Source organism: Cololabis saira, chromosome 6, assembly GCF_033807715.1.
Source record: "Cololabis saira isolate AMF1-May2022 chromosome 6, fColSai1.1, whole genome shotgun sequence".
In the NCBI taxonomy this organism is placed as follows: Eukaryota; Metazoa; Chordata; class Actinopteri; order Beloniformes; family Belonidae; genus Cololabis; species Cololabis saira.
The window spans coordinates 3,446,292-3,575,009 of record NC_084592.1 but is presented as its reverse complement, the minus strand read 5'-3'; the positions used below and the strand labels follow the sequence as shown (position 1 = coordinate 3,575,009).

Sequence of the window (128,718 nt, the reverse complement as noted above, 5' to 3'; positions counted from 1 at the left end):
GCTCCAGATCCTCCGGGGGCCGCTCCGGAACCTCCAGGGGCCGCTCCGGATCCTCCAGATCCTCCGGGGGCCGCTCCAGATCGTCCGGGGGCCGCTCCGGAACCTCCGGGGGCCGCTCTGGATCCTCCGGGGGCTGCTCCAGAACCTCCGGGAGCTCGGGGATCCGCTGGCCGCTCATGACCCTCTCAGTCCGGGTTCGAGGCTCCGCAGCTCCGCGGTGAAGGGGAGGGACCGCCCCGGGACGACAACCCATTTGGCCACTTGCTAACGTCTTCAACCCACTCATTAAAAGAACACGGATCTGGAAGTCGGACACCATTTGTCAAAGTCAACTTGTTAAGGTAACATCTTTAGTTGATAATCCCCTTGCATAGCTTGACATGCTGTTCATCTCCGCCATCTTCTGTTGCCAAAATGCGCGCGCATACGTTCTACGTCATCATTGTTTACAAACACAAAAAGGGTCTCTCGGAGTTGGATCAACGACTGCAAGTACATCAAATCCCTGCCTTATATTTCCCAATTTTCATCATATTGTGTTTGTAATTAGGTTGGTTCATGCTTAATGTGTCCACACTGTCATTTATTAATATTTTTAAAAAAATCAGAAATTCAAAATATATTTAATAAACAGAATACAGTCACCTTCATCCCTGAATGACTTTGCTAGCTGAAGAGCCACCATGTGCTTGTGAAAAAGCTAAAAGTAGCCATAAATGTCCACCTTGTCATAGTCCACCCCTTCATCAATGTTTCCATGATGTGGGGGACCATGACATGGTGGACACATCTTCATTTCTTCAATATTCTGATATATTTACACATATTAGAACAGTTTTACACATATAATATATGACAGCAAATGAATAACTGATCTGTATTATAATACATTTAAATGCAGTATTACAAAGTTCTTAATACACTTAATACACAGATCTAAAGTCAATAAACAATTTAAAACAGCAGGAGAAACAAAAATAAATTCCACAGTCAAATTCCCTTCAAAGAAGTACGCATATGTGTACTGTTTGAATTATCTAAATGAAACTCACAGGATTTAATGACGTCAGCATCAACAGTGTTTGTGGTGAGTTTGAAGCTGATTGGACAAAGTATGGCAGAAATATGATTTCATTTTTTCTAAAATATAGAGTGATAAAGTTCTTATTAGACCTTTTTTGTGTTCATGCAATGAATAGTCTTACAATAATATGCCTGCACTGCAATTGCCTGACCTATAGAGGGCGATGTTAAACTGTGTGCTGCATGGGAATTAGACATTGCATTGTGGGTAGAATGAGAGATGACTGAGAAGGAATGAAGAAGAATAAAGTTCTGTTCTGTACCTTACTACTGTGTGGTAAATGCCTGATACACCCACAAAGGGATCTGATTCTTGAATCTCCCAGCATGGAATCATCATCAAACACAAGGGCAGGGCTTCAAGGGAGACTGGGGGCGGGGGGGGGGGGGGCGGTACTGTGGCACCACTTGGTTCATATTAGGTGTTGTGAGATTTTCACACTAACAGTTAAGATTAAAACAAAAATTGCAAGTGAATCTCCAAATGTATTTTGAGTAAAATCGTTGGTCAACGACAGCCGTCTATCAACGTCATCATCCATCACTTGTCAACAGAGCAGTAATCCTACATGGAAACATGAGCGGGAGTTAGAAACACAAATGTAGAGCGATAAAATGCAATGAAAAAGAAAAAAGGGAGCAAGAAAAAGCCAAATTGCCCAAGCTAGACGCATATTTTGTTCACCCTAATCCTCCTCATGTGGGAGATGAACCATGTTGTTTAGCAGCATTTCATGCCCGGCCCCCGGGCGAGTTTGCGGAGTGTAAGGCTCGCCGAGTACTTTCAAGTAGTGGTGAGTAGGACACAATACTTCAAATTGTATTTGAACTTGTATGTGAGTGTATGGGCCGCCGTGCCAGTTTTACTACACTACTGTCTTTAGTTGAAGTGGATGTCACATGGTGATTTCAGAGTGATCTGTGGTGCTGAACTCCTACAAATGCGTTGAATTTGTGTCTGAAATGTATTCGGTTTATTAAGTTATGTTTTTGTTGTTCTTGTGGTTTGTATGACTTTGTCATCTTATATCATTATACGAAGTGGGTTTCCACTATCTGTGGTGCTGATAAATACAATCAAACGTTTTGGATTGTGTGTCAAATAGCGTGGCTCCAGGTGGCTGCTGGCTTGTGTGGGAAAAATTAGATGCGGACTACTAAATATACGATCAGTGAGCTCCAAGTCTCTGTTAGTAAACGATCTAATTACAAAGACCAGGAGTGATATTTTCTGTTTAACAGAAACATGGCTACAGAAGGAAGAGTATGTTAGTGTGAATGAATCAACTCTGCCCGGTATGGTTGCCACCTTTTAGAAATGAAAATGTGGATGCCAACCAGAGCTCCTCAGGGCCCCGACCACCATGGGCCTGACTTCTGTAGGGTGGGCCATGACATTTATTTTATGCCATTCCTTTTAATAAAGGGGTGATCAAGAAACAACTAAGACACACTTAAAGCTTTTCTGCCCTTTTTCTCCCTAAAGTAATTCATTTTGCAATTTTTTTTAATCCTATTGAATCTTTTGATTCAGTTTATGTGCACAGTCAGCACTATTGTAGCTGAGGTTGTGTCTGTGTGTGGAACACCGGTGTCATCTCAGCTGCAGTAATCTACGGGAGGAGTAGGATCACAAGCTGTTCATAAAATGAAACATTTGTTTGCTGTCTATTATGACTTGAAAGAAAGTCAGGTCATCCAAAAAGTAGTACAAATAGTTTTCCTCTTTATATTTATTTAGCTAGATACCGTATTTTCTGGACTATAAGCCGCTACTTTTTTCCTAGGTTTTGAACCATGCGGCTTATACAAAGGTGCGGCTATTCTGTGGATTTTTCTTCCACCGCTAGGGGGAGTGCTAACCGGAATTAGAATCAAAACCAAGACAAAATAAATGCAAAGAAGAATACGCTACTTCTTCTTTAGCAGATAGAAGTAGAAGCAGATTTCAAACAGATAAATAGATAAATAAATACCGGTTATTTTCTCTTGGTTCAGTCCAGTTTTAATCAGCAAAGTTGCTGCCGTGTTAAAAGACACTGTTAGGAGAGATCTATTTAGGTACAAACATGTACATCATTTACGGTTCAAAATCCTTCTATACATGTAGTAAATATCTAATCTAACAACATAAATATCTGCGGCTTGCATATCTTTTTAAAAAAAATAAAAGTGGGTGCGGCTTATATACAGGTGCGGCTTGTATGTCTTTTTTTATTGTTTTTTTTTTTTAAATAGAGCGGGTGCGGCTTATAGTCCAGAAAATACGGTAGTTCCTTTTTTTTATTTGCTCTTAATCCATTAGGATGATATGTTCTTTAAGTAACCATATATAATACTTATAATGGCTATTACTACTTACTATATAAATAAATAATTATTCATTCAACTTTGAAAAAGTCAATATCCTAAACAATCAATCAAACCACAATAGTTTACTAAAATATGCTCTGACATCTTCTGCTAGAAGCTCAAACATGATGGATGATCACATTGTGGCCACCAGGGGTCACAACGCCGCCGTGTATTTAATAGGTGTTCCGGTTTTGGAGGCTCTCTCAGGTCTGCCTGCTTTGATGAAAGCAATGCTCATATCTTGTGCCCTGCGTGTTCAATAAAACAAATGCACTTTCTGAGACCTGTGTGAAGAATAAGTACATAATCAAATAATTGAAAAATAAGTAGTTAAAATAATAAGAAATACCTAGATAACAATAAACTAAACCACATTAATAAAATAAATAAAATTCAGTTATAAGCTAAGATAAAAAGGAAGGTCAACAGTCTCTAGTAGCTGTTCCACAGGTGAGATTCTCTGGTAGCTGTTCTACAGGTGAGGTTCTCTGGTAGGATGTTCCACAGGTGAGGTTCTCTGGTAGGATGTTCTACAGGTGAGGTTCTCTGGTAGGATGTTCCACAGGTGAGGTTCTCTGGTAGGATGTTCTACAGGTGAGGTTCTCTGGTAGGATGTTCCACAGGTGAGGTTCTCTGGTAACTGTTCCACAGGTGAGGTTCTCTAGTAGGATGTTCCACAGGTGAGGTTCTCTAGTAGGATGTTCCACAGGTGAGGTTCTCTGGTAACTGTTCCACAGGTGAGGTTCTCTAGTAGGATGTTCCACAGGTGAGGTTCTCTGGAAGGATGTTCCACATGTGAGGTTCTCTGTTCCACAGGTGAGGTTCTCTGGTAGGATGTTCCACAGGTGAGGTTCTCTGGTAGGATGTTCCACAGGTGAGGTTCTCTGGTAGGTTGTTCCACAGGTGAGGTTCTCTGGTAGGTTGTTCCACAGGTGAGGTTCTCTGGTAGGTTGTTCCACAGGTGAGGTTCTCTAGTAGCTGTTCCACAGGTGAGGTTCTCTGGAAGGATGTTCCACAGGTGAGGTTCTCTGTTCCACAGGTGAGGTTCTCTGGTAGGATGTTCCACAGGTGAGGTTCTCTGGTAGGATGTTCTACAGGTGAGGTTCTCTAGTAGCTGTTCCACAGGTGAGGTTCTCTAGTAGATGTTCTACAGGTGAGGTTCTCTAGTAGGATGTTCCACAGGTGAGGTTCTCTGGTAGGATGTTCCACAGGTGAGGTTCTCTGGTAGGATGTTCTACAGGTGAGGTTCTCTAGTAGCTGTTCCACAGGTGAGGTTCTCTAGTAGATGTTCCACAGGTGAGGTTCTCTAGTAGATGTTCTACAGGTGAGGTTCTCTGGTAGGATGTTCCACAGGTGAGGTTCTCTGGTAGGATGTTCCACAGGTGAGGTTCTCTGGTAGGATGTTCTACAGGTGAGGTTCTCTGGTAGGTTGTTCCACAGGTGAGGTTCTCTAGTAGCTGTTCCACAGGTGAGGTTCTCTGGTAGCTGTTCCACAGGTGAGGTTCTCTGGTAGCTGTTCCACAGGTGAGGTTCTCTGGTAGCTGTTCCACAGGTGAGGTTCTCTGGTAGCTGTTCCACAGGTGAGGTTCTCTGGTAGATGTTCCACAGGTGAGGTTCTCTGGTAGGTTGTTCCACAGGTGAGGTTCTCTAGTAGCTGTTCCACAGGTGAGGTTCTCTAGTAGCTGTTCCACAGGTGAGGTTCTCTGGTAGATGTTCCACAGGTGAGGTTCTCTGGTAGGATGTTCCACAGGTGAGGTTCTCTGGTAGATGTTCCACAGATGAGGTTCTCTGGTAGGATGTTCCACAGGTGAGGTTCTCTGGTAGATGTTCCACAGGTGAGGTTCTCTAGTAGCTGTTCCACAGGTGAGGTTCTCTGGAAGGATGTTCCACAGGTGAGGTTCTCTGGTAGATGTTCCACAGGTGAGGTTCTCTGGTAGGATGTTCCACAGGTGAGGTTCTCTGGTAGGTTGTTCCACAGGTGAGGTTCTCTGGAAGGATGTTCCACAGGTAAGGTTCTCTGGAAGGATGTTCCACAGGTGAGGTTCTCTGGTAGGATGTTCCACAGGTGAGGTTCTCTGGCAGGATGTTCCACAGGTGAGGTTCTCTGGTAACTGTTCCACAGGTGGTTCCACAGGACACTGTGAAAAACACGCTGCTTTCAGACAGCTGCACTGCAAAAAGACACACCAGTCAAGGGAATTCATAAAACTGCTCCCCAACTTTGCCGACTGTCCCTCCTGTACTCTAAAACCCTGCAGGTTTACAAACAACAGAGCTTAAAAGGGGAAAGGAGAATTTACATAACTTGCCAAACCAAAGCCTCTCAGAAAGGGCTTTCTACCTGCTTGCCTTCTCGGCTAGCCTCATAGCCTCATGCCCACCCTTGTTAACTGTGCACACCTGTATCCCTCTCTCCTCCACGACGAGAAGCTATGGCACATCACAATATTGAGGTTTTTTTATACTCCATTTTTATCACTCCCAACTTTATTTCTCTCACAGCATTCATCACAGTTGTATACAAATTGCAAATTAAGTAATTTAGCTATTTTTAGGCGGGCCACTACCTGCTTTCTCTCCTGAGAGGTTGGAAGTGCTGTTTCCAGGTAAACGTCTTAGTTCAATTCAATTCAGTTTTATTTATATAGCGTCTATTACAACAAAAGTTGTCTCTAGGATCTTTCCAGAGACCCAGAACATGAACATAAACATAAACCCCCGAGCAATTATTACATAAACAATGGCAGGTAAAAACTCCCCTAGTGGGAGAAAAACCTTAAGCCAAACAGTGGCAAGAAAAACTCCCCTTTAGGAGGAAGAAACCTGGACCAGGACCTGGATCATAAGGGGGTAGAAACCTGGACCAGGACCAGGATCATAAGGGGGGAAGAAACCTGGACCAGGACCTGGATCATAAGGGGGTAGAAACCTGGACCAGGACCTGGATCATAAGGGGGAAGAAACCTGGACCAGGACCTGGATCATAAGGGGGAAGAAACCTGGACCAGGACCTGGATCATAAGGGGGGACCCTCCTGCCGAAGACCAGCTGAGCAGAGCAGGAAAAGAGAAAACAGACAGATAGAATGAAAAGCAGTGAGGCAGACACAATGGGTAGCTAGTCCACTGCAGAGATAATCATATAAGCAGATGTAGACAGCAGACACTGAGGTGGTTGGAGGGGGTAGACGGCCACAGATCAGGATGTCAGCAGGCATCTACCAGACATCCACACAGACAGGTGGAAGCAGCAGTGGGATGATCAGAGGGGGGACTGCAGTAGCGCCCTGCGCTGACTGTTTTTTTCATCCCACTCCCGCCCGCTCCTGCTGCATTTCTGACCATTACCACCCGCACCCGCAACGTCTGTGTTCCACTCCCGCCCGCTCCCACAGCCTTTATATCCACTCCCCCCTGCATCCGCAAAACTCTGAGAATTCATGCCCGCACAATGATAGAGGTGCATTGATTTTGTCTTCTCACGTCCTGCAAGAGAAATTGTCAGGCACACAAGGAATGGACACAAATGCAGACAAAGGGAAAACGGTTCAAAAGATTTATTTGAGTAAATTTGAGCAGGCAAGGATCAGGCAAAAATCCGTCGAGGGGCAGGCAAAGGTCAAGGTCCAAAAAGGCTGCCAGCGAAGGCAGAGGTACCGGCAAGGGCTAGGCAAAAACGTGGTCTGGGGGCAGAAAAAGATCAAAAGGTCAAAAAGGTCAAAAACTTGAAAAACTCACTTGGTTTGATAAACGGTTTGAAGGCTTGGAGAACACAAGACAATCTGGCATGGACTGAAGAGTGACTGAGGCTTAAATGCTGTGGGCCTGATTGCACCAGAGTGATTGCAGGTGTTGCCAGGTAGGTGGGAAGGAGCCAGACACACCCACTCAACCTCAGACCGTGACAGAAATGTCCTGGACAGATCCATCTGATTTAATGTTAACATGATCATTGTTGAGCTTGATGGATAATTGACAATTCATAGGCACCTGACTGAAAGTTAGATGCAAATCCATCATTGTCATCATCGCACGCTTTTTCGCCTTTTGTGCATCAATTAAGTGATTGAGGTTATAGCAATGAGAGTAGGCTGTGAATGGCTCAAACACTAACAAATAACGAACGAAATGAATTCATTTAACAAATGAATCACTTGGCCATTATATTGCTGTGGAGGAAGAGAATGCTGCTGACCGACTGCGGTCCCGCGCGTCTCTCTTCCATGATGCGCCACAGACACCAAACGCAATTTCTCCAAATGTCGGACTTGCCTTGCTTCGTCTTTGTTTTGTAAAGACCTTGTTTGAGGTTTATTTTCCACGTCATTGATTTCCACCTTGTCGCTAGACTACATCCCGATCCCGCATTGTTTTTTTTGCCCACTCACTCCCGCAAGATTTGCGTTGAGCAGAAGAGTAAAGAGGGGGGCGGGTGGGGTGTAGACCAGCACAACAAACTACAAGAACAATGGACAACAATGATGGCTATGAGATACTTATATCCATCCATCCATCGTCCGCCGCTTATCCGTTCCCGGGTCGCGGGGGCAGCAGCCTCAGCAGAGATGCCCAGACTTCCTTCACCCCAGACACTTCCTCCAGCTCTTCCTCCAGCTCTTCATCCAGCTCTTCCTCCAGTTCGTCCTCCAGCTCTTCCTCCAGCTCTTCCTCCAGACACTTCCTCCAGCTCTTCCTCCAGCTCCTCCGAGGGGAGTCCGAGGCGTTCCCAGGCCAGCCGAGAGACATAGTCTCTCCAGCGTGTCCTGGGTCTTCCCCGGGGTCTCCTCCCGGTGGGACATGCCTGGAACACCTCCCTAGGGAGGAGGGACATGCCTGGAACTCCTCCCTAGGGAGAAGGGACATGCCTGGAACACCTCCCTAGGGAGCAGGGACATGCCTGGAACACCTCCCTAAGGAGGAGGGACATGTCTGGAACACCTCCCTAGGGAGGAGGGACATGCCTGGAAATCCTCCCTAGGGAGGAGGGACATGCCTGGAACACTTCCCTAGGGAGGAGGGACATGCCTGGAACACCTCCCTAGGGAGGAGGGACATGCCTGGAACACTTCCCTAGGGAGGAGGGACATGCCTGGAACACCTCCCTAGGGAGGAGGGACATGCCTGGAACACCTCCCTAGGGAGGCGTCCAGGAGGATCTGGTACAGATGTCCAAGTCACCTCAGCTGACTCCTCTCAATGTGAAGGAGCAGCGGCTCGACTCCGAGCTCCTCCCGGGTGACCGAACTCCTCACCCTATCTCTAAGGGAGCGTCCAGCCACCCTGCGGAGGAAACTCATCTCGGCCACTTGTATCCGCGATCTCGTCCTTTCGGTCACTACCCAAAGTTCATGACCATAGGTGAGGGTAGGTGCGTAGATTGACCGGTAAATCGAGAGCTTCGCCTTTCGACTCAGCTCCCTCTTCACCACGATGGTCCGGTACATCGACCGCATAACAAGATACTTATAATTAATATAAAATGGTAGAGGAGAAGAGAAAAAGGGTCAGTGGTACCGGAGTGGGTCATGTTGGTGCCCCCCTGCAGCATAGGCCTATAGCAGCATATCTACTACGTAGCTATATTTGAGACTAACTATTATAGTCTTGTTCTATAGCTGCAACTATGACTACTGACTCTAACACAGTACTCGGGCTGCTGCATTTTGGATCAGCTGGAGCCTATTCAGCAAATTACTTGGACATCCTGCTAATAACACATTACAGTAATGCACACCTCACTGAGTAAAGATCCCAGAACCACACGGGGACCTAGTGAATGACCTGCAGAGAGCTGGGACCAGAGTAACCATGACTACCATCAGTAACACACCACGCCACCAGGGAGTCAGATCCTGCAGGGCCAGACGTTCCCCTGCTGAAGCCAGGACATGTCCAGGCCCGTCTGAAGTTTGCTAGAGAGCATTTGGATGATGCAGAAGAAGATTGGGAGAATATTATACGGTCAGATGAAACCAAAATAGAACTTTTTGGTAGAAACACAACTTGTCGTGTTTGGAGGAGAAAGAAAGCTGAGTTGCATCCAAAGAACACCAAACCTACTGTGAAGCATGGGGGTGGAAACATCATGCTTTGGGGATGTTTTTCTGCAATGGGACCAGGACGACTGATCCGTGTAGGGAAAGAATGAATGGGGCCATGTATGGTGAGATTTTGAGTGAAAACCTCCTTCCATTAGAGGACATTGAAGATGAAACGTGGCTGGGTCTTTCAGCAGGACAAACACATTGCCCGGGCAACGAGGGAGTGGCTTCGTAAGAAACATTTCAAGGTCCTGGAGTGGCCTAGCCAGTCTCCAGATCTCAACCCCATAGAAAACCTTTGGAGGGAGTTGAGAAACCGTGTTGCCCAGAGACAGCCCCAAAACATCATCGCTCTAGAGCAGATCTGCATGGAGGAACGGACCAAAATACCAGCAACAGTGTAGAAAACCTTGTGAAGACTTACAGAAAACGTTTGACCTCTGTCATTGCCAACAAAGGGTATATAACAAAGTATTGAGATGAACTTTTGTTATTGATCAAATACCTATTTTTTCAACTAGAATTTGCAAATAAATTCTTAAAAAATCAGACAATGTGATTTTCTGGATTTTTATTTAAATTTTGTCTCTCATAGTTGAGATATATTTGTGATGAAAATTACAGGCCTCTCTCATCTTTTTAAGTGGGGGAACTTGCACAACTGGTGGCTGACTAAATACTTTCTTGCCCCAATGTATTTGTATTCATATGCATAGTTTTAAATGGGAGGAGAGAAGACAACCAACGTGGTATGCTGTGTCCCAGGTCAGTTGGGATGTATCAAGGGAATGTGCGCTGGAACAACTATACACATGGATTAATACATCTGAAAACGTCTGTGAGTATGTTCTCTTCCAGAATGAGGCTACACCAACTTTCACAACATTTTGCCCCAAACACAGCCAGAACCACCTCAGACAGAACCATAACGACCTATAACATACCCAGAACCACCCTGAACACAAGCAGCAGCAACAAGATGGTCATTAAGCAGCAGCAAGACGAAACAAATGGGCAGTTGGGCATGCACATATCAAAATGTCCTATTATTGTTATTATTATTATTATTATTTATTTTTTTTTTTTTAATATTTTTATCCCGGTTTATTCCCCATTTTTATCACCCAGTGCTCCTACCTAACAGTCCTGTGCATTGCCATCCTCTACCAACCCAGGGAGGGCCCTGCACTGAGCTCAGGTCTCCTCCTTAACCTGAGGAGTGAGCAGGCCGCTTCTTTTCACCAGACAGGGTGGGGTTTCTCCGGCCGGACGTAGCGCGTGGAAGGATCACGTTATTCCGGCCGGATCCTCCCCACCCCATCTGGCGCCCCGGTTGGCCAGAGGGGGCATGTATAGCCCAGGACTGTGTGCATGTTGTGAGGGTAGCTCACATTAGGTACCCAGGGGAACACGGGGAGAACATGCAGACTCCACACAGAAAGATCCTTTCTCCAACCCCACCCAGGGTGTGGGTGCTGAAGTCATGGGGGAACTTAACATGCGCTCAGCGCCCACAGCGTCCCCGGCGGGAATCGAACCCAGGACCTTCTTGCTGTGAGACGGCTGCACTACCTGCTGCGCCACCGTGCCCCCCCATTTTATTGTTTATTGTTATTATTATTATTATTATTAATAATAATAATTAGGGATGCCCCGATACGATACTGGTATCGGTATCAGGGCCGATACTGCCCTCATATACTCGTACTCGCAAAAATTATCCGATACCACGCACCGATACTTCATTATTGTTGTAGTTACTGGTTAGCGCCACTAGGGGGAGACGTTGAGCCGCCCCGCGGCTCCCCGGGTCAGTCTGCAGCCTGGCTGGGCAGCAGCTCTGTGGCTGTAGCCAGCTGTTCCATGTTTCAGTTTGTTCTATCTTCCTTAATTTTACAAACTGGACGGTTGAGTATTACTCTTACTCACAGGGAACTTTATTAAACACTCCACGTAACTCACAGTACAACATAAACAATCCCATTGTTACATTTCGGTTAGCCGCGTTAGCCGCGCCGATGGCCCGCAGTCTGTCTTGCTTCTGTTGTCGTCCCTTATTTTGAAATATTTCCACACTGCTGACATCCCGCTTACATTAATTGTCACTATCTTGCCTGACACGGCGCTGCCAGTCTCACTCATGGGTATCACTCTATATAACCGGACTGTAACAATGGGATTGTTTATGTTCTTCTTCTTCTTCTCTGTTTTATTGGCGGATCGCAACCAACTTTAAGGTGCATATCGCCACCTACTGTACAAGAGTGTGTAAAATCATTTCATTTAGCCTGTTTTTTTAATTCTATTTGATTGTTTATGTTGTTTCACACGGACGGCTTCAGGTGAAGCACCGCACATGCACAGTTGATGTTCCTGCGATGAAACTAAAGTGCGGAGGAAAGCCCCGCTGGCCGAGTTTTGTTTAAAATTGAATTTCTGTTGCAAATAAAAACTGTCTTCCAATTCATTGCATTTTTCATTGCATTTTTAGCCTAGTTATTTTTGTCGTAGAAGTATCGATTCAATTCAATTCAATTTTATTTATATAGCGTCTAATACAACAGAGTTGTCTCTAGACGCTTTACAGAGACCCATACCCAGAACATGACCCCCGAGCAGTTATTACATAAACATCGGATCGGTACTCGGTATCGGCGAGTACACAAATTAAAATACTCGTACTCGGTGTGAAAAAAAATGGTATTGGGACATCCCTAATAATAATAATGAAAGACAATTCAAGACATGGCTTTACATAAAAAACATTTTTGAAAAATGTATTAAAAAGTAAGAGTTTAAAAGCAGGATTGAAGACAGACTGGGAAGGACCAAGCTGATTAAGCACAAGGACACAACAAAATTTTAAAGAAAAAGATGGTTTTATTCCCAGACAAAAAAACTTCCACAAAATGGGCCCTTAAAAGATGTCAAATAAAGAAATCTGAACTAAACAATAACCGTCACCACACAGCACCGCCAACTGAAACAAGACCAAACTGATTTAACTGAACGAACACAAAGAACTTAAATACTGGCTGATCAGACCAGTGACACACACGAGTAAGATGCTTAAACATTGTAAACAACAAATGGTCAAAAGTCTAAAGCCACCCCCACACTCAGGACTCAGCACCGATAAACCATTAGGCTACTAAATAAAGAAAACTACGTTGAATATACAAAGGTAAACTAAATGTGAACGCTATAAATAGAACTTATGTTTTTCAACAAAATATGATGTGAAAAATGTTATGTATAAATAGACCTAATAAAAAGTGTCAGTGTCTAGGTTACCGCCATTTCATTGCCGTGGGGCTGCAGGTGCATACATTAAGAGAATAAAACAAACATGATACAGAAAATAAAAGTTGCAGTACATTGTGGGAGATTACTGAAATGCATAAAAAGGTTTTCAACTTGGATTTAAAGCTGTTTCAGCAGCCCTGATGCATTCTGGGAGTTTGTTCCACAGGTGAGGAGCATAAAAACTGAACCTGCCTCACCGTGTTTGGTTCTAACTCTGGGAACAGAATGTAGGCGTTACCATGACGACCTGAGGGTTCTGATTGGTTCATCATGGACCAGATCACAGATGGATTTTGGTCTGAGACCTTTCAGAGATTAATAAACCAGCAGCTGGATTTAACATCTGTTCTGACGGACAGGAAACTGGTTTAGAGATCTAAGAACTGGACTGATATGGTCCAGTCTCCTGGTCTCAGTGAGGACTCTGGTCTCAGTGAGGACTCTGGTCTCAGTGAGGACTCTGGTCTTAGTGAGGACTCTGGTCTCCTGGTCTCAGTGAGGACTCTGGTCTTAGTGAGGACTCTGGTCTCAGTGAGGACTCTGGTCTCAGTGAGGACTCTGGTCTCAGTGAGGACTCTGGTCTCAGTGAGGACTCTGGTCTTAGTGAGGACTCTGGTCTTAGTGAGGACTCTGGTCTTAGTGAGGACTCTGGTCTCCTGGTCTCAGTGAGGACTCTGGTCTCAGTGAGGACTCTGGTCTTAGTGAGGACTCTGGTCTTAGTGAGGACTCTGGTCTCCTGGTCTCAGTGAGGACTCTGGTCTCAGTGAGGACTCTGGTCTCAGTGAGGACTCTGGTCTCAGTGAGGACTCTGGTCTTAGTGAGGACTCTGGTCTTAGTGAGGACTCTGGTCTCCTGGTCTCAGTGAGGACTCTGGTCTCAGTGAGGACTCTGGTCTCAGTGAGGACTCTGGTCTCAGTGAGGACTCTGGTCTTAGTGAGGACTCTGGTCTTAGTGAGGACTCTGGTCTCCTGGTCTCAGTGAGGACTCTGGTCTCAGTGAGGACTCTGGTCTCAGTGAGGACTCTGGTCTCAGTGAGGACTCTGGTCTCAGTGAGGACTCTGGTCTCCTGGTCTCAGTGAGGACTCTGGTCTTAGTGAGGACTCTGGTCTCAGTGAGGACTCTGGTCTCAGTGAGGACTCTGGTCTCAGTGAGGACTCTGGTCTCAGTGAGGACTCTGGTCTCAGTGAGGACTCTGGTCTCAGTGAGGACTCTGGTCTCAGTGAGGACTCTGGTCTCAGTGAGGACTCTGGTCTCCTGGTCTCAGTGAGGACTCTGGTCTTAGTGAGGACTCTGGTCTCAGTGAGGACTCTGGTCTCAGTGAGGACTCTGGTCTCAGTGAGGACTCTGGTCTCAGTGAGGACTCTGGTCTTAGTGAGGACTCTGGTCTCAGTGAGGACTCTGGTCTTAGTGAGGACTCTGGTCTCAGTGAGGACTCTGGTCTTAGTGAGGACTCTGGTCTTAGTGAGGACTCTGGTCTCCTGGTCTCAGTGAGGACTCTGGTCTCAGTGAGGACTCTGGTCTCAGTGAGGACTCTGGTCTCAGTGAGGACTCTGGTCTCAGTGAGGACTCTGGTCTCAGTGAGGACTCTGGTCTTAGTGAGGACTCTGGTCTCAGTGAGGACTCTGGTCTCAGTGAGGACTCTGGTCTTAGTGAGGACTCTGGTCTTAGTGAGGACTCTGGTCTTAGTGAGGACTCTGGTCTCAGTGAGGACTCTGGTCTCAGTGAGGACTCTGGTCTTAGTGAGGACTCTGGTCTTAGTGAGGACTCTGGTCTCAGTGAGGACTCTGGTCTCAGTGAGGACTCTGGTCTTAGTGAGGACTCTGGTCTTAGTGAGGACTCTGGTCTCCTGGTCTCAGTGAGGACTCTGGTCTTAGTGAGGACTCTGGTCTCCTGGTCTTAGTGAGGACTCTGGTCTCCTGGTCTCAGTGAGGACTCTGGTCTCAGTGAGGACTCTGGTCTTAGTGAGGACTCTGGTCTCAGTGAGGACTCTGGTCTTAGTGAGGACTCTGGTCTCAGTGAGGACTCTGGTCTTAGTGAGGACTCTGGTCTCAGTGAGGACTCTGGTCTCAGTGAGGACTCTGGTCTCCTGGTCTCAGTGAGGACTCTGGTCTCAGTGAGGACTCTGGTCTCAGTGAGGACTCTGGTCTCAGTGAGGACTCTGGTCTCAGTGAGGACTCTGGTCTTAGTGAGGACTCTGGTCTCAGTGAGGACTCTGGTCTCAGTGAGGACTCTGGTCTCCTGGTCTCAGATAAAAGCAGGACAGGTTTCTCTGAGTCCTGCTGAGACATCAGTCCTTTATTCGTCCACATGTCCTCCAGGTGATAACAGGCTTCACTACTGTCTTAATGTGGATGTTAACGTTCAGGTCTGAGTCCAGAACCAGTCCCAGATTTCTGGCTTGGTTTTCAGTTCCACTGCTTGGCCTCATTACTGACCCACTAATATCAACAGGTGATCATTCATCACCTTCATTCCTCTATCCCAGCTTTCTTCTGATGAAATGCAGAAGCACATCCTGGGCAGCTTGTCAGTCCATCACAGGGCCACATTTACAACAACAACCACGCTGATTCCTATATGGACTTATGAGAGCCACCAATTACCCAGAAATGTATTTTTTTTTATGCAACTATGAGAGGAAGCCAAAGCTCCCATAGAAAAACCCATGCAAGCACCTGCCACCCTGCCAGGGGTTGAACCAGGAACCTTCATGCTGTGAGGAAACAGTTTTCGGCAGAAAGCGAGTATTATACTACCCACTACTATAGGCCGATACAGTAATGTACTGTTTTAATATTTCTACATCAGAATTCTGTATAGTTTTAACTCCAAATGGAACTTGAGGATTAGTGAGTGTGGGGAGACCTCTGGGGCATCTCCAAACTAACAGCCTCATTGTTTAAATGCAGTCAATAACCCTTTTCTGTAAGGAGGTGAGGTTTTGGACCCAAGAGCAGCACCAACTGGACCAGATAGATTGGTAATGACTTGTATTGTCAGCAGAAGCAGGTAAGCACAACAAAGACCAGGAAGTCGTAAGGCTGATTCGGAGTCAAAGACAGGCCTTTACCAGGGCAGAGACGAGGCCGGTAGGGAGCAAGCAGGGTCGGAACCGGGAGATCAGACGAAGGGTGAATGCTGGAAAGTCTTGCATGGGAACAAAGAACAATCTGGCAGTGAGTGTGAAGGAGAGTGGAGCTTTTAACCTGGCTTGATTGCTGAAGAGCTGTAGCTGAGTGAGCAGGTGAATGGAGTGACTGACGATGTGGGTGTGGCTGGCAGGTGAGCAGGAGAGAATTACTGAAGGCCAGAGGACCAACCATGACATTTTCTAGCCGGAATATTAGCAATAACCCGGTTTTGCACGGCCATGCAAGCACCAATAACCCCTTTGAATAACCGGAATATTTGGTCATGTATACGCCTAATGGGATTTCTCCATCAAAAGGAACAGGAATTTGTTTTCTGCGCATGTCCTTTTCGCAAGGAATCTTGGTCTTTTACTCCATCATTACTCCCCGTTCCCACCAGTCCTGACTGCACCTTCATCCAAAGTGTCCGCGCTGCTCTGGTGGAAACGAGTAGCATGGATATGGACGGCAACAGCTCCGGCTCCATTTGCCATTTCTTCACGTTCTCGGCGACGAGGAATAGTGTTAAGTCCTGGTGGGTCAGTACCAGCACCAAAGCGCAAAAGAAGGTGACTTCTACTGGGCTGTTCATTATCCACCGTGCTGCTGTTATTGTTGTTGTTTTGGATTTGGATACAGGAAGAAGAAGAAGCAGAAATGAGGGGAATTGCGTCATGACGTTCTCCATGCGTCGCTGGTTTGATCCAGATATCCCAAATGATTAATCACCATGTAAACAGGGATAACCATGTTTGCTCACGCATGGAAACAGATTATTCCCAATGTTTCAGTAACCGGAATATTGACCTTAACCCCAATTTTGACTACATGTAAATGTAGTCAGTGACAGGTAGACAAAGCCAGGCTGTAAGGAACATCTCCATTGTCTAGCCGATGGGAGCCATAATTCTCTCTAACTGGGCTCAACAGTGGCAGGTTGCTGCAAGGGAAGGAGACTGTTCCACCTGTATGAACACGGTTTTGCAACAACAGAAGTGGTAAACTGTTCAAGGCTCATGACGCTGAGGTTGAATTCTTTCTTTTTTTTTCAGGAAATGGGGAGGTTGCAGCAGCAGTACTGTGAGAGACGGCTGGTTTGAAGAAACCACGTGATGAATCTTACTTCCTCTAACTGTCAGGCCGTGACTGCGTAGATTCGTCAGGGATCTGACACACAGAGATGGCGGGTATGAGGTAGGAACATATCAAAAGTACTCTCGATTTTGGACTTTTTTTGGTTTCATTGGGTGTTGAAAAGATTCAGCAGCGTTCATGTCTGCAGGATTCCGCATCACCACCAGATCAAACGTGTTTTTATCCTTCCGCGCTCAGATAGTCTGTTTGTGATGGATGAAACAAACACACTTCATGCTTTTGTAAAAACTCTTAAAGAACGTATTGTGTGTTTAGTTTTTCTTTTAACTGTGTTGCAGCTGGAAGTTGAGAAACGAGTTGCCCAGTGGGCCCCTGTGCTCATGTGAAGGGTGTATGAAGACATCATGCGTTGCTGAAGCTCTGGCTTCCGTTGTCTGGAGGGTTTCAGTGTTTTACGCTGCATGAAAACGCAGTAATCATGATGGTGGTTAATTTTGTTATTTCAGTCAGCCTGTGTAATTTTATCGTTCCAAAAAAGGTATAGACCCCTCTTCATGTCAGAGATGCTGCGTTCACCGCCTGCTTCCTGCTTGCTTAAGCCTCAACATTTGAATAATTCGATCATTTTTCCAGTGGTGCTAAAAGAATATTAACAGTTCTTAGCAGAAGTGACGTTGGGGTTCTTTGTGAAGAACGCAAACAGGTTTCATCAAGCTGAAGGTTTTTTAAAACTTTTGGCTGAGATCAACTTCAGAGGAGTTGGTACTGACTTGGTGATTTTTAAAAGATTTTTTTTTCTTTTTTGAGACCATATGTCTGCATTTTTTATTTGTTTTACTTGAGGAACAGAGTGACGCATGCAAACTCCAGTCGAAAGCAAGCCAAATGTTCTTACAGCTTCTGCAGCCTTATGTGTTTATCAGTACACACACAAGTGTGCATGCAGAAACACACCTGCACACACACTATCAAGGATCTCTCCCTCTAGAATGGTGCTGCTCTAGTGGCAGCCTTCTGCAGGTGCTCTATCAAATTGTGTCTTTCTTTTCTACCTTTTAGGATCTTTTACCATTTAAACTATACTTTTTTTACACATTTTTTCTTGTTGGTTTGGAGGCTGGTCTGCCTGGAAGATTGCTGCTGGTAATTCCTCATTTGTTGTGATAAGTATCCATGACAATGGAAAGCGGTTTGCACGTGGAAGCAACAGATTGAGCCATCCGGAGACCAGCTAATGACCAGAAAAAGGACTTCAAATGCAGGAGTTAAAGAGAGGTCAAGGATGGAGAGCAGGGAAACAAACAAAGAGCAACAAAGAAGAGTAATACCTCCTCTTTATTGCTCTTCATTTGTTTCCCTGCTCTTCATTCTGGATTTCTCACATTTTGCTCCTTAATCACCGTAGGGAGGATGGATAAGGTTGTAGCACTGATGGGTGACAGAAGGAGCCGTATGTTTTTGGAGCCATGGCTTCAGGACTTGGTGGTTAGCACTGTTGCCTCACAGCAAGAAGGTCCCCGGTTCGACTTCCAGGCCCAGCGGGGTCTTTCTGTGTGGAGTTTGCATGTTCTCCCCGTGCTTGCGTGGGTTCCCTCCGCTTACTCCGGCTTCCTCCCACAGTCCAAAAACATGCATGCTAGGTTAATGGATGATTCTAAATTGCCCGTAGGTGTGAGTGAGTATGTCTGGTTGTTTGTATATGTGGCCCTGTGATGGACTGGTGACCTGTCTAGGGTGAACCCCGGCCTCTCACCTGAAAATTAGCTGGGATAAACTCCAGCAGACCCCCGTGACCCCACAAAGGATATAGCGGGTATAGAAAATGGATGGATGGATGGATGGATTGGCTTCAGGAACATATTCTGGACTCAAGCCTCGCTCAACATGGATTTTGGACGATACAGCTGGACAAAACACTTCAGACAGACCAACAGAATTGGGGTAGGAGTTCTACACCAACAACAAAATATGTAGTCATAGACGTGTGCTTGTGAAGGAGCACCTCTGCACCCCAGATTCTGAGATGGGGGCTCTAGCTGTGCCCAAACCCACTGCCTAGTCTCTATAGTCCACAACACTCCACTGTTGCCATTCAGGAGTGGTGTCTGAATATGTAGTGAAAATTGTAAATCCTTACACAGGACAATCAATATATCCAAGAACCCAAACAAGTACCTATAATCAAGTACAAGTACAAGTACCTATAATCATATTGTACTCAACTTTTGATTGTACTGAAGTTGAAGCTGAAGTTGGTGTTATTACAATGTAAATACTTATAACACTGATGTCATAAAATGAAATAGGAATCTAACAACTATATGAGAACACAATTACACATTGCTGTTTATTATGATGTGAAAACACCCAGCAGGGGGTGGAGACTTGACCGCAGTCTGAAGATTATAATTAATTAATTTAAAATGAAGTGGAAAAACTAGAATTTATTTCTGTTGTAAACATAACATTAACATAATTATTTCACTTACAAGTTGACAACAATTTTGCTTGTAAAGTAGCAGCACGTTTCAGTTCGCTGCAGCGTAGTTCATCTTCTGTTTTGAGTCAAACGGATTCGAATGATCATTAGAAAACAACCCGGGCTCCCAAGACATTGGGGTACTGTGTAAAGCTGAACCCCGGGAAATATCTGAGGAGCTGCTGCAGATGTTTACAGCAGGACATGTCATTTAAATGACTGTCGCGTTAATACAAATTGGGGGTTTAAGTATGAAAAACAAAAAAGAAAGCACACACGTACCGGAGACAAGGACCCAGGAGTGTATAGGGTCTGCATTGACGTCACTTCCCCACTGGAACACGCCCCCTTACTCTCACTGAGTGGCAAAACATCAGCAAAAATGTCTGCAACTAGTGGGGGAAACTGTGGAAAAGACGGGATAACAGCCGATTATGGGCTTAAATCAAAGCAGTTGGACTTGACAGTTACCCGTACAGTTAGCAAGAACCAGTGGTCCATGGACATTAATATTTGGTACAGTTACCAAGAACCAGTGGTCCATGGACATTAATATTTGGTACAGTTACCAAGAACCAGTGGTCCATGGACATTAATATTTGGTACAGTTACCAAGAACCAGTGGTCCATGGACATTAATATTTGGTACAGTTACCCCAAGAACCAGTGGTCCATGGACATTAATATTTGGTACAGTTACCAAGAACCAGTGGTCCATGGACATTAATATTTGGTACAGTTACCAAGAACCAGTGGTCCATGGACATTAATATTTGGTACAGTTACCCCAAGAACCAGTGGTCCATGGACATTAATATTTGGTACAGTTACCAAGAACCAGTGGTCCATTGACATTAATATTTGGTACAGTTACCAAGAACCAGTGGTCCATGGACATTAATATTTGGTACAGTTACCAAGAACCAGTGGTCCATGGACATTAATATTTGGTACAGTTACCTAGAACCAGTGGTCCATGGACATTAATATTTGGTACAGTTACCAAGAACCAGTGGTCCATGGACATTAATATTTGGCCACCAATCCAGTTTCCTGATATTTCTATGTACTTAATTTCTACGCGGGGGAAATACCCGAAGCAAAGCTTGAAGGCTTACAAAAGTCTTGACGCTTGGTCCGACTTCAAGGCAGGATTTGTTGTAGAAATTAAAGTGATGAGGACACCGAACTTTATGATTTGACCGTTTAACGTTAGCTACCCAAAAATCCAACATTACCTGATACAAAATGGGAACCACAAATCCACGTTCTGACACTCAGGGCGTAACCCGCTGTGAAGTCGCATCTGTGACATCACGCACATTCCCTCTAAAACAAAGGGCCACATACAGGAGACCAGGAAATAGAAGTACAAGATTATAACTCCCATGGTTCAACAGCTTTTAGGCATTTATGTCCTGATTCATAAACCCCTGAATTAAAGAATGGGGTACTAACTTTTGGTCATGACTTCCATGGGCTCAGGAGACACGGTTGGGAACAATCATGGGAGGTAACAAGTGGAATGCAAGGAGGGAAGGTCAAAACCTTTCAAAATAAAACAGACAGAAGGCATCAGGGAAAATGCAAAAACAAACTAGGAAATTTGAAAACGAGACAAAATCTATGACATGAACCCTTGCTGCCTTGTTGTCACAGTCTTTGATATTATTTCCTGGCTTTTTGTGGAGATCGATTTATTTTTGAGTTGAATTTTGGGACGTCACAGTGAACATATCATATTTATCTGATCTGTTTTGTTTATATTTTTATCTCCTCATAATTTGCTCCTTTTTTAATTGTTAAAGTGAGTCATTCGTTTAGGTGGGGGTTTTTTTTCCTGTAGCTGTAAGAAGGACGAATGTTGTGTAACCAAAATGAAGCAATCAAAGCTCCAAAAAGGGAAATTTAAGGCTGAAGAAACAGTATTCATAGCTCGCTGATTGAAAGCAAACTGATTGTTTACTTATAGATACACTTTAAACGTGATTACAGCATGAGTCCTGTTCCGAGACGTGTTCTCAGCAGAGACCAACAAGGAGCTGTACACAGCATGAGATTCATCCACAGGCCAGCACGCAGCTCCTGGAGCTCCGGCCTGCAAACATGCACAAAAGAGAAAAAAGAGCCTTTAATTGGGACGTACTACTCAGAGACACACAGCACTTCCTGCCATTGGGAGGCACTCGTTCATTCAGCACAGTTGACAACTGATTTCACTTTTAATATGGTTTTATTGAACCAGAAGTATTTAATTTAGATTCATATTTGCACTCTTGTTGCGCTCATTGATGGTGTGGTGACAATTTCCTTGATTTTAATATGTTCTAAATTTAAAATAAAGAATCATAGAGTTGAGGAAGTTTAACTAAATGCATTAGCCACAAACCACGGTGGTCTTACCGGCACTGCAAAAAACTCATTTCTAATAAAGAAGAACAAGGCAAGGCAAATTTATTCATAAAGCACATGGACTCAATGTGCTCAAATACATAAACAAACAAACAAACAAACAAACAAAATTACAAGTTTACAATAACAGAAAACAGACAAAAAAGTATAACAAGATAAAAAGAACAATAACAACCATAATTCCATTTTAACAAAAGTGCGATCACCCAGCCAACCATGTACAAGAAAAACTTATTTCAAGAAAATTCAATTTAAGACTTTTCTTTGCCAGTTTTAAGAATTCAAGTCCAAAAAAAGGTTCTTTTAATATGAACAAAGACATTTTTGCTTAAAAGAAGATAACTTCATGCTGATTTCTGGAGTTGCTGTTTTGCAGTCTGTGTTTGCCCATGTTGAATGGGATTGGTCTGTATTTTATGTGTGGCCCAGGTAGATTATTTACATGCATTTTACAAGTTTTAGTTTAGTTTAGTTTATTGTTTTGCACATTTTTAAAAAATATACAGGAAATATCAAATATAAATACTATAGGTGCAGGAAGAGGCAAAAAAACCCAATGGGCTTATTTGAAGCCTCCGCCGAAGTTATTAAAATTTCATGTGTTATAAAGAACACAAGATTAAAGCAGCACAATGTAACTTTCAGCTTTTGTTGAGTTTGGCGGCTCCTTTGGACAAAAGCGGTAGTGCTTTACCAGAAAGAACACTACCATGAGCACCAGCGCGTATTGCCGGAAAACTCCTGTCCCCGTCACGTGCATTTGTTTTGATAGTGAATGAAGACGGGACGGACTTTCAAAACTACTTTTCTGTTTCACCAAGTGAACAGACGGAACGCAAAAAAAAAGATGTTAAACTGCTGGAAAGGAACTGGAATTTACCGGGATACCTTAAACAAGGAAGCCAGGGAGCGGTATATGGAGAAAATAATGATTATTAACGGTTTGGGTTCATATGAAATCCCTATCAAAGAGTGGAGCTCCGATGAGGATTTACTGCCGCAGTTCTGCACAACCACCGTCTCCGGCTACCTTGTTTAGGAGTATTTGGCAGCTGCTTTGGTAAATGTTTGACTCGCCATGTGTTTCAATAAATTTGTATAATAGTACAACATACAGTACATGTTTTGTATTACTCTTACTTCTCTTTTCTTTTTTTTGACTGCTATATTATGTTGAAGAGGCTCCGAGGCGTGAGCAATATTTTTGTTTTCCTTGTGAGATTATTTTTTTCCTCTGCAGCTACAAATAAGAGTTAATATTTTTTCCTCAACAAATTAGTTTTATCTGCAGATTGGGGTTAATCGCACTGCAGAGAGCTGGCCAGCAACTGCGTTTAGCTGGAGAAGTGGGGAATAAAACCCGTGTTTTGATCCGACCCGGTCTGTGTGAGTGTTTGTGGTTTACTGTGGAAGGTTATGTTTGGTCGTTACAGCCGCGATCCAAGCAAGCCGACGACTCTTTGTTATCTCAGATACTTGGTCTCCGTGGTTCTGCCTCCAGGCAGGAAACTGGTGAAAAGTTAAACCATTAGCGATCTTTTCCCCACGTCTGTTGTGTGGAGCTGCCACAACACAGCAACGGGTTACCAGCTTCTGCGGAGCTCTGCGCTCCACGCCCCGCCCAGCTTTGGTCTGGACTACGAATCGGGAAGGAGGGGGAAGTGACGTATGCCGTAAAGCAGTCAAAGCCGTAAAAATGTGTAGTTTTTTAGTGTGGCAGGGTTCCTACCATGCTCCTCAAAGTTACATAGTGCCAGTGAAGGAGATACAGACCCCTCAGACCATGACAGAGGTTCATTAAACCTGTTGGAAGTTGATGTACCATCACAATGATGATGATGAAATATTAGATTAAGGTGGAAAAGTTACATAGTGCTGCTTTAACATACAAAAAGTATAACTACACAAAAGTGATGGCAAACTAATAATGCAATATTTAAATAATAAAGAATCAAGACAAAAAAATAAGCGTGTGTGAGTGTGCATGGGATATTGTTTTTACAACTTATATTACTTATATTGACTCCTGAGCAAATAAGACGGTACATGTCACTATGAGTGAAACACAAAAAAAAAATAAAACAAAAAGAACATGGATACATGTACAACAATACATTGGGAAAACAGTTACAAAACAGCAGTCAAGTGGTCCTTCAAACTTCTTTTGTTACATTTCAAAGAGGAAGAGCTCTTTGCCCCATTCTTAGCCCATCCATCCATCCATCGTCCCTCGCTTTAACCGTTCCCGGGTCGCGGGGGCAGCAGCCTCATCAGAGATGCCCAGACTTCCTTCACCCCAGACTCTTCCTCCAGCTCCTCCGGGGGGAGTCCGAGGCGTTCCCAGGCCAGCCGAGAGACATAGTCTCTCCAGCGTGTCCTGGGTCTTCCCCGGGGTCTCCTCCTGATGGGACATGCCTGGAACACCTCCCTAGGGAGGCGTCCAGGAGGATCCGGTACAGATGCCCAAGCCACTTCAGCAGACTCCTCTCAATGTGAAGGAGCAGCGGCTCGACTCTGAAACTCATCTCGGCCGCTTGTATCCGTGATCTTGTCCTTTCGGTCACTACCCAAAGTTCATGACCATAGGTGAGGGTAGGTGCGTAGATTGACCGGTAAATCGAGAGCTTCGCCTTTCGACTCAGCTCCCTCTTCACCACGATGGTCCGGTACATCGTCCGCATAACTACGGACGCTGCACCGATCCGTCAATCTCCCGCTCCATCGTTCCCTCACTCGTGAACAAGATCCCGAGATACTTGAACTCCTCCACCTGAGGCAGGACTTCTCCACCCACCCGGAGAAGGCACGCCACCCTTTCCCGGTGGAGAACCATGGCCTCAGTCTTGGAGGTGCTGATTCTCATCCCTGCCGCGTCGCACTCGGCCGCAAACCGCCCCAGCACATGCTGAAGGTCCTGGCCAGATGAAGCCAACAGGACAACATCATCTGCAAAAAGCAGTCACTGGTCCTCTTCAAAATTATGAACAGGACCGGTGACAAAGGGCAGCCCTGCCGGAGTCCAACATGCACCGGGAACAACTCTGACTTACTGCCGGCAATGCGAACCAGACTCCTGATCCAATCATATAGAGACCGGACAGCCCTTAACAGAGGGCCCCGGACTCCATACTCACTCAGCACCCCACACAGAATGGCACAAGGGACACGGTCAAATGCCTTCTCCAGATCCACAAAGCACATGTAGACTGGTTGGGCAAATTCCCATGAACCCTCGAGCACCCTGTGGAGGGTATAGAGCTGGTCCAGTGTTCCACGACCGGGACGAAAACCGCATTGTTCCTCCTGAATCCGAGGTTCAACTATTCTTAGCCCATTTAACCTGAGTTCATCTTTTTTGTTTCTTGATCAACAGAAGTACAAACCTCCAGAGCGAGGTGAAGCAGCTGCCTCTGATTCAGCTTCCCAGCTGCAGCGCAGGGATGCAAGGAGCGGTGCAGATGCGTGTGAAGAACCCTCAGACCTCGGCAGACCGCCTCAGTCAGTCCAAATCCATGGTGCTGCAGGATTCGGACCTCCCGCCCAGGCCTGTAGGTAGACCTGTAGGTCAAACCAGCATCCTAAACTGCCACAGAGCAGGTTTCACTCACATTCTCTCCTTCAGCTCTCCCGACATCGCAGGAATCAGTCCCAGCACATGTCAGGAGCAGCAGGAATTGAGCCACTGGTGAGTGAAACAACCTTTGGGATCCATTTTTAAGAAACCTAATCTGTTATTTTATTGTTTAAGTGGTGACGTCAAAAATGTTTTACTTAAAATCTAAAATATTTGCAGTCTTTGTTAATCATTCTCAGGAATCTGAAGACCTGAAATGTCTGTTTGGTCGTTTGGATATTTCTGCTTAGGGTGCTTTCACTCCTGTCCCGTTTGGAGCTGTTGTTCCGAAACAGGGAGCGTTTCCCCCTAAAGATCAGTTGGTTTGGAACATGTGAACACAGCAATCGCGCCCGGATGCGGGACAAAACAAGCGAGCTGAGATCTCCTAGGAGAGGTGGTCTCGGCTCGCTTCCATTCCAGACCTGGAGCGGTTCATTTGCAGTGAGAACAGAATCCACACAGAAACCGACACAACTCCATTCATAACTGTGGTTCGATGCTCCATAGTTGTTGTTTTTCCCGGGGTACGGAAGAGGAAACTCCTTCCGCGTTCATTTCTGACCAATGAGAGAACAGTAGGTTCATGGCATTTGTTAACAGCTTTGAACCGCTACAGACGGTTGCCTTGTGAACACAAACGCCACAAACGAAACAACTGTATCAATATAGTCCCTGAATCGGAACAAAACAAACGGGCCACAGGTCTGAAAGCACCTCAGAAACAGTGGCAACCATGTTTGTTCAGCTCTAGTTCACGGTGGCTGGGTGGATATTTCTGAGGACAGACCAACGTAGCCAGTAGCAGCTTTCTGGATCTGTTTGCAGGTGGAGCTAAAAGGAGAACATCTCAATGTGGCCAAAATCTCAGAAGGCGGCAAGAAGCAGAGGAAGAACTGGTCTTCAGTGTGGACCGTGCTGACGACAGACCAACTGCTGCTCTACAAGGACAAACAAGAAACGGCTTTTGTATGAAAACAAATATTTTCCTTTCAGTTCTACAGTAAAACCAATTTCAACACAGAGTAAAATAATGTACAGATAGAAAAGTACAAACAGCCCATTGCATCATGGGAGCTCTCCGGGAGTTAAGGCCTACGGCAGCACTGCAGGACTGATACGGGGCATCTGAGCCAGCACTATATATACATTTATAAAAAAAGGACAGTTTGAAGCCTAATTGTAAATCCAGAGAGGGTGTCCTCGCCCCAAACCCTAACTGGGAGCTGGCTCCACAAGAGAGGGACCTGACAACTGAATGCTCTGATTCCTCTGTTCCTTTTGGAAACCATACGTAATCCTGCAGTCTGAGAGCCAAGTGCATGTTGGGGATAATATGTAAGGGATAATACCTGACGAGGTTCCATTAACATGAATATATGGATGACGCAGGGGTGTGAACCGCCCAACGGGAAGTGGAGGACGGTTTGCCTCTGCGAAGTCCATATACATGTATTTATGTTAATGTACACCTTGAAGGGCATTATCCCGCTTATACCACGGTCACTTACCAAAAACATAAATGTTAAATCAGTTATTCATGCTTTAATGTGTTTTCAGTGTAAATCATTAGTTTTATAACAAGCCACAGCTGAGCGGCTGAGCGGACTATTTAATCTCTCGTCAGCTGTTGGAACCTGGTAAGTTACAATTTTTTTTAACAAGCCATAACTCAGTTACCTTGGTAACACCTGAGGGTCTGACTAATACCTGGAACAATCACTACCGTCCCATAAGGTCCTTAATGGACACAGTGTTGATTCTCCAGTAACTAGGACGGACCAGAGATACAACTCAGCAATGGGAGATATTCTAGTCCGCTCAGCTCCGCTCGCCTATTCTCTTTTCTCTCCTCTTCTGCATCCCAGTCATCAAAATTGTTAAATTCACCAAATAAATTAATAGAAATTACAAAATCACTCATGTCACCGTCCTGCGGTAGCCGGCTCTTCTTCTCTGAATCTCCGTTGCCGTGGTTACCACCTGGCAGTTGATCCAGCGCATTGATATTAAAGTTATCAGGCAATTTGACCGAACTTGTTTTCTAGGTGTAGGCTATCACTTATAATGTACACCTGCCAGCCAATCAGAATCCAGTATTCACACAGACCGTGGTATGAGGAACTATAAAGTATGTAAGATATGGAGGAACGAAGCCTTTATAGGCTTTGTATGTGAGAAGATGAATTAAGAATGTTATGCTACATTCAAGATGAAGCCGATAAGTAACCGCAGCTGGGATCTGCTCCTCGTACAAACATAACCCTGGAGGAAAGGCAAAACTGTGATTTCTTTAACAAAAGACCGCTAAAAAAGACTGAGTATCTTTCTAGTCTAAGGACACGTGAAGTCTGAACTCATGACCACCTTGTGTGTGCTTAGAAACCAGGAGGGAAGACAGATGTGGTCCAGCTGTGCGGGGCAGTCATCGCATGGACGTCGGAGAAATCCAGCAGGAAAAATGTGTTCCAGGTAACAATGCTGTCAGTGTTTCCTCTGTGCATCACTTAAGACTGTACGCTCACACAACACTTTCAGTTTCTATTTCAATTTGATGTATATAGCGTCTATACAAAAGAAGTTAAATCTGCCTTCAAACCACTAGAAAATGGTTAAATCTGCATCATCAATACTTTCAACAATTCAATGATATTACATAGCGTCTATTACAACAGAGGTTGTCTCTAGGATCTTTCCAGGGACCAGAACATAAACCCCCGAGCAGTTATTACATAAACAATGGCAGGTAAAAACTCCCCTAGTGGGAGAAAAGCCTTAAGCCAAACAGTGGCAAGAAAAACTCCCCTTTAGGAGGAAGAAACCTGGACCAGGACCTGGATCATAAGGGGGGAGAAACCTGGACCAGGACCTGGATCATAAGGGGGGAAGAAACCTGGACCAGGACCTGGACCATAAGGGGGTAGAAACCTGGACCAGGACCTGGATCATAAGGGGGGAAGAAACCTGGACCAGGACCTGGATCATAAGGAGAAACCTGGACCAGGACCTGGATCATAAGGGGGTAGAAACCTGGACCAGGACCTGGATCATAAGGGGGTAGAAACCTGGACCAGGACCTGGATCATAAGGGGGTAGAAACCTGGACCAGGACCTGGATCATAAGGGGGTAGAAACCTGGACCAGGACCTGGATCATAAGGGGGGAAGAAACCTGGACCAGGACCTGGATCATAAGGGGGTAGAAACCTGGACCAGGACCTGGATCATAAGGGGGGTAGAAACCTGGACCAGGACCTGGATCATAAGGGGGGAAGAAACCTGGACCAGGACCTGGATCATAAGGGCGTAGAAACCTGGACCAGGACCTGGATCATAAGGGGGACCCTCCTGCTGAAGACCAGCTGGGCAGAGCAGGAAAAGAGAAAACAGACAGAGAGAAAGAGAAAACAGACAGAGAGAATGAAGAACAGAGAGGAGAGACACAGACACAATGGCTAACTGGTGCACTACAGGGATGACTATGTAAACAGATGTAGACAGCAGACACTGAGGTGGTGGTGGCGGGGCTGCAAGTCAGGAAGCCAGCAAGCATCTACCAGACATCCCCACAGACAGGTGGAAGCAGCAGTGGGATGATCAGAGGGGGGAGTGCAGGTCAACATGCAGCTCCTGAAGCTCTGGCCTGCAAACATACACAAAAGAGAAAAAAGGGGGCGGGGGGGGGGCAGACCAGCACAACAAACTACAAGAACAACTTCCTCATTAGTTTGAATGAGAAGGTGTGTCCAAACGTTTGGTCTGTACTGTATGTATATCATTTCAAATAGAAGTTGGTTCCATAGTAACGGTTCCTGGTAGCAGGAGACCGTCCTCCAAATCTACATTTAGATACTCTAGGAACTACGAGTAAACCTGCACTCCGAGAACGGAGAGCTCTGCCAGGAACATAAGGCACTATCACGTCTTGCAAATATCGCAGAGCTAAGCCGTTTTGGTCCCCCCCCTTTGATCATCTTTATGCGCAAGTAGTACAATTTTGAATTGGATTCTCAGTTTTATGGGGACCAATGGAGCGACGCTAACACTGGAGAGAAGTGGTCTCTCCTGCTGATTCCTGTCAGTACTCGCTGCTGCATTTTGGATCAGCTGGAGCCTATTCAGCAAATTACTTTGACATCCTGCTAATAACACATTACAGTAATCTAGTCTAGAAGATACAAACGCATGAATTGAGTTTCAAGTCAATGCTCAAGAGTGGTGGTTCTGACACGGCTTTGTCATACTAACATACGAATCAAATGTCTTCATTATACAAATAAGCTGCATACTTTGAAACTGTCCTTCCCACATGTTTCATTGGCTGGCATTAGATGTTTAGCCATAAGCAACGCTCTCTACTTGGAACATGGGACATGTGAGTGTACAGTGGGTCTGAGAGACCTCTGCTGCCAAATGACTGCCAGCTCTTCAGAGGGCCCTGCTTTCATCAGCAGTGTATCTGTTCCAGGTGACAACTAACACAGGAAATGAGTACCTCATCCAGGCGGACAATTACTCCACTGCCAGCAAATGGTATGATGCCATCAGAAAGACTGTTGATGCATCAGTAAGAAACCACACACAAAACGCAACATCAATAAACATCTGGTCTCTGTCAGAGACACAAGTTCAGCAACGGTGACTGATGTAAATGTTGTATGCGATTTGATTTGAACCTTTTTCTTTTCAGACCAGAGACAACAAAGGCTTTCCACTGCAGAGGTCCAACAGCTCAGAGCACCTCCCCCGACACAGCTCCTTACCTGGACATGGCGCCGCCTCCCCAAACACCAAACGACAAAACCCAGCTCACAGACGCTCCATCAGTAAGTCCTCACTAATGGCGCTTCTACACTCGTACCTACTCAGCCCGACTCGACTTGCCTTGCCCTCGTTTCTTTTTAACACCCAGATCAGAAGTAGGAGGTTGGAGTGAAGCTGCTGTGAAGTATTTGATTGTGGGATCTAAATGAAGAAGACAACAACACTAAAGATGTAGAACCTGGAGGAGATGATAGATGTGCTGCTGGGTCTGTGGCTTGTGTTCCATATCCAGTTAAAAAATGAGAATGAGAGAAGCTTCAAGCGGCAACGCTTTTTAATAGTTTTTAGTTTGTACTCGGCGCTGCTGAAAAGTCAGCTGGAGCCGTGAGCAGCTATGAAGTGACAGAGCTCCTGGTAGATCTGGTCGTTCCTTATCTCCGTCTAGATCCCTTTTTAATTCTCTCCTCAGCACCAGGTTTATGAACATCTGCACCTCAGAGTTGGACCATAAAACAGACTTCTGCTGTCGTTGCTGCTGGAATAAAATGAACAAGAATCCGTCAGAGTCTCTTTCTCTGATTTCCTCCTCCTGACTCAGACGTCTGACTCCAACCCCCTGACCAATCGGTGGCCTGTAGTGTGATGATGTCAGATACAGCCGACTCAGCAGCTTAGAACCTCAGCAGAATAGATACAGAAAAAGTATCTACTCGGCACGTTAGACCCCTAGTGGAGAAGAACCAAACCGAGGCAAGCCGGGCTGAGTAGGTACTGGTGGAAAAGCGCCATAAGTCAAGCAGATTTAAAATGGAAGTGAAACATTGTTTTAATGCTTTTTAATGCTTTTGATGTGGATATGGTTAAACCTGAGATGCATGTATTTTAGTTGGAAAATGATGTTGTATGTCGTATTTTCACCACAAAGAGCCATCTTTGAAGAAGCTCAAATGTGACATCACTGGCATGGTTGCTGGCGGTTTCACTCTGTTCTTCGTTGAGGAGGATGTTGATTGCTGTTTTTAATGCCAGTACAGATGAACGGGAACAGTGAACGTAGAGGGGAAAAAGGAGGGGGCTCTTTTTGTATTGCCTGAGGATGCTAAAATGAGTTTTATAAAAAATTAAGACCTGGAGTGAAGCTGAAGGCCACTTTACACAGACGCTGTTTGAGAAAACAGTTCACTAACTAAGCTGGTAACTGGTCTGATGTATCTACAGATGGGAGGAAACAACTGTGTTACATCATCTTTCATTTGTTTTAACAGATATGTTCAGCAGCTCCAAGCTAAAGCACAGCGCATCAGACAGTGCTGACAAGAACGGAGTGAAGAATAGGCTGAAGAAGTTCATGGTCAGACGTCCGTCCATGAAGACGCTCCAGGAGAAGGGCATCATCAAAGGTTCCCTACTTCCTAAACTGTTTATTATAAAGATTTTCAGTTTTTATCCGGATGCTGTACTGTTCCGCTCACTGGCAGCTTAGAGAGGTTTGAAAGAGCCAACACATAGTTAGAACTCAGGGGGCCTGGGCACTAGGCCGGGCAGACCTGCGAGACAGTTCAGGGGGACTCTCTCGGGGCCAAGCAGACGGTCTTTCACGGGACCGGACGTTCTCAGCACTGGGCAGTTTCTAAGGACGGGGCGGGCAGCCGTTCTCGGGACTGGGCAGACGGCCGTTCTCGGGACCTTGGCTTGGGCTGTGGCATGAGCAGAGTCCTGGGCAGGTGTCTAGGGGCGGCTTTGGGGGACACCAGGTCCTCGGCACTGGCTTCGGGGGACACCGGGTCACGGTATATGTATATTGTATTTTATATATATATATATATATATATATATATATATATATATATATATATATATATATATATATATATATATATATATATATATACACAGTACAGACCAAAAGTTTGGACAGACTGTGTCCGACCTTTTGGTCTGTACTGTATGTATATCATTTCAAATAGAAGTTGGTTCCATAGTAATGGTTCCTGGTAGCAAAAGACCGTCCTCCAAATCTACATTTAGATACTCTAGGAACTACAAGTAAACCTGCACTCTGAGAACGGAGAGCTCTGCCAGGAACATAAGGCACTATCAGGTGTTGCAAATAATGGGGAGCTAGGCCGTTTTGGGCTTTATACGCAAGTAATAACATTTTGAATTGGATTCTGAGTTTTACGGGTAGCCAATGGAGTGACGCTAACACTGGAGAGACGTGGTCTCTCCTGCTGATTCCTGTCAGTACTCGTGCTGCTGCATTTTGGATCAGCTGGAGGATATTCAGAGAATGACCTCGACATCCTGCTAATAACACATTACAGTAATCTAGTCTAGAAGATACAAACACATGAACTAGTTTTTCTGCATCACTCTGGGAGAGGATTTTCCTAATCTTTGTGAAACCTCATGACCATGAACAAACTGGAATCTGTCAGGTTGATGTGATTTAAATCAACCTAGATCTGTGTGTCTGGACTTCTGTCTCAGATCGAGTGTTTGGATGCCACCTACTGACTCTCTGCAAACGGGAGGGAACCACCATTCCAAAGTTTGTTCAGATGTGCCTGGATGCTGTTGAGAAACGAGGTATGATCTCTACAAACTGATCAATATGTTCTCGACGGGATAGAAGAAAACCGATTAAGTATGCATGGATAGAGACATCTGTAAAAGTCATTGCCTTTAATCATGTTTTTTTATGTGTGTGCAAAAACATAATGGAAAACATCTGATTTTAGTGGTTCTATATACAAGCTTAGATGACCCACAACATACAGAAGGAGGGCAGAGTAAATACATTTGCTGGAATGTCTACTCCTGGTAAGGTTGAGAACGCTCTTGGAATTTTTTCCACTTGTGAATAATCTTTCTTTCTATAGAACATTGAACTCCAAATAGTGTGGGACTGGTTTTATAACCCTTTTCAGACTGATGTATAGCAGCAATCGCTTCTTTAAGGGTATTGCTGATGTCTTTTCCTTTTGGCCCTGTGTTAAAACACAAGAACGCTCCAGGCCTCATGTACAGACCGTGCAGCACACAAAAAAAAAAACTTGTGCACTCTATTTTCTACGACGTAGTATTAGGGCCAAACTAAGACAAAAAAAAGGGAAATTACAAGAATAAAGTCATAATATTATGAGAATAAAGTCGTAATATTAAGAGAACTCTAACAGGAAGAGCGCATACGTCTTTTGTGGAAGAGATGCTGTCTGGTATAGTATAGTATAGTACAGTATAGTATAGTATAGTATAGTATAGTATAGTATAGTATAGTAAAGTATAGTATATATTTCCTCTTCCACAAAAGATGCTTCTTCCAAGTCTGTGTGGTTCCTTCTTCAAAATAGACGCAGTTGTTTGCACAATCGTTTTAAAGTCCTTATACTGATAATAATTCGATGCTGATGTGCCAAAAGATAAAGTATTTCCTTATTTGTGAAACCGATACCAAAATATAACTTCACAAGATGTTCAATATTCCTCAGTTTAACACAGGGAGAAGAAGCTCTTCCTGTTAGAGTTCTCATAAATTACGAATTTATTCTCGTAATATTACGACTTTACTCTCGTAATATTACGACTTTACTCTCGTAATATTACGACTTTATTCTTGTAATATTACAACTTTATTCTCAGAATATAATGACTTTATTCTCAGAATATTATGACTTTATTCTTGTAAATTTCATTTTTTTTTTGTCTTAGTTTGGCCCTAATACTCCATCGTAATTTTCCACACTCATGGTTGGATGTTGAAATATGAAGTTTGCGTGGGTTTGTGGGTATCGCGACCTGGTGTGAAAATGTACATACCACCACACGAATGCTGTCGGTTGACAGTACCCAACTATAAAATTCTGACACTTCCTTTTACACACCAACATATGTTCCTCTGGCACCTCCTTAAGTAAAGAGGGATTTGGAAAAAAAAAAATCTTGCGTTTGAAAATTACTGATTTACACACGAACGACGAAAGAACAGCGCACAAAACCTAATTTTACCACATATATTATGCATTAAAGTAATGAGCTCAACCTCTGTTTGTGTTGCGCGGAGATGCGGACACACATCAATGAGTGATCAGTTGTGAGGCGAACAGACGTCCATCACATGTTGACTCTCATTCTCCCTGAGAAGAGAAACGTGTCGGATGATTGTATTCATTAAGAAGTCACAAGAGATTAGATCTTACATTTATTTTATTTTTTATTTTATTTTATTCTTTATTTCATTCATTAAAAGAAAAACAAAACAGTTCAATATAATTACAACAAATCTCTTTCCTTGAATGAAAGGGAACAGAAAGAAGACTAAGCTTATTTTATCTGTCCCTTTTTCCTAAGAAATCAAATTTCAATTAAAGCTGCAAGCAGCGATGAACGGGCCCTCGCACTCACGGCCACAGCCCCCCATAAGCATATCAGAAATGACACCACCCACGACTTCCATATGTCAAACCATTCAAAAGTTATAGCAGAAAAAAGGGACAACCAATCAGAAGAAGGGGCGGGGCTAGTTCAGGCCAATGAAGGTCAAGGACTCCATACAGAATCTGATGACACCACCCACAACTCTCTATGTCAAACCATTCAAAGGTTATAGCAGAAAATCGGGACAACCAATAAGAAGAAGGGGCGGGGCTAATTAAGGCCAACGAAGCTTAAGAACTCATTACAGAGTCCCATGACACCACCCACGACTTCCTATGTCAAACCATTCAAAAGTTATAGCAGAAAAAAGGGACAACCAATCAGAAGAAGGGGCGGGGCTAATTCAGGCCAATGAAGGTCAAGGACTCCATACAGAATCTGATGACACCACCCACGACTCTCTATGTCAAACCATTCAAAAGTTATGACAGAGAAAAGTATTCTAGGGGGCGCTGTTGAGCTGTTAGGCCACGCCCATTAATGCAAACCATGAAATATCAAATTTATCGCCAGGCCTGGCTTGCATGCAAAATTTGGTGCCTTTTGGGGAACTATCAAATATGGACCAACCAGATGAAGGGGGGCTGTGCTTGTTGGCGTCTAGCGTCGCCACGGTAACACTTTTGAAAGATAAAAGTAATGCGTGTAGTCGCAGGATGGAGACGCACATTTTGATGTATAACACACTTGGGGACACATTACGGTTCAGGCTGAATTAACTGCCGAAGGAATGGCATAAATTTCGCCAAAATGACACGATTAATTCAAAATGGCCGACTTCCTGTTCGGTTTCGACCACTTAATGTAATAATAAAAAAAATCTAATTACAAATTACGCAATTTAAAAAAAAAAAAAACTTCCCAAATAAAAGTAATTTAAAAAAAACAAAACCAAAACTACAACAAATTTATAAAATAACACAAAATAGCTGTGGTCAAACACAGATAGTCATATTATTTTTGATTCAAAGAAAAAAAAAATATGGCAATTGTGCTAAAAAGAGAGAGAGAGAAAAAGAAAACCCACCTAACTTAACAATTATCATATTTCTTCATCAAACTGACAAATGACAATGTTTGACAATTATATGCATTTTCTAAAAAAAAATGACTGCATGAAGTTGCTCATAATTCTACAATCTTGGAAGCTTTGGCACATCTGGGAGACAGTGAAGAGTTTCGAGTGATCAGTTCGGTGATCTGCTGTTCCAGGAGGAAGACTGGATCATCATCTGATTTAGGTTACCAAGAAGATCCTTTTAGATCCCTCCAGCTCTAAGCTACCTGAACCTTTTAGTGGGGGCTGACCCTGCTGACAGGTCGGACCTTTTGTCATTTTAGATGTAATCTCTTGTGACTTCTTAATGAATACAATGATCCAACACGTTTCTCTTCTCAGTGAGAATGAGAGTTAACAACAACTGTCATTCCTGAGCAGCGCCACACCTGTGTCATGTCGAAGTGCCAAGAAACGCATCCCCCGGGTCCTTCAAAAATCTACGGAAGAGTATTAGGGCCATGGTGGAGAAAAAATATTTGACTAACTAACTAACTAACTAACTAACTAACTAACTAACTAACATCCTTGGAGTGGAACGTTAAGGGTAGGTTTCTGAAGTTATGAAACTGCATATGAGTGATATGTGTTTCAAATCAATATCGTAAAGCCAATTCTTGTATTCTGAACCTTGTTGTTACCAACCTAACATAATTCAAGTAGTCAACACTCAACATTTCGACTTTATTCATGAAATTTTGACTTTTTTCTCAACATTTCGACTTTTTTCTCGACATTTCAACTTTTTTCTTGAAGTGCATAATGAAAAAAAAATCTTCCTCCTCTAAAATATTATTTTTATTTTTCTCCTGCCTGGCCCTAATACTCAGCTCTTATATGACATTCATGTCTTTTTGTGCTCGTTTTTATTTTGTGCCCATTTGTGCTGAAAAATCAGCCATTAAAGTAATTTTTCCTGACTTTCCGTTCACCTCTGAATTAACGCCGGTGCTGTTTTCAGGTCTAGACGCTGATGGAATCTACAGGGTCAGTGGAAACCTGGCCACCATTCAGAAACTTCGCTTCATGGTTGATGAGGGTCAGTTACTACAAATCTTGCTTGAATGAGTTTGTATGGTGGATGTTGTCAGACAATATCTGACAAAATGTGATTATTGGATTAATTTAAGGGTAGTAAATATCTTTCCTGCCTTCAGCGAAGGCGGACACTTCTCTTCTCCTGTTCCCTCCCTGTCTGCCCTGCTGCTGCTCTCTGTCTGGTGCTGTCTTGTCAATCTATTTGGAGACGCTCTCTGCATACCTTCCAAATTACTTATTCCTTATAAAGTCCTTATTTCAAGAGACGCTACTAAAATGGCACCTGAAAGTGGTGTTGTGCAGCTAAGCTCGGTCTCCAGAGGCTACAGGGCAAACCACAGCTACTTGGGCGGCCTACTGGTACAGGTCACAGCTCTTTATTCTACATCAGAGGTCGGCAAGCCGAGGCTCTAGAGCCATACTCTTTAGCGCCGCCCTAGTGGCTCCCTGGAGCTTTTTCAATAATGTTTAACGTTTTTTTTCCTTTTTTTCTTCTTTTTTTTTCTTTATTTTTTCTTTTTTTCCTTTTTTCTTCTTTTTTTCCCTTCCTTTTTAATCTCGACATTTTGATTTTTTTTCTCGACGTTTCGACTTTTTCTCAAAATTTGACTTTTTTCTCGAGATTTCCACTTTTTTCTCAACATTTGACTTTTTTCTCGACATTTCCACTTTTTTCTCAACATTTCCACTTTTTTCTCGAGATTTCCGCTTTTTTCTCAACATTTCAACTTTTTTCTCAACATTTCAACTTTTTTCTCGAGATTGTACTACAACATTAATCTCAACATTTTGACTTTTTTCTCGACATTTCGACTTTTTTCTCGACATTTCGCTTTTCTCCATTTGTCTTCATTCCAAGGCTTATACAAGACTTCATTTTTTGCGGCTCTAGACATATTTGTTTTTTGTTCAATATGGCTCTTTCAACATTTTGGGTTGCAGACCCCTGATCTACTGTACATGAACCATGTTGAAGTCAAAACAGTGCTAAGTACTACATACTGTAGCAAAAGTGATGACAGCAAGCTATTGAATTCAATTCAATTCAATTTTATTTATATAGCGTCTAATACAACAGAGTTGTCTCTAGACGCTTTCCAGAGACCCATACCCAGATCATGACCCCCGAGCAGTTATTACATAAACAATGGCAGGTAAAAACTCCCCTAGTGGGAGAAAAACCTTAAGCCAAACAGTGGCAAGGAAAAACTCCCCTTTAGGAGGGAAGAAACCTTGAGCAGGACCAGGCTCGTAGGGGGGGACCCTCCTGCCGAGGGCCAGACTGGTGGGTCAGGGACGGCAACAGCACAGCAGGCAGGTGGAAGCAGCAACGGGATGACCAGGGGTGGGGACCGCAGGCCAGCACGCAGCTCCCGAAGCTCCGGCCCAATCATCAGGTCCCAGGTTGGGGTGCAGGGTCGGGGAAGGGTTGAAAAGGGGCAGGGCCAAGGAGAGGAGTCTTGACGGACAAACCTTCTCCCCCGCCTGCCCGGGCTGTTACCCTGCCCCCCTCACTCCCACACTGCAGGTTCCGGTGTCCGGCAAAGGATGCTGCAACATGGACAAAAGAGAGAAAAGGGAGGAGAAGGGGGGGCCAGCACAAGAAACTACAGGAGCGACTCTGACACACTAAAGTTTACACTACCTAGAGATTTACCAACACCAGCTAGAGGTTTACTAAACACTAACTATAGGCTTTACTAAACAGAAATGTTTTAAGTTTAGTTTTAAAGGTGGAGGTGGTGTCAGCCTCCTTAACCCAGATTGGAAGTTGGTTCCATAGTAGTGGTGCCTGATAGCAGAACGCCCGCCCTCCAAATCTACATTTGGATACTCTAGGAACTACGAGTAAACCTGCACTCTGAGAACGGAGAGCTCTGACAGGAACATAAGGCACTATCAGGTCTTGCAAATAATGCGGAGCTAAGCCGTTTTGGGCTTTATACGCAAGTAATAAAATTTTAAATTGGATTCTGAATTTTACGGGTAACCAATGGAGCGACGCTAACACTGGAGAGACGTGGTCTCTCCTGCTGATTCCTGTCAGCACTCGTGCTGCTGCATTCTGGATCAGCTGGAGCCTATTCAGCAAATTACTTGGACATCCTGCTAACAACACATTACAGTAATCTAGTCTAGAAGATACAAACGCATGAACTAGTTTTTCTGCATCACTCTGCGAGAGGATTTTCCTAATCTTTGCAATATTACAGAGATGGAAAAAGGCTATTTTACAGACCTGATTGACATATGGTTTAAACGACAAATCCTGATCGAAAATAACACCAAGGTTTCTCACAGTTGCACTGGAAGCCATCGCAACACCATCTAATCCCTTCCTAAAATGCTCTGGACCAAGAATGATAACCTCTGTTTTATCTGAATTTAGAAGCAAGAAATTTCTGGACATCCAGTCCTTGATGTCCCTAAGACATGCCTGAAGTTTAACTAACGGTTCTGTTTCATCCGGCTTCATAGACAAGTAGAGCTGCGTATCATCAGCATAACAATGAAAGTGTATGCCGTGATTCTGGATTATACTTCCCAATGGCTGCATGTATAAACTGAACAAGATTTGCCCTAGCACTGAACCCTGCGGAACACCATAGCAGACCCTTGACTGTTCTGAAGAAACCTCATGTACATGAACAAACTGGAACCTGTCAGATAGATATGATTTAAACCAACATAGAGCTGTCCCTTTAATCCCAACAACGTGCTCTAACCTGTGCAGCAAAATGCCATGATCTATAGTGTCAAAAGCAGCACTGAGGTCCAGTAGAACCAGTATGGAAACTAATCCCTTATCTGAGGCCATAAGGAGGTCATTCGTGACTCGAACCAGTGCTGTCTCTGTGCTATGATGCATTCTGAACCCTGACTGAAAGACTTCAAACAGATCATTTCTATACAAATAGTCACATAACTGGCTTGAAACTGCCTTTTCCAGAATTTTAGATACAAATGGAAGGTTAGAAATTGGTCTATAATTAGCTAAGGTGTCTGGGTCAAGAGAAGGTTTTTTAAGTAAAGGTTTAATTACTGCGACTTTGAAAACCTGTGGTACATATCCTAAACTTAGGGATAGGTTAATTTGGTCCAGTATTGTCGTACCAATAAGAGAAAAAATATGTTTGAATAGTCGAGTCGGGATGGGGTCTAACATACATGTGGTTGACTTAGCTCTATTAACGAGTGAAGTCAGCTCAGGGAGGTCTATAGGATCAAAACAGTCTAGAGTCAAGTCAGAGCCTAGGGAAGTCGCTAAAGCTGAAGAAACACCTACAACCGGCTGGTTGATTTCTTCTCTAATTCTCGTGATTTTACTGTTGAAGAAGCTCATAAAGTCCTCACTACTGAGAGCTGCAGGAATGCACGGCTCAACAGAGTTGTGACTCTTTGTCAGCCTGGCTACAGTGCTGAACAGAAAACGTGGGTTACTTTTGTTATCCTCTATCAACGTTGAATAATAAGCTGTTCTGGCTTTGCGAATGGCTTTTTTATATACTATTAGAATATCTTTCCATTCACGATAGGAGTCTACAGACTTACAAGAGTACCACTTCCTTTCCATTTTACGCACGTTTTGTTTCAACATGCGGATATCTGAATTATACCAGGGAGTTAAGCTCCTGTGGCTAGAAACCCTCCTTTTCAAAGGAGCAACTTCATCTAAAGCTGAATGCAACAAATCAGCAGTGTTACTAGCAAGGAAATCAACATCTGTAGAGGTAGAACCCAGGTCACTGGCCTCGACTACATCACTATTTCGCACTGTCGCGAGATAAGCAATGGCCTCCCTAAATTTAACAATAACTTCATCAGACAAACATCTGCTAAAATAATACCTCCTATTTTGCACTTCAACATCAACAATATTAAATTCAAACGTTATTAAGCAATGGTCGGATAAAAGGGAGTTTACAGGTGACACCAACAGACCATCAGTTTCAACACCGTAGGTGAGAACGAGATCGAGAGTATGATTAAAACAGTGCGTCGGTTTATTCACTTTTTGTGAGATACCCATTGATTCTAGAAGAGAATCGAAGGCTAATTTAAGATTATCGCTTTCAACATCCATATGAATGTTAAAATCACCCACTATGATGAATTTATCTGTGCTGATCAATAATCCAGAAAGGAAATCTGAAAATTCAGACAAAAACTCTAGATACGCACCAGCAGGGGGCCGGTACACTACCACTAACACAACTGGCTTCTCTGATTTCCAGCTCGGAAATTTCAGACCAAGCGTGAGGCTTTCAAATGTATTATAATTGCACTTAGGTTCAATTTTTGTTTGGAGACCGGAGTTATAAATTGCTGCGACTCCTCCGCCTCGGCCCGTATTTCTAGGAATATGATGATTAAAGTAGCCGGGCGGAGTTGATTCATTCAAACTAACATACTCTTCCTCCTGTAACCATGTTTCTGTTAAGCAGAAAATATCACTCCTGCTCTCTGTAATTATATCATTTACTAACAGAGACTTAGAGCTTAACGATCGTATATTTAGTAGTCCGCATCTAATTTTTCGGTCTGTAATTGGTACCAAATGTACATTGGTTTTAATTTTTACAAGGTTATTTTGGTTAACGCCTCCAAAACGCCGCACCTGGTGAACTTTTGGAGGGCGGGGAACTGCAACCACTTCTATTTTGCTAGGCACCTGGCCAGAGTCGCCAATATCATGTAATCCTACAGTTTTAGAGTCGCTAATTACATAATGCAATCCTACAGTTTAGTATTAGTATTGGCTATGACAATGCCAATCAAAAGACCACACCTTGAATTATGCCTACATGTGTTGCTTTATATCATTTCACTTGATGTGGTACAACAGATTTATCCCCAGAAAGCTTATGGAAGTGAAATCTAGCAAGTGATACCAAAAGGGTTTTTTGAACAGGCTGTACAATGTATTGCTGCTGCAAAGAAGGACATTCTGACCTTCCTGGGACCGTCTGTGTCCTTGTGTCCATAAGCTCATCCATTTTATCTGTCAGTGATGTCATGTTCTTCATGATGATCGAGGGAAGAGTTGGTTAAAACTTTTCTTCTTCTCTCTTTGTTTTGCTTTGTTTTGTCTCTTTGTCCACAACTTGTCTTCTTTGACTTATTGGGGATTTAGATTCTCAGGCTGGGTATTGGTTGGGCTTTGAAAGCTTGATGAGTAGCACAGCACCCAAAAAGGGATCAAATTCTTGGAAGAAATCAGTGTTTTCATGGAAAAACTCCTGGTGTTGGAGGATTCAATGATGCACAACATGACGTAAGAACCCATGTGGAGCTGCTGCAGGTCTAAAGGTGCAGCAACATTTGAGAAGATGGAAAATATCAAGATTGCTTGTCTGTGATCTGGGGATGTAAACTAGTGTACCCATTTTGGGAGAAAGTATTGGAACATGTGAGTAAATGGCTGGGTGTGGCGACACCTGTATCACCAAGACTGTGACTACGTTTACATGCAGTCAAAACTGGGGTTAAGGTCAATATTCCGGTTACTGAAACATTGGGAATAATCTGTTTACATGCGTGAGCCTAAATGACAGAACCTAAAGTCCTATTTGGTGATGTTTTGCCTGCCCCCCTAGAGGAGGAGCTGGACCTGGACCACAGCCAGTGGGAGGACATCCACGTCCTCACCGGAGCCCTCAAGCTGTTCTTCCGTGAGCTGCCCGAGCCGCTGTTCCCCTTCACGTCCTTCCACCCACTAGTGGAGGCTGTCAGTGAGTAAACCCAAATATCTCTGAAGGCCTCGGCCGTTTGGGGTTTCCCCTTTTTCTTAACAAGAACTGTGAACGCCCACAGGTTTAATGTTGTGATTATTCAAATAAGACGTTACCAGCAGGAAACAGCAGCTGTGTGCATGTTTATGTCCCAGTACTCCCCTTAATCAAACGCTGTTGTCTTCTACAGAGATAAAGGAGTCCAAAGTGAAACTTCAGACAGTGAAAAAGCTTATCCAGCAGCTGCCCCCGCCCAACCGTGACACCATGAAGCTGCTGTTCAGCCACCTGCACAGGTACAGAGCACCGCTCCAGACTCCTGTTCAGATGTATCCACTTTAGTCATCCATCTTACATAAAACAATATCTGATTCCATATACATCCTCATATTCTCTTAGAAACACTCAGCAACCATTCGTTTTCGTTCCTTTGATGTTTAAAGAAATTGGCAGTCGTACTTTTAAGTTCAAAGCCCCATCAGATTGGAACAACCTACCCATCAATATAAGAAAACTTAATTCATTACATCTCTTTAAAAAATCACTATTTTCCAACCTCAATAAACCATGTAGTTGCCTCTAGTGGTATTGCCTTCTCATTTAATTTTTATTTATTTATTTTATATATAATGTATCTATTTCTTCATATATTGTATAATAATGATGATGACAATGACTATTTTTAGGGCCCGAGCACTGACAGTGCAAAGGCTCTATTGTATCTGTAGGAAATGTTCTCGTTTTTCTTCAGATGAAATGAGGGCCTTTTTTCCCCCTAAACGTGCCCAAAAGTCACCAAATTTTGCACCAAGCCAGACCTGGTGAAAAATGTGATATTTAATGGTTTGTATTAATGGGCGTGGCCTAATGGCTCAACAGCGCCCCCTAGAAAACTTCGTGCCTCAAGCCCCACGATACGGTTTGACGTACATGCATGAAAATCGGTACACACCTGTATCATGTCGCAACTTAAAGAAAAGTCTCTTGGCGCCATGGCTGAAACCGAACAGGAAGTCGGCCATTTTGAATTAATCGTGTCATTTTGGCGCAATTTATGCCATTCCTTCGGCAGTTAATGCGGCCCGAACCGTAACGTGCACCCAGGTGTGTTATACATCAAAATGTGCGTCTCCATCCTGCGACGATGAGCATTACTTTTCTCAGTCAAAAGCGTTACCGTGGCGACGATAGACACCAAAAAGCGCACCCACCCTTCATCTGATTGGTCCATATTTGATAGTTCCTACTTTCTGCAATAACTTTTGAATGGTTTAATATAAAGAGTCGTGGGTGGTGTCATCCGCTAAATGTCCAGGCCTGAAGAATCTACATCAAATGTACACTGTGTTATACCTGAAAAAGGGTGAGAAATAATCACGAGAGTGATGCCTTTCCCAAACGAGAGCATTTACTCAAGTGAGGAAGTACCGCGATTTCTCCTAGGTATGTGGGCAGAGACACAAGCAATCCATCCCAGAACCGTTCAGATTAAGACTAATTTAGCGTCACAGGTAAAGACTGAAATAAAATACTTTTTAGCTTTTTAACATGTTTTTGCTGTTTTTAAACTGTTTTAACACCTTATGACCTCTTTCTTATGACTGATCTTTTTAATCACATCAGCATTTCTGTGTTTTTTTTAATCTTTTTAACCATTTTTATGATATTACAGACCATGAACTGATTGTCATTATAAACCTGTTAATAAATCATTTGTATTATACTTTTGACTTGACTTTTGACACACTGTTTGTAACTTGTAGCAGATGAGAATATAACACTTTTAACTTGTCACCTCTGCTCACCTTGCCGTGTAGAGTCCTGGCCTTCTCCAAGAAGAACCTGATGTCCACTCAGGGCATGGGCATCGTGTTCGGCCCCACCCTGATGTGGCCGGAGCTGGACACGGGGAACATGGCGTTCAACATGGTGTACCAGAACCAGATTGTGGAGTTTATCCTCATCGAGAGCCGGGAGATCTTCAACATCAGCGGGAAGTAAAACCCAGCGGCTTTCCCACATTTTCTGGCCTGGTTTCCGCCTTAATAATGTCACCTTTTTTCAGGGATTCACAAGACTTTCTCACCTGGGCTCCGCTTTAAAAACCTCCACCTTTTAGTCAGGAGTTTACAAAAGTTTGTGTCCAGGTCACCGCTTTAAAAGCCACCATGTTTATTCAGGATGTTGAAGTCTTACTGACCAGGTCACTTAAATGTCACCTTTCCTCACCAGTTTAGACTTTCTGACAAGAACGACTTGGAAGTCAACTCCTTTATTCAGGTGTTTGACATAAGCTGGGTTTTTCTGCGCTGACGTGTATAAATAAAAGTTTTATGTGACTTAATTTCAAGGATTTGTTGTTTCTTATTAAACAAGTCTGGAGCTGATGTTACTGATCTTCTTTACGAGTCCGTTGCAATCTCAGATGTGGTTGTGCCAGTATCTGTATCAGTATCTGGCCCAGGTCACATCTGTTGGGGTGATTTCCACCAGGTCTTCGGGGCTGCACTGGGGGACATTGTAACAGTCCAGTAGGTGGGACATTGTCTGTACTGCTCCACAACTGTATGTGTCTTCTGTTTGGTAAGTCCATGCTTTCATAATTCAATTCAATTTACATAGCATCTAATACAACAAAAGTTGTCTCCAGACGCTTTCCAGAGATCCAGAACATAAACCCCCCGAGCAATTATTACATAAACAATGGCAGGTAAAAACTCCCCTGGTGGGAGAAAAACCTTAAGCCAAACAGTGGCAAGAAAAACTCCCCTTTAGGAGGAAGAAACCTGGACCAGGACCTGAATCATAAGGGGGGAGAAACCTGCCGAAGGCCAGACTGGGGGTCGGGGACATCAACAGCACAGCAGGCAGGTGGAAGCAGCAGCGGGATGACCAGGGGTGGGGACCGCAGGCAGGTGGAAGCAGCAGCGGGATGACCAGGGGTGGGACTGCAGGCAGGTGGAAGCAGCAACGGGATAACCGGGGGTGGGGACTGCAGGCAGGTGGAAGCAGCAGCGGGATGACCAGGGGTGGGGACCGCAGGCAGGTGGAAGCAGCAGCGGGATGACCAGGGGTGGGACTGCAGGCAGGTGGAAGCAGCAACGGGATAACCGGGGGTGGGGACTGCAGGCAGGTGGAATCAGCAATGGGATGACCGGGGGTGGGGACTGCAGGCCAGAAGCAGCTCCCGAAGCTCCGGCCCAATCAGCAAGTCCCAGGTTAGGTTCAGGGTCGGGGAAAGGTTGAGAAGGGGCAGGGCCAGGGAGAGGAGTCTTGACGGACAAACCTCTCCCCCGCCTGACCGGGCCGTTACCCTGCCCCTCTCACTCCCACGCTGCAGGTTCCGGTGTTCCAGCAGAGGATGCTGCACCATGAACAAAAGAGAAAAAAGAAAAGGGGGGCCAGCACAAGAAACTACAGGAGCGATGGACAAAAACAATAGCTATGAGGTACTTATAATAAATAAAAATGGAAATGGAGAAGAGAGGAAGGGAAGAGGAGAAGAGAAGGGTGAGAGGCACCGCCCAGTGGATCATGTCGGTGCCCCCCTGCAGCATAAGCCTATAGCAGCATATCTACCACGAAGCTATATTTGAGACTAACTATTATAGTCTTGTTCTATAGCTGCAACTATGGAGCTAAGCCGTTTTGGGCTTTATATGCAAGTAATAAAATTTTAAATTGGATTCTGAATTTTACGGGTAACCAATGGAGCGACGCTAACACTGGAGAGACGTGGTCTCTCCTGCTGATTCCTGTCAGTACTCGTGCTGCTGCATTCTGGATCAGCTGGAGCCTATTCAGCAAATTACTTGGACATCCTGCTAACAACACATTACAGTAATCTAGTCTAGAAGATACAAACACATGAACTAGTTTTTCTGCATCACTCTGCGAGAGGATTTTCCTAATTGCTTTGCATCTCCATGTTCAGATACCCCAGCCTGAAGTCACCGGTGGACTGCTGCCATCTGACAAAGCTCTTTTTTATTTTAAGAGGGTTTAAACATTTCCTACAGATAATAGATCTCAAACCTTACGGGTGTGTTTAAACAGGTTTTTTATTAAATGCAGCAGCACATTCAGAACATCAAGAATCTTTGTCCTACTCAGACTCGTGTGGAGGTTGAGTCGAGTCCAGTTACGGTGAAAGATTGGAAGGTGGATTCTGATTGGACAACCCACCTGTCCATCACAGATGGCCAACGCTCTCAGTACCATCAAGTGTGGACTAAAAATGAACCAAACATGAATGATTAAGAGCTGTCCAGAGAAAAAAAACACATGAAGTCCACTCCCAGAGAGCAGTCTGGAGTTTATTAACAGCACACATCTGTCCATCATCTTCATGTTCACAGACGACAAACACGTCAGACCGACACACTGAAACTGCACATCTGAAGATGTTCATCAAACTTTCCACAAGTGATGTTTGTCATTGATTCAAAACGGCGGTCATGTGACTGCACGGCACAACGTCTTTACAACACGTCATGAACACACCGACACAGGCGCGGGAGCGTGAGGCGTTCGGGTGAGTCCAGATGTGCACATAGGAAACATTTACGGACAGCTAAAAACGCTAAAAAGTCCACCTGTAAAGTCAAACACTGAAAAACATCAAAAGCGCCTTTAACAGCTGATTCAGGGACGATTAAAATATTTACAACAAACTGCAACAAACTGAACTTCCAGCTGATCAGTCTTAATGATTGATCAGATACAGCAATCAATGGTGTCAGATCGGTTCCAAATATCAGCCAGTACCCAAAAGCCTAGACATCTGAAATATAACCATTAATGAGTAATAATGAGGTATAATAGGTATAATACTGATATGTAGCATTAGCTTCAGTAAACATAAGCTGAAGTAAACTTTATTACAAATGATAAAAATAAAGTTTTCATCAAAAGAATGGTTGTGAACTCAAAGCTCCTATACCCCAAAATGACATTAAAATAACAGTAATTACTGTAACAGCAAATAAAACCTGAAAATCAACTTAAATGTTTGACACAAACAGTTTTTTTTATATTAAAAGATTGATGAATATGATGATAATTTAACAGGCAAAAGCTTGTTCAGATCCTCTCAGCAGTCTGTCTGCTCACTTTCACCCCTCTAGACATTGCTCCAACTCGTTCATAGGTCTAGTTATGGAGCAGATCTACCGTATTTTGACGACCATTAGGCGCATATAAACGTCTTGCTTTTTTTTTTAAATGTGCCGCGTGCCCAATGTATTATTGTAAGGCGGACGTAATTGAGGCCACCATGAGAACGTTAAAGGAGGAAGGGGGGCGCGTGAATCACCCGTGATTTGCGGACGTGTTAGAGACCATCATCATTAGAAACCAGCTGACTTTCAACATCCCGGTGAATCACACGGTGGAGAGGACGGGGACCAGCACGGCGGCGATCTACGCAACAGGGTATGAGAGACTCTATGCGCCCATCTCACAGACAATGTAAAAAAAGAAGTGAAAAATATGAACGCTGTGCTTGCTGTTATTCCGGGAGGTCTGAAAAAGGAACGCCAACCGCTGGACGTCGGTGTGAACCGGCCGTTCAAAGTGAAGGCTGATTTATGGTTCCGCGTTAAATCGACGCAGAGCCTACGCCGTACGGTACGGTGTAGCCTACGGCGTAGGCTCTGCGTTGGTGTAACGCAGAACCATAAATCAGCCTTAAGGCTGCGAGCGGCGTGGGAGAGATGGATGACTGAGGGGGAACACAGTTTCACCAAGAGTGGAAGGCAGCGCCGGGCAAGTTGTGCCACAGTTTGCAGATGGATTGTTGATGCGTGGGCTAACGTGTCTGCTGGGACTATTTTGCAAGCTTTCGCAAAAGCGTGCATTTCCGAGGTGCCGCACGGCACGGAAAGTGACTCTGACAGCGAGGAAATTTGGACTGGCACAGCTGATTTAGCAGAGCTGTTTAATGCAGGATGAGGACTTCGATGGGTTTGATTAATGTAAAAACTAAAATAAAGTACAATCAAACTAAGTTTTGCTCCCGCTCTATTTTTAAATACGCACACTTGTGTGCTTGTGTGTGTTCTGCAGCGCGCGCATGTTGTTGTGCGGCGCGTGTGTGTGTGTTGTGCGGCGCGCTTGTGTGTAGACGGCGCCTTTTCGGTCGGTGCGCCGTGTGTGTGTTTTAAATCCAGAAATGACACACAAAACTGAGGGTGCGCCTTTCCACACGGTGCGCCGAATGGTCGCGAAAATACGGTACTTATCGCTCATGTGCTTTCTGATATTTGTCACTTGCTAAGCTAGCTGTCCCCCCCAAAGAATCCCAGTTCTGCCTGTACACTCAGATTCTGCAGAGGGGGATTCAAGTTTATCCATCCATTACCTGTGCTTTACATCATCTTCTTATATTACATGATCTTCTTCCTGTTACGGGTCAAGGGGGACTGCTTGAGCTAGTCGTAGCTCTCTTCAGGGGAAAGGCAGGGGGAACACACTGAACAGATCCATCAGTCCATCACAAGACCCCACAAAGACAACAAGACACGGCCACTGCTTGGGTCATTTCAGAATGAAACACAAGTCACTGGCAAAAACCCAAGGAAGCACCAGAAAACATCAAACTCCACACAGAGAGAACCCAGCTGATCAGGAACCTCGTCGCTCTGAAGAAATGGATCGATATTGATGGGGGGGTTTGCTGACCGATGATCAACGGCTAAATCTCCCTTTCTTTGTCTCATTTCATGGTCTACTAACCGGTGGCTCACGTACAGAGCTGCAGCTGGGGGTTACTGATGTTAAACTGGAGTAACTCAACAACATGTGTTAGAAGAGACGGTGACTACATTTACATGCAGTCAAAATTGGGGTTAAGGTCAACATTCCGGTTACTGAAACATTGGGAATAATCTGTTTCCATGCGTGAGCAAACAGGGTTATCCCTGTTTACATGGTGATTAATCATTTGGGATATCTGGATCAAACCAGCGACGCACGGAGAACGTCATGACGCAATCACCGTTATTTCTGCTTCTTCTTCCTGCATCCAAATTCAAATTCTCCATGTTTATAAGAACGTCCTGGACTCAAAAGACCAGGATTCCTTGTGAACAGAGCATGCGCAGAAAACACATTTCTGTTCCTCTTGATGGGGATATTCAGTTTGGCGTTTACATGACCCAATATTCGGGTTTTAAAAGGAGTAACCCAGGGGTCATATTCGAATATGAGCAAATTCCGGTTATTCAAAGGGGTTATTGGTGTTTACATGGCCGTGCAAAACCGGGTTATTGCTAATATTCCGGTTAGAAAAGGGTTATTGATGCATGGAAACTTAGTCATTGTGTCACTAGAGACTGGCCACCATAAAGTCAGTCGTCCCTTCAGTTAAACTGTTCATTTGTTATATTTAAATGAATGTAAGTTTTACTGGTTTCACTGTATGTTGCTTTGGGGGAAAACCTGCAAAGTCCTAAGTTATAAACATGTCATCCAGCTTTTTAAATTAGCTTTCAGCTAATCATTAAGGAAGTGCTGCAACAGTTAGTAAACATTTCCATGAGATTTTTATAGTTTTGAATCTTAACATGAACATGTTTGCTTAGAAATGCTTGAAATTGTCAGTCCTCATTCAATCTATGTGGGAGTTGGAGTTGGATACTGGAGCAGTTTACAGCAGTTTTAAGTCTGAGATCGTGGTTCATGTTCACAGACCCCAGGGGGAGTTGAGAGGAGAATAATGGTTGGACAGTAAACAGTATTAATAATAATGATGATAATAATAATAATAATAATAATAATAATAATAATAATAATAATAATAATAATAATAATAATAATAGTAACACAAAAAAGACCAATTCTAGTCATAAATTCTTAGAAATTAATATGAAAGAAATGTAAAAAAAAAAGTTCCCTTTTCTGTGCAAATGGCAGTTAAATCAAGACGGCGTAACACAACCTTTTAAATGTAGATTCTAGTTCAGTAGCTATGTGCAAACGTGCGGATGGTGATGATTTTTCAGTTGAAATCAAATCAAAGCTGATTTGCTCACAGGAGCAGTGAGAATCTGTTAAACCTGGTAACAGCAGACAGAGACTTAGAAAACCTGGGCTTGACCCAGAGCCAGAACCAGAACCAGAACCAGACCAGAGTTCTGACGGAGAACAGATAAGAAAAGATCCGGGCAGCACAGAGAGCACCGGGGGGCTGTGCAGGAGGAAACTCGTAGAAATCAGGTCCTGGTAAAGGCAGAGCGGTGAGAGTGGTCCGGAGCACCACCTAGGAACACAGAAGCAGGTTCAGTAGTAACGCCAACAGTAACACCAACACAACTGGAACTACTTCAACTAAGAAAAGGCACGTATTTCCACTAGTGGGAGTTCCAGGTAGATGTGTTAGGGCCTTCAGGAACCTTTACGGGGTGAAAAACATTCCAGTCACGGGAGAGGCACTCAGATCTACCACGGAGTATTATGGCGCTTTTCCACTAGTATCTGCTCAGCGCGGCTCGGCTCGCCCCGCCTCGTCTCGCCTCTACCCGTTTTGTCCCCGTTTGTCCCCCCCCCCCCCCCAGGGGAGAAGCGGGCAGGTTGGGGTGAAACTGCTGTGACGTACTCGATTGCGCAACCGCTGAGAGTAAAACAGCCCGTCTACATCCCTTTTTTAATTCTCTCCTCAGCCCCCAGGTTTATGAACATCTGCACCTCAGAGTTGGATCACCAAACAGACGTTTGCGCTTTATAATAAAATCGCTGCGAGCCGCGAGTCGTTCTCGTGCTGACTCCCGCTTCCTGATTCAAATGTCTGACGGCCCCGCCCCCCGACCAATCAGTGGCGTGGAGGGTGATGACGGCCCCGCCCCCGACCAATCAGTGGCGTGGAGGGTGATGACGGCCCCGCCCCCGACCAATCAGTGGCGTGGAGGGTGATGACGGCCCCGCCCCCGACCAATCAGTGGCGTGGAGGGTGATGACGGCCCCGCCCCCGTCCAATCAGTGGCACGGAGGGTGGTGACGGCCCCGCCCCCGACCAATCAGAGGTGTGGAGGGTGGTGACGGCCCCGCCCCCGACCAATCAGAGGTGTGGAGGGTGGTGACGTCCCCGCCCCCCGACCAATCAGTGGCGTGGAGGGTGGTGACAACGTTGGCCCGCAGTGGAAAAGCGCAAGACGGGGGCGTGGCGGGTAGAAGCGAGCTGAGGTGGTACTAGTGGAAAAGCGCCATTAGGGCCAAACTAAGACAAAAAAAAGGAAATTACAAGAATAAAGTCATAATAATATGAGAATAAAGTCGTAATATTACTAGAATAAAGTGGTAATTTATGAGAACTCTAACAGGAGGAGCTTCTTCTCCCTGTGTTAAAATGAGTATTGAGTATCTTGTGAAGTTATATTTTGGTATCGGTTTCACAAATAAGGAAATACTTAATCTTTTGCCACATCAGTTCAATTCAATTCAATTCAATTTTATTTATATAGCATCTAATACAACAGAGTTGTCTCTAGACGCTTTCCAGAGACCCAGAACATGACCCCCGAGCAGTTATTACATAAACAATGGCAGGTAAAAACTCCCCTAGTGGGAGAAAAACCTTAAGCCAAACAGTGGCAAGAAAAACTCCCCTTTAGGAGGGAAGAAACCTGGACCAGGACCTGGATCATAAGGGGGGACCCCCAGCATGGAATTATTATCAGAAACATGCATGCAAACAGAAACATGTGGGTCAGAATTACCAAACAGATCCAGGACAGCAAATCGGTTTTATTTAACACATTCCGTTTCTATTTTTTTCATTTTCTGTGTTTTTCAGTTTTAAATTTTTGAGAATAAGGTTTTTAGCATTTCATGCTAATTTAACCCCAAGAAAGTATATAAAGCAATTATAACTGAATTATAACTTTAATGTTTTCATACTTTTAAACATATTTAAAGGCAAAAACATGGCAGTAGTTATTCTGGTGTCCAACAAAACATTCCTTTTTAGGGCATAAATAAAAACATACCAAAAGTTATTTGTATGAAATAAATAACTAAGAAATAAATAACTCAAATATTCCTTTCAATATCCATTTTTTAAGTGCAAAAAAAGAAAGAAATTGCAACAGCACATGAGTGAATTAAATTATGTCACTACTGGGATTAAAGTTGTGAAAATGTAATGAAATTTTTTTTTTTTTTTAAATCGATATTTAGACATACAAATCGATTTTTAGGAATTAATATGAGAATTGATTTAGAATCGGAAAATTGATTTTTTTCAACACAGGTAGTAGTTTAAATGTCAGCCCACTGCTCCTTGTCTAACTAGTGATGGGTTAAAAGCAAGGGATACATTTCAGTGTGTGTTTCTATGTGTACTGACAAATAAAGAAATAAAAAAAACATGTTGTTGATCTGATGTTGTCCTCTTCCGATACAGAGTTCCACTACAGTCAGAGGATTAACAGAGGAGCTAGTAACTTTAGACCATAACTGTATGTCTGAAAGAACGGTTCCGGATGAAGAGATGAGCGTATCGGAGGAAGCAGCTGACGGATGAGCAGGAAGAAGAAGAGGAAGTGTGAAGAAAGGCCAAGAAGGCTGGTGTTTGGGAGGAGTCATGAGCAGATGGAGGAAGTGCAGACGGACCTCTCTGCATATAAAAGGTGGTCGTGAGCAGCAGAAGCAGCTGCCGCTCCCCTTCTGTAGCTCTGCAAGAGCCTGCCTGCACGGAGCCCTCTGATTGGTCAGATGTCGGGTGCTGTCAATCACTGCGTGGTCAGATTAGAAGTCTCTTTCTAATCCGTCTCATGGTAGTGCACATGCACAACAAGTGACTCCTGACACTAAGATGTGTTCTAGAGCAGTGGTTCTCAAATGGGGGTACGTGTACCCCTGGGGGTACGTGAAGGCACTACAGGGGGTACGTGAGATTTTAAAATGACATGTATTTAAAAAGTAGCATCCATGCAAAAATCCATTAAAAATAAATATTTTGGTTTCCGGTCATGGCGCTGAGGTGAGCGGACGTGTTGAACAGGTGCTCCCAGAACGGTCTGCTAAATCTCCTGTATTAGAGCTATTTCAACCGTATTGAGTTTTAAAATAAAGGATGACCAGGGGAAAGACGCGGAAAGATAACAGCAAACCGACCCAGACACAAGACGAAAGTGAGTTAAACCTGACGGGAAAAGTCAACGACAACGCGACTGACGAGCACATGGCGATGGAGGGCCTGGCAGCCAGCATCGGGGCTATTCACAGTGATATCTTAGCCATCCGAGCGGAGGTGAAAGAGCAACTAAGCTGCCTTCGAGTTGACCTCTCAGGTGATGTGAAGAGAGATTTAGCTAGTTTCAGGGATGATGTCAATGAAAAACTGAATGAGATTGTGGCCGACGTGAAGGAGACGAGAGATAAAGCGGAGGATGCGCTGCAGCGTGTATCCGACATGGAGGAATGGACCGCCGCGGTGAAAGAGGTGCTGTCGGAGTCTCTGAGTAATCAGGACCAAATTCAAGCCAAGCTGACCGATATGGAGGCACGCTCACGGAGAAATAATATCCGTGTGTACGGGATTCCGGAGGACACGGAGGGAAGTAGCCTGCAGGAGTTTATGGAAAGTTTTATTAAGGCTGAATTGTCGCTTCAGGACACTGAACTTGGCATACAGCGCTGTCACCGCGCACTGGGAGCTAAACCACCGCAAAATGTCAACCCTCGCTCCGTGGTGATTTACTTTTTGGAGTATAAAACCAAAGAGCTGATACTTCACTCTGCGTGGAAAAAGGGGGAGATACGCCTCGGTCAACAGAGGATCTACTTTGATCAGGACTATCCGGCTGAGACCCAAAAGAAGAGGAAAGCGTATGCTCCCATCAGAAAGCTTTTAAAGGAAAAAGGTCTCCGCTTTCATACCCCGCCGCCAGCAAAGCTCAGAGTGTTTTTCGACGGTGGTCCCGTTACATATAACAGCGCGGCGGAGGCCATACAGGACCTGAGGAAAAGAGGGCTTGCACCGGACGACAACAGCAGCGAAGGGCCCTCCACGTCCACGGCGGCTCCGATGAAAAGGCTGGAAAAATCTTCCTGGCAGACGGTGGTGGCCAAGCGGCGGAACCCGGGCACGCACGGAGAGAGAGCGCGGAAAATACTCAGTGGATTTCGCCGCAACTCCGGGGACGCATCCTCCACGCAGTGATGAACATCACCCAAATATCTGTTTGACATCCCTGCGGTAAGACCGATCAGCACAGTGAACTAAAACGGCATCAGAGCGAAGAAATAATTGACATTATTTAAAAATGGGACACTGTGTTAGGTTAGTCTTTTTACTTTTATTTCCATAACTCCTGACTCTGTCAGCATGAGTGTCACGATGGTTTGCTATTAATAGACTAATACACCAGACCGCGGATCTGGGAGCCGGTTCAACTTAGTCCAGACGTGCACTGAATTAATACTCTTAACTGAGTTATGTCAGACTGCACTGGAGAGACCCTTCTTTTTCTGGAGGCCTCCCTCTCCAAACGAACCCCTGTCTTAATGGGTTTTTTTGTTATGGAAGCCCCTTTCTTTGTTTCTTTATTTTTTTCTTTAATTTTCTATATCTGTGTATTTCCAATTTTCAAGTTCTCTGTTACTGTTCTTATGCAAGTTCGAAGGTTAAGGTCACCTTGGGGGTTTATGGTGGAGGAAATAAATTTTCGTTTAAAGATATATGTCTCAACAGGAATATAGATTCATAACACTCAATGTTCATGGGTTGCAGAGTCCAATTAAAAGAGGAAAGATTATCGCCAAAATGAAGAGAGAACAGCAGCACATAATATTCTGGCAAGAAACTCACTTGGTAAAAACAGACCATGAGAAATTAAAAAAAATGGGTTTTAAAAACACATTTTACTCTTCATATGCAAGTGGATCAGCAAGAGGAGTTGCAATACTCATAGCAAATAAAGTAGGATTCCAGCTTTCCAAACAGATCACAGACAAAGAAGGGCGATTTGTCTTGGTGAGGGGAACATTAGACTCAAAGGAGGTAACTCTACTCAACGTTTACAGACCGCCAGGACAAGATAAGAAATTTATCGATAGAATATTTGATCTCATAGCTACAGAAGTTTCTGGTGTCCTGATCTGTGGAGGGGATTGGAATGTACAGTTACATCCCACCCTGGATTCTTCAAACCCATCCAAGAAAATTAACTCTGAGTCACTGTACATTAGGAAAATTATTCAAAGAAATGGCTTGGTCGATGTATGGAGGGATTCTCACCCATCTACTAAGCAGTATACCTTTTACTCCCATCCACATGCAGTTTACTCGCGTATTGATTATTTTTTTATGTTTAGAACAGATAGACATAGAGTCCTAAACTGTAGCATCGGTGTTAGGGATGTATCCGACCACTCTGGAGTATATTTGAAATTAAATTTAGATGTTCAACACAAAAATACAATTTGGAGACTCAATACTACTCTGTTAAATGATAAACAATTTGAGAATTTTATTGTGAAAGAAATTAAGGACTATGCAGAATTAAATAATAATTCAGAGGTGTCCCCAAGTATTTTATGGGACGCTGCAAAAGCAGTACTGCGTGGAAAAATGATCATGTGGGCATCGCGAAAGAAAAAAGAAAAACTTAAACAACTCAATGACCTGATGAGGAGACTAGGGACACTGGAACAGGAGCATATAGAAACTAATGACCCGGCCCTACAAGAACAAATATCGGTTATAAAATCGGAACTAAATAAAAAACTTGATGATAAGATAGAACTCAAGCTGAAGTATGTTAAACAAACATATTATGAAAATGGACCCCGAGCAAAAAAAATATTGGCCTGGAGATTGAGAAAGCAACAGTCTGAAAGATCTATTTCCAGTATTAAAGACCCTGACACTACTCAGATATATCTCAGGCCAGAGGAAATACAAAAAACATTTGAAGGATACTACAAGAAATTATACTCTCACCCAAATTAGCAGAGCCCTCTACAATACAGCTTTTTCTAGACTCTCTAGATTTACCATCCATTGGCATAGAACAAAATAAGCAGATAACCACAGTTATAACACAAAAAGAGGTTAATGAGGCCATTTCAAAATTGAAAACGAGCAAAGCACCAGGGGGCGACGGACTACCGGCAGAGTGGTATAAGACTTTTAGGGACTCTCTAACACCTTTGTTATTAAATTGTTTTAATTATGTGCTTGGGGGGGGTGAGGCTCCACCATCCTGGAAACAAGCCATAATATCGGTAATACCAAAACCAGGAAAAGATAAGACAGAGTGTAGCTCATACAGACCAATTTCTGTTTTAAATACAGATTATAAAATTTTCACTTTGATAATTGTTAGGAGGCTAGAAAATATTATCCCGGACTTAATCAACCCAGATCAGACCGGGTTCACTAAAAATAGACGCACACAGGACAACACGAGGCGGGCATTACATCTTATAGATATCATGAGCAGAAGTAACATGAAGTCCTTGGCTATTAGTTTTGATGCTGAAAAAGCGTTCGATTCCGTAAGATTTGAATTCCTATATTTGACTCTACAGCGATTCGGCTTTAACGACACAATTATAAAATGTATTAAATCCTTATACAATTCACCAGTGGCCCGGATTAAAATAAACGGCAGTCTGTCAAGCACAATCTCTCTAGAATGCGGATGCCGACAAGGCTGTCCTCTGAGTCCTGTTCTATTTGCTTTATTTATTGAACCACTTGCCCAAAAAATCAGAGAAGACCCGGAAATTAGGGGAATTTCAGTTCAGGGAAGAGAATATAAAACATGTCTGTACGCAGATGACATCCTGGTGACTTTGTCTGAACCTGATACAAGTCTGCCTAACCTCATGTCATGTCTCGACCAATATGGTCTCTCTTCAGGATATAAACTAAACATAGAGAAAACTCAGACCCTCTCCTTAAATTATTCACCCCGAACAGACATACATAAAATGTTCAAATTTAAATGGAAAACTAAATCCATGAAATATTTAGGTGTTAATATCACTAAAACCTTAAAAGATGTATACGATGCAAATTATGGTATTATCACAAATAAAATTAAAAGTGATTTGGATAGATGGGCCCCACTGACACTTGACCTGCATAACCGAATAGAAACCATAAAGATGATTATTCTACCTAAACTCTTGTTCCTTTTCCAATCCTTACCTGTGGAGGTTCCAACTAAACAGTTTAATGAATGGAATCGGATAATATCTAGGTTTATATGGCAGAATAAGAAACCAAGGGTCCGCTATAAAACTTTGCACCTGCCAAAAGATGAAGGAGGGTTGTCACTCCCATGTTTGGAGAGCTATTACAAGGCAGCACAACTGCAATACGCCATCTACTGGTGTGATGAGAACTGCGATGCAAAATGGAAGGAACTAGAGCTGAGCCGACTTGATATCCCTCTTCAATCTTTACTAGGTGATAAAAGCCTCAAAAACAAGTACTCAAGCTATTTAAGTGACCTTACAAAAGTTCCCCTTAACATCTGGTTCAAAGAGGTCAGTAATTTGCACTTGGAGAGGAAATCAAGGTTACTAAGGTGGGTCGAACATGACAAGGATTTTAAACCAGCACAAATTGATTTGAGATTTAAGGAAATGACCCGAAAAGGCATCACTTCGTATTGCGTAATCTCATCTGATACAGGTCTGGAAAGTTTTCGACAAATGCAGGAAAAATATGATTTAGACAAGCGGGACTTTTATAGATATTTACAGCTTAGGCATCATTTTGATAAAAATGTCAAAACATCAGGTGATTCTGACACGGACCGTATTAGCACGATTACTGAAGCCTACAAGGGGAAAATCATTAAGAAAGTGGTTTCTAGAATATATTCATGCCTGCAATCCTCCAAAGCAAAGTCAACATTCTATGTTAAATGTATGTGGGAGAAGGAAGCAAAAATAACACTGTCAGAAGGCGAATGGTTGAATATATGTCGAATTAACTCCTCCACTACCAGTTCAGGGCAGTGGAGGGAATTTGCATGGAAGAAGATAATCAGGTATTTCATAACCCCGAGAAGGACATATCTACAAGGTGGCAGAACTGAATCTGGATACTGTTGGAGACAATGCAATAATTCAATGGCTGACCACTGTCATATCTTTTGGTGTTGCCCAGTGATCCAACCTTACTGGCTGGATGTAGCCAGAGAGATAAAATCAATTCTTGGCTTTGGAATTGAGTATAGCTTGAAATCTGTTTATCTGTGTAATTTACCAACTGATCTCAATCCCCAGGATGTACAGTATACCTTTTGAAAATATTGCTTATAGCCAGCAAAAAGTCACTAACAAGGAAGTGGTTTAAGAGGGAGCTGCCGACAGTGAGAGAGTGGATAGCCACTGTGGAGGAAATACGTGAAATGGAATTGCTGACCTTCTCCCTACGACTATGTAGTGATAAGGCCCAGAAATACTGGGGGAAATGGCTAAAGTATATGGGTGAGAGACCGTTATAGAGCAACTACCCCAGTGTTTAATTTGTTTACTTTGTTTAATTTGTATACTATGATGGATGTTTATTGTTACTTAATATCTTGGACTGATCGGAAATCACATCAGCATTGGAAATTTCCTTGTTGATATTATTACCCACGATTGTTTTATCAACTTTGTTCCCCTGACTGTTTTTTACCATATGGATTTTTCTGACAAGACACCATCCCTACTCTGCATATTGGATGGACTTACTGTACACTGGAGGGACTCGCACCCAAGGCTGGCTGCCCTCTCCTCTCACACCCAGGAACTATAGTAACCCTTTATTACCGAGAGCAATATCTGTTTTTTGGTTGTTTTTTTTTTATACACCATAATAACCCCCCTTCGGTGACCTGTATGTTCGGTGCTGTTTGATTTCTGTCATGTTTTTTTTTTCAGCACATAAAATTCTGTATTATAAAACTAAGAAAAATAAAAAGTAAAAAAAAAAATATATATATATATTTCATAAATAATTGAGGAAAATATAAGTCTAACTTCATAAAATGAATTTTATCTTCAGGAGTAGGCTATGCAGTTATGCAGTCGATGTACCGGTCCCTCGTGGTGAAGAGGGAGCTGAGTCGAAAGGCGAAGCGCTCGATTTACCGGTCAATCTACGCCCCTACCCTCACCTATGGTCATGAACTTTGGGTAGTGACCGAAAGGACAAGATCGCGGATACAAGCGGCTGAGATGAGTTTCCTCCGCAGGGCGGCTGGACGCTCCCTTAGAGATGAGTTTCCTCCGCAGGGCGGCTGGACGCTCCCTTAGAGATGAGTTTCCTCCGCAGGGCGGTTGGACGCTCCCTTAGAGAGAGGGTGAGGAGTTCGGTCACCCGGGAGGAGCTCGGAGTCGAGCCGCTGCTCCTCCACATTGAGAGGAGTCAGCTGAGGTGGCTTGGGCATCTGTACCGGATCCTCCTGGACGCCTCCCTAGGGAGGTGTTCCAGGCATGTCCCTCCTCCCTAGGGAGGTGTTCCAGACATGTCCCTCCTCCCTAGGGAGGTGTTCCAGGCATGTCCCTCCTCCCTAGGGAGGAGTTCCAGGCATGTCCCTCCTCCCTAGGGAGGTGTTCCAGGCATGTCCCTCCTCCCTAGGGAGGTGTTCCAGGCATGTCCCTCCTCCCTAGGGAGGTGTTCCAGGCATGTCCCACCTCCCTAGGGAGGTGTTCCAGGCATGTCCCTCCTCCCTAGGGAGGTGTTCCAGGCATGTCCCTCCTCCCTAGGGAGGAGTTCCAGGCATGTCCCTCCTCCCTAGGGAGGTGTTCCAGGCATGTCCCTCCTCCCTAGGGAGGTGTTCCAGGCATGTCCCACCTCCCTAGGGAGGTGTTCCAGGCATGTCCCTCCTCCCTAGGGAGGTGTTCCAGGCATGTCCCTCCTCCCTAGGGAGGTGTTCCAGGCATGTCCCTCCTCCCTAGGGAGGTGTTCCAGGCATGTCCCTCCTCCCTAGGGAGGTGTTCCAGGCATGTCCCTCCTCCCTAGGGAGGTGTTCCAGGCATGTCCCTCCTCCCTAGGGAGGTGTTCCAGGCATGTCCCTGCTCCCTAGGGAGGTGTTCCAGGCATGTCCCTTCTCCCTAGGGAGGAGTTCCAGGCATGTCCCTCCTCCCTAGGGAGGTGTTCCAGGCATGTCCCACTGGGAGGAGACCCCGGGGAAGACCCAGGACACGCTGGAGAGACTATGTCTCTCGGCTGGCCTGGGAACGCCTCAGACTCCCCTCGGAAGAGCTAGAGGAAGAGCTGGAGGAAGAGATGGAGGAAGAGCTGGAGGAAGAGCTGGAGGAAGAGCTGGAGGAAGAGCTGGAGGAAGAGCTGGAGGAAGAGCTGGAGGAAGAGATGGAGGAAGAGCTGGAGGAAGAGCTGGAGGAAGAGCTGGAGGAAGTATCTGGGGTGAAGGAAGTCTGGGCATCCCTGCTGAGGCTGCTGCCCCCGCGACCCGGGAACGGACAAGCGGCGGACGATGGATGGATGGATGGAGGAGTAGGCTATTCAACCTATTATCCTAAAACCGCTGAGTCTCCCCCACACCAGGATGGTTCCACCTAACCTGTCAATCACCTGGCTTCACCTGTCAATCACTTGGACCAACGATGGAGTCGTGGTTGAAACATAGCAGCAATATTTATATGTTTAATAAATCAGTTACTGATGGCACAGTAGGGCTGGGGATCGATTCAAATGTCAAGAATCGATTCGATTCCGATTCTTAAGATTCAGAATCGATTATCAAGATTTAATTAGATCCGATTCGATTCCGATATTGATTTGGGTTACTGTTATTAAAACTGTTTTTTGAGCTGTTGCATGAATTACATGACTGTAGTTCTGCAACATATTAATACTAGTATTATATTGAGATTAAATAGCAAATATTGGCAGCTAATGATGCTGTAAGGACCAATCAGCTCCCAGAATGCTGATAGAACTGCTCTCAGAAACATCGTGGGTCAGAATTACCAAACAGATCCAGGGAGGAAACAGAGACGGATGAAATCTGTTTTATTTTTTCCCACATTCCGTTTTTATTTGTTCCATTTTCGGTCTATTTTGGTTTTTAATTTTTGAGCATTTGTTTTTTAGCATTTTTTGCAAATGTAACCCCAAGACAGTATATAAAGTAATGAAATGTAGACAATTTATGCAATTATAACCTAACACTTGAATACCTTTAAACATATTTAAAGGCAAAGTTATTCTTGTGTCCAACAAAACATTCCTTTTTTGGGGATAAACAAAAAAATAACCAAAAGTTGTAATGTAATGATGAAACAAAAAAATACATAAATAAATAAAAGAAAAAAAGAAAAAAGAACCCCCCCCCCACCCTACCCTCCAAAAAAAAAAAAAAAAAAAAAAAAAAAATCGATCTTTAGACATATGAATCGATTTTTAGGAATTAATGAGAATCAATTTAGAATTTCAACACAGGCCTATGGCACAGTGTTCTGTTTTAGGTCTTATTTTTACAAACAAAGGTGCTTTGCGCTGGAAATCTGGATTTTATTTTTGTCCAAAATCGCCCAGCCCTAACTTATATAGTCCAAGGTAAACAGACAGAGTTTATAAATGTTTGGGACTCATTTATGTCTTTCTTGACCAACGAAATGGATAACACTGAATGAAAAAACAAAACTTACACTGGCGATGTGAATGTACGATCCTGCCTTTTACAGCACTTTACAGCATTAGTTTGTAGTTTATTCTTTAATTTTTTTTTTTCTTTTTTACTGTCTGTGTGTTTGTGTGATTGTTTGAGGGGATATATATGTATATATATGTGGAAAAAGTTTGTAAATTTGACATAAGTTTTGATATGCTTGTTGAACTTCAATAAAAATATTGTTAAAAAAAAAAGTAGTAGTAGAAGTCTCTGTGGTCTCTGCAGCGGGGACTCACCTGCAGCTTACTTGCAGGCTCTCTGTTGGGGAGGTTGTTGCCGTGGTGACTGTGGCTGTTGGGGAGGTTGTTGCCGTGGTAACTGTGGCTGTTGGGGAGCTTGTTGCCGGAGGGGACGGTGGCGTGGACTGATCCCCGCTCCCCCTCCTCTGATGGTGGGTTTCAGGGATGGAGCAGAGGAGAGCTGCTGGTGGTGCTGGTGTCCAGCCCGGATCGGCTTTGCTGCACAGACACAGGGATCACGCTAATGTGACTGTTGTGTTCAGGGCCATGAATGAGTGGATTTCATTTCCCAAACACATCACACAAGCAAACAGCATAAGAACATTCAAATTATTAGTTAAGGAACATCTTTTGAATCATTATAAGTAACAATTATAGAACATTGAAATAGAGATCACTGAAACAGCAGCTGCTGAGACTGATTGTCTGACATGCTGGAAATGGAAACATAGTTGGTTATGACTGTTGTTGAATGTATTTTTTTTCCTTTTTTTCTGTATTAGATCAGTTGTGAAGTTCTAGGCTACAAATTAAATGAAATTGTGGACTGCTTTTCAGACTTTGACGACCTCAGATGAATCTTAACTGTGCAGCGTTTTTGTTTGGTGTTTTGTTCTCATTTCGCTGTCTTCATTTTTTGGAATGTCTCTGCTTTTTTTAATTTGATATTCTCTTTATCTAGTGGAAATGTATTCTGTTTGTTTTTACGATGTTATGTTTAGTACTGTATTATTTTAGAATGTTGGCGGACCCCAGGAAGAACAGCTGCAGTCATGCTGTAGCTAATGGGGATCCTAATTAAACAATTAAACGCAGGTCTGCGATCTAACTGACCACAAAGCAGCGTGAGTACCATGTGGGTGTTGCTGTAATAGCTGGGAGGCAATTCATGGAAATCGTGCACTTGGTGACAAGTTTTTGATATTTGGCATGGTGTTAGTTATGGACAAAAGGTTTTCAAAAACCACCGTAAACAAATGGTGACGCCCCCTAGTGGCCGCTTTGCAGACAATTCAAAATGAATCATAAGCGAGGCGATAGAGGCGGCAATGTAGGTGTGAAGTGAGTTTAAATATGCACAGCTGATGTTTTTTAATAAAATTTCACTGTTCACTTTCACTGTGACTTAGTTCTGAGGTTCTGTTCATCTCAAGCCTGAATGAAGGCTTATTGATATTATTGATAGTACAGTGATAGAGACCTGTCTAATAAACAGAAAATTGCATTCCTTGGGGGTGAAAATAGGAGTCTAGATCCTCTATAATCTTTCTATGTCATTTCATTCTCGAAATATGAAACTTTTTGGGCAAAAAATGACCTTCAACATGACCTTGAAATAGGAAATTTATCTCAGAATTGAATTCCTAGCACAAAAAAAGGAGAAAAAGTGACAATATACAACAATCTAGGACTAAGAGAAGCTGAGATATGACCTTTGATCTTTTCGGTGGGAGCCATGGTTTTTGAAAACCTTATGTCCATAACTAACACCATGCCAAATATCAAAAACTTGTGGCCGAGTGCACAATCTTCATGATTGTTGACACATTCCCCCCAGCTGTATCAGTTCCTCACCGATCTGAGCAGAGTGTCCTCTCTTGGAGATGTTCTTGGACCGGACCACGTCTTTGATGCGATCCACTTCCTGCTGGTAGCGTTTGCGGTCCCTCACGGACGACTCCTTGGCTTTCTTCAGGGTGTTTTCCAGAGCTTTCACCCGCTCTGCCGTGGCCCGCAGACGCCGCTCCAGCTTGGGCAGCTCGCACCGCAGGTCTGCGTTGTCTCGGACAAGCTGACGAAACAAAGATGAAGCTTTTCTAAACTGTTCATTATTTTGTGAGATGGAGATCATCACATAGAAGGTAAAGAGGTCAGAAACATGGTTGAGCCGCTCGGTGGTGCATTGGGTTAAGCAGCGGCTCATATACTGAGGCTACAGTCCTGCAGCGGTCGCCGGTTTGAATCCCGGCCTGCGCACCTTTGCTGCATGTCATCCCCATTCTCCCCAGTTTCATGAAACTGAAGATCATAATGCAAACCTGACATTTACTTTTAGTTCAGTTTGTGGAAAATGGTTGGCCTGGCTTTCTCTTTAAAACTTAAACAGTTATAAAGCATTACAAACTGTAACAATAGGGCAAATGCACAGCATTGTTTTGTATTTTGTGTCTTTCAAATAAAATACAATTTTTTCCAGTCATATGTTCCTCATTCAAGGTTGTTAAAAAAATACTGCTATAATATCGTATTGTATCGTTATCGTGACCTCAATATCGTGGATCGTACCGTATCGTGAGATTAGTGTATCCTTACACCCCTATTGGCCAATCAGGTGTCTGAGTCAGGATGTGACATCATTTCAAGAGCGACTCTTGGCTTCTTTTTTTTTTAACAATGGCAGCACAGAAATCTGTTCCTTGGTCAAATTCCGAGGTGGAGACCTTCTTAAACCTGGTGGTGAGGAAAATATCCAGAGAGAGCTAGAGGAATGAAAAAATAGACCAGGAGCTTCTCAGTCCATGTCTGCTCAAGGCTACAAATGCACTTTTCAGCAGCGCCGAGACAAACTGAAAAAGTTTCAAAGCGATTATCGTGCGGTGAAGGACCACAATAGCGAGAAAGACCGGAATTAATTTAAAGTGGAATGAGTGTAAACATGATCGCGCCACGTTTAGGCCACGTTTACACAGAGCTGGGTATTTACAAAAACGGATATTTCCCCCTGAAAAATCTCTTCATTTCCAGGAACCTGCATAAATATCTGTTAAGGTGCTATGAGCAGCCAAACCTACAGGGGGCAGTGTAACGAGAAGATAAAGTCATGCTAGCCAATCAGAATCCTGGAAAAAAACATCAACAAATGACACGAGTAACTTCCAGTTACTTCCAAGATGAACGAGAGTCTTTGGTTTGGAGTGACAGAGAAGTGGAGTTACTTTTAAGTGTGACGTTAGAATATAAAACAGGTAAAATACAAGAAAATATTGACGGTGGTCAAACAAATTGTAAACACAGGTCTCACTCATGACGCTGGTGACGTTTCTGTCGCATAATGTGACGTTCTGAAGCCTAAATGTCCGTTTCTCTCCGTTTACAAGCAAGCGTGAAGACAGAGTTTTTGCAAATCTCCACTTTGGCCGGAGTTTTCAGAAATGATGGTTTTTGGTGACTTTGAGCTTCATTTTCGTGTAAACGAACGAACAAAACGCATGAAAACACCACTGTTTTTGCTACGTAGAAACGGGGCCTTAATTTAAAGCGGAATGAGAGTAAACATGATCGCGGAATTATTCTATTCGGATTTAAAATCAGAATAAACCAGCCACTTACTTCGGAATTAAGTTTAATTCAGAATGGCCATTTTCCTTCAGAATTAGGTGTTTACATGGTCATTTTTACTCATTTTAAATCTGATTTAATTTTAATTCTGAATTAAAGAGGGATTAAACTTCCCATGTAAAGGCACTGTCATGAAGAGTGTATCTGGCTGTGAGTCCCAGTACAGGACCAGTCACTGTTACTGGGTGTACCAGTCCAGGGGGGACAGCTGACCTGCTTGTGGACTTTTCCGAGCTGCTCCAGGTTGTTTTCCAGGAAGATGATCCTCTGTCTCTGGGCCACGCTGCCGCCGGCCTCGTCGTTGTCGTTCTCCGAGCTCTGTGGACAGGAAAACAAACGTAAACCTTCATGTTTCTGGGCCTGTGACCCCGAGGGTCCACCTGCCCTCAGCAGGACCCGCTGGGCCAAGACCAACCCATAATGGTTGGTCTTGCAGATTTGAGTCTGGCTCATCTCTGCCTCCCGTTCAGACCTCAGTCTGAACTCAGCCTTACGTTCTTGATCCGAGCGTTCATGTCCTGGATGAAGAGCTTCCTGAGGCTGCTCAGCGTCTGCAGCTCCTTGGCCTGTGGGAGGAAACACCGGAGTTACATGTCAGACTTGTCAGACGTGTCGTCCCCCATCACTTCCCCGGGACGGCTGAGAGAGCTCACCACCGTCTCCTCCAGACCCTTCAGGTCCTCCCGGGCCTGTTCCCTCCTCTCATTCAGAAACCTGAAGGACAACAGAAAGATGCTTACAGTTCATGGAGCTCCGCAAGGCAAGTTTATTAGTATAGCACAATTCAACACAAGGTCATTCAAAGTGCTTTACAGCAACATTAAAAACGGCAAGACACAATTAAATAGTAAATAAGTTGTTAAAAGTAAGGGCAGTAGAGTACAGCAGGTACATCTCATTCTTAAAATGGCAAGAATTACGTTTCTATACGGTCAAAATGTACAAAGACCGGGTCAAATACAGTATTACAAAAGTAATCTGTAACAATTCCTACGGTGAATTAAACCAATTTGACAATTCTATGCCACAATGCCTGTTTCCAGGTCTTATTTCACACAACTGAGGAGAATTACGTTTCTATACGGTCAAAACGTACAAAGACCGGCTCAAATACAGGATTACAAGAGTAACTAGAAAATTTCTGGAAATTTTGATATGGGCATGCCCTACCGCCCATTCGTCCCCTCTTGCTGCTTTGGTTTGGGGCTGCAGTGGTTGTGTTTAGGGTGGTTCTATGTCAGTTTGAGGTGTTTTTACGCTTGTATTTCATTCATTCCTGTGCTCCCAATAGTTATTAATGGGGCGCGCTTTTTGGCATCTAGCGTTGCCACGGTAACGCTTTTGACTGAGAATAGTAATGCCCATCGAGGCAAGATGGAGACGCATCTAACGATGTATGCCGTGCATGGGTGCATGTTCCGGTTCAGGCTATGTTAACGGAAAGGTTTTTTTTTTCACCGTGGTACAAAACCCCATCCGAATGAATGGGGCCATGTGGCCTGGATTTTGACATAAAATTTCCTTAAATCCCAGCTTCATGAAATTTGAGTATGTTGAAGTCCACAGCGTGCCGAGTCAGGGGACATTTGTACGATGTCTCTACGATAACCTGTTGCCTAGCAACAAGCGTCCAAATTCAAACAGAAATAAAAAAGAAAATGAAAGGCCAATATCGCGAAAACTGTAATAATTAGCATAATGAGGTTGTAGGGTCTGTTAGTGCCAATCGGGCCGAGTGTTTGAAAGTTTCAACGATGTCTCTACGATAAAGTCCGGCCGAGCAATAAGCGTCCGAATTTTTGCCTTTTTTTTTTTCTTTTTGGCGTCTAGCGTTGCCACGGTAACACTTTTTACTGAGAAAAGTAATGCCCATCGAGGAACGATGGAGACGCATCCAACGATGTATGCCATGTATGGGTGCACGTTCCGGTTCAGGCTATGTTAAAGGATAGGTTTTTTTTTCACCATGGTACAAAACCCCATCCAAATGAATGGGGCCATGTGGCCTGGATTTTGACATAAAATTTCCTTAAATCCCAGCTTCATGAAATTTGAGTATGTTGAAGTCCACAGCGTGCCGAGTCGGGAAACATTTGTACGATGTCTCTACGATAACCTGTTGCCTAGCAACAAGCGTCCAAAGTCAAACGGAAAAAAAAAAAAAAATGAAAGGTCAATATCACAGAAACTGTAATACTTGGCATAATGAGCTTGTACGTACCATTAGGGACAATCGGGCCGAGTGTTTGAAAGTTTGAACGATGTCTCTACGATAAAGTTCGGCCGAGCAATAAGCGTGGGAATTTTCGCCTTTTTTTTTGCTTTTTGGCAACTAGCGTTGCCACGGTAACCCCTATTACGGAGAAAAGTAATGCCCATCGAGGCATGATGGAGACGCATCCAACGATGTATGCCATGCATGGGTGCACGTTCCGGTTCGGGCCGTATTAACGGACGAAAAAAAGTGCGGAATAAGAATAATAATAAGAAAAGGGAAACCTTTTCTAGATACTAATATATCGCCTTCATTTTCATGTTTTTCCTCGTTTTTCCGGCCGTCTTTTAGTTTTTGGGGATTTTTTTTTTCCACATCCGAGCGGGGTCATGCTGTACACCCGCTGGTGTGACGTGGGACTTTTGCGACTTTAGCTTGTTAGCAACATTGCCTTTTGGGCCATTCTGGACGATTGCAATATGGTCATGCCATTACTTGGCATGCCCATAATGAGCAATGAAGAACAGCTGATAGAGACCTGAATAGCAGCCTTTTCATCACATTCTTAAAATTTGTACAAAACTGTAGGCAAATTACACACAACAGGCAGAATATAGTAATGTGGAGAGGTTAGTATCTTCTCTTCAGAGAGGTCTGTGCAGCTGCTGACAGAGGAGCATCACCTGAGTGATTAGACTCTAATGGCGCTTTTCCACTAGAACCTACTCAGCCCGACTCTCCTCGGTTTAGTTCTTTCCCACTAGGGGTCTAACGTGCAGAGTAGATACTTTTCTGTAACTATTCTGCCGAGGTTCTAAGCAGCTGAGTCGGCTGTATCTGACATCATCACACTACAGGACACCGATTGGTCGGGGGGTTGGAGTCAGACGTCTGAGTCAGGAGGAGGAAATCAGAGAAAGAGACTCTGACGGATTCTTGTTCATTTTATTCAACCATCAACGGCAGCAAAAGTCTGTTTCATGATCCAACTCTGAGGGTCAGATGTTCATAAACCTGGTGCTGAGGAGAGAATTAAAAAGGGATCTAGAGGGAGATAAGGAACGAGCAGATCTACCAGGAGCTCTGTCTCTTCATAGCTGCTCACGGCTCCAGCTGACTTTTCAGCAGCACCGAGACAAACAAACAAAAAAATAAAAAGCGTCGCTGCTTGAAGCTTCTCTCACTCTCATTTTTTAACTTGGTATAAAACACAAGTCACAGATCCAGCAGCACATCTATCATCTCCTCCAGGTTCTACATCTTTAGTGTTGTTGTCTTCTCCGTTTAGATACACAATCAAATATGTCACAGCAGCTTCTCCAACCTCCTACTTCTGGTCCAGGCGATGGATTGTTGTGGAAAAGAAACCAGGCCGAGTTGAGATGAGTAGAGCTGAGTAGGTACTAGTATTAGGTATTATTAGGGCCAGGCAGGAGAAAAATTACAATTATATTTTAGAGGAGGAAGATTTTTTTTCATCATGCACTTCGAGAAAAAAGTCGAAATGTCGAGAAAAAAGTCAAAATTTCATAATAATAATAATAAGGTATAAGGTTGAAATTTCGACTTTATTCACGAAATTTCGACTTTATTCTTGAAATTGTATTTCAACATTAATGTCGACATTTCGACTTTTTTCTCGACATTTCGACTTTTTTCTCGAAGTGCACAATAAAAATAAATCTTCCCCTCTCAAATATCTTTTCTCCTGCATGGCCCTAACACTCTTCCGTCCTCTTCCGTGTTTCCATGGTGATAATGTCAGACCTTGGGCTTGCAGCTTGGCGATCTCCTCCATCAGAGAATCCTGACTCTCCTCCAGGCGATGGATTGTTGTGGAAAAGAAACCAGGCCGAGTTGAGATGAGTAGAGCTGAGTAGGTACTAGTAGGTACTACAAAGTAGTAGGTGCTAGTGGAAAAGTGCCATTAGATCGTACCCAAGCGGTAAGGGGGTTCAGTTTTTTGTCAAACAAATGATGGCACCCTAGAAATGTTCCAAGATGTTCATCTTTGGTTGTGTTTGCCTAGTACTATGACCCCGTATGATCAGACGACATCAGTACAGTATTTCTGAACTAATTTACAGGATAAAAAGAGGACAAGACCGTGGGGTCTACGGTGAGTACACAAGCACAAACTTACTGCAGTTTTTGGAGTTTCTGCTCTTTGTTCTGATCGTCAGCTCTCAGCTTGTCAAAGTCAGACTGAAGTTTCCGGTTTTCCAGCGTCACAGCCCGGTTCACACTGAAACACAACAGTTCCTGTTACAGAGGCGGGAGACGGAGCGGCCTCCTCCATACTGATCATTATTAAACATCCTAAACATCCTACTCCTTGAGCTGGTCCAGGTCTCTCTGCTTGTGCTCGATCTCGTCCCGGAGCCGGCTCAGCTGCTTCTGGTGGACTTCTCTGTGGTTCTCCATCTGCTCCTCCAGGGTTCTCTGCAACAGATCAGCATTCATGTGTTCATGTTTTTTATATAGTCTTACTAACATGTTGTATTCTAAATCTAGGCTTTTAGTATGTAATCATGATGTTCAAAATAATTCAAAATAAACAATCTTATTTTCGCATGTAAAAACTTCTGTCAGGCACTGAGTGCATGAGTGTAATATTTCACTATGTTTGCCTTATTGGGCATGCAATGTGTGTGTGTGGTTATGTTTTTGTGATGTTTTTTTAGGACACGCATATAGCTCCTATATTGTAATAATTTCCTGAAAATGTAATAAAATTTGCACTTAACTCAATCCAAAATGTAATAAAATCCAATAATGTAATAACTTCACCAATAATGTAATAAAATATCCTGACTAATATTGTAATAAGATTGTTACCGATAATGTAATACCTTATTACATTGTTGGGAATTTATTACATTTTCAGGTGGGTCTTTTTTTTTCCTTCCAAAACTGATCATGTAATACTTGACAAATAATGTAATATATATGTTCATTTTCAGTCCAGAGTTCTACATTTTGTGTTTTAAGTATCTAAGAATGTTATATACGCTGGATTTGAAACGCCAGAATGACTATTGGGGTTAAATTCCATCTTTGAGTAGCATGTAATAAATTCCCAATAATGTTGTTTATGAACGTTACAGGACAGCAGATGTGAGGGTGAAGCTGAACCTGCAGCACATCCTGATTCTGCTGATGGTTTACCTTCATGTCCACGGCATCCTTCAGTCGGCTCATGTGCTCCTTCTCTTTGTCCATCACCACCCCCTCCTGCATCTGACCTGAACACACACACACACACACACACACACACACACACACACACACACACACACACACACACACACACACACACACACACACACACACACACACACACACACACACACACACACACACACACACACACACACAAACACACACACACACTCTCAGTCAGCAGCTCTCCAGGACTCTCAGCTACAGAACATTATTAGGGCCAGGCAGGAGAAAAATAAAAATTATATTTTAGAGGAGGAAGATTTTTTTTCATTATGCACTTCGAGAAAAAAGTCGAAATGTCGAAATTAATGTTGAAGTAGAATTTCGAGAAAAAAGTCGAAATGTTGAGAAAAAAGTCAAAATTTTGTGAATAAGGTTGAAATTTCGACTTTATTCTTGAAATTTCGACTTTAACGAAATTTCGACTTTTTTCTCGAAGTGCACAATCAAAAAATAATTTTACTGTTCCGTAGTTTTATGTTACCAAAGTTGAATGATGATTTCAGATCTGCCCTAAAAATGATCGGAAAATCAATACATTGATAAGAAACTGTAACAGAGCTGACTTTTTTCTCAACATTTTGACTTTTTTCTCAGCATTTCGACTTTTTTCTCAACATTGTGCATAATGAAAAAAAAATCTTCCTCCTCTAAAATATTATTTTTATTTTTCTCCTGCCTAGCCCATCTTCCGTATAAAACCATGATGAAAGACACCGGCAACGGGATTAACAAAACAACTGCTGCTGTACATCAATCTGGAAAGTTATATTTAACCTTTTTCAAACTATTTGGAGTTCAACGTTCTACAGTAAGAAAGATTATTCACAGGTTGTGGCAGTTGTGGCAATCTTGCCAGGAGTGGATGTCCCAGAAAAAAGTCGAAATGTCGAGAAAAAAGTCAAAATGTTGAGATTAATGTTGAAGTACAATTTCATGAACATTTCGTGAATAATGTTGAAATGTTGAGAAAAAGGGCAAAATTTCAACTTTATTCACGAAATTTCAACTTTATTCTCGAAATTGTATTTCAACATTATTCTCGACATTTTGACTTTTTTCTCGACATTTTGACTTTTTTCTTGAAGTGCACTATAAAAAAAGATCTTCCCCTCTCAAATATTTTTTCTCCTGCATGGCCCTAACACTCTTCCGTCCTCAGCAGCGTTTCCATGGTGATAGTGTCAGACCTTGGGCTTGGAGCTTGGCGATCTCCTCCATCAGAGAATCCTGACTCTCCTCCAGCTGCCTCTTCTTCTGCTCCACACTCTGCAGGTCGTCACTCAGAGACGCCAGCTTGGCCTGGAGCTGCAAAAAAGGTTTAAAAAAAATATTTATTTATTTACTTATTTAACTGTATTTGTATTACATTTTTGAATAATGCACCTGGCCTAATTGGTTTGCTGATGTGCTTGAGCTTTTTCTTTTGAATTTCATTTATGAAACACACTAATAAAAATGTGGATTTCAAATCTTCTCTTCTTAGAGTATTCAATTGATTAGTCATGCATGGCAATTTGGGGACCTTTAGCAGATATGAGATTAAAATGCGATTAATTAGATTAATTAATTATAAATCCTGTAATTATTAATTAGATTCATTTTTTTAATTGTCTGACAGCACTAATAAAAACACAATATTAATGTTCACGTTATTAATGTTCATATAAAAAAATCAGGGAGCAAGGATCCAAATGCAGGAGAAGGGGGGAGGAGGAGTAACTCAGGCCCCGTTTCCACGTAGCAAAAACGGTGGTGTTTTCATGCGTTTTGGCCGTTCGAAGCTCAAAGTCTCCAAAAACCATCATTTCTGAAAACTCCGGCCAAAGTGGAGATTTGCAAAAACTCCGTCTTCACGTTTCCTTGTAAACGGAGGGAAACGGACATTTAGGCTCCAGAACGTCACATTATGAGACAGAAACGTCACCAGCATCATGAGTGACACCTGTGGTTACAATTAGTTTGTAACCGTCAATATTTTCTTGTATTTTACCTGTTTTATATTCTAACGCACTGCAAAAACTCAAAATCTTAACAAGAATATTTGTCTTATTTCAAGTTAAAATGTCTCATTTTTAGTCAAAAAATCTCATTACACTTAAAACAAGACTCATCACTGGAAAAAACAACAATTTTTTCAAGTAGATTTTCACCTAAAATAAGAAGAAAAATCTGCCAGTGGAACAAGATTTTTTTGCTTGTAATGAGAAGATAAATCTTGTCCCACTGGCAGATTTTTCTACTTATTTCAAGTGAAAATTTACTTGAAACAGGTGAAAAGTTATTGACTTTGAGTTTTTGCAGTACGTCACACTTAAAAGTAACTCCACTTCTCTGTCACTCCAAACCAAAGACTCTCGTTCATCTTGGAAGTAACTGGAAGTTACTCGTGTCATTTGTTGATGTTTTTTTCCAGGATTCTGATTGGCTAGCATGACTCTATCATCTCATTACACTGCCCCCTGTAGGTTTGGCTGCTCATAGCACCTTAACAGATATTTATGCAGGTTCCTGGAAATGATGGGATTTTCCAAAACGTAGAGGGGGAAATATGAGTTTTTATAAATACCCAGCTACGTGTAAACGTGGCCTCAGAATGTCCTAATCGTCCTCCCAAAGAGTGTAAATGAACGAATTAATAAATAAATCACTCCACGAAGGAGGAGTGAACAGAAGTCAGACTAAACCAGCGGAGCAGGAGGAAACAGAAAGACACGGTAATCAGGACGACATCAGGACAGGCCAAGCCCCGTCAAACAGAAGATTACAAGACAAAAACAGACTTTCAGAGGAAACATTTTACTTTGAAGGAAACAGTACATTTTAAATTGAAGTGAAATTTAATTGAACCATTTGAATCAAATAAATTAAACTTACTTAAGTTAATTTGGGTGTATTTTTGTTTTTGTCATTTTTGTTGAGAGGAGATTGGAAGAGCAAGAGGACACTGCCTAAAATAATTAAATATTCTTTCAAATGAAACTGAAACTGATATGACGTCATGAAAATACTGCTTTAAAGGGGACCTATTCTGAAAAACAGGTTTTCTCTTGCTTTAACATATATAAAGTGGTCTCCCCTCAGCCTGCCAACTCAGAGAAGGAGGAAGCAACCAGATTCTGCAGTGTCTGTACAGCCGCCCGGATGAGCCGTCCAGTGTGATGTGGATCTACGAGCCAATAAGATTCTGCTCCCGTCGTTACGGAACGAAAATGCAAACCATGCCCACAACTATAAAACCGTGTAACTGCATGAGCGTCCGACTATCGTAGCACTGCGGGACATCGTCTCTCTGTCCATCTCCCTCCAGCAGCTGCCACTTTATTGAGGTTTTTGTAGTGAAATGAGGAGGAATCATAGAGATAACTTCTCATTTCAACTAACTGATCAGCCGTTCCTCATCATGACTGTTTCCTACAGCGCTTTCAACCGGCTTTCAACGCGAGCGACAGGAAGAAAATAGAAGCAGGGCGTCCGACAAATGTTCAGCTCAAAACGGCGCGTTGTGCCGCGTCGCTGCCAGTTAGGACAGTCCAATAGAAAATAAAGCAATGGAATTGATTTTGTCGGTGACGCTCGCTCTCATCGCATGCAGTTATGACACGGTGCAACTAACTCCGCCGGCCGGAGCTTCCGCCATTTTTCCGTAGCGGTGTACTGCGTCATTCAGGCAGCCAATCAGCACAGAGCCTCATTATCATAGCCCCGCCCACTCAGAATCCTGCATAGATAATGAGGTTAGAAACTGGGAAGATAAAGACATGGATGAATTAGGCTGAATTTCTAATTTATTTAGCAAAAACAATCAAAAGCTTGTTTTTAAGACATTCAAGGCCTGTTTAAAATAGACATTAGATGCCATAATAGGTCCCCTTTAAGCTTCATGATCTTTTTGTACCAGACAAGCAGAAGCTAAGCTGCTATGTTGATGCTGTGGATGTGAGACTCAGGTGAGTGTTACCTGCGAGACGAGCAGCTGGCAGGAGCTGAGCTCTCTCTCCGTGGCCTCCATCCTGCCGCTGCCCTCCGTCAGGCTGAGCTCCAGCTGCTTGCTGCGGCTCAGCAGAGACTTCACCTCGGACTTCATCTTGCTGAGGTAGAGCCGAGCTGTGGTGAACTCGTCCTCCATCACGCCGCTCGTCTCCGCCATCTGGAGACAAAGCCACACATGGAGGGTGAGGAAAACTGGAACATTCATCCCAGAAGAATGGTGACTCTTGTTTGGTGTTTTCTGCTTTCAGAGACACAGGACGTCTTTGGATTCTGAAATATCGTATAACTCTGAGTTATCAGTTATAGAGGGTCTGCATTGATGTCACTTCCCCACTGGACCAGCCCCCTTACTGGTACTGAGTGGCAAAAACAGCTGCAACTAGTGGAGAAGACGGAATAACAGCTGATTATCAGTTTAAATTAAAGTCAGTTGGACTTGACAGTGACCCGTACAGTTACCCCAAGAACCAGTGGTCCATGGACATTAATATTTGGTACAGTTACCAAGAACCAGTGGTCCATGGACATTAATATTTGGTACAGTTACCAAGAACCAGTGGTCCATGGACATTAATATTTGGTACAGTTACCAAGAACCAGTGGTCCATGGATATTAATATTTGGTACAGTTACCAAGAACCAGTGGTCCATGGACATTAATATTTGGTACAGTTACCAAGAACCAGTGGTCCATGGACATTAATATTTGGTACAGTTACCAAGAACCAGTGGTCCATGGACATTAATATTTGGTACAGTTACCAAGAACCAGTGGTCCATGGACATTAATATTTGTCCACGAATCCATTTTCCTGATATTTATATGTACTTAATTTCTACGCCGGGGAAATACACTAAGCAAAGCTTGAAGGCAGAGAAAAGTCTTGACACTTGGTCCGACTTCAAGACAGGATTTGTTGTAGAAATTAAAGTGATGAAGACACCGAACTTTATGATTTGACCGTTTAACGTTAGCTACCCAAAAATCCAACATTACCTGATACAAAATGAGAACCGCAAATCCACGTTTCGGTGTCTGGAATCCAGTTGTTTCTGTGAATTGCAGCGATCCATTTGTCTCTCTTAAGCTTATTTTTCGTCAGTCTGTAAAACGATAACTCTGATTTCTTGCTAAATCTATGAGTACAGTTGCTCAAACTGAAAGTTTACGCTGCCACTCACTTCCCTCTATACTGTATAGGCCTATGTATTGTGCATATGGTTTTGTGAATTATTCTTTTTTATTTTTTCTTGTTTTTAGGAGGGGGGAGTCGCTTATAAGCCCTTCAGGTTTTTATGACCTCTCCTGCACAATCTTTTCTTAACTTTTTTCCTCTGTGTAATGTTACTTTTTTAGGAGTGCAAACAATAAAACACAACAAAACCAACATGTGACATGTATTGAAGCCCTAGCAGGAGTGTGAGAGTAGAAGAGAAGCCTCACAGCTTTGAGCTCGGTGGTCCCCAGGATGCTGCCGATGTCGCTGAGGTCTCTGAGCAGCAGGGCCAGGATGTCTGCAGACCTCCTCCTGTGGTGGGAGCTGAGCTCCTGCAGGGAGGACAGCTCCCTCTCAGACACCTCCAGCAGGGCCTGCAGGCACAGGACAAGCTGAGAACCAACACACACACACAACCAAACTCTGCACTTCTGCCTTTCTCAATCAATCAATCAATCAATCAATCATTTATTTTAACTCACGACCATGATCACATGTACGGAACAGTATTAGGGCCAGGCAAGAGAAAAATAAAAATAATATTTTAGAGGAGGAAGATTTTTTTTTCATTATGCACTTCGAAAAAAAAGTCGGAATTTCGAGAATAAAGTAAAGAGAAGAAGACTTTTTTCTCGAAATTGTACTTCAACATTAATACGGAAGAGTATTAGGCCCATGCAGGAGAAAAAATATTTGAGAGAGGAAGATTTTTTTTTTTCATTATGCACTTCGAGAAAAAAGTCGAAATGTCGAGAAAAAAAAGTCGAAATTTCGTGAATAAAGTTGAAATACAATTTTGTGAATAAAGTCGAAATTGTACTTTAACTTTATTCTCGACATTTCGACTTTTTTCTCAAAGTGCATAATGAAAAAAAAATCTTCCCCTCTCAAATGTTTTTTCTCCTGCCTGGCCCTAATACTCTTCCGTACACATGGTATGGAGCACAAAAACACAAACATTTGTACATTTGTAACAAGTGGCAGGCTGTACATTTTCAACTAAAATACTCAATTTCGGCAAAGAAAAAAAATAAAAATCATTTAAACAGAGGAAGGACATTCTTCAAAAAAGGTGCCTAATTTATAAATAACATTTAACTTATTAGATTGAAGTAACAAAATCAATTTAAACATAGATGGTCGGTTTGTATAATACTTTGGTAAATATTTTTGTCTGAGATTCATGATATTTGCATTTTTACATTCAAACAAAATATGAAACTCACCTCCAATACGGTTGATGTTACAGAGTTACAGAATCTCTGACCTCTATCCAGACCTTTATAATAATAATAATAATAATAATAATAATAATAATAATAATAATAATAATAATAATAATAATAATAATAACCTTTATACCTTCCAGTGACTTTTGGTATTATACTGTTATTCATCCTAAAATTACAAATGGCCTGTCTATACTTTTGATTTTGACATAATAAGTACTGTTCTAGGTTAAGCTCTTGCTTAATCTCTACATAAATATCACATGATGTTCATCCTATAGAGTTCACTTTGCCATTTTTGCAGGAATTGATCTTTCAACCTTTGCTCAACATTTAGTTTTAGTCAATGTTATTCCATGTTTTGAGAGAGCTGTGCAACTCACGCTTTTCTGCGCCAGCTCCTCGTTGAGCTGCTGGCTGCAGCGGTTCTTGTTCTCCACCTCCTGGCTCTTGTGGTCGTAGTTGACGGCCAGCTCCTCCAGCGCCTGCAGCACCTCCTTCACCTCCTCCTTGGCCGCGTCGCTGTCCCTCTGCAGGCGGGAGAACTCCTCCTGCAGCCGCTCGTAGTCCTGCCGGCCGGACGCCAGCAGCTGCACGGACACCACAGCAGGGTTATTTATCCTTTATTTAGTTTATTGTTTATGGTTGGCTTTATCTTCAACAAATCACCATCAAATTAAAAGCGTCAAAATATTAAAAACAACAATTTAACAGTCTCATCCAGAAATAAAGAACAACAGTAAAATAATGTGTTGGAGAGGGAACAGGAGGAAACTTATTTAGTCCTGTCCCTTCCTCACTATATCATAGCATATGCCATAGAAAATATAACACTTAAAGATTAAAATAAAATAAGAAAAGAAAGACAAGACAAAATAATAACAAAAAATAAATAAACAAACAAACAAACAATTAATAAACAAAGATCAATGCATAATTAAACTAGCCTCCTACAATATCCTAAACTCAAAAACGTAATTTCCAGTCACACATCATATATGATGGATCACATAAGGAACAGAATAATAAAATAAATATCTTGTATAAACTGTATAGAGTATAGAGTATAGTATAGAGTTAGGGCTTTGTTTGATTTCTTCATCAAGACCAGGGGTCAGCAACCCAACATGTTTTAGAGCCATATTGGACCAAAAACCGAAAAACAAATATGTCTGGAGCCGCAAAAAAATGAAAAGTCTTGTATCAGAATTAGAGAAGATTTTTGTTTTCATTATGCACTTCGAGAAAAAGTCGAAATGTCGCTAAAAAAGTTGAAATGTTGAGAAAAAAGTTGAAATATCGAGATTAAAAAGGAAAGCAAAATGGAAAAAAAGAGAAAAAGAGGAAAAAAAGAAGAAAAAAAGGAAAAAATTTGAAGAAAGAAAAAAATAAAAAAAAAGGAAAAAAGAAAAAAAAAGAAGAAAAAAAGGAAAAAAAAGTTCCAGGAGCCACTAGGGCGGCGCTAAAGAGCCGCAAGCGGCTCTAGAGCCGCCGGTTGCCGACCCCTGATCAAGACCATTCCACAAAGTTCCCCCACAGACTGATAAGCACATGCTTTGTTCTAAGCAGTACGTACACACGGTTGTTTAAAATTTAGATTCCCTCTTAGATGATATTTTCCTTCTTTATCTTGAAACATTTTTTGAACGTTTTCAGGCAGTGCATTAGTTGTTGCTTTGAACATTATTATTGCTGTTCTAATTTTCACTAAGTCCATAAATGTCTAAATCTGACACAGTGTCAGGACACGGAGGAGCCGTGAGACTGGCAGTGGCTGCGTCAGGTCAGACTCACCTCATCCTGCTCAACCAGCTGAATATTCAGCGTCTCAGACGTCTGACTGTGCTGATTGATTTCATCATCCTGAAAAAGAAACCAGATGGAAGTTTCACACATGTGACACCGTCCAGTCCCCGGATGGGTCAGCTGATGACACGTGGAGCACAGCTGGGGTCTGCTCACACTGCAAAAACTCAAAATCTAGAATATTTGCACAAGGAATTAATATGAGAATCGATTTAGAATTGGAAAATGGATTTTTTCAACACAAACCTGGTCCTCCTTAACAGTGGTGGTGTCCCAGTACAAGGAGGAAAATGTTGAAATTAATCATCATAGTATTCCAGGTACCCAGGAACTAGAGTTTACTGGAGTTTATTATGACGCCCAGTGGAAGGTATCGTTAAATATTTCCATTTAAAGGTGCGGTAAGGTGACCCGTGCGGGCCTCACCTTGTCGTCCAGCTGCTGGTACAGTTCAGTGATGAGAGTCTCGTACTGCGTCTTCTCCCCGTCAGACAGAGGGACGGCCGGCGGGGCCGCGCTGTCCGGCGCCGTCGGCACGGCGCTGCTCTTGCTGCTCTTGTTGCTCTGCTGCTCGGCCACGGGTACAGCCTCTCCTACACAGGTGGAGAACAGACAACAGCAGCACCAACTTTATTACCTGTGGGCAGTTCTAAAAAACACAACAGAACATCTCCAATTAAGCTGGGCATACACTGTGCGATATTTTAAATGGTTTGATTCAGCCGCATCTCAAACTGCACGACTAGATCGCTGAGTTCAAAAGTTCACAGCCCACAATTTATGGTCTCATACTGTACGAGCCGATGCTCTGATGCTCCGTCTGCTCACACTGAATATACGTTCATAATCCTCACGTCGAAAAAGAAGTGGAAGAGGAGGAACCCCGAAGTGGGAGACACCGAAGATGCTCAGCAAAAACAAACACGCTGCCTGAAGCCTGAATTATGGTTCTGCGTTAAATCGGCGGCGTAGGCTCTGCGTTGGTGTAACACGGAACCATACAGGACTGTCTCAGAAAATTTGAATATTGTGATAAAGTCCTTTATTTTCTGTAATGCAAAAATGTCATACATTCTGGATTCATTACAAATCAACTGAAATATTACAAGCCTTTTATTATTTTAATATTGCTGATCATGGCTTACAGCCAGGGGTTAATTTGTGCCGGATCCTGCCGGAACAGGATCCGGCACCTCTCGATTTTGGCCTCCCTGTGTTCCGGGACTTATTTGGGCAGATCCGGCACCTCTCGTATATATATAAAACAATAATAATATAAAAAATAATTATATGCATAAATTCATTTACAGAACAAATCCCAAGAATTTCATGTTGTTTATAAAGATTTAACGTCATTTGAGTCGGAGATTTGTTAATGCTATGAAAAGATGGGCCAGCAAACCACGCCCCTGACCAAAAAAACTTTGGAAATTTGCTGGATCTGGGGAGCAAGCAGGGAGCAACGCAAACATGTCAAAAAGACAGCTGAATTTACTGTCTTTTTCAAAAAGAAGGAAGAGTTGCATGATTCTTCTTCTTCAACAAGCGGCGATGAGGGCAGCTGCAGCACAATCAATGTGGTCCTTGCGCCGCGGACACATACACATGAATGGATTTGTGTCGGTTGCTGTGTGGATTATGTTCTCACTACAAATAAAAAAACAGGCTGAAGCCCCCCCAAATTTGATCTCAGCCCCCCCAAAATTAAGAGGACAATTTTCCCTTTCCAACGATACCAATATTGTGTTTGTACAATTTAAAACTGCGTTATTTTGGGGCTGATGCAGCCGCGTCTCTGCCTGCAGTCACTGCACTGTGTCCAGCAATGTCCCGCCCACAGCTCCATCTGATTGGTTACACACAGAGACAGGCACGGGAAACAGCCAATCAGCGATGAAGGCTGTGCATGCTGTGCGCTCACACAAACAGAGGGGATAATAAATTTAGCCGGGTAGAGAAGCTCCGGAGAGGATATGTTTCCAAGGTAAATTAAGGCAGCAGACACCCTATTATTGTTATTCTAGCTTTCCAAAGAGCACCAGATTGATGCATTTAAATGCATTATGCTCAAAAAAAAAATTCCCGGGGGGGAACGCATCCCCCCCCCCCCACACCCCCCCCCCCCCCCGTGAGGCATTAATCTCTCATCGTGAGGTGTTAATCTCTCGTCGTGAGGCGTTAATCTCTCGTCGTGAGGCGTTAATCTCTCGTCGTGAGGCGTTACTCTCTCGTCGTGAGGTGTTACTCTCTCGTCGTGAGGCGTTAATCTCTCGTCGTGAGGCGTTAATCTCTCGTCGTGAGGTGTTAATCTCTCGTCGTGAGGTGTTAATCTCTCGTCGTGAGGCGTTAATCTCTCGTCGTGAGGCGTTAATCTCTCGTCGTATGGTGTTAATCTCTCGTCGTGAGGCGTTAATCTCTCGTCGTGAGGCGTTAATCTCTCGTCGTGAGGCGTTAATCTCTCGTCGTGAGGCGTTACTCTCTCGTCGTGAGGTGTTACTCTCTCGTCGTGAGGTGTTAATCTCTCGTCGTGAGGTGTTAATCTCTCGTCGTGAGGCGTTAATCTCTCGTCGTGAGGTGTTAATCTCTCGTCGTGAGGTGTTAATCTCTCGTCGTGAGGTGTTACTCTCTCGTCGTGAGGTGTTACTCTCTCGTCGTGAGGTGTTACTCTCTCGTCGTGAGGTGTTACTCTCTCGTCGTGAGGTGTTACTCTCTCGTCGTGAGGTGTTACTCTCTCGTCGTGAGGTGTTACTCTCTCGTCGTGAGGTGTTACTCTCTCGTCGTGAGGTGTTACTCTCTCGTCGTGAGGTGTTACTCTCTCGTCGTGAGGTGTTACTCTCTCGTCGTGAGGTGTTAATCTCTCGTCGTATGGTGTTAATCTCTCGTCGTGAGGTGTTAATCTCTCGTCGTGAGGTGTTAATCTCTCGTCGTATGGTGTTAATCTCTCGTCGTGAGGTGTTAATCTCTCGTCGTATGGTGTTAATCTCTCGTCGTGAGGTGTTAATCTCTCGTCGTGAGGTGTTACTCTCTCGTCGTATGGTGTTAATCTCTCGTCGTGAGGTGTTAATCTCTCGTCGTGAGGTGTTAATCTCTCGTCGTATGGTGTTAATCTCTCGTCGTGAGGTGTTAATCTCTCGTCGTGAGGTGTTAATCTCTCGTCGTGAGGTGTTAATCTCTCGTCGTGAGGTGTTAATCTCTCGTCGTGAGGTGTTACTCTCTCGTCGTATGGTGTTAATCTCTCGTCGTGAGGTGTTAATCTCTCGTCGTGAGGTGTTAATCTCTCGTCGTGAGGTGTTACTCTCTCGTCGTGAGGTGTTAATCTCTCGTCGTGAGGTGTTACTCTCTCGTCGTATGGTGTTAATCTCTCGTCGTGAGGTGTTAATCTCTCGTCGTGAGGTGTTACTCTCTCGTCGTGAGGTGTTAATCTCTCGTCGTGAGGTGTTAATCTCTCGTCGTGAGGTGTTACTCTCTCGTCGTGAGGTGTTAATCTCTCGTCGTGAGGTGTTACTCTCTCGTCGTATGGTGTTAATCTCTCGTCGTGAGGTGTTAATCTCTCGTCGTGAGGTGTTAATCTCTCGTCGTGAGGTGTTAATCTCTCGTCGTGAGGTGTTAATCTCTCGTCGTGAGGTGTTACTCTCTAGTCGTGAGGTGTTAATCTCTCGTCGTGAGGTGTTACTCTCTAGTCGTGAGGTGTTACTCTCTAGTCGTGAGGTGTTACTCTCTCGTCGTGAGGTGTTAATCTCTCGTCGTGAGGTGTTACTCTCTCGTCGTGAGGTGTTAATCTCTCGTCGTGAGGTGTTAATCTCTCGTCGTGAGGTGTTAATCTCTCGTCGTGAGGTGTTACTCTCTCGTCGTGAGGTGTTAATCTCTCGTCGTGAGGTGTTACTCTCTAGTCGTGAGGTGTTACTCTCTCGTCGTGAGGTGTTAATCTCTCGTCGTTACCCCACGTTTACTGCACGAGGCACGACCAACGATTGGGTCGAAATCCGGCCCGATCCAAAAAATAGTCGCACGACTGGAAAATCGGTTCAAATTCGGCACAGAGCAGCTCTGCTAGTCCTCAATTCAGCTCTACTAGTCCTCAATTTAGGTCTGCTAGTCCTCAATTCAGCTCTACTAGTCCTCAATTTAGCTCTGCTAGTCCTCAATTCAGCTCTGCTAGTCCTCAATTCAGCTCTACTAGTCCTCAATTTAGCTCTGCTAGTCCTCAATTCAGCTCTGCTAGTCCTCAATTCAGCTCTGATAGTCCTCAATTCAGCTCTGGCAGCACTCGCTTTGCCCATTGGTTCATTAAAAACACTTGAAATAAGAATAGCAGCATGAGGAATGGAAGGCTCCACAGAGACTCTTCTATACTGTATGATTCTAACCTTTCCTCCAGCGCTTCAACTCGCTCTCCAGTTTTTGGATGGTGACGGTCATACTCCTGTTCTTCTCTTTCTCCTTTTCATATTTCTTCTTCCACTCCTCAGCGGTGAGCTCCAGGTTCACAGACACTGTGTTCTTTATGGTTTTAGCTCTGAAAAACACAACAAAACACGTTGTTCAATACACAAAATTCTACTCGTCTTGTTGAACATAAAAGACGCCTCGTTTTGGCTAAAGTTTAACCCGGTTTGGTGTCGTGTGATTGGGTTCAGACAGAACACCCATAACACTCGTGTGTACAGACGAGTGCAGACGTGTTAAAGAGGTAAAGCCACAGATTTGTTTTCTTTGTTGTTGTAATCTGTGCTTTAAATAAATCTGACAGTTTATTATAAAACAGACTGATTTATCGCTTGTGTAGTTGAAAAATACATGAGAACCTTGAAAAAATAATCGCATATTAAATCGCAATCGCAATATTGAGGAAAAAAATCGCAATTAGATTATTTTCAAAAATCGTTCAGCCCTATTCAGTTCTACAATACGATTTCAGTTTCAAACTTATGAACCCTCGTCCTTTTACACTTGGGCCCCCCCATGCAGCATGACACTAAAGCCCACTAACACCGCTAGGTTGTTCACTGTTCAAACCTTCTGTATATAGATATATTGATGATGAGGAGGAAACAAGGTGCAGCAGAGATCAGGGAGCATTGGATGATGAAATGGATGGAAATAATTGTGTGTTGTCTGCCAGTGGTGTTTACCTTTATTTTGAAACAATATAAATGTGAACTATTTAAGAAAAATGTTTTACTTTCACATTTTTCATTAGTGTCAGATTATTTATGTCAGAGTATTTATTCAGTGCTGGTGCTGAGTCCCTCGTACCTCTGGCCGAACATGAGCGTGGTCTTGGTCTCGGCCTCGTTGTAAGACGACGGCGAGCAGCAGATGATGGTGGTGGTTCTGCAGTTTCCTCCCAGCGAGTCCTGTAGAATCCGGGTCATCTTGCTGTCTCTGTACGGGACGTGGGTTTTCTAGTAACACACACAGGACACACTCACTGGTCAGTGCTTTCAGCCTCAGCCCCTGAAAACAGGTTGAAGTTGTTACGGTTTTGGTAGTTTCCTGTTTCATTTTGAAGCCCGTGTCTTTGTGTTTCAGTTCTGGTTTGACCTTCCTGTTTCTCATCTGCCCTGATCGTCTGCACTTGTGTCTCATTAACCCTTCTGTATATCTGGTCTGTCTTTCCCCTGCTCCCTGCTGGTACGGACTGTTGGTTCCTCCGTGTTTTCAGCTCAGGATTTTGTACTTTGTAACGTTCATGTTCGGGTGTTTTTGCCATCCTGCTCAGCAGCGCTTTTTGTTAATAAATCATTGTTTTTTCTGGAACTCCTGCCTCCTGCTCTCCTACATCTGGGTCTGACCAACCTAGCCATGTCACAACATATGTGGTCTCAGGTTCACAGGAAGTGTTTTCTCTCTCTAATGAAGACTTCCTTGTTGCATCTGATTCCATCTTCTCATGAAGTTAGAAAAGACCTGGAGGTAAGTTCTGGGTTCTGCTGAACCAAAGCTCTGTAGCTTGATTATCGGATTATCAGAACCAGAATGAGAGAGTTTAAACTGCACATACTGATTCCCAGTCTGCATTTAAAACCCAGTCTGGTCTCACATGGAATTCCTGAAATAATCTAAACTACCAAGAGGACATTATGTGTTGGACACTCACCGTTCCTTCACTCAGAGCAGCGATGACGTTCCCCAGAGCAGATAAAGACTTGTTGATGTTCTTGGCTTCATCCAGTACGGAACCTTCTGCTCCCGTCTTACTCACCTGTAAAAGGGGAAAAGAACCCAGGAGAGGGATGATGAGTAAAGGTCTGTCCTCGAGTTTTTAAACAGAGAATGTTGAGTGACGTGAAGGAAGAGAAGAGGTGAGGAAGAACGGGTGAGACCTTCTCGCTGCCGGCCAGGTCCACCAGGTAAAGTTTCCCAGACAGTTTCAGCTCAGTCTCCATGTTTTCCTGCTTGATGTTGATGAGGAAGATGCTGTGGCTGCGAGAGCTGTGTTCATTCATGTCTGCAGGAAGAACACAAGGTTTGTGAGAGGGGGAGCAGAGGACAGGGGGAGGAACCAGGTGAGTGAGGAGATCAGGAGCCTCTTCATCCTGACAGCCACAGCAGGAACATCCTCCCCCCTCTCAGAGCAGCTCTGTCCTGAGGGAGGAAACACTGAGCTTTCAGCAATACATATCAGCACAGATGGTTAAATCAGGGCTCAGCAACCGGCGGCTCCAGAGCGCTTTAGCGCTTCCCTAGTGGCTCCTGGAGCTTTTTCAAAAATGTTTAACCTTTTTTCTTCCTTTTTTCTTTTTTTTCCTTCTTTTTTTTTCTTGTCTTTTTCTTTTTTGTTTTCCTTTTTAATCTCGACATTTCAACTTTTTTCTCGAAATTTGGACTTTTTTCTCTCGACATTTCGACTCTTTTCTCAACATTTCGACTTTTTTCTCGAGATTGTACTTCGACATTAATTTCGACATTTCGACTTTTTTCTCTCAACATTTCGACTTTTTTCTCTCAACATTTCAACTTTTTTCTTGTCATTTCGACTTTTTTCTCAATATTTCGACTTCTTTTTTTCGACATTTCGACTTTTTTCTCGAAATTTGGACTTTTTTCTCTCAACATTTCAACTTTTTTCTCAACATTTCATTTTTTTTCTCGAGATTGTACTTCAACATTAATCTCGACATTTCGACTTTTTTCTCAAAATTTCGACTTTTTTCTCGAAATTTGGACTTTTTTCTCTCGACATTTCGACTTTTTTCTCAACATTTCGACTTTTTTCTCAAGATTGTACTTCCACATTAATTTCGACATTTCGACTTTTTTCTCTCAACATTTCATCTTTTTTCTCGTCATTTCGACACTTTTCTCAACATTTCGACTTTTTTTCTCGAGATTGTACTTCAACATTAATCTCGACATTTCGACTTTTTTCTCAACATTTCGACTTTTTTTTCGACATTTCCACTTTTTCTCGAAGTGCAGAATGAAAAAAAAATCTTCCCCCAGTTATAACGAATATAGATACATGCAGCATGTGTTGCCGTCATTCTGAGGCTTATAACATGTTTGTTTTTTGTGTTTTTGGTCCAATATGGCTCTTTCAACATTTTGGGTTGCCGACCCCTGTCCTAACCAAATAGTGCAACTAACTAGCCTGACTAAACAAAGCAGCTAAGGTTGATGGTCTCCGTTGCCCTTGACAACGTACTGATGAAAAAACTCCTCACTGAATATCTCCTGAACAACAACCACCTCACAATGAAGACCAAAGACACAGCAGACATGAAGTTCTCTGTATTTCAGGACTGGAGGACTTGATTTGTAGTAGCAGAACTAACCGTTCTGGTGGATGTACATCAGTAATACTTTCTGTAGAATCCAGAGAATAAAACAAGCACTTCATTCAGACTCACTGGTGACGGCCACGTGTCTGTTGGCCTTTCCTTCGTCAATGACGTCCATCACCTCGTCAGGACTGGACACAAAGCGCTCGGTACAGCCCTGGTGGGGAACGGGAGACACGTCAACCTGGTACCAGTACAGTCAGACTGGGACCGTGCTGGTTCCTGGGGATGGGACTTACCTTGACAAAAGGGACACGGTTTTTGTCCTCGTGAACAGCCAGGTTGGTCTTTGACACTGAAACAGAAGTGTCGAAAGCATATGATAATTATCTTTCAGGTTTGATTCTCAGACAAATGGAAATTCAGAGACTTTTATGGAAACACATTATATAAATTAGACAACGGTTGCTTAATGTTTTAGGACTGAGACCTGTTGTATGCTTATTTAGATTTTCAGTCACCAAGGCGGTGGTAATCCTCAAACGGTTAAGTCCAGGCAACTGGACTTACTTTGCTTGGGGAAAAGGAAGAAAAGGAACCAGGAAAAAGGAAGTCCAGTTGTAACTGAAGTCTTTGAGGATGACTGAGAGACTTCCCAGTTGCTCCCGGTTCAGGCCAGTGCCGTTTGTTGTATGGCAGCTCCGCAGAGAACCGGTGTGTGAATGTGTGAATGTGTGTGTGGGTGAATGTCTACAGTGTAAAATGCTTTGGGGCTGTAGAGTACAACTGGAAAGTGCCATACAAGTGTAAGCCATTTACCATTTAAGTTATACTGGACAGTTCTGTTACAGTTTCTTATCAATGTATTGATTTTCCGTTCATTTTTAGGGCAGATCTGAAATCATTCAACTTTGGTAACATAAAACTACGGAAGAGTAAATCTTCCCCTCTCAAAGATTATGAGCAGTTAGCAACACATTTTCTTGTGACGTTCAGTTTTATCCCAATTGTAAACATTGAACGTGAAGTGTCTCACCATCCAATAAGTCTCTGATTTTATCCAAATAGATTTCAAAATAAGAGACCTGCAAACACAGAGACAAAGATACCATGAGCTGACAGAAGGAAATTGCTGGAAGACAGAATGCACACAGAATCCAGCAGTGCTTGGGCGTTTTTAATCATACTAAATCTAAAAAAAAAGGTAAAAAACCTGAATTCTGAACTGTGATCTTGTCATGAAACTCGTTGTAAACAGATGAACAGATGTGTTGATAGTTGTCACACTCATTCTCGTGTGTTAGTGGCAATAAGGTTTCAACAGAATGCTGTGATGCAGTTTATGAATAGAAACAGCAGGTGTACAAGGAGCAGATGGAGAACAGGTGGTCAAGGAACGCATCACTGGTTTCTAATGTTCGCAGGAGAGCTGAGTGAAACACCGACCCCGTGTCAGATTAGCTATTTACTGATCAGAATGAAGTGACTGATCAGCTCATTGATTGTGTTTCTACTGTACAGAGGGAATGAGCATGACGTCACAGATGCGACTTCACAGCGGGTTACGCCCACTGAGTGTCAGAAAGACTGAGTGTCAGAAAGACTGAGTGTCAGAAAGACTGAGTGTCAGAAAGACTGAGTGGCAGCGTAAACTTTCAGTTTGAGCAACTGGAAAACATCTAAAATGGGAAAGAGCTGTTGTGCGATCGACTGTACTCATAGATTTAACAAGAAATCAGAGTTATCGTTTTACAGACTGCTGAAAAATAAGCTTAAGAGAGACAAATGGATCGCTGCAATTCTCAGAAACAACTGGATTCCAGGCACCAAACGTGGATTTGTGGTTCCCATTTTGTATCAGGTAATGTTGGATTTTTGGGTAGCTAACGTTAAACGGTCAAATCATAAAGTTCGGTGTCCTCATCACTTTAATTTCTACAACAAATCCTGCCTTGAAGTCGGACCAAGCATAAAGACTTTTGTAAGCCTTCAAGCTTTGCTTCGTGTATTTCCCCAGCGTAGAAATTAAGTACATATAAATATCAGGAAACTGGATTCGTGGCCAAATATTAATGTCCATGGACCACTGGTTCTTGGTAACTGTACCAAATATTAATGTCCATGGACCACTGGTTCTTGGGGTAACTGTACCAAATATTAATGTCCATGGACCACTGGTTCTTGGTAACTGTACCAAATATTAATGTCCATGGACCACTGGTTCTTGGTAACTGTACCAAATATTAATGTCCATGGACCACTGGTTCTTGGGGTAACTGTACCAAATATTAATGTCCATGGACCACTGGTTCTTGGTAACTGTACCAAATATTAATGTCCATGGACCACTGGTTCTTGGTAACTGTACCAAATATTAATGTCCATGGACCACTGGTTCTTGGTAACTGTACCAAATATTAATGTCCATGGACCACTGGTTCTTGGTAACTGTACCAAATATTAATGTCCATGGACCACTGGTTCTTGGTAACTGTACCAAATATTAATGTCCATGGACCACTGGTTCTTGGGGTAACTGTACGGGTCACTGTCAAGTCCAACTGACGCTAATTTAAGCTGATAATCAGCTGTTATCCCGTCTTCTCCACTAGTTGCAGCTGTTTTTACCACAGTGCAGTGCCAGTAAGTGGTCCAGTGGGGAAGTGACGTCAATGCAGACCCTCGATTCATGGGATCAGTGAAGTAGAAACACAGAAGTCGCAGAACAGTCAGAGGGGGTAATGGATGAAAACCTGAGTCCAAATGATTCAAATAAAAACAGTGATGTTTACATCTTTGTCCACATGCAACAAAAACAAGTTATCTCTGATATGATTAGTAGCGTGGTCAGAAACATGAATGAATGAATGAATGAATGAATGAATGAATGAATGAATGAATGAATGAATGAATGAATGAATGAATGAATGAATGAATGGTTTATTTCGGACAGAATACATTGAGACATTTACATGTTCATTTCACAAATAAACTAAAATGTAAATAGAAATGACATCACCTTGATGTGGAACTCCAGGTTCTCGTCCATGGAGTAAATGTGGTCAAAGATGTCTGTGGCAATGCGAGGGATGATCCCCATGTAACGGGGGTCATGCAGGTTCCCCTGAAGAATAACACAATATTACAAACAAGATCACATATGCACACACACACACACACACACACACACATGAACGTCACAGGGCAACCATCCAATCACGTAAGTAAGAAAAGTTGCTGTTTCTTGAGTGACTGCTGGGTCGAAAAGTGAGTCAATCTCTGACTCCCATGTTAAATATATTTACAGCCTGGTCTTCATAAATGTATCATGGAGAATTGGTACAATTATACACAGAACTAGAACATTTCAGGAAATTTTGATATGGGCATGCCCTACTGCCCATTCGTCCCCTCTTGCTGCTTTGGTTTGGGGTTGTAGTGGTTGTGTTCGGGGTGGTTCTATGTCAGTTTGAGGTGTTTACGGTTGTATTGCATTCATTCCTGTGCTCGCTGCAGGGGGTGTGGTTTAGAGTTGTTAATAAACCTTTGGGGATGGGGCCATTTGGCCTGGATTTTGACATAAAATTTCCTTAAATCACAGCTTCATGAAATTTGAATATGTTAAAGTCCACAGCGTGCTGAGTCGGGGAACATTTGTACGATGTCTTTACGATAACCTGTTGCCTAGCAACAAGCGTCCAAAGTCAAATGGAAATGTAAAAAAAACGAAAGGTAAATATCGCAAAAACTGTAATAATTGGCATAATGAGGTTGTACGGTCCGTTATTGCAAATCGGGCCGAGTGTTTGAAAGTTTGAACGATGTCTCTACGATAAAGTTCGGCCGAGCAATAAGCGTCCGAATTTTCGCCTTTTTTTTTTTGCTTTTTGGCATCTACAGTAGCGTTGCCACTGTAACACTTTTGACTGAGAAAAGTAATGCACATCGAGGCACGATGGAGACGCATCCAACGATGTATGGCATGCATGGGTGCACGTTGCGGTTCGGGCCGTATTAACGGACGAAAAAAAAGTGTGGAATAAGAATAATAACTAGAAAATTTCAGGAAATTTTTATATGGGCATGCCCTACCGCCCATTCGTCCCTTCTTGCTGCTTTGGTTTGGGGCTGTAGTGGTTGTGTTCGGGGTGGTTCTATGTCAGTTTGAGGTGTTTTTACGCTTGTATTTCATTCATTCCTGTGCTCCCAATAGTTATTAATGGGGCGCGCTTTTTGGCATCTAGCGTTGCCACGGTAACGCTTTTGACTGAGAATAGTAATGCCCATCGAGGCAAGATGGAGACGCATGTAAAGATGTATGCCATGCATGGGTGCATGTTCCGGTTCAGGCTACGTTAACGGATAGGTTTTTTTTTTCACCATGGTACAAAACCCCATCCGAATGAATGGGGCCATTTGGCCTGGATTTTGACATAAAATTTCCTTAAATCCCAGCTTCATGAAATTTGAGTATGTTGAAGTCCACAGCGTGCCGAGTCAGGGGACATTTGTACGATGTCTCTACGATAACCTGTTGCCTAGCAACAAGAGTCCAAATTCAAACAGAAATTTAAAAAAAAATGAAAGGTCAATATCGCGAAAACTGTAGTAATTAGCATAATGAGGTTGTAGGGTCCGTTAGTGCCAATCGGGCCGAGTGTTTGAAAGTTTCAACAATGTCTCTACGATAAAGTTCGGCCGAGCAATAAGTGTCCAAATTTTCGCCTTTTTTTTTGCTTTTTGGCGTCTAGCGTTGCCACGGTAACACTTTTTACTGAGAAAAGTAATGCCCATCGAGGCACGATGGAGACGCATCCAACGATGTATGCCATGTATGGGTGCATGTTCCGGTTCAGGCTATGTTAACGGATAGGTTTTTTTTTCACCATGGTAAAAAACCCCATCCGAATGAATGGGGCCATGTGGCCTGGATTTTGACATAAAATTTCCTTAAATCCCAGCTTCATGAAATTTGAGTATGTTGAAGTCCACAGCGTGCCGAGTCGGGAAACATTTGTACGATGTCTCTACGATAACATGTTGCCTAGCAACAAGCGTCCAAAGTGAAACGGAAAAAAAAAAAAAAATGAAAGGTCAATATCACAAAAACTGTAATACTTGGCATAATAAGGTTGTACGGTCGGTTAGGGACAATCGGGCCGAGTGTTTGAAAGTTTGAACGATGTCTCTACGATAAAGTTCGGCCGAGCAATAAGCGTCTGAATTTTCGGCTTTTTTTTGCTTTTTGGCAACTAGCGTTGCCACGGTAACCCTTATTACGGAGAAAAGTAATACCCATCGAGGCATGATGGAGACGCATCCAACGATGTATGCCATGCATGGGTGCACGTTCCGGTTCGGGCCGTATTAACGGACGAAAAAAAGAGTGCGGAATAATAATAAGAAAAGGGAAACCTTTTCTAGATACTAATATATCGCCTTCATTTTCATGTTTTTCCTCGTTTTTTCCGGCCGTGTTTTAGTTTTTGGGGATTTTTTTTTTCCACATCCGAGCGGGGTCATGCTGTACACCCGCTGGTGCGCAGTGGGACTTTTGTGACTTTAGCTTGTTAGCAAAATGCTAGCAACATTGCCCTTTGGGCCATTCTGGACGATTGCAATATGGTCATGCCACTACTTGGCATGCCCATAATAAGAAAAGGGAAACCTTTTCTGTATACTAATATATCGCCTTCATTTTTCAGGTTTTCTCGGGCGTGTTTTGTTTTTTGGGGATTTTTTTTTCCACATCACAGCGGGGTCATGCTGTACACCCGCTGGTGTGACGTGGAACTTTTGCGACTTTAGCTTGTTAGCAAAATGCTAGCAACATTGCCCTTTGGGCCATTCTGGACGATTGCAATATGGTCATGCCACTACTTGGCATGCCCGTAATTACCCAACGGCTAGCTGTTATTTTATCACTTTACCTACCTAGTAGTGATGTCCCAATTCGATCACTTGATCAGAAATCGGGGCCAATCATGTGACTTCTGAGTGATAAGGATGGGGTGGAAATGATTGAGGTTTTTTTTTCATTTTTATTTTACCAAATTACATTTACATTTCTGTATTGTCTATCAATACGTTTCACTGTTATAAATTACAGTTTATATTAGGCAGGGAGTAGGCGTAACCTCTAACCTAGAGTTGCAGTTCAGAATTGTCGACTCTTTTCCCCTCTGGGGACTTTTTATTTTTTCAAAAAAGCAACTAGCGTACCTACATGTTTTTCAGGTGTCATTATAGACGTTTGTGGACTCTAACTTGAAGGCTGGTATTGGTCTCCCTGTTCTTAGCGAGTAGCTGATGCTGCTGTGAGAGAAGAAAAGAGGCAGAACACAAGGAAACTCCTGCTTCACTTAAAGGTGGGTCTGTTGTTGAAATAAAACTTTGTAGCACAAACACCTGAGCTGCTGCTCAGACAGGAATCTGTCTCCATCTCTGTCAGGACTGGAGGATTGTGTTTTTCCAGCAGCCCTGATGAACCTGATGAACATTTATTGAACGCCTAGTTAACGTCCTCTGCATTCACCTCTGTTGAAAAAAAGTGGTAAAATGACTAGTTGGTTGTATATAAGCGATAAACTTTAGCCAATATATAATAAATTGTCTATAGTTTGTATCAATTTATGTTGTTAAGAAGTTTGACGATTTTAAATGAGATGAATGTGCATCTGTAAAATGCACACGTGCATGTTTAGCTCTGGTTTCAGACCTGCGAGACCTGCTTGCAGGTTTTTGTGGGGGACTGAAGTCTTTTGATGAGTAATTGTGACTATTTGTGACTTTTTTATTTCAGTTTTAAGTTTTTTTTTAAATATTTATTTATTATTCAGGTTGATTTTTTTTTTTATTTCATTTGACTCATACAGTCAAACTACTTTATCTACCGTACATTTGTTATTATTGATGGGTTGTCAAGTTAAATAGCATGTTGTGATACAGTGATTTTGTAGCAATGACACATTTGGGATGGGGACAGGTGTGGGGGGGGGGCGCCTGGCCTCCAAATAACATTTCGCTTAGGGCCCCAATTTGGTCAGGCCCTGCACTCACCTCTCCACAACCAGATTGCAAATAAACTGGATATCCACCGCTGGCTGAGCGTGCACTGGCCCAATGCCATTGAATAATAAATATCAATCAGTTATATAATTCTAATTAATGCAACTATTACAATAATTATTCAATGGCGTTTCAATGGCTTACAGTCAGGAGTAAGGAGGAGGGTTGGATTTGTGACAAAAAAAAAGATAATTTATAGTTCAATGGGGTTTTCCACTCCCTGTTTATCTCTCTCACGACTTTATTCCTCTCTCCTACAGCATCCACTACAGTTATGTACAGATTGTGAAGCTCTACTGGCGACACCACTAGTGGAAAGGGCAATTAACTGACAATTCATTTCTTTTAAATCGAACATTTCTTATCGACAATTAATAGATAGTCAATAAATGATTACCATCCCTAATTAGCACTCTTTCAAAATGTATATTAATGACAAAAAAAGAGTAAGACCAAGCTGAGAACATGTCCTTTACGAAAAAGAGTCAAACATAAGACAAGGCCACCCATTACAGTTGTTCAGTTGTTCCTTGCGAGTGCAGCAGATATCGCTCTTTAGGCTGTAAAAGCTTCAAACCAGTAGGCTGATTTCAGAGCAGGGGTGTAAGTGATTCAGTTCTTCACAGACACACACATGCACACACTGACCTCCATGGTGTGAGTCTTTCCTGATGAGGTTTGACCATAGGCAAAGATGGTGCCGTTGTATCCTCCCAACACATCTGTGACACACAACGTACAGCAAACACACAAACCACCACGTAAATGACACAAAATGCAACAAACACAACACATTCATATCAGTGATTTATCTGTGATTGATCAGTGATGGATAGGGGTGTAACAATATATCGTGTCACGAAATTTCGGGATACAAAAACGTCACGATACGTGTCGTGGAGGTGACAAACTGTATCGCGATATTGGGTCATTAATATTAATCTATTGTGTTTACTAGTAACGACCACGCCTCGACCCGCGGACCAAAATCTTCCTCCGCTCAGAAGAAACTAGTACCGTTTTGGTCCCGATCACGGGACTCTTGCAGGGTTTTGAGCTTTTACTGATGTAAGGCTGGTGTAGAGTTAAGCCATACCTTATTAAATTAAACCTTTTTGGGGTGGTGAGTAGATAAACACGGGGAAACTTCTGCTGAGTTCCAGTGTACTTTAATGTCCCTCAACAGTGTAGGATTTTAGAACATCAACACAGCACCTAGTGCCGTACTGTGGCGTATCACTCCGCCCAATCTAAAACAGACTAATCACTACAGATAAACTGACTAGTGTCATTATAGTCCCTGATTTACATCAGAATATAAAGAATATATTTATAAAATAATGAACCCGGAATTACCAAAATAACCTTCTTGGAATAAATGTCAATAAATATAGTGTTCAAAAAAAAATAAATAACCTTCTTAACAAAAATAAATCTCCTCTTACACTTAGAAGGTGAGCATGAATCTATCTTTTTTATGATGTAAAATTGTATGTATTTATTTACTTTTATTTATTTATTTAATTTTAGTTGTTACATTTCTGGAAAAGAAAAAAGTCAAATCATACATGAGAGAAACTATTCAGTTTGTGGCAAAATATTTGTACTTGTATAAACTGAAGATGCATAATGCAAACCTGACATTTACTTTTAGTTCAGTTTGTGGAAAATGGTTGTCCTGACTTTCTCTTTAAAACTTAAACAGTTATAAACAAGGACGGATTATCATGACCACGGGCCCTGGACACAAACTCGCTATGGGCCCCTATCTACAATAATATCCTACGTGCACGGTGCATGCCCTCCCCAAGCACTCAGTTTGGTCACACAATGGCACAGAGAATCCACAATCACACCGTGTGATTGTTGATGGCGGAGTGGCGGAGCGTGGGTCTCAGTACCGAGGGGGCGGAGCATTCTCCATGGGCCCTTATGATAGTCATTTTAACGTTCAACAACACCTCATCCTACCCATCAATAACATTTATTCTCACTTTTATTGAGCCAAGCAAGCCTATAGGCCTATGCTGCAGAAAGCAGAGTAAAGTCACAAACTTGTTCAGAAGAACACACACACACACACACACACACACACACACACACGCACGCACGCACGCACACACACACAGGCCTGACAGCTGTCAATCACACGGCGCTGAAAACTCAGTCACGGACTGACTCAGTTCCATCTTTGATTCAGCTTAAATACAAAAAAAAAAACATTACACAATCTATTTAGATAGATATAGACACAGCGGTCTATAACATCATTTCTGAGCTCTATAACAGAGAATAGACTCGGCGGTCTCGTTGACAACAACACAAAGCACATTCAAATAGGCAGGTGGTCAAAGCTACCACACAACATTCTGATAAAGAGATTATTTATGAAGGTTACACTGACTCACCAATGGTAGTTGACTCTTCCATAAAACTTTGTACATGCTTAGTCCTCTTTTAAAGTTTAGCGCCCATCTCCTTCATGGCTGCAAATTTGCCGAGTCGGCAAATTGGTTCTAACTGTTAAGGCTGATTTATGGTTCCGCGTTAAACCAACGCAGAGCCTACGGCGTAGGGTACGCGGCCATGCGCGGAGGCCCTGCGTCGATTTAACGCGGAACCATAAATCAGGCTTTCCAGCCAATCAGCGTTGGCTCACGGCCCTGATGCGTTCAGGACAGCTGTAAAGTAGGAATTAGCCTACACTGGCCGCAAAATGCACATTTTATCGTAATTATAGCCTACAATTTACGATTATATATGAACGTATCACACAAAACGGGGCCCTATCATTGGGCCCTATGAGTTTGTAAATTTATTTTAATTTACACATAAAAAAAAAAAAAAAAAATGTTTGAAAGCCGAGGGCCCCCATTTGCTCCAGGGCCCTGGGCACACGCCCACTTTGCCCATGCGGTAATCCGTCTATGGTTATAAAGCATTACAAACTGTAACAATAAGGCAAACGTACAATATTGTTTTGTATTTTATGTCTTTCAAATAAAAGACCATTTTTTCCAGTCATATGTTCCTCATTCAAGGTTGTTAAAAGGAACCCTGCATATTAAGACATGTAGGTCTTAAAAGATAAATGTTGGTATCAATTATAACAATGTGATATAAAAAACCTTGTTGATGTCTTCGTTTTTATAAAATTTGAAAATATAATTTAACATAGGTCGCCATTGTTTTTTACATTCTGGGTAGTACGTCACACGGTGGCACCTGCTGGCCCCCGTCCACTGTTCTGACACCCAGAAACGGATGAAAACACAGCTAAACAGATGACGGCGCACCAGAAACACAGATGAAAACACAGCTGAACATTAAGGTGACGGCGCACCTACAAAAAAGTAAAATAAAATTAAAAAAAAGTGCAGCCCCATACAGCATGAACTATAAAAACACCATAAAACTCAGATAGACTAACAGACCACACGTTTCAACTAGCAGATAACCGATGCTACAATAAAAACCCCAGCCAGATCTGGCATCATTAAATTAAATAAAGATGTTCTTGCCTATTTGACGCGAAGTCTGCACCTCCCGTTTCATCAAAGTCCCGGGCCAGTCCCCTTAGCCTCTGGTCTGTCATCACCCAGCACCGAGGCCGGTTTTAGGGGGGAGAGGGGGGGGCTATGCCCACTCAAACGTGCATATTTCCCACCGGCGTCTCCATCCCGGCGGCGGTAGCGAGAGCGGAGAGCGGAGAGCGGGTGGCGGAGCGCTGCGGGCTGTAGAGCCCCGGCTACGCAGGCTACGCCGTAGGCTACGCCGTCTACGCAGGAGCCTAATGCACTGGTAAGATGCGCACAACATTGATCATTTTTGCAGATCTCCCGTGCATCACAGAACTTTGATCCAGTTTGCCTGAACCGAGACGTCTTATGGGCTCCCTCGTCAGCCTCCACGGCCGGGAGATGCTGCTCATCTATGTTTTAGATACCTGTCCCAGTTAAACTAATGGGGCTTATCTTCCCAGAGCCACCGTCGTACGTCATCGCCCCCAGAATACATTGCGCAGGTAAAACATGGCGCCTCCCGCAGGTCAAAATATGTAATAAACATTGTAGATTTTTAAAGCAATTGGATTATTTTATGTGTTTCTAACAACATATTTTAGTATAAGAGAACAATTGTGGCTAATTAGGGACTACATGTCTTAATATGCAGGGTTCCCTTTAAATAAAATACTGCTATAATATCGTATCGTTATCGTGACCTCAATATCGTGTATCGTACCGTATCGTGAAATTAGTGTATCGTTACACCCCTTGTGATGGATCAGTGGTGTCAGACTGTGTGGTGGATCTTCTTGTAGACTGAGAGGAACAAACCTTTGACGATCTGCTTTGCGCAAGTTTCGTACACCTGCACCTGTTCCGAGTTTGGAAGAAGGACTTTGTCAAACACGTACGGCTTCCCCTGAAACACAAGAAATACATCGTCAGCATACACTTTCACTCCAGGTATAAAAGCACAGAGAGACAGAGAGATAGAGAGATAGAGGGGGAGTCTGTCAAATGAGAATCCAGAAGATTACTCAGTATCATGTATGCCAAGTATAGGGACTGAAGTAGTTCACAGTTGATGTAGTTTGGTCTTTGTGCTTTTGAAACAGCAGTATATACTTATGTACTTGATGACCTCTTAGTTTAGCTAGCAGGCTCTGCCAAAAGTGTTGAGAATCATTACTACATATGTATTTTTTCGATGGGTCTTATGCTTTTGTATTTCAGCGTTTTATAAGTAAAGGTGGATAGAGGCCGAAATTAAATGGAAATTCTTAAATAAAGTCTTTCTTGATTACCATTAACCACAATTTTCATGTCAGATATTTTCACATGAAAAACTCCAAGCTGTTACACAACACTAAGTTATAACTTTCTCTTTTACTGCTTTATCTTTTTCATGGAAAAAGTCTCACGTATTTCAACAAGTTCACACGCTCTCACGCCACACATTGCATGTCTCACGCTGAAAATCTAAGGCCTAAGACTTTTGGGTCGGCCTTGAGGAAATTCTGAGGGGCCGTTCGGCGCCTCAGAAGGGGGAAGCAGTACTCTGCCGGCACCGTTTATGGTGCGGGTGGGGAGCTGTTGACCTCGACTGGGGACATCGTCGGACGGTGGAAGGAATACTTTGAGGATCTCCTCAACCCGACTGACATGCCTTCCACTGAGGAAACAGAGAGTGGGGACTCGGGGACGTGCTCATCCATCACCCAAGCCGAGGTCACTGAGGTAGTTCATAAGCTCCTCAGTGGCACCGGGGGTGGATGAGATTCGCCCTGAGTACCTCAAGTCTTTGGATGTCGTAGGGCTGTCTTGGTTGACACGCCTCTGTGACATTGCATGGAGGAAGGGGTGGTGGTCCCTCTGTTTAAAAAGGGGGACTGGAAAATGTATTTCTATAGAGGGGTCACACTTCTCAGCCTCCACGGGAAAGTCTACGCCAGGGTACTGGAGAGGAGAATACGGCCGATAGTTGAACCTCGGATTCAGGAGGAACAATGCGGTTTTCGTCCCGGTCGTGGAACACTGGACGAGCTCTATACCCTCCGCAAGGTGCTCGAGGGTTCATGGGAATTTGCCCAACCAGTCTACATGTGCTTTGTGGATCTGGAGAAGGCATTTGACCGTGTCCCTCGTGCCATTCTGTGTGCACTCAGTGAGTATGGAGTCCGGGGCCCTCTATTAAGGGCTGTCCGGTCTCTATATGATCGGGGCAGGAGATTGGTTTGGATACTCTAGGAACTACGAGTAAACCTGCACTCCGAGAACGGAGAGCTCTGCCAGGAACATAAGGCACTATCAGGTCTTGCAAATATTGCATAGCTAAGCCGTTTTGGGCTTTATACGCAAGTAATAAAATTTTTAATTGGATTCTGAATTTTACAGGTAACCAATGGAGCAACGCTAACACTGGAGAGACGTGGTCTCTCCTGCTGATTCCTGTCAGCACTCGGGCTGCTGCATTTTGGATCAGCTGGAGCCTATTCAGCAAATAACTTGGACATCCTGCTAACAACACATTACAGTAATCTAGTCTAGAAGATACAAACACATGAACTAGTTTTTCTGCATCACTCTGCGAGAGGATTTTCCTAATCTTTGCAATATTACAGAGATGGAAAAATGCTATTTTACAAACCTGATTAACATATGGTTTAAACGACAAATCCTGATCGAAAACAACGCCAAGGTTTCTCACAGTTGCACTGGGAGCCATCGCAACATCATCTAATCCCTTCCTAAAATGCTCTGGACCAAGAATGATAACCTCTGTGTTATCTGAATTTAGAAGCAAAACATTTCCGGACATCCAGTCCTTGATGTCCCTAAGACATGCCTGAAGTTTAACTAACGGTTCTGTTTCATCCGGCCTTATAGACAAATAGAGCTGCGTATCATCAGCATAACAATGAAAGTGTATGCCGTGATTCTGGATTATACTTCCCAATGGCTGCATGTATAAACTGAACAAGATTGGCCCTAGCACTGAACCCTGCGGAACACCATAGCAGACCCTTGACTGTTCTGAAGAAACCTCATGTACATGAACAAACTGGAACCTGTCAGATAGATAGGATTTAAACCAACGTAGAGCTGTCCCTTTAATCCCAACAACATGCTCTAACCTGTGCAGTAAAATGCCATGCAGCATAAGAACACAAAGATGTAAATGTTTTAACCACAGCCCTGGTCTGTTCAGCAGCTGGAGTGAAGGCAGATGATAAGCACCTTGACAGGTTATTGTTGTCAGTGTTTCCTCCACCACACACACAGTCAGGCCTACAGAAACCCCCCAGAGGAAACATGGGCTTCAGCCACATCCATGGACCAGATTCAGGATCAGGCTCAGTGGGATAACTCCTGCTTCTCCTGACAGACTGCTCACTCACACACAAGCGCTGTCTGTCTGCATGTGTGTGTGTGTGTGTGTGTGTGTGTGTGTGTGTGTGTGTGTTCTGTCGTCTGGAGCATCATCAAAAGCATTACTGCTGACATTTAACTGATCTGACGATGCTTCGATGTTTCACAAGAAGCAGAAAAACTAGGAAATGTCAACAACCAAATGCAGCTGATCCTGAAGCTGAGACTCTGTGAGGTGAGACAGACAGTGTATGTCTCCAGATAAAGCATGATGATGATGATGAAGATCTGAGGGGGAGTCCGTCTCAACAGCTCCGTCAGCTTCAATAAGGCACCTGTTGTCATGACGACTGCATTCCACTGGGAAACAAGTGACATGACTGGACCAATGAGACGGAAGAAAGATGATTGCTGCTGAATGATGCAGGACTCACTCACTCACACACTAACACACACACACACACAGACACACACACGCGCACGCATATGCACACGCACACGCACACGCACACGCGCACACGCACACACACGCACACGGTCTCCTAGAATCTGAGCTTGTGTTTTCCCGACCCATCTGAACCAGTCTGGACCGGTTCCGGTCGTATTTTAACCTCATCCTCATCCTGGACCTGAAGGAGCCGCCGGGCCGGGAGCCAGATATTGACCCACAACTGCCAATCACCTGACCCGTCAGCCTTCATCTGCTGCTGCCATGGAAACCACTCCCAGAAGCTTTCAGATATCCATCCCCCACTCTCAGGGAATGATGAAGGCAAACAACAAACCATTACATCTGTCTCTTCAGGTTAAAACTATTTAACGATGAGCAGATAATGACTCAGCACAACTCGTTACACTTATGGCCATTCATGTGAAAAGTCTCAGACTGGAAATGAAACAAACATCTGTCGTCATATTTTTGTCCTTTAACAAAGACTTGTTGGAAGACAACAGTTAATAAGATGCTTGTTCATTCCTCATCCATTACTGGGAACGTTTCCTCATTATGGACCTTGTTATGTGTGTTTTACGTCTGCTTCCTGGTTCTCCTGTCTGGGTTCAGAGTCATGTGACCTCCTTCGGTTCCTCAGCTGAGTTTTTCAGCCCCCCTTGGTGATCTGTGTACTTCTCTTTGTTCTGTCCGTCCTCTGTTCCCCACCCATCACGCCGTCGTTTAAAAACCTCCACATCATGGAGGTTCCATAGGTTTTAGAATGCATTTGGCTCATAGTGTTAATCAAGCTTCTACTCTGATTCATTCACTTTGAGCATCAATCAATGACTCGTCAAATCAGGCAGCTGTGAATCCGACCTGTTGTCTGACACCCTGAAAGTTGATGGTTGGATTCCTGGCTTCGAGGTCTACATGTTGATCAGAATCATGTCAGAATCATGTTTATTTGGCCAAGTCAAGTCAAACAAGGTTATTTTCGCTCACTGTACAGTAAATGGGCAAATAGGCAATAGACATATGACAGCTCTTATTAGAATATATACAATTTTTAAAAAGTGAAAGGTGCAGCAGTATGAGGTAGACATGGTTATTGAAAGGTGCATTGTTACAGCATATGATTGTGGTTGTTATTATTATTATTATTATTATTGCACAGTGATTGATTACTCTGAGACTCTGAGTGATGAGAGTTGATCAGAGCAACAGCTTGGGGGAAGAAACTGTCTCTGTGTCTGATGATGCTGACGTGTCCTTGGGTAAGACATGCATCGAAGCGCTCGTTAGATAACACATCTGTGTGAACGTCTGGCTGTTCATTGGTATTTTTTCAGCATAATATTTGCCAATGATGAACTTGAAACATGTTGACCCATTTACAAAGGTCTTCTAGCTCCAAGCATTGCTGAAGTTCTGACTTTTTGGTCTGGGATGATCACAAAATGAATCTGTGAAGGGTTTTACACATTATTTATTTCATCTTATATTCTGAACATAAGTTCAGGAAAAGTTACAAAGGTGACCTAGCAGGTTAAAACCAGAGATTCTGCTTTTAAACATCTGGCTTTGAAAAGTGAATCTCAAGTCTCAAGTCGGATGGGGGTCGGCGACGGTAAAGGCTGATTTATGGTTCCGCGTTACACCAACACAGAGCCTACGCCGTAGTGTACGCAGCGACACGCACCGTACTCTCCCTTCATCTATTTTCCGTGGCTCCGGAGTCTGGCAGAAACATTTCTTTATATCATGTTGTCTGTCGCCCACGATATTTTTTCTTTTTTTTGACGGCGCCATAGTTGGCTAGCTACAAACTCTATACATTGCATAATGTATAATAATATTCCCGGGCTCTCAGCAGCGGTACTCACATCGTTACCAGGCAACGAAGTAGGTTGACAGGTTGCAGAGGCGCTCCTAAAAGTAAATGATCATTGATTTATGAATGAATGGATACGTCGCTTATTTTTGGCATATTACATTCTTTTTTAGGCCTGGCGGGGGGTCTCGTTGGCCTGGTGGCCCCGCCAGGCCTATATAATGGTAGGGGAAACACTGCGTTAATGTACGCATAATCAGGGTGTTCGGGTTTTGGGGGGGTTTTAGTGACAGCTGCATTGAAGTCTAAGGTGTCCAACAGCTAGCTGTCACTTTAGCTACTTCTCACTTCTGGTAAACTTCAACTTCTATTAATAAAAACTTAAAGGAGCTGTATGTAAGAGCAATAATAAAACGAATCATAAAATGACCCCGATATGTCAACAGACATTTAAAAATCATGTTCATTTCAAATACTTATGTCACTGACAACAGCACTCAAGCCAGGATATTCCAGTTTAAAAAGAGGAGTTGCAGCCCTCAACTGATGTTTATGTTGTCATTTTTTGTTTTGGCCTGAAGCTCCACCCTCCACCTATCTCCCAATCACCAAGTCAGTATTGTTTCTGAAGCTCCACCCTCCACCTATCTCCCAATCACCAAGTCAGTATTGTTTCTGAAGCTCCACCCTCCACCTATCTCCCAATCACCAAGTCAGTATTGTTTCTGAAGCTCCACCCTCCACCTATCTCCCAATCACCAAGTCAGTATTGTTTCTGAAGCTCCACCCTCCACCTATCTCCCAATCACCAAGTCAGTATTGTTTCTGAAGCTCCACCCTCCACCTATCTCCCAATCACCAAGTCAGTATTGTTTCTGAAGCTCCACCCTCCACCTATCTCCCAATCACCAAGTCAGTATTGTTTCGGCATCCGGGTTGCCAGCTCGGCTCTAATTATCGCAGCAGCCGCTACGAACGTGTTGGATGAAAAACCTGGCAACCTCTGGTCGGGGGGAGGAGGGGGCGCTCAACAATATTTTGAAAGTGACTGCAGTACCAGTTTTGGCCATTTCTTACAGACAGCTCCTTTAACAGAGCCTAAACTTTTTATTATTGTTGTAAAGATATTTTGGCTTGTTGTGCTGTTAACATTAATAAGATATCGCCACAGCTAACATACTAGCTTTAAAAACACCCTGGAAGGGTCTGGTGACAAAGCTTCATGACTTCATTCAGGACTTTTTCTTTGGCGCAACGACTCTGCCTTTCAAAAACGGACAGATCTGCTGTTCACAGCTTTCTTCACGAACTAATGAAAACTCAACATAACTTCCTCAAACAGTTGTAGTCAGATTTCCTGCGGGTTCCCTGACTGCGTCAAGTTATACTCTAACTGTTATTGACTGTGTTTTTTTTGTTGACTGTTTTTAGCACATTCAGCTCCTTGCTTAGTGTGAAAACTCCAACAACAACTGTGTCCTTTGGGTACTGCCACTCCCCAAAGGTAAAGAAAACATACCAGTCGGTCATTCTCAAGCAGAAACATGTGTTTCAATCCGTCCTTAAATATCCCTCCCTCTGGATAAACCTTATTGTACCTTTTTACTCCAAACCTTTCACTTACCCCATCAGTTTTTGTGGGGCCACACTGAGAAATGAGGCTCCATGTGGTATTGTTCACTGGTGGATCAGCCACTTGGTTGGCCCAAATGGAACCAGATCAGACCCTCACTTTGGACCCCTGCCCATTCCCCACCCACGTACCTTTACCCAGGAACCATTGCAGTTCACATGGAGCCAAGACAGAACCCATGAACAATGGACCCCCACCTGACCTTTGACTCCCACATCAAAAACTTTTAAAACCTCATTCTTCCACCTCCGAAATATAGCCAGACTCCGTCCCACACTCTCCCTCCCTGATGCCCAAAAACTTGTCCACGCTTTTGTCTCCTCAAGGCTGGACTACTTTTACTAGGGCTGCAACGATTTGTCGACGTTGTCGACAAAAATCGATAATCAAAATTGTCGACAATGAATTCCAATGTTCCAATGGATTTGCATCTAACTTTCAGTCAGGTGACTATGAACTGTCAATTATCCATCAATCTCCACAATGATCATGTTAACATTAAATCAGATAAATTTGTCTGGACATTTCTCTTGCGGGACGGGGGAAGACACTAAATCAATACATCTCTATTATCGTGCAGCATGAATTCTCAGAGTTTTGCGGATGCGGGCGGGAACAGGATGAAGAAAACAGTCCCACTATATCAGGGCTCTAGTGCATCTTTCTGGTGTTTATTATCATTTGCCACATAATTAAAGCAACCTCATACTAAATTAAAAAATAATTACTAATTATCCGATAAGTCGACTAATCGTTTCAATAGTCGACTATTAAAATAGTCGTTAGTTGCAGCCCTACTGCAACGCACTTCACATCGGGATCCCTAGCAAGAGCATCCAGAAGCTCCAGCATGTTCAGAACTGTGCTGCTAGGGCCCTGATGAGAGTGCAGAAATATGATCATATTACACTCATCCTCCACACTTTACACTGGCTCCCCGTCTCCTCCAGGACTGAATACAAGGTCTGCCTTCTAACCCATCAGTGCATCCACAGCGACGTCCAATCATGTCTCAAAGAACTCATGGCACCCCCAACCACCACCCACTCCCTCCGCTCTGGAAATCAAAACCTGCTCAAAACCAAAAAGACGAACCTTGGGACCCTGGGTGACCGAGCTTTCTGCTCCGCTGCCCCTCAACGGTGGAACGACCCCCGCCCCCCTCGCCCACCTGAGAGCACCACGGTCACCTGAGCCTTCAAAAGGAGACTCCAGGGCCTTTGTCTAACCTCAGTAGGAACTATGTATTTTTAATCTCTTAGCTTTGCGTACTGTAGGTGAACATGTTCTGACTTTATTTTTTTTCTTGCAATTTTAGTCCATCCTATTTTTGCTGCTTTTTTGACTTGTTTTTATTGTAGCATTTTGAGATTGATTCAACTATAAAGTGTGTCATAAATAAAATGTGTCATTATTATTATTATTATTATTATTATTATCAATTATTATTATCAATCTCATGTGGGACTCACATGTTTAGTTTAGTTTTAGTTAATTTATTTAGCAATATAAGACAAATTGAACAATAAATGTAAAAACATTGAAATAACATGCAAGGAAAGGAAGAAGCCTGGTGGCTTCTATAGAATCCTTTCCATATATGAATAAAAAACAAAACAAAAGCTAGGGGGAGTAAAAAAACACAAAAGAAAATGTAACTCAGATTAAATAATAAACACTACAAAGATGAAACAATAAGAAAGTTCTTTAAATGTTTTTTGAATATTGGCAAGGATGGTGATGATTTAAGAGATTTATTGAGTGAATTCCACAAGTGGGGGAAAGATTGATGTTTACATGTTCTACAAAACAGTACATTAAAATCATCTTTGTGCCTTGTGGCATAAGAATGAATATCATGGGACCCACCTACAGATGACGGCCAGTGAGTACAAAACTGTAGCAGTAAATGTCTTAATTTAGAATATAATGGTAGTTATGGGCCATGTGTTCTCTAAAGTAGTATAGAATTAGATTAAATACCAAGGATATCTTTGCATGATCTCACAGGCAAAATAAAACCAGACGGTGGTCCAGGTTGAGTTTTTTAAGATTTTGTATTTCTTTAAGATTTTGCCTTCCATACATATGTGCAGTGAGAGAGAGACAGGAAATAGAGGGGATCTGTAACATGACACAAGCCCACCCCACTCAAAAGGTGTGGGGATTAAAACTGACATTTTTGCAGAGCAATTGTTGAAATTTTGATTATTTGTTTAGCAGTTGCTGCTGGGTTTTTTCCCTCAGGGAGCTGGTTATTTTTGGAAAAAAATATGTTGAAAGTAATGCATACTGTATTGTAGAGTAAAAAGGAAAAAAAAAGAAATGTGTTGCACACATGAAGCAAGCCAACTCGCATCACTGGAAACATGTGGGGATTAAAGGTGTCATTTTTGTAGAGCAAATGTTCAGATTTTGGCTCCTGTTTGTTGTTGTTTCAATTTCTGTGAGCTGGTCAGGTTGGGGTGGGCTCGAAAATTCTGTTACGTACAAAAAGGGGGCCTGGCAAAAAAAGTTTGGGAACCACTGCTTTAGACTAACAGGCATGACTGACCTGGTCACCAGTTCATGATGCAGCTCTAGCTCATTGATCAGGATCAATAAACCTGAATAAAGCACCACAGATGTCTATTTAGATCTGCAGCTCCTGCACACCCTCCCTCCCCCTGATCAATACCGCTCATCATCTGGCTTCCTGGTCCCCCCCGAGCGTTGGGTTGCCTCCAGTACTGGAGATGAGGGGGGATGAGGGGGGATGAGGGGGGATGGCATCCCCCCTGAAATAAAAACGGTCCAAATCATCCCCCCTGTAAAACTGCCATCCCCCCTTTCCATCCCTTATGTCATTTCATCAATGAATGAATTTAGAGTCATCACCAGAAAAATAACACCAGAAAAATAACTTATTTGACAATTTTCACCTGTTTCAAGTAAATTTTCACTTGAAATAAGTAGGAAAATCTGCCAGTGGGACAAGATTTATCTTCTTATTACAAGCAAAAAAATCTTGTTCCACTGGCAGATTTTTCTACTTATTTTAAGTGAAAATCTATTTGAAACAGGTGAAAATTGTTGTTTTTTTCCAGTGATGAGTCTTGTTTTAAGTGTAATGAGATTTTTTTTTTTTTTACTAAAATGAGACATTTTAACTAGAAATAAGACAAATATTCTTGTTAAGATTTTGAGTTTTTGCAGTGATCCATTTTACTTATCCTGTGAAGGACAGAGTCATATTGATAAGTTCAGAAAAGTGTTTTTTATTGTTGTGTTTTGATGTATTTGATGTAAGCCCAGTGGATATTTAAAGCTTACAGAAGGCTGCATTTAACTGCTGCTATGTCATTCCTGCAGGATTTCTGCAGGTGTTTTGGTCACTGCTATTATTTGTAATATATTATATTATTTGTAATCAGCACAAATTATCTCTCCCCATATGATAAAATCCACCATCCCCCCTGATTTTTTTTTTTTTTTTACAACTCTTTTACAACTGGTTGCCTCTGTTGTGTTTCCATTGTTGCTGCTCCCTCGCCCCCGGCCCCGGCCCCGGTCCCCCGGTCCCCCGGTCCCCCGGCCCCGGTCCCCGTCACTCCCCGTCACTCACCGCCACCACCACCGTGTCCTCTCCGCTGAATTTGGGGATGAATTTGTCTCCTCGGGTCCGCTCCGCGTCGCTCAGCGGCCGGAAGCGGCACATCACCTTCACCCCGCACACCCCGCAGGAGCCGCCGTCCGCGGACTCCATCAGCACGGTCCCTGACGACAACACACCCCCAGAAAAACAGACAAAGAGAAGAACCGGGGGTCCGGTCCGGGTCCCGGGGGGCTGCTGGAGGAAGCCTGGAGGGAGCGGTCCCGGGGGCTGGACCTGTCCGCTGATGGGTGCTCGGTCTCCGGTGTGTGCAGGTTCAGGCTCCGGTCAACGTCTCCATCTGATGCGGGGAGGCTGCACTCTCCCACAGGTCCACCCTGTCCACCGCGCCGCAAGGAACTCTGGGAAATGGAGTCTTTTTAATGACACTGATCAATAGCAATGGAAAAAGAGGACATTTATTCTTTTTTTTTTAATATATATATAAACTTTGTTTATTGATTTTTAATACACAAATTGACATTGATAAAGTGCATGTAAATGACAGTTTTTTTATTTTATTTAACCTTTATTTAACCAGGAAAAGAAACCCATTGAGATTAAAAATCTCTTTTGCAAGGGTGTCCTGGCCAAGAGGCAGCACAAGAGTTCAGATATTAAAATGTACAGAGGTGTAATGTGTAATATTAAGATCAAATAAAATCAAATGAAACAAAAAATGGAAATAAAACAAAAAAATGGAAATCATTTAAAACAGTTACAAATCAGAGATGCTGTCTCAAGTACACTCATTCTGGACTTAAAATCACTCAGTGGAATAAGTTCTGTTATTTTTAGATCCTTTTGAAGTTTGTTCCATGTATAAGGGGCAGAGTATGTGAATGCTCTTTTTCCTTGCTCTGTGCGCACACATGGAACAGAAAGCAATAAATGATCATTAGAGCGTAGTCCATAACGATCAACACTCCTCAGTGATTAGGTCACTGATGTAGGGTGGCAGTAGTCCAAGTATTTCTTTGTATATAAAGGTATACCAGTGACACAACCTCCTGGTGGACAGTGACGGCCAGTAACAAAGGAGCCACAAAACAAACAACAAAAAAAAAAAACAGACAGTCGGCTTGGCCATATTTCACATATTACAGCAACAATAACCTCACTTTTCAAGTCAAAATAGAAATAAATAAATAAATAAATAAATGACGAAAGGTAAATAAAAATAAAGTGGAATCTTATTCAGGTGTAACTAGGAAGGTGACTTTCTCTGCATGAGTAAAGGAAGGTCCCCACATGACTACCTCTTCTATGCTTTAGAGAAATTTGGCATTAAGAATAATTTTATTTTGTGGATTAAGTTGCTTTATTCAGCCCCTCAAGCCTCAGTCAGGACGAATAATATCCAATCAGAATATTTTTGCATATATCGCTCTACTAGACAGGGCTGCCCTTTGAGCCCCCTATTATTCGCGATCGCCATTGAACCTCTCTCGATAACCCTTCGGTCTAACCCCCTTATTACAGGTTTATCTAGAAATGATACTCAACTGAGAGTTTCCCTTTATGCAGATGACCTCCTTCTATATGTTTCTAACCTACCTGTCTCAGTTCCTGCTGCCCTTGCCACCCTTCACTCATTTGGACAAATATCTGGATACAAATTGAATTGAAACAAAAGTGAGATATTTCCCATCAACCCCGCTGCTAAAATATATCCCCTGAAAAATGTCCCTTTTAAAGTGGCCCATGATAGTTTTGTGAATCTTGGGGTTCATGTCAGACACAGCTAACCATGCTTTTCCTCCTTCCCTCATGGACAATGTTTTCTTAAAGTGGGCACATTTTGGTATTCATAACTTTAAAGACTTGTATATTGATAATGTCTTTGCTTCTTTTCAGCAACTTACAGATCATTTCTCACTTCCTAAGCATCATTTCTTCAGATATTTACAAGTCCGCAGCTTTGTTCATGACTCATTTCCTAGCTTTCCTAATTTACCCTCTGACTCAGCTTTGGATAGTTTCCTGACACCCATCCCCACTCTTAAAGGCTCTATCTCATATATCTATAACCAAATTAATCTTTTACAGTCGGAGCCCCATGGCTTAATAAAGTCACTTTGGGAGGAGGATCGGGGGGTCGCATTATCAGAGGAAGTCTGGACAGAGATCTTGAGACTGGTACATAAATCTTCTATTTGTGCAAGACACAGTCTTATTCAATGCAAAATTGTTCACCGTACCTACTTTACTAAGGCTCGACTGGCTAAGATTTATGATAATGTAACTCCGTCTTGTGATAGGTGTCAGCAGTCTCCTGGGAACTTAATACACATGTTCTGGAACTGTCCTTCCATATATAATTATTGGACTAAGATTTTTAATACCCTGTCAGAGGTAGTTGGGGAAAAATTAGAGCCAGCTGCTTTGAGTGCAGTATTTGGGGTTGTTCCCACTTCCCTCGCTAAGTCTAAAAAGGATGTACTGGCTTTTGCTGCCCTGCTAGCCAGAAGATTAATTGTACCCGGTGTACCCGGTGTAACTCTGTCGGCCGGAGCTTCCGCCATTTTTTCGTAGCGGTGTATCGCATCATTCAGGCAGCCAATCAGCACAGAGCCTCATTATCATAGCCCCGCCCACTCAGAATCCTGCATAGATAATGAGGTTAGAGAATGGGAAGATAAAGACATGGTTTAGAGGCTGAATTTCTAATTTATTTAGCAAAAACAATCAAAAGCTTGTTTTTAAGACATTCAAGGCCTGTTTAAAATAGGGATTAGATGCCATAATAGGTCCCCTTTAAATAATGATGTACATAAACAGAGGTACCAGAAACAAGGTAACGAAAATTGTTTAAAAATCAAATATTAAGTTAAATAATTAGTTCTGAAAACTATGTAAAATTGATACATTGATAGTGATAATGCCATTGATAATGTATGAATCATCACTCACACATAAACATTGTTATTTTTTTAACTCTTGGGTGCCCCCCTAGTGGTCACGGGGCCCTAAGCAGCCGCTTTGTTGGCTTATGCCTTGGGCAGGCTCTGCTGCCAGGACATCTGACCCTCCAGGTCCAGGATGGACCAACCAGAACCCTCGGGTCATCAGGGCCACGCCCACTCCCTGTGCCCACGGTTAGAACCAAACACAGTGGATCTGTCTGCAGGCCGCTACACGGAACGCCTCCGTCTGGCAGACAGACCCTACTCCAGCGCTCCTGATCTTTGGTACAAACTCCCAGAATGCACCAGGGCTGCTCAAGCTCTCAGTTGCTTTAAGTCAAAGTTGAAAACCTTTTTATTTACTGCTGCATCTCGGTAATCTACCACAATACACTACAACCTTTATTTCTTGCATCTCATTTGTTTTATTCTTTTAATGTTTGTTTGTCCGTCTTTAATATCTGCTTTAAAGCTCTTTTACTTTTTAATGCATTTTAAAAAAATCTTTTTATGTTAACTGCTTTGAATTGTCTTGTGCATGAAATGTGCTCAACCATACTTGCCTTGCCTTGGTCACTACATACCCAAAGTTGGTAACTATTGGTGCAGCATAACATGACCAGTAAACAGACCCTTGTATTTTGCCTCCACTCTTTCTTTACTGCAACAAACCAATAAACAGAGTTCACATTACTGCACTCACGTAATAATAATATCAATATTAACAACAATAATAATTAAAGCTGCAAGCAGCGATGAACGGTCCTCCACCCTTGTGCACGTTCAGGCTGCAGTGGAAGCTTGTATGACTTGATGTAGATTCTTCAGGCCTGGACATTTAGTGGATGAAACCACCCACGACTCTCTATATCAAACCATTCAAAAGTTATGGCAGAAAATAGGAACTATCAGATATCGACCAATCAGATGAAGGGGCGGGGCTAATTTGCACCAATTAAGGTGAAGGAGTCAAACCGAGTCCGATGACACCACCCACGACTATGTATGGCATGTCATTAAAAATTTATATTGATAATATTAATATTGACCAATCTGAAGAAGGGGCGGGGCAAATTCAGGCCAATAAAGGTCAAGTACTCAATACCAAGTCCGATGACACCACCCACATGTCTTTATCACAACCCGTTCAAAATTTATGGCAGAGAAAAGGGACTATCAAATATGGACCAACCAGATGAAGGGGGGGGGGGGGCGCGCTTTTTGGCATCTATCGTCGCCACGGTAAAGCTTTTGACTGAGAAAAGTAATGCCCATCATCGCAGGATGGAGACGCACATTTTGATTTATAACACACCTGGGTGCACGTTACGGTTCGGGCCGTATTAACTGCCGAAGGAATGGTATAAATTGCGCAAAAAATGACACGATTAATTCAAAATGGCCAACTTCCTGCGCCAAGAGACTTTTCTTTAAGTTGTGACATGATACAGGTGTGTACCGATTTTCGTGCATGTACGTCAAACCGTATTGTGGGGCTTGAGGCACAAAGTTTTCTAGGGGGCGCTGTTGAGCCATTTTGCCACGCCCATTAATGCAAACCATTAAATATAACATTTTTCGCCAGGCCTGCCTTGCATGCAACATTTGGTGACTTTTGGGGCACATTTAGGGGGGAAAAAAAGGCCCTCATTTCGTCAGAAGAAAGAAAGAAAGAAAGAAAGAAAGAAAGAAAGAAAGAAAGAAAGAAAGAAAGAAAGAAAGAAAGAAAGAAAGAAAGAAAGAAAGAAAGAAAGAAAGAAAGAAAGTGCTCGGGCCCTAATAAACTGGAAGAGATAATGGATGGATGTGATGATTTTTCTGCCACTAGATGGAAGCAAAACACAAACATGCCTGTTAAGTGGGAGGAGTTTTCCTGAAGAGTAGGAGAGAGCGCAGAGGAGGGCAAGAGATGGGAAAAGGAGAGGCCAGAGAGTCAGTCTGCCCTGCAGTCACATGTGAAACACTTCAGTGTAAGTACGTCCCTCGGCTGGATGTGCCTGTCTGCTCTCACTGTGTTTATCTCTCCTGCAGTCTGAGCAGCTCTCGGTGTGTGTGCAGATGCCCAGCCTATGGACAGATGTGGAAAGCGCTGTGACACCCCAGACTGGAAGCAGGCTGCAGCCGGACCAGCACCAGCCCATCTGTAAGTATCCTGAACCGTAGCTTCATGTGCAGGCTGCAAGTTTACACTAGTCTGGTAAGATGTGGAGGGAAAGATTCTTCAGCCATATTTGTGTTTGACAGAGGGATGGCGTAGGGTCAGATATTCCACATGATCTCTTTTGGAAGACAAACATTGTCAATCCTGAAAAACTCAAATTCACATATCTGATTTTAGATTTATATTTTTTTTAACAGACACTGAACAACTTTACTGTGTCCAAAACAACACAAATCTAGAATTTCCTGCAGACACAAACTCAAAGGAGTTGTGAATAAGGCAAAGGAAGACAGAAGTTGATGGAGCATAGGCGTTCTGCCTCCGGTGGGGTCTCCAACCCTGGTCGTCAAGAGCTACTGGCCTGCCGGTTTGAGATGTTTCCTTGCTTCAACACCCCCCCTATAGACAAGGCTGTGTCACCAACAGAGCTGTGTAGACCTTGATAGCAAGCTGATGATGACAGTTCATTGGAATCAGGTGTGTTGATGCAGGTAAACATGTAAATGGACGGACGGACGGACGGCTGGCTGGATGGATGGATGGATGGGTGGGTGGGTGGGTGGATGGATGCATGGATGGATGGATGGATGGATGGATGGATGGATGCATGGATGGATGGACGGACGGACGGACGGACGGACGGGTGGGTGGACGGACGGACGGACGGACGGACGGACGGCTGGATGGATGCATGGATGGATGGATGGATGGATGCATGGATGGATGGATGGACGGACGGACGGACGGGTGGATGCATGGATGGATGGACGGACGGCTAGATGGATGGATGGATGGATGGATGCATGGATGGATGGATGGATGGACGGACGGATGGATGGATGCAAGGATGGATGGATGGATGGATGGATGGATGGATGCATGGATGGATGGATGGATGTATGGATGGATGGATGGATGGACGGACGGACGGATGGATGGATGGATGCATGGATGGATGGATGGATGGATGGATGCATGGATGGATGGATGCATGGATGGATGGACGGACGGACGGACGGACGGCTGGCTGGCTGGATGGATGGATGGATGGATGGATGCATGGATGGATGGATGATGGATGGATGGAGGGATGGATGATGGCTTACTAGTCTCCAGTCCTACATTTGATGCACTGTAACTAAACCTTCTTCTGTCAATTGTATTGATGGTGGACATTTGTATTTAACACATGACTGGCACAACCTTCAGAGGGCCAATCAGATTTCAGCTGGGCCGGTCCCTATAGCGCTACACATAGTTTCTAAAGTCAAACAGAGTTCCACAGTAGCGTTGCCTGATCGTAGAAGGCTGTCCTCCTAATCTACGTTTAGATATTCTAGGAAGATAAAGCGTTATCAGGTCTTTCCAATAACATGGGACATGGCCGTTCAGGTCTTCACATGCGTGGAACAGAATTTTGAATTAAACTTTTTTTTCAAGTTTTACGGGGACCAATGGAGCGAAGCTAACACTGCTGATACCTGCTGATTCCTGTCAGCACTCGGGCTGCTGCATTCAGCAAATTACTTGGACATCCTGCTAACAACACATTACAGTAATCTAGTCTAGAAGATACAAACGCATGAACTAGTTTTTCTGCATCACTCTGCGAGAGGATTTTTCTAATCTTTGCGATAATATGAAGATGCAAAAATGCTTGTCTTTCAAACCTGATTAATATGCTGTTTAAATGACCTCCAGGGTTGATCACAGTTGTACTAAAGGCTAGCGGAAACTCAACTAATCCATTCCAAGGTGTTTGGGACCAAAAACAATAACCTCTATTAGAATTTAGATGCAAAATGTTTGTGGACATCGAGGTCTTAATGTCCTAAAGACATGCCTAAAGTTTGACAGTTTGTTTCATCTGGTTTCCCATTAAAGAAACTCTGATCAAGTGAGGACATGGAAAACAGTCAATCATTGGAGGAGAAAGAGTTGGTGTTTCAGTGTTTGGAGCAGATTCCGTCAACTTTCGTCAGTGCAGTTGTTTGTGGGGCTGAGACTGAAGATGTGATTGAAATGGGGAGAGAAATGGATTGTAAAAGAGAGAGGAAAGGAGGATTAGGGTGGGTGGCTGTGGCGGGTGATGTCACAGGAATGCACTGAGACTCTCCTTTAACAAGCTGACCGCATGTGGAGGACCAGCCTCCTCCAACTGCTCCAGCCCATTTAACTCTTCATCTACCGCTGTTCCTTAAAGTTACTGCACCTCAACCTACCGCACGATCGTGAGTATAATGTGACACATTTGCTGATCTCTATGGAATGTGTTTTCAGAGCTCAGTCTTTAGCTTTGTTCAGTCCTCTCCGTCCTATCGAGCAGCTGCACCTTCCTGTGGCTTGTGGGGATTACAAAGTTAGAGAGGGGGGAAAGAAAGCCAAGAAAGTGAGAAAAAGAGAAAAAAAGGAAGATGGCATAGAGCGGTAGAGATCAGGAGCTGACAGATGGAAGTAGAAAAGTAAAGACTGTCATAACGAGTGGGAGAGCCGAGGCTTGAGAACAGCTGTCCAGATGATGACTGGATGGAGAGGATGTGCTGTGTCTGAACGGCAGCTGCTACCATGAACCAGCCTTATGGAAACCAAGTTATTTATAGAAGACAGTCATGATTCCTGCTAGAGCGCTGAACCAGACACTGGAACTGGACAAACCCCCTGTGATGTCACCCGTGGGTTTTCTAAGCTTCCAGTCTCTTTTTAATTTCCCTAATCGAAAATTTGGAAGGTTTTTTTTTTCGGTGGGCAGTGCTCTGTAGCCCCTTCCAGACGGGAAAAGTCTGAAAAGTTTGTGTGTAGGGTGTGAAGGGGTCTCCAGAAATGTTCCTAGCCCGTTTGGAAGGAGGGAGAGTCATGGAAATGACCAGAAGAGACTGAATGATAGCAGAGCAAAAGGTGATCCACATCTCCTGGAGCAGGTCCACGTTCTGAGAGCTGTATTCTTACATCTTTGTCATTTTCTGGAGGTATTAGGTAGACTTGTAGTCAAAACCGCCTAAACCGAGACCAAGATCTTCCAAGACCAGAGAGTATCAAGACCAAGACCAAGACTAGTCCAACGTATCGGCTGCTTCTGCGGCGCAGCTCCCCGGGAGCCTCGTCTTCTTCTCGGTAGGGAGGCCGAGTCTCCCCGTCCGCTCCAGGAGCCCCACCACGGAGCCGCCGCCGGGCAATCATGGGCAATTCACGCACCCCCCCTCCCCCTTTAACTTCTCATTGTGGCCTCAATTACGTCCGCCTTATGAATCTGCGTTAAGTCGGCGCAGCCCTACGCCGTAGGCTCTGCGTCGGTGTAACGCGGAACCATAAATCAGCCTTTACCATAATACAATGGGCGCATTGCGTCATTGGGCGCGCGGCACATTGAAAAAAAAAAAGACGTTTATATGCGCCTAATGGTTGCAAAAATACGGTATTTACTATTATAGTAATCAGATTACACCGTATATCAGCATCACTGAAAGGGCACAGACCTGATGCTTAATCAATCACAACGATATGCAAATATTATTAATTTATTTATTCCAATTAAATACAGACACACATGCAGATGCACCAAAACATTAAATCAAATGAAAAATACAAATAGTTTACATTAACAAGAGGAAGAACTTATCTGATCACCAGATTCTGTCACCTTGGTGTGCAACAGCATCTCAATGATCCGAGTCCGAGACCTGGAGAGACCGAAAGACCCTAGATCGAGACAAGACCAAGACCAAAGACTGTCGAGACAAAACCAAGACCAAAGACCGTCCAGACCGAGACAAGACCACGACCAAAGACCGTCGAGACCGAGACCAAAGACTGTTGAGACCGAGACAAGACCAAGATCAAAGACCGTCCAGACCGAGACAAGACCAAGACCACAAAAAAGTGGTCCCGAGACCAGTCTGGAGACCAAGACCGGTCTCGAGAACTACAAGTGTAGTATTAGGTAGGTACTGGGTAAAGTTTATGAACTTATAGTGTTTTCCCTTTGGGACCATATCCAGCTTTCGTGGTTGAGTTCTGTGCAGTCATCAGGAAAACACAGTTTGAATCATCTGTGAACTCAGAGAAACACTCAAGGCTCACAGGGGCACATAAACTACAAAACAGAGAACTGGTTTTCCCACTTTGGATTGAAAAAACTGAGAATCAAACATAGCTAATGTTGGACCCTTTTGCTGCATGCCGCTATTCTGTAAGAGAGAATAAATCAATATCACGATCACCTACCAAATCCTTTAGTCAGAGACCAAGACGGGGGACAGCTAATATTGGAAAACTATATCTGTTAAAATGTTAAGGTAATAATAATTGATTAAACAATAAATAGAACCTATGAAAGAATGACTTGCATTTGCAGATTGGTCTTTTAGAGTGCAAATGTACAACAACCCTGGCCAGGCATCTATTCCCAAGGGTGGTTGGCTTGGCTAGTTCCTGTGGCATATGCCAGGAAGGCATTTGAATGATTGGCTTAGAGAAGCAACCAAATAAAACCAAAGTGAGCAGGCAGCTGTGGGAAGTGGAGGCCAAACAGGGTGCAAACAAGGAGTCTGTTGTGGTGCATGATCGATATAAACAGCAGCCATGGAAGATTGGTCCAACATCACAACTGGAAACTCATCTCCGTTGAAGAAACCAGGCCAGGCACAAGTTGTTTCTGGATTTCAAGACTGGTTTTGCAGTCCAATTTTCCACTTATTCTGAATGGGTAAATAAAAAACACAGAGGTTTTATTATTCCTGCACTTTTAGTGTAGTTGGACAGCTTCTCTCAACAGTTTTTATAAGCAGCCAGTGACGTTAACCTGGTCTGGAAGAATCACTCTCCAAAGGAAATGAGTAGCTCTGCTGTGTGTCTGCGTGCGTACGTACGTTAGCGCGCGTAGACTGAGATGGCTGCTACTGAAACACTGGCCTCCGCTTGTAAAACACTGATTTAAAGCTGCAGCAGATAACAAGGTCATCCAGGGGGCAACAATGCTCTTTAGTGAGTGATTGTTTATTTTTATTTACCTTTTCTATCAGTAGCAGCTAAATATCAGCAGTAAAGTTGATTAAAACATTTCTTGTGTTTATTTTATTCATGCCGTCCGAGAGTGTTCTATCCTTTTAAGTTGAGTCGACTTCATCATTTTCTGTTAAACTTACTACAGTAATACGGAGAGACCGGAGAGACCGGAGAGACCGGAGAGACCGGAGAGACCGGGTAGACCGGATAGACCGGATAGACCGGAGAGACCGGATAGACCGGAGAGACCGGGTAGACCGGATAGACCGGAGAGACCGGGTAGACCGGAGAGACCGGATAGACCGGATAGACCGGAGAGACCGGATAGACCGGAGAGACCAGGTAGACCGGAGAGACCGGATAGACCGGAGAGACCAGGTAGACCGGATAGACCGGAGAGACCGGGTAGACCGGATAGACCGGAGAGACCGGATAGACCGGAGAGACCGGATAGACCGGAGAGACCGGATAGACCGGAGAGACCGGATAGACCGGATAGACCGGAGAGGCTGCTGTGACTCGTGTCATAGACGAGGCTCAACCTTCACACGCTTGAATCTGCTTCAGAACCACGAAAATGTAGATGTAGACCTTTTCTTCTTAGTCGCCACAAAGTCCGGTACTAAATGCACTTGTAAAAAGAGCCTGTAATAGTTATATCTGCCAATGTGCAGTCTGTCTAGCCAATTTTTCCTACATATGTTGGATTATCTTTTTGAAATGTCACAATTAATATTCAAGTCGCTTTTTTGTTCTGCTGCAAACTGTGCTGTTTTCTGTTTAATTTGTGTTTTTATATTTTGATTATTGTACGGCGACCTTGAGTGCCATGAAAAGCGCCTAACAAATAAAATGTATTACTATTATTATTATTATTATTATTTTTATTATTATTATTATTATTATTATTATTATTATTATTATTATTATTATTATTATTGTAGAGGTCAAATGTCTACGACGGAGTATTAGGGTCAAACCAAGACAAAAAAAATGGAAATTACGAGAATAAAGTCATAATATTACAAGAATAAAGTCGTAATATTTTGAGAATAAAGTCGTAATATTACGAGAATAAAGTCGTAATATTTTGAGAATAAAGTCGTAATATTACGAGAATAAAGTCGTAATATTAAATATATTATAAATATATAAATATAACTTCACAAGATGCTCAATATTCCTCATTTTAACACACACTTCCTGTTAGAGTTCTCATAAATTATATTCTCATAATATTACGACTTTATTCTCATAATATTACGACTTTATTCTCGTAATTTTACGACTTTATTCTCATTATATTATGACTTTATTCTCGTAATTTCCAATTTGTTTTTGTCTTAGTTTGGCCCTAATACTCCGTCGTAAATGTCTGACACTGCTGAATATTCATCTTTCCTGGGGGTCGGGCTAACACTGTAAATCTTCTGATATGTCAGAAACATCCCCCAACACCTGTTCATGTAGCTTCTTGTCTCTATTTTCCGTCAACAGCTTTGTCCACCTCCGCAGTCAGCTAGCTCCACCTGCTGAAGATGTAATTAGTTTGACCTCCATGGAGATGTCCCCAAAACTGGTCTCCTCTGTTCTGTTGACATGGTGTGTGTCCCTGATGTTCCTCCTGACCTCCACCACCCTGACGGTGAGTTCTGCCCCAACAACCGGACCCACCAGGCTTCTGTTCGACAGCGGCACGTCGGGCTACAACCTGCGCAACTGCAGCTGCTCCGCGGCCATTCAGGACTGTAACGAGGCGCTGGCCAACTCGCTGTGCCGATGCCACTCTGTTCCTCGTTCCTCCCTTCACCGCCATGGCCTCAGAGAGCCTGGACATCTGGACATCTGGGTGAAAGATCCGTGGATCCTGGAGGAGCTTCTGAATGGCAGTACGGTTGAACATTTGCGGTTGTCTTTCTGTGGAAAGAAGCCACTCCAGAGCCAGCAGCTCACTCTGCTCGGTCTACGGACCCTCCAAGTTCACAGCACCACACCAGAGGTCCAGCACCCCAACAAGGAAGTGGTGGTCTTTCCCTCAGCAGGACTGGCAGACGTTCCCTTTCAGGTGTCTTCTTTCTACCACGTCACCATCCTGGACGTTGAGGTGTTGAATGGGCTCTCGGCTCTGAAGGCCTACAGCGTGCTGGGACCGGCGGCCCCCGCCCTCCCCCAGGTTCTGCCTCACCTGTCCTGGTCCTTCAATGAGCTCTCCTCTGCTGCACTGGAAGGTTCTCTGGGTGCTGGAGAGAAGGCTTTAGAACCTCAGCCACAGCTTCTCATTACGTTTGTCTACTAACATGTAAAGACCAAGTCAATGTCAAATCCATGTTAAGGATTCTTTGTATTTTACTCGGACCCCTGTCATTCTGACAGGTTTGTGATCTCCCACCACATCTGGGCAGATGCTGGGTAATGGCTTCAAGGATGGAACTGCTCTGTTTGACTTTACTGGCGTAACCTTCCCGTTGCTGCTCTCTGCTCCTGAAAGGAATTCCCTGAACCTTTCACCCCTCAATCACAACTTTGGATGGATGGATGGATGGATGGATGGATGGATGGATGGATGGATGGATGGATGGATGGATGGATGGATGATGGATGGATGATGGATGGATGGATGGATGGATGGATGGATGGATGGATGGATGCATGGATGGATGGATGGATGGATGGATGGATGGATGCATGAATAGATGGATGGATGGATGGATGGATGCATGAATAGATGGATGGATGATGGATGGATGGATGGATGGATGGATGGATGGATGGATGGATGGAAGGATGGATGCATGAATAGATGGATGGATGGATGGATGGATGGATGGATGGATGGATGGATGGATGGATGGATGGATGGATGGATGGATGATGCATGCATAGATGGATGGATGATGGATGGATGGATGGATGGATGGATGAATAGATAGATGGATGGATGGACGGACGGATGGATGGATGGAATGACGGACGGAAGGATGGATGTAAGGATGGATGGATGGATGGATGATGGGCAGATGGGTGGATGGATGGATGGATGGATGGATGGATGGATGGATGGATGGATGGATGGATGGATGGATGGATGGATGATGGGCAGATGGATGGATGGATGGATGGATGGATGGATGGATGGATGGATGGATGGATGGATGGATGGATGGATGGATGGAGGGATGGAGGGAAGAAATGGTTTGGTAAAAACATGCCTGGTTTCCAGAGGAAGTTGCCCCAGTGCTGCTGATGTTGCTCCTTGGTCCTACAACATGGTGAGGTGTAGACACCAAAGAAACAAAGTCTGTTTACTGTCATAAAGATTTCCCATGGTTATGTACAAAAAGAGTGGTGATTTTCATACATATTCAGGCTATAGATGTTGGTACTATCAAAAAAACTCAACTGAAAAAGTACTCTTTTGAAAGGAGTTTCAACTTAACTTAACTTAAAAGGGGCCATATTCTGCTTTCCTGTGTTTTCTAACTTATCTACAATGTTATAATGAATAACTATTATGTTACATCTGTCAAGAGACTTGAAAATGAGGCATGTGTAACATAAGGACTTGCAAAGTGTACTGGATACAGCTTGTGACAGCTTTGTCTCTAAATGTCTTTCTGATTGGTCATGAATCTGTCCAGATTGGAAGACGCTAAACTGGGCTAACAGTAGCTGCACTCTGCCTGTGGCAGATGTTTCTCGTTTTCCAGAAATGTCCTCCCTTGTAACTGTCGGTCAGAGCTACTGTAGATGTAATTGCAATCAAAGGGCAGGAAATGGACAGAACATGGAAACTGCAATGACAAACTTAAAGCTGGAAGATGTGTCACTTTTTATGAACTGACCAACAGCTAAGACAATCTTCATCCTTGGGTCTAAATGCCTTTGTGGACATGATGACTTCGTTTTTTAAAAACGCAAATGTGCCGAACTATTTAGTGTACTCCGATACAAAGATCTCCTGAAACCAAAAGTGTCCTCTTTTGACTTGTGTAATCATCAGAAAATACAGTAAGTTCCTCCTGTGAGTTGTGTCCTTGGTCTTTTATGTCTGACTGTTGGGTTTTGGTAAACCTGAGAAACTTGCAGATCTGAGGATGAGCTGTTCTGGAGTTTCGGTGTTAATTTTGTGGTCCTTTCACAGTTGTCTCATGATCTTTATCCAGAATATGGAAACACAGTGCTTGAGCATCGTAACGGTTACTAAGAACTCTTTGATGTCATCCAAATGAAATGTGCAACAGATGTTAGTGGAGCAGCTGTGCAGACACACTGAACTCTCCCAAAGGCGCAGGAACTCAGAAATCCATGAGATGCTCCAGATTCCACTTCCAACCCTCAAATGTGTCAGCATGTTCTGTATGCTTTTCTGTAGGTGTTGTCAGATACATATGAACAGCAAGATAACAGTGAGGGGAAGCCTCGTACCCTTCCATCCATCTGGCTCGCTAGTCTGTCCAGAAATGACAGAAACTGCAGCTCAACTGGCCACTAGGGGAAAGTCCCAAAAGTGTAGACGGTGGGCAATGCCCAGGACTGTCCCTTATGGCGCTTTTCCACTAGTACCTACTCAGCTCGACTCGACTCGCCTCGGTTTTGCGCTTCTCCACCAGGGGTCTAACGTGCCGAGTAGATACTTTTTCTGTAACTATTCTGTCGAGGTTCTAAGCTGCTGAGTCGGCTGTATCTGACATCATCACACTACAGGCCACCGATTGGTCGGGGGGTTGGAGTCAGACGTCTGAGTCAGGAGGAGGAAATCAGAGAAAGAGACTCTGACGGATTCTGGTTCATTTTATTCAACCAGCAATGGCAGTAAAAGTCTGTTTGGTGATCCAACTCTGAGGGTCAGATGTTCATAAACCTGGTGCTGAGGAGAGAATTAAAAAGGGATCTAGACGGGAGATAAGGAACGACCAGATCTACCAGGAGCTCTGTCTCTTCATAGCTGCTCACGGCTCCAGCTGACTTTTCAGCAGCGCTAAGACAAACTAACAAAAAAAAAGCGTTGCTGCTTGAAGCTTCTTTCACTCTCATTTTTAACTTGGTATTGAACACAAGCCACAGATCCAGCAGCACATCTATCATCTCCTCCAGGTTCTACATCCTTAGTGTTGTTGTCTTCTTCCTTTAGATACACAATCAAATACGTCACAGCAGCTTCTCTCCAACCTCCTACATCTGATCTGGGTGTCTAAAAACAAACGAGGGCAAGGCGAGTGGAGGCGAGACGAGTAGGTACTAGTATAAAAGCGCCATTAGGTACAGTAGGAGCACTGGGTGATAAAATGGGGTAAAAAATCGGGATAAAAACATTAAAAAAAAAGAAAAAAAAAAAAAGAAAAGTGAGTCAATCTCCATTGACCTCCATGTTAAAACGGAGATGCCCAGGCCCATGGTGCATCCCTGTATCCACGATGATAGCAGAAATGTCCTCGTCCTCATTTCAACTCTGGCAACAATCGTTGGAGACGTTGTTTTGGTAGCTGCACACTAAAATGGACAGATTTGATCAGAAGGAATAGACCAGGGGTCAACAGCTATATTTGTCAGAGGGCCAGAATTTCACCGGACAGTCACCTTGGGGTCCGGACCCTCAAATAAAAATGAAATAAAAATCACATTTTATTATTTGATGTTTAGTGTTTATCTTTTGTTTCCATTTCCTTACAAAACTGAAGGCATTTTTAGCCTTTATGAGTCAGTCTCCTATCACCAATACCACAGTCATCCACCAGGAGTGATAGAGAGATTTTTGCCTCAACTCAATTAAGTCAACTTTATTTATAGAGGACAAAACAAACAGAGAAAGTGACAGGAAAAGGCTTCTTAAGACAGGGAAAATGGCTCTCAAATGCCATGAAACGAAAAGTTGATGTGGAAAACAGATCCTTTAACGATGACTGGACTGAAAAGTACACATTTATCATGCCAACCTTCCCAAATACGTCACCTGTTTGCCTCATTTGCAACTAAACTGTTGCTGTTGCAAAAGAATATAATCTGCGCCGTCACCACAACATCAACACCAACACCAACATGTCTTAACACCAAGGGCCCGATTTACTAAGATCCTAAATAAAGAGTACTAAATTGCGTGTGCACTGAAAAAGTTTGCACGTGCTGTTGTTGTGTGTTTTGCGGGTGATCAACTAAGAATGCGTGCGCAATTGATAACAGGTGCAAACCGCAGTATTTAAATGAGGTGTTGCGTGTCTTAAGGTTTGCGGCGCAAACTTTGTGCCATGGAGAGTGGATGGAAAGCAGGATATAGTCGCAAGCGCAAAATGAAATTTGACGAGTTAGAGTTAGAGATATTAGTGGAAGAGGCAAATTGTTGTGCCGTATTCAGCACCCCTGCCGTGAAAAGCACCCCCTCGTATATTCAATGATATGATGACCAAGAAAAAAAACAACACACTGACACTTCAATATATTTATATATACACACTCACACAAACACATACTTAGGAGTTTATATTATATATATTTACAAATATTATGGAAGACAACACAGTAAGCAGGCTATTAATTAATGACATCAATAACCATTTACCCCATTTTTGTTATCTGTGACTGTGATTGTGGGAAAGTATGACTATTGTGGAATCCATGAGCGCATTTAAACATGAATCATTAACACAAAACTGGACGCTAAACAGAACGTGACACGGAATGAGAATATCATTTTTGTCAGACGAGGGGGTGCTTTTCACGGCAGGGGTGCTGAATACGGCACGACACCGGGGTATGACAACTGCAGAACAAGTATAGGCGCACAATGAGAAACACTTTTTTCTCCATGAAAACACGTGATTTATTTATTATCACAAATAAAAAAATGAATGTGCCTCCTGTGGCAACCTTTTGCTGAATAATACTCGATTTAACATTCAAATAAAATATTTCTCCTTTTGCATGTGGAGAATCCTCACCACAAGTTGAGCCATCCCCACCCCAGTCCTCAAATCAGGCACCAACAAGCATCGGTGCGTAATGCTGGGCAGATTAGCACCTTCCTTTCCAACGTATTAAATACAGTACTAATCACAATCCCCGCAAAAACTTTCAGGCTTGGTAAATCTCATTGCGGGTGGTAAATGGACCTATTTCCATTTTCCCCTCCCAGTATTTAGCGCTTTCTGGCGGGTACGCCCCATATTGATTATTCATCAGGGCAAAAGTACTAACTGAACAGCGTGTGCTATTTTGCTCATTTCAGAGACGCAGTCGTCTTTGCACGCCGTTAGTAGATCAGCTTGCACATTGGTTTGCGGGTGATGTCAAGTTTGCACACGTTTTTACGCACGCAAACCTTTAGTAAATCAGGCCCCAAGTGTGTTAAGACAAAAAAAGGGGTTTCAAGCGCATCTTTACGAACCTGAGGCACATCAAGAGGTATTTGTCCACTTCTTTTTAATGCACTGTTTACATTACCCTTACATTTACATTAGCCTTAACATTTGAATTGTAAACACCAAAAACACTGAAAGGAAGCATGTCACTTATAAAAAAAAACAATCATATATTGTCAAATGTTTTAACACACAAGATTGTTTCCTGGTGACTCAAAAAGGGAATATTTCACAACTACAACTACAATGGAAACACCTTCATGTCATTTTAATCATTTTAATTATTTGACACTGAACTTAAGGCAAGGAAAGGCGAGGCAAGTTTATTTGTACAGCACAATTCAACACAAGGTAATTCAAAGTGCTTTACATCAACATTAAAAGCGGCAAGACACAATTAAACAGTAAATAACAAATAAAATGAAATAAAATGATAAGAAAAGAGGTAAAATAATAAAAAGCACAAGTTGTTAAAAAGTAAGGGCAGTAGCAGCAATTGTCAAATTGGTTTAATTCACTGTACAAATTGTTACAGATTACTTTTGTAATACTGTATTTCACCCGGTCTTTGTACGTTTTGACTGTATAGAAACGTAATTGTTGCCATTTTAAGAATGAGATGAACCTGCTGTACTCTACTAACCTTACTTACTGAATTTAAGTTACTCCAAGACTGTGTAGTGCTCAAATTGAGCACTACACTAACACTGGTGAACACTGAGGAGTGTTGATAATACTATACACTAACGCCAGTGTTAAAAAGAGACTGTGGAGAATGCTGTTGGGACTCCAGAGCAGGTAAAGCAGCAGCACAACTGGGATTGATGTGTCAGACTTAAAGCTCGGAGAGTCAGTGACTACGTTTACATGCAGTCGAAATTCGGGTTATTGCTAATATTCCGGTTACTGAAACATTCAGAATATTCCGTTTACATGGTAATTAATCATTCAGGATATCTGGATCAAACCAACGACGCACGGAGAACATCATGCAATTACCATCATTTCTGCTTCTTCTTCCTGTATCCAAATTCAAAACAAATGCTGCTTCGTGCAACTTTTCTCTCACCTTCTTGTAAATCTTCTATCCCGGTACTTTCTAGCGTCTACAAATGCAGAAATGTTCATATCCTTCATTACATTTATGAAGTGATTAGTCTCCTCCTGGTCTTGTGTTTCTCCGTGTTTAGAAGAACTTCCTGGACTCAAAAGACCAGGATTCCTTGTGAACAGAACATGTGCAGAAAACAAATTCCTGTTCCGTTTGATGGGGATATTCCGTTTGGCGTTTACATGACCCAATATTCAGGAGTAACCCAGGGGTCATATTATTGGGGTTCTTAAAAACCCAAATATGAGTAAATTCTGGTTATTCAAAGGGGTTATTGGTGTTTACATGGCCGTGCAAATTCGGGTTATTGCCAATATTCGGGTTTTAAAAGGGTTATTGATGCATGGAAACGCAGTCAGTGGGAGTAAAAGCTGGCTCCTGGTTGGTGAACAGACAACCTTCTCTGGGATAAACAGACGGTGTATGCATGTGAGCAGCGGTGTAACAGCGTGGACGGCGTCTGGAAAGAGCTGACGGAGAACTCAGCAGGCTCATGGTTGCCATGGCAGCTCTGCCGTGGCGTTATTCCAGCTGGAGCTGCTGCCTGCAGATGGCCCAGCAAAACACGCTGTTGAAACACGGGGAAATAGAAGAGTAGGACGCCAGAGGTGAATCCTCTATCTGCCAACTAACTTATTCACCACCACCAGCTCCAACACACACACACACACACACACACACACACACACACACACACGCACACGCACACGCACACGCACACACACACACACACACACACACACACACACACACACACACACACACACACACACACACACACACACACACACACAGACAAAGTGCTTTATTTCCAAATGTTTGCGTGTAATCTCTTTAACCAGATGCTCTAAAAGAAAAGCCGATGTGTTAGAAGCAATACACTTCTAGCTGCCACAATGTATAGCTATATATCTCATATTAAATAAACATAAGCATTACTTCAGTTTGCTGCTGATTCCTGCTGAGGCAGAGTTTATCAATGTGATCCCTATTTTTATTCCCCTATTTTTTTTTGTCTGCATATATATTAATGGTTAATACCAAGTTGGTAAAAACCAAATGCATATATATGCATTTTTAATATATAATATACATTTTAATATATCATATATATTTATTGTATTAATATATATATATATATATATATATATATATATATATATATATATATATATATGTACAAGTTTGGTGAAATTACCTGATATCTTTAATATCATTGCGCTGGATCAACTGCCAGGTGGTAACCACGGCAACGGAGATTCAGAGAAGAAGAGCCGGCTACCGCAGGACGGTGAAGAGCAGTGGTCCGGCAAATCTTAATATATATATATATATATATATATCATATATGTAGCTTAATAAAACGATTCAGGAAACTATCTGTGGACTTTGATAGTTTGAAACAAATATATTTCCTGTTTGTTACTGCAGCATATGCGAGCGGAGCTGAGCGGACTAGAATATCTCCTGTTGCTGAGTCGTATCTCAGGTCCGTCCTGGTTCCTGGAGAATCAACACTGTGTCCATTAAGGACCTTAT

General features: G+C 43.2%; 3 protein-coding genes across 3 annotated transcripts; 2 read left to right on the top strand and 1 right to left on the bottom strand.

The window, feature by feature from the left end:
* Positions 1-16,971: 16,971 nt before the first annotated feature.
* arhgap15 (Rho GTPase activating protein 15) lies at positions 16,972-44,875 on the top strand. Its single transcript, XM_061724330.1, has 13 exons — positions 16,972-17,109; positions 25,275-25,449; positions 25,524-25,586; positions 26,343-26,483; positions 27,897-27,986; positions 29,982-30,080; positions 30,204-30,339; positions 31,543-31,677; positions 32,768-32,866; positions 36,733-36,810; positions 42,407-42,541; positions 42,732-42,837; positions 44,359-44,875. Exons 1-13 carry the CDS (start codon positions 17,096-17,098, stop codon positions 44,540-44,542), a joined length of 1,455 nt encoding a protein of 484 aa, XP_061580314.1. The 5' UTR covers positions 16,972-17,095; the 3' UTR covers positions 44,543-44,875.
* Positions 44,876-46,855: 1,980 nt separating this feature from the next.
* Positions 46,856-108,901, bottom strand: LOC133445697 (kinesin heavy chain-like). The gene is made up of 26 exons (XM_061723056.1): positions 108,622-108,901; positions 98,580-98,667; positions 94,891-94,964; positions 90,194-90,298; positions 88,211-88,259; positions 87,474-87,529; positions 87,304-87,391; positions 85,777-85,901; positions 85,551-85,655; positions 84,707-84,855; positions 83,818-83,966; positions 79,877-80,043; positions 79,439-79,507; positions 78,028-78,234; positions 76,643-76,789; positions 75,167-75,355; positions 72,396-72,513; positions 71,149-71,225; positions 70,313-70,422; positions 70,124-70,225; positions 66,419-66,479; positions 66,260-66,331; positions 65,979-66,083; positions 64,002-64,218; positions 62,424-62,645; positions 46,856-50,801 (listed from the first exon to the last, which is right to left on the bottom strand). Exons 1-25 carry the CDS (start codon positions 108,760-108,762, stop codon positions 62,431-62,433), a joined length of 2,985 nt encoding a protein of 994 aa, XP_061579040.1. The 5' UTR covers positions 108,763-108,901; the 3' UTR covers positions 46,856-50,801; positions 62,424-62,430.
* A 4,562-nt stretch (positions 108,902-113,463) lies between these two features.
* LOC133446278 (uncharacterized) lies at positions 113,464-121,457 on the top strand. The gene is made up of 3 exons (XM_061724287.1): positions 113,464-113,524; positions 113,613-113,697; positions 120,214-121,457. The coding sequence occupies exons 1-3, from the start codon at positions 113,464-113,466 to the stop codon at positions 121,010-121,012; spliced, it is 945 nt and encodes a 314-aa protein (XP_061580271.1). The 3' UTR covers positions 121,013-121,457.
* The last annotated feature ends 7,261 nt before the right edge of the window (positions 121,458-128,718 follow it).

Excerpts from the sequence above, each read along its gene's own strand:
- arhgap15 (XM_061724330.1), top strand. Across the intron at positions 42,542-42,731 it reads CCCACTAGTGGAGGCTGTCA|AGATAAAGGAGTCCAAAGTG; the intron begins GTGAGTAAACCC and ends TGTCTTCTACAG. Across the intron at positions 42,838-44,358 it reads CTGTTCAGCCACCTGCACAG|AGTCCTGGCCTTCTCCAAGA; the intron begins GTACAGAGCACC and ends CTTGCCGTGTAG.
- LOC133445697 (XM_061723056.1), bottom strand. The coding sequence starts at position 108,762 with ATGGAGTCCGCGGACGGCGGCTCCTGCGGGGTGTGCGGGGTGAAGGTG. Across the intron at positions 78,235-79,438 it reads AGCTGGTTGAGCAGGATGAG|CTGCTGGCGTCCGGCCGGCA; the intron begins GTGAGTCTGACC and ends GTGTCCGTGCAG. Across the intron at positions 70,423-71,148 it reads AGGATGCCGTGGACATGAAG|AGAACCCTGGAGGAGCAGAT; the intron begins GTAAACCATCAG and ends GATCTGTTGCAG.
- LOC133446278 (XM_061724287.1), top strand. The coding sequence starts at position 113,464 with ATGGGAAAAGGAGAGGCCAGAGAGTCAGTCTGCCCTGCAGTCACATGT. Across the intron at positions 113,525-113,612 it reads CACATGTGAAACACTTCAGT|ATGCCCAGCCTATGGACAGA; the intron begins GTAAGTACGTCC and ends GTGTGTGTGCAG. Across the intron at positions 113,698-120,213 it reads GGACCAGCACCAGCCCATCT|CTTTGTCCACCTCCGCAGTC; the intron begins GTAAGTATCCTG and ends TTCCGTCAACAG.